The sequence below is a fragment of the Vulpes lagopus genome, chromosome 11 (genome assembly GCF_018345385.1).
Source record: "Vulpes lagopus strain Blue_001 chromosome 11, ASM1834538v1, whole genome shotgun sequence".
NCBI lineage: Eukaryota > Metazoa > Chordata > Mammalia > Carnivora > Canidae > Vulpes > Vulpes lagopus.
In genome coordinates this window covers 97,350,712-97,494,890 of record NC_054834.1, presented here as the reverse complement: position 1 = coordinate 97,494,890, position 144,179 = coordinate 97,350,712, and the positions used below count along the sequence as shown (strand labels likewise).

At 41.2% G+C, this 144,179-nt stretch overlaps 1 protein-coding gene and 1 long non-coding RNA gene across 2 annotated transcripts; both read left to right on the top strand.

The window, feature by feature from the left end:
• The first annotated feature begins 26,507 nt into the window (after window positions 1-26,507).
• On the top strand, window positions 26,508-82,631 carry SP3 (Sp3 transcription factor). The gene is made up of 7 exons (XM_041774303.1): window positions 26,508-26,645; window positions 27,246-27,400; window positions 27,973-28,104; window positions 35,704-37,063; window positions 72,254-72,446; window positions 77,751-77,947; window positions 80,867-82,631. The coding sequence occupies exons 1-7, from the start codon at window positions 26,639-26,641 to the stop codon at window positions 81,181-81,183; spliced, it is 2,361 nt and encodes a 786-aa protein (XP_041630237.1). The 5' UTR covers window positions 26,508-26,638; the 3' UTR covers window positions 81,184-82,631.
• A 20,728-nt stretch (window positions 82,632-103,359) lies between these two features.
• On the top strand, window positions 103,360-106,188 carry LOC121472167. Its single transcript, XR_005982786.1, has 3 exons — window positions 103,360-103,966; window positions 104,942-105,232; window positions 105,331-106,188. It is a non-coding gene; the product is annotated as an uncharacterized LOC121472167 (long non-coding RNA).
• Window positions 106,189-144,179: the final 37,991 nt, after the last annotated feature.

Genomic DNA, 144,179 nt, shown 5'->3' with positions numbered 1-144,179 from the left:
AAACCTCCGGCATGGTTAAGTTCATTATCACTACTTTTAGTACTTGGTAGACCAAAAAAAAAAAAAAAAACAGAATCATTTGTTGTTTATGGTTTTTTTTTCTGTGCAAGTAGAATTGCTTAATGAAGAAAAGGAAATAGAGCAACTGTTACTAAATGACCCCAAAGCAGAAGTTGAGTTCCTTTCACATGAGTATTCAAGTGTTTTAGCCACACACTCTGGTCTTGGCAGCTCAGAATTGAGGAAGGCCTGAACTGGGTTGAGCAAAATCAGAAGTGAAGATCTATATGCCATCAGAAGAAAGCAGGCAGGAAGTAGACACATGGAGGTGGCATTGGGGCTGAATCTTGGAGCAGGACCACTTAGCATGAGCACCCCTCAGGAACTGAGTGATAATCATGTGACAGAAACACACGCTGCATACTTTTGAATTTCTCAGAACATGTTGTGTTTCAGGGGCTTTGTCAAAACCGGCTCTGTGCAAGACCAAACCCCTGCCTGGTTGAGCAGTAAGATAATTTTCTAGTTTGGGAGCCATTTGGAATCTGAAAGTCTTGAAAATACCCGTATTACAAAATAGCTCAGGGCCTGGAACAGAGATTACGATTTTAACAACATGCACTTAAATGTGACTCGTCATCATTGGTTGGACAGATATCCAGTTTATCCAACACAGAATTCCTAGCCTCTTTTTGCCCCATGAAAGCCATAAATACAGTACCAAGTGGGAAATAAAGGCTCCTGGGTGAGTAGTAAAGCAGCCAATCGTTTCTCTGGCAAAGGGAATTTTCGCAACTCGTTCACGTGCCACTGAATTAATGCAAAGACTTGCTGCTGGCTATTAATTATCCCTTCCAAAACCTTGGTATCTGTTTTTTATCTTGATAAGAGAGCAGTTGTCATTGTAGTTCTTGGAGAAAGAATGGTGCCTGATGGAACGGCAGTACCAGGTAGGGCCAGAGTTCTAGCAGGGGGAGCTTTGTTACAGAGAAAGGATTTTGGGGTGGTGTGTTAGCACATTCTAGCTCAAAAAATTAAGTTTCCTGTTTGCTTTTGTTGTTAAAAACGCAAGTGTGGGGCAGCCCGGGTGGCTCAGTGTTTTGGCGCCGCCTTCGGCCCCGGGAGTGATCCTGGAGACCTGGGATCGAGTCCCACGTTGGGCTCCCTGCATGGAGCCTGCTTCTCCCTCTGCCTGTGTCTCTGTGTCTGTCATGAATAAATAAAATCTTAAAAAAAAAAAAAAATGCAAGTGTGTTGAAATATTTGCAAGGCACTTGTTTCTGGGGACTCAGTGCCAAACCCACTATGAAGTTCCCCCAAAAGGAGTAGGCTCTGCCTTTGTTCTCAACATGTTTGCCAGCATCTGGCTCGGGGAGTTTTTATAGCAGTCATGCTATGGTTCGTGACTCTTATCAGCAAGAGGATCCATCTAAATTTGACAAAGAAAAAAAATAAATTTGACAAAGGGACTGCTCCAATTTGACGGCTTTAGAAAAAAAATCTCAGGCCAATGAAGATTATTAAAAGCATTGGGCACCATTCACTCAGACCAGTAAGTAGCCCATTCCTTTGACCTGGTGACCAAAGATTTTTAAAAGTAATTATTTGTGTAGTGAGGCCGAGCTGCTTATTGTCATGGGATCTCCATCTCCTAGCTTGCTTGTAATGAAGAGAGCTCGTGTGAGTCCCCGCTGGCCTCTGCGGGCAGGCGGTAAACAAGGAGGACACCGTGGCACGTCCAATTCCCTGGTCTGTTTATTTTTTTAAATTAATTAATTTAAAAATGTATTTATTTATTCATGAGAGACACAGAAAGAGAGGCAGAGGGAGAAGCAGGCTCCCTGCAGGGAGCCCGATGTGGGACTCGATCCCAGGACCCCAGGATCACACCCTGAGCCAAATGCAGGTGCTCAACCACGGAGCCACCCAGGTGCCCCTCTCTTACCTGTTTGAGAGCCAAGTCGGTGCTCAACTCTCTTTTTTTTTGTTTGTTTTCTTTTTCTTTTTCTTTTTCTGGGCTCAGCTTTTACCTAGGTCACCAGTCAGAGCCCTTGGGCCCCTCCCTAGTGAGTCCCTCGGTCACCTGCTCACCAGCTGGACTCCCTGTGTCTGGTCCCTCCACCTTCAGCGCCTCCCACACACAGAGCCGGACTAATCCCTCTCAGAGAGGTTTCCACCTTATCAGGCCCTCTCTTCAGGAATTAATTTAACCGCCACACACAGAACCAGTGCAAGCTCCCTACCCTACGATTTTCAGTCATTCTTGGAGAGCTCTGCCTGGCTTGGATGACCTCAGCGCTTCTTGCTACAGTGAGCTCTGCTCAGGTCAGGTCTCTTTGCTCTTCTTTCCCCTTCCACTTTCTCAGTTTCCCTTTCCCCACCCTTGCTCTCTATCTTTATTCTGATCTCCTTGCCTTTGTTTGTACCGTTTCTAATTTCTTCATCTGTTCATTCATTGAATAGACATTGAGCATCTACTGTATACGGGGCAGTGTTTGGGGCCCTGAGGATACACGCTCAGCAATTTGGATGACGCCCCCTCCTCTTTTCTCTCAGTCCGAGGCACACACTGCCCTCAAGAGCCAGTTTGCACCTCCCCATCCCAAAGGTCTCCTGAGAAGGTCTCCTGACTGATCCCTGTGGACAGTGAAGCCAGCCGGGTATAATGGTTAGGAGCAGAAGCTTGGGAATCAGATAAATCTGGCTTGGAATTTTTGCTGTGCAGCAAGCATCTATGGCATACCAGGCAAGGTATGCAACCTTTCTAAACCTTCTAGTGCCTCATCTATCAGGTGGGGATCACAAGTCCGCTGTGGGCTTGTTGAGAGGGTGAAGAGAGGGAGCAGTCTGTGGTGGTGTTGCCTTTATTATCTATCTTACCCTTTTTTCAAGCTTTGGCGGGCAAGTGTTGCCCAGTTACCAAAGAATGAATGGATATTGCTTGTGGTTCCTTTTTTTTTTCTTTTATGATTTTATTTATTTGTTCATGAAAGACACATAGAGAGAGGCAGAGACATAGGCACAGGGAGAAGCAGGTTCCCTGCGGGGAGCCCAAAGCGGGACTTGATCCCAGGACCCTGGGATCACCTGAGCCCAAGGCAGACTCAACCACTGAGTGACCCAGGTCCCCTCTTGCGGTGGGTGCTTTTGTGGGTCTCATGAAACTCTTTTCTTGCTCAGCAGCATGTAACAAGTGTGTGTGAATGTACGGGCAGTCAGAGGACACTTGGCTGGATCCTCTGGACACGGCTGGATCCCCAATTCTTCGGGGATATTGGCCTCTGGCTGTCTTCCTATACCACTTCCCCTACCATGACCTACTCTTTTTGTGAACTGAAAGCCATCAAGATAGAGATGGAGGCATCTTATTTGCTCTGAGGCTAATGGGAGAGGGAAACTTTTACAAACTGGAGGGTGCCTGGATTTCCAGCTAGTGCTAAGCGGCCATAACAAAGTATAACCCATGGCTTCAATTTGGCCTGTCGAAGATGGAATTAAAAGTAAATTTGAAGTTTCACAACATAGTTCTCTCTATTACGGGTGCTGCTGTGCATTAAAATCATCTGTGTGAGGCTCATTGGGATGGGCAGAGATTCAATCACTGCTAATGGCTTAAGGAAATGGGGTGGTGAGAATTAGGGTCATCCATCCCAATTGGGGCAAGAAAGAGAAGCAGGAAATGTGTTTTTCAATCTTGACATCTTGCCAGCTGGAGCTAGAAGGAAATGTTTTTCTGAACTCATTGAGCAGCCTACTCACAAATCATAGAGATAGCGGCATTCAATGAGAAGAGATATAATTTTTATGTGGTCTAGCTAAAGACTTGCACCACCCACTCAGAGTTGTACAGAGCACGCCTTAGGGACCCTTGAAACTACACCATCCCAAGAGGTAGAGGCCCACTTTAGCAAATGCCATAATTGGCTTTATGCAACGGGGCTATTTACTTATTTCCTAGTAACAGTAATTTATTATAAGAAAAATACAATATGCATATTTAACCATCAATCGATGGCTAAGATTTCATCCGCTTGATGTAAGATTTAGGTGTGGTATCTGGTTCTGCATATCTATTGATGTGAAGTAGTCTTAAAAAGGGTAAATATTCTCAACAGGTTGCAAACCAACTTTATATTCTTCAAAAGAATTTTTTTTCCATGATCTCATCTGGTTCTTATGACAACACTTGGGACAAGGGCTGGGTAGATAATTGTCACCATTTTAGAGGTAGAGAAAGAGAGAGGCTAAATGCTCAAGGTCATAAAGCCTCTAAATTGGAGAGCCAGGATAAGAGTCCTAGTGGCCATTACTTTTTTTATTATTATTATCCTGATGATGATGATGATGATGACGATTTTTTAAAGATTTTATTTATTTATTCATGAAAGACACACACAGAGAGGCATAGACACAGGCTGAGGGACAAGCAGGTTCCCTGGGAGGAGCTCGATGCGGGATTCAATCCTAGGACCCCAGGATCATGACCCGATCCAAAGGCAGATGCTCAACCACTGAGCTACCCAGGTGCCCCTATCCTGATGATTATTATATTGACTTTCTGACATACTTCTCTGATTTTACTTCTGTATTTTTTTTTTATGATTTTATTTATTTATTTGACAGAGAGTCTGTGCACGAGCAGAAAGGGGAAAGGGAGAAGCAGACTCCCTGCTGAGCAGGGAGCCTGACATAGGGCTCGATCCCAGGAGCCCGGGATCATGACCTGAGTCGAAGGCAGTCACTTAACCACCTGAGCCATCCAGGAGCCCCTTTTCTTCTGTTTTGTACTCAGAGATTTCTGGAATGCGGGTGCCCCTGAGCCTCTTCAGTCTACCCTGAGCTGGGGAGTACAGGGTCCCAGGCTGGGTCCTTGACTTTCAGGGGGGCACTTTCAATGGTCTGGCCCTCTTGGCCCATTTCTAGCTTTGCCTGGGGCTGGGCCTGAGTGGGATGGTTAGAACTGGAGCCCTTTCGTGTTTTTCTGGTTTCTAAAAATGAAACAAGGCAAGAAACCCCTGCAGCAGGGAGCATTAGTTCCAGGCTGGGCGTTCCCTGCCAGTCTCCTCCTGTAGGAGGGTCTGCCTTAAGGCATTCCTTGTCCCTAATCTTGGTATGTGATCACTCTGACAAGTTTTAAAGATATATCACATTCAGTGTCCAGATCTAACTACCGGATCAGAATAAAAAGGCGGTAGGTTACATGGTTTCATTTCATTAAACAAAACCAAACCTTTCTTAAAGCTGGGACCTGCACATGTTTGCTAATTTATGCTGAAGCTTTATGAAGGGATCAGCCCTAGCCCCAGAGGAGTCAGGCTGGACAAGGAGACTCCAGGAGGGAGCAGTGGTGGCCAGCACAGGCTGACATTTGCTGGTTTGGTGGTGGGGTGTAGTTCAGCAGGGGCCAGGACCCTGGCAGCTCATAATCTGAAAGAGAGATCATTCACACTCTTTTGGGCTTTGCTTGAGTTTGCTTTTGGGTGGGTGGCGGGGAGGGGGCGGGAAGAAACACACCCCAAATTCCAAGGACTAGAACTTCATTATGTTGGAAGCGCCAAGGCTGCATGAATAGGGGAGGGTTTTATTTGGACAAGAAAATGTAAAATCCTTGCTCCCTGGTAGCTGGAACTCGTCCAGATTGCACATCTGCATTAATCCTGCTGCCCATGCTTTTCATGGTTGTTTCTGAGGGCAAGGACCTGAGTTCTGGATGCTCACAAATCAGAACCATGCCAGGGGAAACCCAGAAACATTTAGGAACTCTCCCCAGAGCTCACAAAAGAGTCACACCCGCTCGTTCAGTCCACTTGACACGGCTCCTGCATACAGTGGACTCCAAAGGCTGCAGAGGAAGGCATGACTTTGAAAGTCTCTTTAATAGGCTGTAAGAACATGCTTTCCCACATAAACTCTGAGACATCTGGGGAGAGAGAGAGCTTGGAAGAAAGATGGGTGGAGGCAGGGAGACCTTCTCTGTATAGACTAAGCCAAGAGTGCAACAGCAACCGTAAATGTGCCAGAGGAAGGCCGGCGGAGAGCCAAGGAGCTCCGAGCAAAAGCTAAGCACAGGGCAGGCCCCTTGCCCAGCAGAGTCGCTGGCCTAGAAGAGCTGGATGGTGCCCACCAGTTGCCTTGGCAACGGGGGGTTGGGGGTGGGAGGTTGGAACCCCCTGGAGTGTGTTAGAACTCTCCAGGGCTTCAAGGGAGGGACTCCGGAGGCCTTTCCTAACTGCAGGGTGAGCAGCTGGAGAGTCTGAAGGGACCGCGGTGGTTTGGGGTCTCAGGAACCACTTTCTCCCTGGCCAGCGGAGTCCCCAGCCTTTGTGTGACCAGGAGTGGACTTTGTCATGGCAGCAGCTGTGTGTCCGTCCCTTGGCATCTGCACGTAAAATCATACTTGTGACTGTGTCCCAACCCTTTCAAAATAGATGTGACTTAATTGTTAAGTTGTCCTTTTGCTGACTGGGACGCGTTCCTACCCTGAGTCCCTGCATCATAGTTTCTGAGTCTCCAGTGTCCTCCACGACTTAGTTTTTCCCCTCTCCCACGCAGGCAAGAAAGAAACTGAGCATCACCATGCTTCAAGTGTCTCATCTGCCAGGTTCTAAGAGGATCAGGCCCTGGGAGAGAAGGGGGCCTCATGTACCCCAGAGGTGTGCTGCTCCCCCCGGAGGCCCAGGAGGACCACCAGGACCAGCCTCCTCCATGCCTTGGCGCCACCTCTCTCTCCAGCCCTCTTTTTTGTGAAACTGCACTGCACTCCCTAGGCCACCACACTCGATTTCCTGGCTCCCAGAAATCTTTGGTGTGAGAGCAAGCAGAGGAATCTCCTGGGGTGTATTTGGAAGGAAGAGAGTAAGCTCAGGGCTGGATAACTTCCACAAGCGGAATCTAAATCAGTGGTTTTTAATCCTGCTGCACAATAGAATCATCTGGGAGCTGTTAAAAAATCGCAACGCCCAGGCCCAGGCCAGAGATTCAGTTCAACGGGCCTGGACAAAGGTTTTTGTTTTTGTTTTTGTTTTTTTGCTTTTTTGACAAAGGTATTTTTGGGAACAATTCCCAGGCACTTCTGAGATGTGACTAGGGTTGAGAACCAGTGATGCAAAGGTCCCTGTGTGCTACATGACAAGTCCAAATGTTCTTTGTCTGCAGGAAACCCCCAGGTCTGGGCCAGTCAGGCAGCTGTGCTTGGTGGTGGAGACCTCTTTCTTCTTCTCTTAATCTACCAGATACGCCCTCTACTTAGTTCTACACTTGAGGGAGGAGGCCCTGGGTAAGAAGAACCCAATACTGGCACCGTTATAGTAAGGAAGCTTTTGGGAAGTCAGCAGAGGAGAAATACAATCTCAGAGCGCTGGGGGGAGAGGGAGTGGTGAGTTGATTTTTTTTTCTTTACGTCTAAAATAAAACCCAGAGGAGGGTGGGCGGCAGACAAGGGGAGGGAAGAAACAGAAGTGAAACAGCAGACCGAGTCATGAACGAAAATGAGAGAATCCAGGAGACAGCAGCCCCCACCCGCCCTGCCTCGCACACCTGTTCTTTGAGAATCTCGGAAGGTGGAGCTTTTGACTCAATTAAAATTGCAAGTGGCCTTGCTTGGAAATCTGTCCCAAATCTCTGAATAGCTATGGCTCTGGCAGCTGCTTTGGGACAGTTATTTCAGTGTCCCAGAGGAAAGATATTTTGGGGTTTAGTCCTTGCCAGAAATAAGAAGCCAAGGGAAAAGGAGAAACATTACAGAATTTCCAAAAATATTTTGATAGCAATGCAAAACTTTGTGGAGGCTTAAGGAAAAATTAGAGTACACTCTTATTTTAAAAATGCCTAGTGGACTGGCTTTGTATTTTGTTTAGTGATTAGTTCTGTTATCCTGTGTTGTCATCTGCAGAAGGGCCGGTAGGTGGGCCGGTAGACGTGGGAGTGTACGTGGAAATGTGTGTGTATGCATGTGTACACTTATTTATGAAGTTACAGTTAGTGTTACGATTTGAATATATGGAGTAGATAAGGTCGATTTAAGTTTTCAAATGAGAAAGAACTTTTCCTATTTGGGAAAACGAAGAAAATGACGTCAGATCGAAGTCTGGCAGGAAGGTGAAGCACAGGAGGCTTCAGTTAGTTATTTAAAGGAGGACCATGCATCTCGAGAAACCAAATATGACCTCACCTATCTATGGGCGGCAGGACATTGTGGGGCCTTTTACCATAACTCAGCCGCTTTTTGTGGTCCCGCTGGGAAAGAAAGCGCCCTGAATGAAACTCCTGGTTTTCCTCTTCCAGTCCTTCTTCCCTCTACTGACTCCTGCTTCTCTTGCATGAAAGAAAGAAAAGCCTTAAAGTGTCTAACAGTCTTAGTAGTTAAAGGACTTTGTTCCTCCCCTGTGGCCCAGCAATAAGACTATTTTATGAGTTCTTATTTTTAATTCGCTTAAGCTATTAGTTGTTGTCCTATAATATTTTATTTGTTTTAATGTGCTCATTTTCTCTAGAAGCACCCGAGGGTTGTGTTGTACTGGGTGCAATTTTAAAAATAAAATAAAATAATGTTAATTATGCCCCGGGGGTTGCCAGATGTGGACCTGTGAATTATTGCAATTTAAGGTATCCCTCAGTTATGTGCATACTCATAAATATCTGACCACTAGTCAACTTGTTTGGGCAGCCAAATCTGTAGAATCAGTTTGGGATCGAAGGTACCCAAAGTGCCAAAGGATTGCTTATCTCAGCAAAAAGGGCTTTATGCACTTTGGGACCAAGTAACAAGCATTTCCATGGTGGAAAATGAAAGTAGAGCATCTGAGAGAACAAGATTTTCTTAGACTTGCAAGCCCTTTGGAAGGATGGGCAGCTAATACGGATTCTCATTTTGCTCTAGCACTTAGCAGTTGAACAAACAATATCTGTCCCATAAAATGTGTATTAAAAAATGCCCCCAGTGGCTTTTTTTCCCTCCCACTTTTCCTCACTTAGGGAAAGAAATTGTATTTTTTATTTAAAAAAGAAAGAAGAAAAGAAATGAAAATGAAAGGAAAAGTATTTTTATTCATATGATTATACCTGTAGGAATTTATTTCTTTGAATTGTAAAATAAACATGTAAGCCCCCCAAAGCATAGTTTAAAGTTCTTATTGTTACTAAATTTAAGATTGAGTTTAAGAAAGTCTTCAATTTGAATTGTTGGTAATGATTATTAAAATTTTACACTTCTTTACAGTTTATAAAAAGCATTCATGTGCTTGCTCACTTAACTTTCACAACGTGGAGAGGAAGAGGAGGCAGGTTTTATTATGTCTACCTTATGGATGAGAAGGCCAAGCCTCAGAAATTTAAGGATCTTGCCCCAACTCATAAAACTGGTACATGAAGCAGGCACCTGGGTGGTTCAGTTGGTTAAGAGCCCGACTCTTGATTTGGGCTCAGGTCTCTCCGTCCCATATTCCTCAGCCTTGTTGGCTCAGGCAGCTGTTGTTCCTAATTCCAAAACTGAATGAGATCTAGAAAAATTCTCTTTCCTGGTAGTGCAGTCCAGCCCAGCTGTGACAACACTGAACCTTTTCAAAATTGTCTCCTCCTAGTAAACTGAGAAGACAATGATAAAAACTTATAAATGGATTTGTTTGTGGAACACAGGTGTTTAAAATTTTAACTACAGTCTGACTTAGACACGCAAAGACCCTACTCTTCCAAGGACTAAGAGGGCTAAAAACAAACTCATTTAGGGCTCAGAGATGCAAATAATAGAGACAAGCAAGATAATGACCTCCAAGAGTTAAGATGTAGAGAAGATGCAAAATTACCATGAGGATTGACAGATGATGCAGGGATTTTTGTTCTGTTTAATGATGGATCCCACACATAGGCACTCAGTGCACGCTGTTGAATGACGAATACTTTAAATTTGAATAAACTAAACGAGCAATGGGAGATTATCTAATTTATCTAACTGTAGTCACTGTAAAATTACCCCTGTGTCCTAGGACTGGTATCTGAGCAGTAGTGATTAATTTAGAATCACTAGCTAAGTGGCACCTGGTGCCTCAGTTGGTTAAGCATCTGCCTTTGGCTCAGGTCATGATCCTGGGATCTTGGGATCAAGTCCCACATAGGGCTCTCTGCTTGGTGGAGTCTACTTCTCCCTCTTCCCCTCTCCTCACTCATGTGCAAGTTCTCTCTCTCTCTCAAAAATGAATTTTAAAAAATCTTAAAAAGAGAGAGAGAGAGAGAGAGAGAGAGAGAGAGAGAATGGCTAGCTAAGCTGCTATCCATGTAGCTGCTAATTGGCCTGGCCTTTCCTACTACTACTTTCACTTTTCTGACTCTTGCCTGTGGGATGGTTGGTCTGACATTTATGACTCCATCCACCATCAGTTGGTAAACATCCCCAGAATAATCTTACTGTAACAATTCAGTCAGTAAGCTAAAACGGTCTGGCAAGATCATGCCGTCTTCTAGAGGCTTCGATTGTAGAGAACTAAGGGTGTGTTCCCGTGTGGGTAGATCCGTAAGCCCGGAGATCCGCAGCTGAGAAGCAAAGGAGGAAAAGAGAAGGAGGCCACGTTGCTGTGTGTCCCTCTCTCTGCGAATCAGGGATGTGCTCAGATCCTTTGGAGCATCTTCGGCCGGGGCTCTACTCTGAAAACAGACTTGCCCTGTAAAATGATTCGTCAACATCATTTTCCATGTAGTGATGGCAGCCAGGGTTTTTTTGAACACGAGAGAAGCCTGACACAAATAAGGAGCAAACCAAATAGGGTAACAGGGCTAGAAAAAACCTGGCAGGCCTCGCAGAACCTGCAAGGAGCCGATGCCAAAGCTCTGAACTGTGGTCCAGCCGCACCCCCTCTGAGGCGGTGCTATCTCTTGTGTGGGCTCTCCCTCCCCAGCACGCAGGTTCAGGCACCTCTCTCTTTGCTTCATCTCCTGTTTAGAATCCAGTTCCATACCCTGATCATTTCACTCTTTTGCTTTGTTCCTACTAGCAGTTGCCTTTTTGCTTTTCTACCAAACTCTGTTCTACCAGGCCTCTGTCTTCTCTCTCTCTCTCTCTCTTTCAAAGCTTTATTTATTTATTTATTTATTCATGAGAGAGACAGAGATAGTCAGAGACACAGGCAGAGGGAGAAGCAGGCTCCCTGCAGGGAGCCTGATGCGGGACTCGATCTCAGGCCCCCGGGATTATGACCTGAGCCAAAGGTAGACGCTCAACCACTGAACCACCCAGGCATCTCTGGGCCTATGTCTTCTCAAGAAAAGTTTCCTTGTGAGTGTGCTGTTCACAACTCTGAACACCCTGGTTGGCCCCGGGCGCTCCTCCCAAGGGGCATGTGGGCTTACCTAGTTTGGGTATGATATGTGGGTATGATATGTGATCCTTGCCCTCCAAGCAGTTTACAACCAACTAAACAGATAAGGCAGGTAATTAATGCGTGATGCATAAAGAAGTAAATCAATCAACTGACAATATAAATTCTAAGGACTACATTTGAAATGCATGATTTACAAGGAATTCGGGCTGGTTGCTTTTAGTAAAGAAAATAAAAAGTTCTGGTAGATAGAAGGGCTTTGCAAACTTGCTCATTCCCTCATCCAGTGATACTTAGGTCAATATGCTATGTTGGACACTCAGAGAGAGAACATGGGTAAGGCATGATTCTTACTCTCAGAGGTTCTAGTTCGTAGAGGAGACGTGATATACTCATGCAGATCTAAAACACAAGGTAAAAACTGTTAAGTCTTGCAAGAGGTATACAAACAAGGCCTCGGGAAGGGAGCAATGATTCTTGGCTGGGGAGGAGCTGGAGGCCTTCAAGGTGGGCTTGAAGCATAGGTGGGACCACAATTTCATCAGGTCATGGATGCTTCAAGGTACAAATAAGCCATATTAACTGAAAACACAGTGTTTTTCTGGCCTTGCCCATGTCTGTCATTATGGCATCTCAAAATGTTATAAAATCTGCTTGCTCAATGTTTTCTCAGCAGTTAGCAGTTCTTAACTTTTTGAGGATCATATCCTCTTTTCAAAGTCAGAGAAACTTATAGAACCTTTACCTGAAAAACATATATACCTACTAAGTCGCATGCAATTTTCAGAAATTTATGGGACCCCTGTGGCCTATTCTTGGATTCCTAGGAAGCCATGGCCTCCAGCTTAAGAACTGATGCAGGCAGTCCCCGGGTGTGGAAGCCATGGGTGTACGGAGCTACACAGCAGGGCCACACTGCCAGAACTCTCGTGTATGGAAGCCACACTGTGTTCTCTGGAGTCCTCAGTGCCCCAGTGGTAGGCTGACCTATGTAAATCTAAGGGCCAATTTTGGCGCCAAAGCAGGGCTCCTTGCTAGTGTGCATCCATCTGTGTACCTAGATAGACAAACACACACCCACGCCCACACATAACACATACAACCAGAATGAGGCATGCATGTGTGCAGGGCATATGTATTTTTTAAAGTTTCCGTGGTGATTCTGATACCTGTGATGTATCCCTCATACCCACTGCCTTTGGATGTTGTTTTCTATGAGCTTCCTCCAACCCTCATGCTGAGAGACTCCTGGCAAGCCCATCAGACATGCCCAGACGAATCTGAATCCTGGCTGTGAGCCCAGCTTGGGCTCAGGCTGGGACACCCCTCCACTCCCCTTCCATGCTGAATTAGTATTGAAGCTGGATGGCAAAATAAGGTCACCAACAAGGAAACTCTAGAAAGCAGGCAGTTTACAATGTTAAAGAAAATATATAGTTTTAAAGATATTGTTTGTTTATTTGAGAGAGAGAGAGAGGAAGAGAGAGAGAAAGAGCACAAGTAGGGGAGTATGGTGGGGCAGAGGGAGAGAGAGAGAGGGAGAAGCAGACTCGTTGCTGAGCAGGGAGCCTGATGAGGGGCTCAATCCCAGGGCCCTGAGATCATGACCTGAGCTGAATGCAGACACTTAACTGACCAAGCCACCCTGGGGCCCCAAGAAAGTATTTCTATAACACAGCTTCATTGAGCAGGAGCTGGGCTGGAGCCTTTTAGAATCAGGGATCTGACCTGGGGTTGCTGGCTGAATGTTGAGTTGTTCTGATGTGCGGCTTCAGAATTAGACCAGCTTCTGGGAGTAGTAAGTACGCTGGGGTGAAAACCATACCCCATTTCCTGTTTTTTGTTTTTTTTTTTTTTAAATACCATTTAACATCAATGTGGTATCTCCCTCAGGACCGATTACCTTGCAGACAGAGTAAGCATGTGCTTAAAGCACTCTCCTCCTAGTTCCCGCTCCCACCTTAATCAAGGCCATAAGGGCTCTTGTCTCCATCGAGGTCCCCTTCTCAACTGGAAAGGGCAAATCAGGCAGAGACCCATAAGCACCCCTTTATTTCTGGAGGGCAGTCTGCCTCTCTGAAGACTTGAGGACAAACACCTTGTTCATAGACCCCAGTGCTTCCCAAGAAGGATCACATTTCTCGCAGTTACTTACAAACACCCACTCTATCTGGGTATTGGGTCAGGCACTTCAGAAAGGTACCATTTATGGTGAGTTTATGGCAGGGAGACAGTCTGGGGAATGTGTGAGGAGGAGGCCTTCCCCAGGCCCCCTGATTCACGACACAAGAGTGACAATGTTTACTCTCTGTGAACCAGGCCTTCTCCTTGTCTTAAGTTTTTGTTTTTTATTTATTAGTTATTTTTTTCTTGGCTTAAGTGTAATATAAAACTTAAGCCATCTTAAATGTTTTCATTAAAAAGAAGAAGAAGAAGAAAGAAGAAGGTGGCGGTGGCTTTTAAATCTTTCTGGTTCTTTTTAATAACTTTTAGTCCTGGCATTTGCCCTAAAATTGTAGGGACTTTAGATGTCCTGAAATTGGGGCAAGGAGAAGGGGAACTAGGAAGAGAACTCCTGGCCCCTCCTGAGCCTAACTTCAGAGGCCAGGCTCTCTGCCCTGTTCAGAGGGAGCCAGGAACCCCAGGGAAGGACTCAGAGGCACGTGGACTGGGGAGCCCCACTGTGTCCAGCCCTAAATGTATTAAAACAGATGATTTCGAGGTTTGAGAGCTGAACTGTCTTAAAAGATTTTTTTTTTAACTGAGTTTTTACTATCTTTGGAATTTATTTCCTTGGAAGTCAGTAGCAGCCCAAGCTTGGCAGCATTCGGGGCAGTGGGCTTTTGAATTTGTTTTATTTCTTTTTTTTGCTCCTAAAGCTTGGTCCTATGAGGACTCAGGTTATTGCCTCATTATGAAAGGGAGCATATCAAGCTATGCTGGAATTGTTGGGCTGCAGGATTCCTACACTCACATGAGCTGCCAGGAACAGGAAAAGCCAGGATGCAGGACAGAGTTCATAAAAACATAAAACATAAAAACAAACCCAAACAAACAAAAAACACAAAGTACCTACCAAAGGCAGAAAATGAATGCTAACACTTCATACCTCTGAAAATCAAAACATCATTAAAAGGCAAATGAAAATCAGGGAAAAATAAGTATTTGAAACTCGTATGGGAGAAGTTTAATGTCATCAACGCACACTTTTAAGTCAATAAGAAAATGACGAATGCCTTGCGAGGAAGCTGGATTTTAAAGGATGCAAACAAGTAGGGTACACTATAAGAATATACAAATGGCACTAACCCTATAAAAATGCTGACCTCAGGGGTGCCTGGGTGGCTCAGTCGATTAAGCCTTTAATGATCTCAGGGTCCTGGGGTTGAGCCCGGCATCGCATCGCATCTCATCAGGCTTCCTGCTCAGTGCGGAGCTTGCTTCTCCCTTTGCCTCTGCTGCTTCCTGCCCCTTGCTCTCTTGCTCGCTCTCTCTCTCAAATAAAATAAAATAAAAGAAAAGAAAAGAAAAGAAAAGAAAAGTTTCCATGATGAGTTACCACCACCACCCCCCACCCATGTACAGGAATAGGTCCCCTATGTTCTTCTTATAGGCGTTTGCTTTCAGTATTCTACAGGATTTTTTAAAGTGAAGATTTTCTCTATTTACTTTTTTGTCCCATTAAAAAAATTAAAATATAACTTATATTCACTGAAACCCACCCGTTTTGGGCATAATTCTACGAATTTTTGACTACTAGATTTTGACTATTGTAATTCAAGTATTTTCTTCTTGATTCTTTTTTTTTTTTTTAAGATTTTATTTATTTATTCATGAGGGACACACAGAGAGAGGAGAGGCAGAGTACACAGGCAGAGGGAGAAGCAGGCTCCATGCAGGGAGCCTGACGTGGTACTCTATCTCGGGACCCCAGGATCACACACTGAGCCAAAGGCAGGCTCTTAACCACTGAGCCACCATGGAGCCCCTCTTCTTGGTTCTTAATAGCTTCTTGGATTTATCAATAAAGGTGACTTGAAATACTTATATACTATGTCTTATATACTATCACTTAAAATAAATAAAACCTCATTAAATTATTGATTATTCCTGAAATATCCATTTTCTCTTGAATATAAAATTCAGACTTTAAAAACAATTAATGTTTTATTTTTTAAGTCATCTTTACATCCAATGTGGGGCTTAAACTCACAACCCTGAGATCAAGAGTCATATGCTCTACAGACTGAGCCATCCGGGCACCCCTAAAATTCAGAATTATTTAGTATAATTTACATGGAGGATAAGACTTTGGTGAACTATGTAGAACATCAATGACTAGAAGTATCAGAAAGATATGATTTAATTTAAAGAGTCGGGATGGATTCACATCTCATCTGCCTCAGTGATGTGAAATAACCTCTGGGTCTAATGACAAATATCAGCTGAGGGAAGCCACGAACCAATTACTTGGGATAAAGCACCATGAAAAGAATACCATAGAAACAACCAATCTAGAAGTTAGAGAAGTATGGTATAGGGATGAACTACTTAAGTAGATTAACATTGACTTTGATATCAATGTGTGGAAGAGTTTGGAACAGATAGATTACAAAGCTCCAGGGATCAATATTAGGACCAATTTTATTCATTTTATATGTCAGTGACTTAGAAGAAGGAACATGCAGTAAGCTTGTCGTACAAAACCAGAGGGAGGGACAGTCAATACAAAGAGGGAATGAAATAAGTTGAGTAGACTAGGAACATAAGCAGATAAGTAGCTTATTCAATTCAGTATGAGGAAATATGAAGTAGGAAGATTATCTCACAGTAATGTGAAATCAGAATGTTCAAAATAGAGTAAAAAAAGTAAAAACTCATCAGATGTGTAAATAAGCATGTTAGAAAGAAATGAAAATCATTCAAATGCTATTAGTAAGACAGGAATATTGACTACAGAATTTCAATATTCATGTAAATGTTAATATTTTAAATAAAAATATTAAGCATATTCTTACTATACTAAGCCAAGAAAATAACTTACTGGAATATATATAATTAGAGCAAAAATAATGACACTTGCCGTCAAGTATGAAAGAACCCTTAAATTTTGGGTGGTCTATCAATACCAGAAACAAATTAATTGACAGGGTCACCTAATTTATTATTTATTATGCTTTGTAATTTACATATACATTGCACATACTTTATATATATATGTATATATCAAAAATATTTGAAGAGTTCCTTAAAAGTTTGTGATGATTTGTGCAACTGGCGAATAGTAGTTTTGTGGCCCCTTTACGATCAGCAGGTTCATGTTGTTAGCAGTTCCTCTGTTAAAATAAGAAGCCTGAACTTTAATCCTAACGGAATCCAAATTTGTTGTTTATTGAAATCAACAAATAATAATGCAACAGATTTTCTTAGTTATCTTCTATTTGCTCACTACTGTAGATGTGTTTTTTTTTCTTTTTCTTTCTTTTTTATTCATGGTAGACAGAGAGACAGAGACAAAGGCAGAGGGAGAAGCAGGCTCCCTGCGGGGTGGGGGCCTTACGTGGGATTCCATCCCAGGACCCTGGGATCACGACCTGAGCCAAAGGCAGACGCTCAACCACTGAGGCAGGTGCCCCTGTAGATGTGTTTCTTGAACTCTTTTACTTTTATTTTTATTTAAAAGATTTTATTTATTTATTCATGAGAGACACAGAGAGAGAGAGAGAGAGAGAGGCAGAGACACAGGCAGAGGGAGAAGCAGGCTCCATGCAGGAGCCTGACGTGGGACTCGATCCCAGGACTCCAGGATCACGCCCTGGGCTGAAGAGGGTGCTAAACCGTTGAGCCACCCAGGCTGCCCATCTTGAACTCTTGTATTAATAAGATTTCTCTTTTGATAAAGCACACAAGTCTAACGGTTTTCTTTAATATTTGAAATGCAAATAAGTTAATGTCATAGCTTTTTAAAACAGTCCCAGTGGGACAGACGGAAGAGCTGTTTATACATCTCTCCTTCCTTGGATAATCATTGCTTGGGAGCTGGGGAAGGCGAGACGTCATGCTTGCACACAGAATGCTTATGATTTAAACAGTGGTGGCAACACGGTCGTAAGTTAAGGGTACAGACTCTAAGTGTAATGGAAAATTCAAGGGGAGAGAATTACTAATTGCTGGAAGCAATGGCTTTTGGGAGGAGGTTAAGACTTGAATGGAAGCTTAAAGACATGTTAGAATTTGCATGAGAACAGGGGGCAGGGAAGGACAGTCCTGGACTAGGGGTGATTAAATATAGGGCAGTGAGGAATTTTGAGGAGAGACTCTGTGTGCATTACATCTTGGGAATTACTAATGTGTCAAAGCAAGGTAGAGGAATCTGGTGGCAGATCCAGAACAGAAAGGAGCAGGAAAAGTGTGGAGAACCTTAGAGGGCTGCGGAAGTCCAGGCAGGGCAAAGCATGCTTCGATCTCTTGCAGAAGGAGCTGACTGCCCCTCACGGATACCTGAATTCAGAGGGCACTCCTTTGGCAATGCATCTTTGTCATTTCTGTTCTCTATTATCTGAATTTGTGTACGTTTCTATCTTGTCTCTTAATGGGATTATCTGCTTCTGGAAGGGAGGGACCATGCAGTATCTTGGAAACGTGAGGTTCACTTAATTTTGTGGGCTCAGTGAATAGTTAGCTGAGAGATTCTGTAGGAAAACTTGTTAGCGCCTGGTAAGCGGATGCCAGTGGGAGAAGGAAGAGATGTGTCAAAGGTAATTTCATGTGTGGGTGTCTGGCACAATGTTGACGACATTGCTGTCAGAGAGAGGAATGTCATAGGGATAAGGGGCTTGGTTCTGTAGAGAGAGAGTTATGGGGTCAGCTTTGAACATTCTGAGTTTGAGGTAAATTTTGAGACATTAAGAGCATTTCTAGTGCTTGAGGAACTCAAGTGATAGGGGACAGTTAAAGATCAGACTTAGCATTGAGTTTAGAGACATGGCTGGAGTTCCAGGAATGGTGCAGCTTCCAGGGGATGAACTTCTAAAGATGAATAAGTTCAGGGAATCAAAAACAGAGTCTGAAGTAATGTTTGTATTTAGAAAATGGAAGGAGGAAAAGAAACCCTACAACTGCACTGCCCAGTATGGTAGTCACCGCCATCTAATATTTAAATTGATGAATGTGAAATGAAATTAAAAATTCAGTTCTTTGGTCACACTAGCCACATTTCAGGTGCTCAATAGCCACATGTGGTTAGTGGCCACTCTAGTGGATCGTACAAACAGAATGCTTCCAGCATCACAGATAACAGTATTGGACAGCATTGAAAAGATAGAGGGAAATATTCATTTGAGAGAAAACAGGAGAGCAAATGACCTTTCAAGGGAAAAGAGAGCTTTAAGGATTAAATATTTAAAGTGTCACATGCTGAAAAATAATCAAAATTGGTGTAGGGGTGGGGAGATCCATGGTTTTGCAATAAGGAAGTCATTGCAGTCATTGCAGTCTTTCAGGCAGCAATTCTGAGTAACTCGGTAGGCATAGAAATTGAGTGTGGCATTAAATTAGGAAGGCAGTGGGTAGAGAGCAAGTTATTGAGACCTTGGACAAGGAAAGGAAAGAAAAAAGAAGACAATAATTAGAACTTCAGAGTCACATGGAGGCTTTTTAAGGTTAGGGAGACTGTTGCTGTTTGAGGCTATGAAGGCCTATGAGGATGGTAAGGACTCCATCTAGGAAAAGCTCCCTGTTTCTCTCTCTATTCTCACATTCACAATACTCAGAACACTTCCCTTTCTGTCACCAAATATGCATGTTTATTCCCACATCAACCAATACCAGCCAAGTGTCCAACAATTCAGTTCGGTTCTGGTACTTTCTACCTGGAGTTAGTGTCAGATCTCATCAGTGAAGGACTCAATCCCACAAGATTGTTCCCATATTAGATACCAATTGCAAGTATTTCTGACCAACAGGCTGTAAATCCAGGTTCCCACAACTTCCTCCCAGGGTTGGATAAATTGTTGAAATGTCTCACAGAACTCAGGGCAAAACTTGCTTACCTTTACCAGTGTGCCACAAAGAATGTAGATAAATAGCTAGATGAAGAAACACATAGGGCAAGGTAGGGGCCATAGGGTGCATAGCCTCTGTACCCACTCTGGGCAGGCCACCTTTCTAGCCCTTTCATGAGTTCAGCAACCTGGAAGCTTTCAAACTCTGTACTTAAAGGATTTTTATGGAGCCTTCATTGCATAGGCATGTCTAATTATTAACTCCTTTTCCAGTACCTTTCTGGAGGATGGAGGTGGGGCTGAAAGTTCCAAGCCTCTAATCAAGACTTGGTCATACGGGTGACCAGCCACGACCCAGGATCCACCCAGGTCACCTCATTAGAACTAAAGATGCTCCTGTCATTTAGGAGATTCCAAGGGAATTAGGAACATAGTGTTAAGATCCAGGGTCAAAGACCAAATATTTGAACACGATATTGAACCTAGTGCTCTTACCACTAGGAAAGCAAGAGGGTTTTAGGAGCTCTGTCCACGAGTGAGGGGCAGAGATCAATATATTTATATATTTCCTATTATATCATGGGCTTCCAAATCCATGGCTTGCACTTGCTTTTCTTTTTAGCTCTGGGTTCAAATTTACAATAGTCTCTTGGATATCTCATGGATATCCTTAGGCCCCTCCAATTGCACACATCTAAAACTAAACTCATGTTTGTCCATCCCATCCCTATTCCCACTTTTTATATCCCTTATTCTGGCTATCTTTCCAATTACTAAAGCAGGAAAACATAATCATATGTGAATCATTCTCTCCCGTCCCTCCTTTAGTCAGTCAGTGGCCTGGGCATGCTTATTTTACTATCTCTACCACAGACTTATTTATTAATTTATTCTCCCTGTGAAAATAATGATTATGAGGTATTTCAGGCAAACAGTAGTAATAGAGGACAGTATCACAATACCAACATACTTGGCATTAACTTAAGTAAAACTTGCAAATACAAACAAAGCCCCTTGAGAAATCTGTTCAAATCTCATTCTCCTCTCCACACCAAGGGTTATCACCATTTAAAATTTAGCATCTATCATTCCCATGCAAGATGTTATAGTTTTACTCCACATCTAGAATGTAAGTTGGTATGTTTTTAAGCTTTATTTTTTAAATAAAATTTTTAAATTTTATTTATTTTTTGTTTTTAAAGATTTTATTTATTTATTTGACAAAGAGAGAGAGAGAGAATGACCCAGAGGCCACAAGCAGAGGGAGAGGGAGAAGCAGGCTCCTGGCTGAGCAGGGAGCCCGATGTGGTGCTCGATTCCAGGACCCTGGGATCATGACCTGAGCTGAAGGCCGAGGTTTAACTGACTGAGCCACCCAGGTGCCCCTGTTTTTAAATGTTATATAAGTGGTATTGTACTGTTAATCCTGCTGTAACTAGATTTTTTCACTCAATATTATTGAGATTTATCCATGATGAATCATCTTTTTTCATTTATTTTAAATGTTGCTTAATAAATACACCACATTTATTAATCATTGTGGATTTTTTAAAAAAATTATTTATTCATGAGAGACACACAGAGAGAGGTAGAGACATAGGCAGAGGGAGAAGCAAGTTCCTCGAGAGCCTAATATATATATATATATATATATATATATATATATATATTTATAGTATAGTATATAGTATAGTATATAATGATTGGGGACGCCTGGGTGGCTCAGCAGTTGAGCTGCCTTTGGCTCAGGGCATGATCCCGGAATTTCGGGATCGAATCCCCACATCGGGCTCCCTGCATGGAGTCTGCTTCTCCCTCTGCCTATATCTCTGCCTCTCTGTCTCTCTCTCTCTGTGTCTCTCATGAATAAATAAATAAAATCTTTAAAAAAAAGTCATAAGGAAGAGACAAAAACATTTACAGAACTGTGCTGTGTTTACTGGGGGGAAAATCTGTGTAAAGTGGACCCACGTAGTTCAAACTCAAATTGTTCAAAGGTCTACTCTAGTTGATGGATATGTCTGGATTATAGGATTAAAGGATAGGAAAAAAAATCCATAATAAGATAGTGAATCATGAAATATAGTATGAATATACTTCATGTTAAAGGTTGTGGCTCATTTAAGGACACTACACCTTAGTGGAATCAGGTGATGAGTATCATTTGTTAAGTAAAGCTACCTCATGTTTGTTAATTGCAACCAAAATAAGCATTCTACATTAATAATAAGCATTCTTCATTAATAATAAGCTTTCTACATTATTCTAAGAAAGGTAGTTAAGAAGATACTTTCTAGCGTTCAAAATTCTTTGAAGATAGGTTAACAAGGTAGAAATATATAAATCATCTTTTTTTTTTTTTTTTCAGAAAATCGCAATGACTCAGAAATCTGTCAGTGCACTTAGCTTCGTGGACTGACATGAAGATGGTTTCATAAGTGTCATGGATAATTAGGAAATGTAGGATACCTAGGGATGTCAATAATCTAGATCAAAAGAATGAGATTCCTTGAATTATGAAAAGAGTTTTTTTGTACCATGATTATATTATTGGTGTGGAGTTTGAATGAAAATAAGGGTCTAATTCATTTGGGAAAAGTGATCTTGAAAGAGGTGAACTATTTTAAGATAGAAGATGTTTGGGTAGCCTGGGTGGCTCAGCAGTTTAGCGTCTGCCTTCAGCTCAGGGTGTGATCCTGGAGACCCGGGAATGAGTCCCATGTCGGGCTCCCCGCATGGAGCCTGCTTGTCCCTCTGCCTGCGTCTGCCGTTCTCTGTGTCTCTCATGAATATATATAAAAAAATTGAAGATATTTTATTATACAGTATTTATTGGTTAATTGTAGTTTTTTATTCACCATTTATTTTTCCCACAATTGTCTTGACAGTCTTTCTACTTAATTTTAACCATCCACAAAGTGTTAGGTATTGGTTAGAGCATTCAAAATATAATCCCTAACATAAGGAGCTCACCTCCTGAGACACGCTTTAAAAATGATCTTCCTTATACATATGGACCTATTTTATCTACTTTACTGTGTGTGTGTATAATCTTTACACCCAACGAGGGGTTCAGACTCACCATCCTGAAGTCAAGACTCATGCTCTACCAACTGAGCCAGCCAGGTGTTTTTATCTTGTTTTTTCTTTTTTCCATGTATGTGAATCTCTTAAACTGGTTATTTAAGAAAATTTGAGGGACGCCTGGGTGGTTCAGTTTTTGAGCATCAGCCTTTGGCTCAGGGTGTGATCCTGGATTCCTGGGATCGCACATCAAGCTCCCTGTGGGGAGCCTGCTTCTCCCTCCGCCTATGTCTCTCATGAATAAATAAAATCTTAAAAAAAAAAAACAAAAAACGTCGTATGTTGATGGGTGAAACTGCCAATGTGCGTTTGAATCCTGACTTCCAGTTAATCTGAAAAATGACCCTGAGCAAGTCCCATAATCTTGCTGAACCTCAGCTTCCTCACCTATTATGAGTTATAAACTCATGATACTTATCTCCTAAGGCTGAGGATTAAAAATGTGAAGGAGGTGGCACACTGTAAAAGCCCTGTTTAGTAGATTAAGAAAAAATAAGAAATATGGTTTTTGAGGTATATTTTTAAGAAAGTAGGGAAGATAAGTATGAAGGGGGTTAAGTATACCTAGTCAATGTCAACCAGAATGTTCCTGAAATATGATAGTGATTATGTAAGTAGAACAAACTTGAAGATTTTTGAAATCCAGTGTAAACAGTTTAAAGAGATCCAGGGGTGGAGGAGGGTCACAATCATCGCAATAAAGGTTATGTCAGAGATGTTGATTTAGGTGTAACTAAAAAATCACCACCTTTTTAGATGAAAATGAGCATTGGCAATTTCGCTTAGTCCACTTAATTCTTAGGAGGGGAAAAAAAGCAGAAGGGGCAGTCCTTCAGGTGTGGTGCAGTTAACCAGGGCTGCCGCTAATTGAAATACAGAATGGCTAGGCTCTTGCAGATGTGAATAAAGCACTATTTAGTAGCCTGTTCTCTTTGAAAAGGGGAGTGGGAGAAGGGTGAAGATTCATGCCACAGTGTATTAGTCTTGTAGGCCCTTTGACATTCATGTTTCCAGGGGATTTAAGAAAACTTTAGAAAAACACATAGAAGATAAAATAAGTGAGGAAACTGAGGAAAAGGGAAAATACAGTAACACCCAGATCTCCTCCTGTGATGTAAACAATGGCTAGCACAGAGCTTCCTGAAATGATCTTTGGAAAGGATAAAAATATAAATGATATCCAGCATGGTGCTTCCCTTTCTGATAGGCAGCTGCAGTTCTGGATTCTTATGTAATGTGGCAGTGGTTGCCATTGAGTCTGACTTCAACTGAGAAAATAGCTCTCTTTTAATTAACATAAACTGTACTTCGAGATTTGACTAGAGTACTGGAATAACTAAGAAAAGGTCTTCTGTCCAGAGACTATCTTCGTTTTCAGCCTTAAGGTACTGCATGACAATCACTCTTTTTAAGTGTGGTCTGAGAGGGACCTCTGAATCTGATTGTGTGGTAGTAATACTTTTGGTATATGTATCTCTTAAAAGCATTGCATTAAAAGCAGAATACTTAGCTCTGGTAGCTTATTTTCCTTTTTCAGAAAGATTAGATGAAGTGTTTTTGCATTGTGTCAGAATGGTCTACGGACCAAAGAAATTTGAAAATGATTTCTTCATTCCATTTGTTAATCGGTGTCAACGAGGAAATGAATTCCTGTGGCTAAATACTTTGCTCTTTATCTGTGGCTGGACTAAGACTTTGTAAAAGGGGCATGGAGATGGTATTTTAAGACCCATAAAACACATTGCCACTCCTGGAAAGACAGCTGAAAATGCCTGAGATCTCTCCTGTAGGGACAGAGAGATCTTCTATCCAATATATCATGCCAGGAAAGTGATAGTGACTTCCCTTTCTCTCCCACTCATTTTCACTTCTCTCTTCAAGCCTCCCATTCCTAACCCCCCCATCAACTCATTTTATGATGCTTTAATTTTCCCTCAAAATTAAGTGTACGTATAGCATTCATATTCTTCTATTTAAATTATTCTTCTATTTAAATATGAGATCAAAAGTCTTACTATTAGGCAAGATGAACATTTCTTTTTGTTTTGTTTTTAAAATTTTATTTATTTGAGAGAGAGAGCACTAGCAGGGTGAGGAGCAGAGGGAGAAGTGGACTCTGCTGAGCAGGGAGCCGGGTGTGGGGCTGACCCCTTGGACTCTAGGACCATAACCTGAGCTCAAGGCAGATGGGGGAGCCCGCAAGACCAACCCAATGCTTGGATTTAGAAGTTCAAGCTTTGCTTTTCCATCTTTATAGTTTCTAGGTCATTTCCTTGGGAAGTCCTGTCTTTTGTACAATTAAAGGCCAAGTAACCAACCACACAGTGTTTTTGATTCTAGGAGTATAGATCCCAGGAATTGAGATGCAAATTTATTGTCTCACAAAATGGGCCAAAAATTCTTTTTAGTTAGCACACGCAGGATCTCGTTTAGTGGCTTGGACTTTACAACCCCATCCCCTAGCACACCTTTACCTCCCGCAAAACACAATAATCACAGTAATCGAAACAGATTCTTGTTTCGAGTCCAGACTTCTAAGCAACAGGGTTACTGTGGACGATGTCTTCGCCTTTCGAATTTATTAATAAATTCACTTTTTATTACATGTCATGTTCACAAATGCCACTTTTTTTTTTTTTGGCAATTAGACCTAAAGGTAATAGAAAGGTTTTTTTTTTTTTTTTGGCCACTAGAGCTAGAGGTAATAGAAATGTCACAAATGCCACTTTTTTTTTTTTTTTTTGGCAATTAGATCTAAAGGTAATAGAAATGTTTCTTATTTAAAAAAAATTTTTTTTAAAATGTCTCTTGACAAAACACTGCTCACACAGCCTGAGCCTTCCTCCCAGATTGACAGCACATGTCAAGGATGTCAAGGAGTGCTAAACTAATCAACTAATCCAATGTGTGCAATGAGGTTTTAAATTAAAGAGTTAACTAAAATGTCCCGAGGAGGAAAAAAAACAAAACAAAAAAAAAACCAAAAAAAGAAAAAAACCCCAAAACAAAAAACAGAACTTCGCTGAGAATCCCTATTTTTTTAAAAAAAATGTTGGCAGTTAATGGGCTTTTTCTTTTTCTTTTAAATGGGCTTTTTCAGAGGTTGACCTGTAACCCAGACCATCAGGAAAGCGGAGAATAATGTATGTTGAAGCAACAAAAATGATTTTTTAAAAATAAATTTTTTATTGGTGTTCAACTTGCCAACATACAGAACAACACCCAGTGCTCATCCCACCAAGTGCCCCCCTCGGTGCAGCAAAAATGCTTTGAGCGGATTTAAAAAAAAAAAATTTGTACCCCTTTGAACAAGGCACTTGCCACGTATTAAGTGAACTAAATACAGCGCGAAGGCCGGTTCCGGGGACTGGGCCGGGCCGAGCCCCGGGCTCCTCGCGCACTCGCCTGCCCCGGGGCCGGGCGGGCGCGCGGCGGCTCGGGCTGGAAGCGCAGGGCGGACGGTGCGGAGGGAGAGTCCTCCTCCAGCCTCCCCTCCTGGAGGGGGTGTCTCCCCCAGGCCAGCTCCCTCCCCCCGGGCTCGCGGGGCGGGTCCGCTCTGCTCCGCTCCGCTCGGAGCCGGGCGGCGGCGGCGGCGGCGGCGGCGGGAGCAGCCCCGGGGCTGAGCGGCGGCCTCCGGGCAGCGCGGGGAAGCGGCGGCTCCGCGGGCGCGGGGCCCTGGGGAGATCGGCGCGGGCTGCCGTCGGCATGGAGGACGCGTCGAGGGGAGCCGCGGCCGCCGGGGCTGGCCTCCCGGCCGGGCCCCGCTCCAGGCACCCGCGAGGCGGAGGCGGCCTGCGTCCCGGGCCTGACCGCGGCGGCCGGCGAGCCAGGCGGGCGCCGCGGGGGAACGGCGGAGCCGCGGCCGCTCTCGGGAACCTGCGCCGCCGCGGCCGCTTATTGTCTCTCCCCTTCCACCCGGGGGCAAACAGGAAGCGCGCCGGCTGGCCGCACGACGGACGGGCACCCGGGCCAATGAGCGCGGCCGACCGGGAGCGCGGCGGCGAATGGGCGCGGAGAAGAGAGGCGGGACTTCCGGGCGGGCTGTCACCCTCTTCCCCCCTTTTGGGCTGGAGGCTCCACCTTTTGTGTTTCCCGCACAGTCAATCAAAATAGGAAAAAAAAATCCCCGGACCGCTCCGGCCGTGTCCGCCGCCGCTTCCCGCATCCTCTCCCGCCGCCGCCGCCTTCGCTCCTCACCATGTGTAAGGCGGCGGGGAGCCCCGCCTGAGGTGCCCTAAACACACTATGACCGGTACGTAGAGCCGAGAGCAGCCCCTGCCGCCGCCGCCGCCGACCACAGCCAGCCCGCGGCCGCCGCCGGCTCCCGGCCCGTGTGTGCGACGAGTGTCCGTGGGAGGCAGAGCCGCACTGCCCCGCCGCCTCCCTGCCCTCCCGGCCAGCCAGCGTGCCCCCCGCAGCCCCAGCAGCGCCGTGTCCCCGCCGGGCCCCGGGGCGGGCGGCCGGGCCCGCCGGGAGCGCATCCCCCCGCGTGCGGGCGCGGGCGGCGGGCGGGCGCGTGTGAGTGACTGACGGTGCGAGAGGAGCGAGCGCGAGTGAGAGCGAGCGGCGCGGAGGGAAAGGGGAGGAGAGGAGAGGAGAGGGGGCAGGGGCAGCGCGGGGAGGAGGAGGAGGAGGGAAAGAGGAGGAGGAGGAGGGTTACAGGCAGCGGCGGGCGGGGGCAGCCGCGGGAGGGGAGGAGGGAGCCGCCGCCGCCGGGGGGCGGGTGGGGGAGGGGAAGGGGACGCGGCCCGGGCTTTCCGAGTAATTCCGCCGCGGCCCGCGGGGCCCCCTCCCTCTCCTCCACCCGCCTTCCTCCCCACCCCCACCCACCCCCCCCGCGCTGTGCCTGCAGCTCCCGAAAAGCCCGTGAAACAAGAGGAAATGGCTGCCTTGGACGTGGACAGCGGCGGCGGCGGCGGCAGCGGCGGCGGCCACGGCGAGTATCTGCAGCAGCAGCAGCAGCAGCAGCAGCACGGAAACGGCGCGGCGGCGGCGGCGGCGGCCCAGGTGAGGAGCGGCTGAGCCCCGGCCCGGCTCCCCCCAGCGCCGCTTTCTCCTCCCCTCGCCTCTCCCCTCCCTCCGCGCCTCGCTCTCTCTCTCCTCCCCTCCCCCCGCCCCGGGAGCTGCCCGCCCGAGGCGCCAACGCTCCGACCCCGCCCGCGCTCCCCCGCCCGCCGCCTTTTTGTGAGCGCGCGCGCGTGTGTGTGTGTGAGTGTGTGTGCGCGAGTGTGTGTGCGCGAGGGGGAGCGTGTGCGCCCTCCCGGGGGTGGGTTCCGGGCGGAAGGTGGGGGCCCGGCGCGCAGCCCGCAGCCCGCAGCCCGCCGCCCGCCGCCCGCCGCCCGCCTTCCCTCCCGCGGACGGCGGAGCCGGTGTGCGTGCGAGCGGGAGGACGCGAGCCCGAGCCGAGGAGGAGGAGGAGGAGGAGGAGGAGGAGGAGGAGGAGGAGGAGAGCGCGGGCTGGCGCTGGCCCGGGCTCAGCCTGCGAGGACCCAGGCGCACTTCCTGTGCGAGCGGCGGCCCGGCCCTAACCGCCACCCCCTCCCCCTGTCTCCCTCTCTGAACCCGCCCATCGGGGGTAGGACACTCAGCCGTCACCGCTCGCCCTGCTGGCCGCTACCTGCAGCAAGATAGGGCCGCCATCGCCGGGCGACGACGAGGAGGAGGCGGCTGCCGCAGCCGGGGCCCCCGCCGCCGCCGCCGCCGCCGGAGCGGTAAGTCTCGCGCGCGCGGCCCGCCCCCGCCGAGGCCCTGCGCCCGCCATCCCGGGCCCGCCCGGCCTCCCGCCCGGCCTCCCGCCCGCCGGGCCTCCCCGGGCCCGCGCCTTCCGCGGTGCGGCCGGGGCGCCCTCTCGGGCTCCTTGGCGTGCCCGAGCGGACCGGAGGCCGGCCCAGGCTTTCTCTAGATTGTCACTGCGGCGCCTCGATCCGAATTCACTACAAAATGAAGTCAGAGAGGGCGGGGGTGGAGGACTCCAAAATGGATGTTGGAGCAATTCATATCAGTGCCGAAAAACTCCTTCGCTGCACACTACAAAATTTTCAAGCACAGCCCTATCGGCCATAGATAGTATCAACTACAGAAGGCAGTGCCTTTAGTTTCTAGTATTTTTTTGAACCTGGGGCTTTTCCTGCTGGGACTTAACTAGATCTTAAGTGATTTAAGTCGTAAATTGCTAAAAAGACCCCCCCCCCCCAAAAAAAAGCCTCAAAACGGCGGGGGGGCATGAAGGTTTATTCTTTGGAGATTACCCTTTTGTAATGCAGCAGTGAACACTGTGAGTGGTTTTTTGGGGGGCCATTCGAAGTTGTTGGGTTTTAGTTTTTGCAGACGACTTAAATTTGCGAGAATTCTTCATAAGTGGAATAAGTGAAACATACATTCATTTAGCGACCGTTGAAATTGGTGAAGTTATTACTCAGATGGTACTTGGGTTTTTGAAATTGAATATGAAATACTAGCGTTGGAAACAAAAGTACATGGAAGGAATTGTGTTTACCTGCCTGTTAACGTCTGCTGCCCTTAGAGTTGAATTTGGTTGGCAAAGCTGTGTTTTCATTTTTATTACGATTACTGGTCTGGTAAGATGTGGTGGGATTCTGTTTGTAGTGTTTTCAGTTTGTCTGGGGGCAGGAAAGAGGACCTGGTCGGTGTGTTGTAGGAGGGCTTAATACAAATTAACTGGATCCAATTTTTAAGACTGTTAATTGTGAATTTTATCTGTCTGAATTGTGTTAAACGTGTAGATGTGTTCACTTATTAAAATAATAAAAAGCTCTCTCAGTCATTCTTGGTTTCTTTTGAGGTGGATTATAGAAATTGATTTATGGAGTACTATTTTGATTGGTCACTGTAGACAAAAAAGTCTGATATTTGGCATAGTCTGCAGGAAATTCTTAGTATGTCTAGGCACTAAAAGTGAAGCTACTGTTAAGCTGTACTGTTAAATACTGTATTTGTAACTTTAGTGCTTCAAACTATACTGTAGAGGGATGTGAATAGTTTTAATGTCTTAAAAGTATTTTAGGTTTTGTGCTTTCTTAAGCTGATTAAAATGTAAAAGCATAAAATTATGTTTGTGAGAGGCATTGTTACTTTTAGACAAACTTAGGGATTGATAAGCCTTTTTTATGAATTATCCCTCTAGCCCCACAGTGCCAAAACAAATTGACTGTTTATCTTAAAAAACAAAAACAAAAACAAAAAACCACTGCACAAGTAAAATTACAAAGCAGATTGCTTCTACTTGTCTTTTACAATATTTTCAATTAGAACAAAAAATTTCTTGTAACTGCCATTTACCAAGTTTATATAGCTCACTGATGGGGGAGGGGGAGAGATGAAGGAGGAAGTTATGGGTGAAAAATATGTACATGTACTTGTATGTGTGAATCTCAGCCCTGGGAATAGAACACTGTCTCTGGTGTTCTATTCCTTATCCTACTGGGGTCATACACTTGTACGGAGGTTGTTTCCATGCCTCTTCAACTCCTCCTCTCGGCTACCAAATCTCTACTGACATCACATTTCCCGCCAGATGAACATGAACTAGAATCAGTAGGAGCACTTTTTTCTTTGTATGTTTGGTACACATGCATAAAATTTTTCACTGAGTAGAATTAGTAAGACTGGCTTGAATATGTTTGCCTTAGCAAGTGGGAATACTAGTTTTCCAGTTTAAAAATGAATTTCAGACGTGTACATCTCAGAAAATGGAAGAGAATTTAAGTAATTTTTATGGGCATTTTTTTCTATTTAAAAAATGTGCTTAGATAATATTACTATAATCACTCAAAATTACGAGGAATCATGAGAGGTTTGTAGAGAGCTTTTTTGTAGCTGGGATTTAAAAAAAAATTATCTTGCAATAATTTTATATTTATAGAAAAGTTGCAAAGATAGAACTATACCATATACCCTTCACCCAGCTTCCCCTAATGGTCGCGTAACCATGGTCCTTTGGTCAAAACTAAGAAACTGACAGTAATACTGTATTTTTAAACTACAGGCTTTATTCTCATTTCACTTTTTTCCCCCCCACTAATGCCCATTTTCTGTTCCAGGATCTAATCCCAGGGTACCATATTGCATATAAGTTATCGTTGAGTTTAAAATCAAGTAGAAATATACACATAAAATTCAACTTTATGCTGGTTTAGTTTGGTATTTTAATAGTAGGAGGGCATTGAAAAGCCAGTCAGCTGCACTGAAGATTTAGGTATTTTGAATTTAGAATATGTTATAATATGATGTGGGTTCTTTCTGGATCCTGGCCAAGAATGGTTATCCTCAGTACAGTGCTGAATAGCTCTAATCATAAGCCATTCTCACCTATAATGTCCCACAACATGGACTCCCAAAGTTGGTTTGATGGCAGGGCTCTTTTTTGTACTGCGTTATTAGAAGTTGTATAGTTAATTTTAGTAATAAATCAGGAAATATAAGATGTAGACCTTTATGCAATATTCATTTGTCCAGTCTATATTGATGTGAATTTCTGGATTATTAATTTGCTTATTTCATTTGTACTTTAAATTGTGATCAGTTAATTGGATAATTGTTTTTATTTACTTGAAATTGGTTTCAGTTCTTCAGTGTTCCTTGAAGATTTTAAGAAACTTGAGTATTTGCTTGAGAGTAGTTCTTAGTTTGTTTCCACCTTAGCTTCACACTTATTTTTGTTTCCAGTAACACTCTGCTCTTGCCTGATTCTGGCTTTCAAAAAGCTATTTGTGGGAACTAAGAAGTTAATAATCCTTTCCAAATGCTATGCAATAAGTAGTATGAATTTTTCTTCTTTTCCTTTACACAGGTATTATCTGAGAAGATAGCCTCTTCCTCCCCCCCCCCAGTCAACTGCCCCTCCCCCCCTACATTTTTATGCCTGGTTGCACTGGAGAATGCCCTTGTAATGAATTGCTATAGCAACGTCCCAGGGCTACTCCTGGTTTTGGTCCTTTTTACCATGTGATTATATGTTTATGTACAGAGGGAGACTTAAGGGTACCTTTAGTTACAACTTTTAACGATAATGCCATCTTTCATATCAGATGGTTTTTTGTTGTCTATTAAGAATATTAGAGTTACTGAGACAGACACTGGTAGATTTTCCTGGAGGGTTATCTTAAACCTAAACCAAATCTAGTTCTTGCTTGGGTTTATGTATTTTTTATATCTCTCTTATTTTGTTTCTGTAGTGTTTCCAATAGCCTACCAGCAAACATTTTTACAACTCTTCTTTGGTCTGAGATGATTTTTTAATTCATCTCTCCTAGTGGTATGCTGCTAATGAAATTTCTCTTACAAATGAATGGGCTTTGTAAAGGTTTTGTATTTTGGAAATTTGGGGGCCTTATTGTAGAATTATGGAGATAAGTAGGTTTAAAATTGGTATAGAGTTTTCCATAGAAGACTCAATATCTTAAGGCCAGTTTTATTGATTAGTTCTATCATTTTCTTTGTAATGATTCTAAAGTAAATAATTTTAACTGTTCATTTAATAAGTATGGATCTTTATGTCAGGAATTATACTAAGCGTTCTAATCATCCTCTGTCCTCATAATCTTTACTAATCATAATGGTACCTTAGGATTGTATAGTCCTTTTTTTTTTTTTAGATTTTATTTCTTCATGAGAGAGACATACACACACACACACACAGAGGCAGACACATAGGTAGAGGGAGAAGCAGGCTCCATGTGGGGAGCCTGATGTGGGACTCAATCCCAGGACCCCAGGATCTCGACCTGAGCCAAAGGCAGGTGCTAAACCCCTGAGCCACCCAGGTGCCTTTGTATAGTGCTTTATAATTTGTAAAGCGTAATACTTTCTTTTGGTTCTTATGACCCTGTAAGGTAATAATTTTCACATTTTTAACATAAGAAAATTGAATTCTGCTCTAAATCACACACAATTCCAGGGTTCTAGCTGGGACTGAAAGTCCGTTCTGAGTTCTTTCTTTTCTAGTGCAATATCCTCCCCTCCCCCCCAGCGTGTAATGGTAGCTTAAAAATCATGAAAGTCTGATAGCTTTCTGACTCAGTGTTTTCTCTCCAATTCCATTGAAAATTTAATACTTAGTAAATTTTTTAAACCTGTAAGTTTATTTCATTAAAAAGATCCTTTTTGCTTCCTGTCTTTTTGCTTAAATTATTTGTTGCTGTTTTTCTGCCCTCTGGGTTTGTGCTTCAAAAGTATTTCTTGTATATGCATTTTACCTTAGGTTTATTAAAAAAAAAAAAAAAAGTTCAAATACATCATACTGTCTTAGGTGTGGGGATTTCCCTTCCATTAATGGCCTACATTGTTAGGAAAAGTGGTACCATAGTTTATTTTTATTTAACTTCTGTAGATGGGGTCCTTGGGTAGTACTTACTCAGATTTGTCATTTGAGTAGCTGTATTTATTTTCAAGAATTTCTTTACTAAAAAGCTGTTCACTGATGGTTGAATATCTTGTAAAGAAATACTTCAGATAAAAAAAAAAAAAGAAATACTTCAGATACCATAAATTTAACTTTTCTTTAAGAATGAAAAGCAAGAGAATGCCAGTATTAGAAAATAACCTGTACCTGAGATACTTTATTCTTTGGTATAAGTTGAATGCTGTGAATCGAGTGCTAGTCAGGAAAAAATTCATCAGCCAGTTCTCCAGAGGTAAATACCAACCTTATTAGGAAAATAAAGATTGGGTTTTAGACATTATACTTTAGTGTAGATTTCAGTATAAAGTATAGATGTAAATATTTTTAGATTATTTAAAATGCCAAGAGACTGAAATGAAACATGAGTCTTTACTTAGATATTGGGTAAGATAACTTAGGCTTGTAATTCTTATACCAGATAAAAGTTGAAGAATGACATGCAGCTTTAATGACTGGTCTTCATTTTAGTAATTTAAATTTGATAAGTTTAAATGTTAGTATTTGAAAGATGATGATTTTAGTGCGAGCCTACACATTTGTACGGAGTCCCACAGTTTATCTGTCTTTAGTCTCTTCCGCCTTTCTTTCAGTCTCCTTCACTGGGCCATAGTTTATCTTTATAAAACACAGACCTGATTGCACCACTCACTTGCTTAAAAACCTTTTATAGCTTTCATTTACTATCTGTAGGATAAAGTCCAAACTCCTTAGCAGGATCTACAAAGCCATTAACTACAGTCCTTGATAAAAATGTCTAGTCTTGTTCCCCATTACTTTTCTCTATGAATATGAGCCTTTTCTGGATCGTCTATTGAACTCCAAACTATACATTCTTTAGTTTCTTTTTGTCTGTGACCATTGGTTTTATACCTTTATTAGTGCCTCGATCTCTATTTCCTAGCTGGTTATGGCAAAATAAATTTTATTCTAAGATTACTTTAAAATACCTGTGTGAAAAAAAAATTTTTTTTTCTCTTTTCAATCTTCTACGTTCCCAAAAAGCATTCTCTTCACATAGTAGTAGCATGTATGTGTATGTCTGCTTGGATAAATTGAGAACCATTTGAAACAGAGATTGTGTATTTCATGAGCTTACTTATATGCTTATTTCAACTTGGCAAATATGCTCAAATGTCTTGAATCATTAAACTGTGGTTCATCCATTGAAATTAATGGTTTTCAACTATTCATCTGCATGAAAATTAGGTAGTCAGTTTAACTCTTAAAATCTTTTGGTTCTCTAATATTTGTATTAAATTTTGTGGAGTGGCTCATATTGAGAGAACAGTGTATGTCTTAACCTTTTTATATGGTCATACACTTTCTTTGAGAATATGATGAGACCCTAGGTTATTCCTCTTCCCCCCTCCAATTGCACTTTCTCAGAAAGTTGCTGTGTTAATTTAGAGGATTCACACAGATCCCTTGAAGTCCAGGTGTGGGTCCTAGGTTGAGAATGCTGGGCTAGATATGCTGATGTTTTAATTGTCTAGTGATACACAGTGTCACAGAAAATTATATATTGATCTAGAAGGAAGTGGCATAGGAATGGCTTTATTTTGAGGATGAGTAATTCATATAGGGTCTCATTCCCCATACCTTTACTCTTGGTCTTAGTGAGAGACAAGCTTGGTATAGAATTAAAGGCCAGGCTTCTGGGGTTAGTTAGACTTGGCCTGGTTTTAAATCCTGTCTTGACCATTTAAAACCTATGTGATTTTGTTTCTCAGTTTTTTCATTTGTGAAATGAGGATAGTGATAACACCTACCCTATAGGATTGTTGTAAGGAGTAGATGGTACAATCTTACGAATCACTATCATAGTTCTTGGCATTAAAAGGATGGTTCCAATGTGTGCATTACTTTATTCCCCTAAAAAATTTTACTCTTTAACATTGATGTGTAAGACTTTATTGTCTTCTGCTTTCCTGTGTTGGTGTTTTTCCAGTGTTGCCTAATCCATAAAATACGAGGATGATAACTGAGAATTTGGTCATGTCACAGAATGCACATTGTATATGTCTATCATTTTACTGAAAAGCTAGAGAAGTAGGTAAAACCATAGTCTGTATCCACCAGCTTTTAGGTTCTAGAAAAACCTTTCAGATGGAATGACTTTACCGTGTGGCCACAGGACAATAATAATTCTTCGTTAAAAAATTTTAAGGTCTCAAAAATAAATAAAAAATTTTAAGATTTTTTTTTTTTTTTTTGAGTTCATGGGAAGAGTAAAGAATTTGATGGCCTGCTAGTGAAATAGCCCTACTCAAAGGTTTGCCCTGGAGGATGATAATACATGCCATAAATGAGTGGCTTTAATAGTTTGACTTAAGGTTTATAGCAATAATACACAAATCTTAACTTTTCTAACTTAGATGACTTGATAATATTGTATTAGTTATGTTTCTTTATTGTACACTAATATAATGTACATAATTTAGTGATGTATATATTTTAGTAGGTTATATGTTTCTTGAACTCTTCAGTGTTTGAGGTAATGTTTGGTTTGAGCTGTCCCTAATCTTTTCTAGCCACTGTACTTTCATTGATTTAATTGTATGGATTAGGGATCGATCATAGCTGAGGAATTAGAAGACCAGTTTGTAAAACATAGAATACTCTGAAATCTTTTTTCTGCTCAGATAGCATGGGTTATCTTTGCAGTAACTAACAAAATTGAAAATAATGATTTTTGTAGTTTATATAGCACTGTTTCAGTATTTGAAGTCTACTGTTATTAAGAGAACTTCATGTTATTAAAAGAACTTTTAATTTCAGATAGTAAGATTTCTGTCAGTTTTTAGATTTTTTTTTTTTTTTTTTGAGGACTGGTTTAAGTATGCCACAAATATATATCACATAACAACATTTTTTTGTTTTCTTTATCCAGACAGGTGATTTGGCTTCTGCACAGTTAGGAGGAGCACCAAACCGATGGGAGGTTTTGTCAGCCACACCTACAACTATAAAAGATGAAGCTGGTAATCTAGTACAGATTCCAAGTGCTGCTACTTCGAGTGGGCAGTATGTCCTTCCCCTTCAGAATTTGCAGAATCAGCAAATATTTTCAGTTGCACCAGGATCAGATTCATCAAATGGTACAGTGTCCAATGTTCAATATCAAGTAATACCACAGATTCAGTCAACAGATGGTCAGCAGGTTCAGCTCGGTTTCACAGGCTCTTCAGATAATGGGGGTATAAATCAAGAAAGTGGCCAAATTCAGATCATTCCTGGCTCTAATCAAACCTTGCTTGCCTCTGGAACACCTCCTGCTAATATCCAGAATCTCATACCACAGACTGGTCAAGTCCAGGTTCAGGGAGTTGCAATTGGTGGTTCATCTTTTCCTGGCCAAACCCAAGTAGTTGCTAATGTGCCTCTTGGTCTGCCAGGAAATATTACCTTTGTACCAATCAATAGTGTCGATCTAGATTCTTTGGGACTCTCGGGCAGTTCTCAGACAATGACTGCAGGCATTAATGCCGATGGACATTTGATAAACACAGGACAAGCTATGGATAGTTCAGACAATTCAGAAAGGACTGGTGAGCGGGTTTCTCCTGATATTAATGAAACTAATACTGATACAGATTTATTTGTGCCAACATCTTCTTCATCACAGTTGCCTGTTACTATAGATAGTACAGGCATATTACAACAGAACACAAATAGCTTGACTACTTCTAGTGGGCAAGTCCATTCTTCAGATCTTCAGGGAAATTATATCCAGTCGCCTGTTTCTGAAGAGACACAGGCTCAGAATATTCAGGTTTCTACAGCACAGCCTGTTGTACAACATCTACAACTTCCAGAGTCTCAGCAGCCAACCAGTCAAGCCCAAATTGTGCAAGGTATTACACCACAGACAATCCATGGTGTGCAAGCCAGTGGTCAAAATATATCACAACAGGCTTTGCAAAATCTTCAGTTGCAGCTGAATCCTGGAACCTTTTTAATTCAGGCACAGACAGTGACCCCTTCTGGACAGATAACTTGGCAAACATTTCAAGTACAAGGGGTCCAGAACTTGCAGAATTTGCAAATACAGAATACTGCTGCCCAACAAATAACTTTGACGCCTGTTCAGACACTCACGCTTGGTCAAGTTGCAGCAGGCGGAGCCTTGACTTCAACTCCAGTTAGTCTAAGCACTGGTCAGTTGCCAAATCTACAGACAGTAACAGTAAACTCTATAGATTCTACTGGTATACAGCTACACCCAGGAGAGAATGCTGACAGTCCTGCAGGTGAGTCTTAAGTCATGTCATGCCATAGATAAGTAAAGTGATTTTGTTAACAAATAGGGATGTTTTTTGCTTTAAGGTGTTTTCAGTATCTGGCTATCTTTAAAGGTGAGGATACATTTCCCTATGTTTGAATGAAAAGTAGACATTAGAGTGTCTTCCAGATTGTTCTTCATTGAAAATTTTGAAGTCAAGGATTCATTTCTCCTTGATGCCATAAATTATGTTTGTAGTTTTTTCTTAATTTTGTATCTGTTTTCACATCTGATTGATATTGTCTAGCAGTACAAAATTTTTGTCAGGTAAGGTGTCTTGTTGTGCTTCTTACGATGGGAGTTAAATATTTTTGCATTATATTTGTTGGGGAGTCAGAATGGCACGGTAAAAACATGGCACTGGGAGCCAAGACTGTTTATGTTGTTTCACCCACTAGCTAGCTGTGTGATTGTGGCCAGGTTACCTTTTCTCTTGCAAACTCAGTTTTCTCATTATGTAAAATGGGGTTATTGAACTAGTTAACTATATCTAGGGTACCCTCCAGACTTAAAATTCTTTGATTCTGTGATAGTTTATTCTTCCAAGTGTGTAGTGAGCATTAAATTTAACTCTGCTAGATGTGTTGTTACTGATAGTATGGATAGAAATTTCAGAAGTCTACTCTTTGAATGTTGGGAGAAACTAAATAATAAAGTTTTAAAAGAGATGGTGTCATCATTACCTTGATGTTCATTTAGATAACATGTTATTGAATATTTTGTTGTGCACTAAATCCTTAGTTTTACATTCCTCCTTTTTATTTGTGTTCATGTGGTGACTGTACTACTGTTATAACCTTCCACTGAATCAGATTCCAAACTCTTAACATTAGCACAGTTGAATTTAATTTATTGAAATAATTCCTTCACCATAGAGATTATCCCTTTTTTTTAGAGAAATTTGTCATCTGTACTTAGAAAAATAGAATTGTTCTAAAGCCTCAGATCTGTACTTGGCAAACCTTTAATTGCATTTGAGCCTTTTGAAGCCACGGCGTAGAGCACCCATCATCAAAGCATGGTCTGTGGACCCTTGGGTGATCCCTGAGACCCTCTCAGAGGTCCTTGATGTTAAGCTACTTTTCTTAATCCTAAAGTTATTCATTGTGTTGACATTTTCACTGGTGGTGGCTAAAAATGCCTTGTGTCTTAGCAAAAATGAAATGTGGTACCAAGCTGTACAACTAGTTGTTGTATTCTTCATGACTGTGTACTTGCAGTTAAAGAAAAATGGCATTTTCACTAAAGAATGACCTTGATGAACCAGTCAAAATAGTTATTTTTACTAAATCTCGACGCTTGAGTGCTGCATGTCCTTTTTTAAAAAATAGCTTTACTGAAATACAATTTGCATACCATAAGATTCACTCTTTAAAGTATATAATTCAGTGGTTTTTTTTATATAGTCACGGACTTGTACAGCTATCACCACTATCTAATTTTAGAATGTTTTCATCACCCCACAAAAAAAACCCTGCCCATCAGCAGTCGCTCCTCATTTCCTCCCCTTAGCCCCTGGCAACCACTAATCTCCTTTCTGTCTCTGGGTTTGCTTGTTCTGGATTTGCCTGTTACTTCATATCAGTGGAATAATACATTCTGTGGGGTCTTTTTTTTTGTCTAGTATAATATTTTCAAGGTTGATCTGTATTATAGTCTGTCAGTATTTTATTTCTTTTTTTGTGGCTGAATAATATGGATAGACCACATTTTATTCATTTACATGTTAAGGGACTGTGTTTCTACTTTTTGGCTATTGTGAATAATGCTGTGTGATCATTTGTGGACAGTTCTTGTGTGAACATGTCTTTTTTTCTTTGGGGTATATACTAAGGAGTGGAATTGCTGGGTTGTATGGTAACTGTGTTTCATGTTTTGAGGGACTGCCGAACTTTTTCTAAAGAGACTACACCATTGAGTGTTCGAATTTCTCTACATCCCTACCAACACTTGTAATTGTCTTTTATTTTTAAATTTTATTTATTTATTTATTTATTTATTTATTTATTTATTTATTTATTTATTTATGATAGTCACAGAGAGAGAGAGAGAGAGGCAGAGACACAGGCAGAGGGAGAAGCAGGCTCCATGCACCGGGAGCCTGACGTGGGACTCGATTCCGGGTCTCCAGGATCACGCCCTGGGCCAAAGGCAGGCGCCAAACCCCTGCGCCACCCAGGGATCCCCTGTCTTTTTGATTATAGTTATTCTAATGGGTGTGAAGTGGAATCTCATTGTATTTTTGATTTACTGTTCTTGCTGCTTGTCTTTGTAATATTCATCATGACAAAATGGGAAATATGCTTTAATAAAAGCATTTCTGCTGCATACCATAATCAGATGATTGTCCTAAAAAAATTTTTTTGGATTGTGCAGTTGTAGGAGTTGCAAGGTGAACTATATGCTATTTTCATGAAAGACTCTTATTACTTGAACAACTGACAAACTATAGTTATTGAGAGATTCATGTACTTAAGTGCAAATATTTTCTAAAAAAAAAAAAAAAATTGAATCTATCACTTAAAGGAAAAAAGCCTGACAGTATTTGCTACCAATGATAAAATTTGGGTTTTCCAGTGAAAATTAAAATTTTGGGAAACTACTACTATGCACTTGATAGCTTTTAATGATTAAATAGTTTTCTGGGGATCCCTGGGTGGCGCAGCGGTTTGGCGCCTGCCTTTGGCCCAGGGCGCGATCCTGGAGACCCGGGATCGAATCCCACATCGGGCTCCCGGTGCATGGAGCCTGCTTCTTCCTCCGCCTGTGTCTCTGCCTCTCTCTCTCTCTCTCTCTCTGTGACAATCATAAAAAAAAAAAAAAAAAAATAAAAAAAAAATAAATAGTTTTCTGATGAGAGGATAGTGGTACTAATAAATAGGATTTTGGGGGATACTGTATTATAAAGAAATGTGTCAACATTTAGAAGATCTGTATGATAACTCAGTGAACCAGTATTGTCAAATATCAGTTCATATAACAAAATCATGTAGGGGTAAAAAGATCCATCCAGAGTTCAAGATAGACCAATAACAGGTGTGTGGAAAATTTATCAATGTGGTTTCAGATTTTACACTGCAACTGACCTATTAGAAACTGCCACTTGTCACGGTTGGAGTGGTATCAAAAAATACCCATATTTGGCTGAAGGCAATCAAATTAATCCTTCATTTCCAGGAATATAGCTCTGTAAGACTAGATATACATCCTATGCTTCATCCCAAACCACATGCTGCCAACAATGCAGAAACAAAATAAGAGACTCTACTTGTTTTCTTTTAACCTAGACATTTTTAAAGAGATTGGCAAAAATGTAAAACATTATCTCTCTTCTCATTAAGCTTTTGTTTATATTTTTGGAAAATAATATTTTTCATAAAATGTTAATTTGTGTTAGCATGCAATGGATTTATTATTTTTAAAGAAAACAGAAAATTACGGTTTCTCTAATTTTTAATATGGCAAATAGTAAAATATATAATCTACATGAACAAAAGCTTTTGGAGACCCCTCAGTAGTACTTAAGAGTTTAGAAGGAGTTCTGAGACCAAAAAGGTTGAGAATGCTGATAGAATGACAGACTTCTGAAGATACAGATAATATTTTTAGAAACCAGTTTATAAAGCTTGAACAAAATTAAGGTTGTGGAGAGAGCTATACGTGTTAAAAAAAATCCTTAGGAGATTTATTTATGATTTGGTAGATTTATGAATTAGATTGTTACAAAGCACCAAATACTTCAGTACAGTGATTTATTTCTAAAATACTATCAAAAATAGCAACATTGTATGAATTAGATACAAAATAGACTTTTTATTTTTTAAAAATTTTACTTTACAAATTTAACTTTGTTTTGTTTTTAGAGAGAGAGGGAGTGGCGCACAGGGAGAGGGAGAATCTTAAGCAGGCTCTGCAAGTCGGGGCTCGATCTCATGACCCTGAGATTATGACCTGCATCGAATTTAAGAGTCCAGCACTTAACCCACTGTGCCATCCAGGTGCCCCTAAAGTGGACTTTTAAAAAATGTTTATTGAATGGTGGCAAGAAAGGGTAAAATAAAGAAGCACTCCAGAAGGCCCTTAAGTATGAATTTTGTCCCAATTTTAAAGGATTAAGGAGAAAATTTGAGAAAATAGAAGTTAATGAGAATGAGAATAGAATGAGAATAAATGCTGCCTTAGTACACAATAGCATATTTAGCAATGAAATCCAGGAAATTTTAATTTGGGGAATATTTGGTAATAGGAAAACTGCCCCTTGGGTGTACTGTCTTTTGAATTGGCAAGAAGCAAGATAAATTACTCTAGGATGTGTTTTACCAGGAAATAAGAATAATTTTTTTTTGTCTGTGTTAGAGCATTGTATGCCCACAGGAAATGCTTAAAACTTTTACTACATCATTGGTTTGAATTTTTGTGTTTGATAAGTATGGAAACGATGCAACAATTGTCATAATAAATGAGAAGACACAGATTTTTTACTGGGACACTGGCGTTTCTTTGACTTTTTGTTTTTCTTAAGCTCCCCTTTAACAAAAATGACCTCTGCTTCGGCCTGTTTAAGGCAGTGAGTCTGAGTCTGGACCTCTCCTGGTGATGGGTATGGTTAGTGCCTCTTATCCCTCAGAAACCAGACCCCCATTTTCCTTGGAAGCCCATTCACTGCTTATAATTTTGTTTCTTTTTTAGTGAGAAATGTATGCTGTTTTGGAGAACTACTGATTTTGAAGTTTTACTTTGTCTACCATTGCTTTGTATTTGAAAATGGGTGGGAAGAGACAAAGTATGGATTTATGTTATCTTCCCAAAGATTTTCTAGTCAGAAAATTTCCCCAAAGTTCAAACCAAGACTTAGTCTCTCAAATTTTAATCTTCTTCCAGATTTTGTCTTTTTAGAAGTACAAATTTATTCTTTAAGACTGGGTTTATTATTTATTTATTAATGAATGAATGAATGAGTGGGCATATTTAGGGCACCTGGGTGGCTCACGGGTTGAGCATCTGCCTTTGGCTCTGGCGGTGACCCGGGGGTCCTGGGATCGAGTCCCACATTGGGCTCCCCGCAGAGGGCCTGCTTCTCCTTCTGCCTATGTCTCTGCCTCTCTCTGTCTCTCTCACCAATCAGTAAATAAAATCTTAAAAAAAAAAAAAAAAGACTTGGTATATTTAAAATTTGGTCAGGTGTTTGAGGTAGGAAGAAAGGCTTATGGAAATCGTTACTTCTTTAGGGCAGAAAACCTCATTTGGAATTTCCCATTACCTTTGGAAAACTACATAGTTGTAGACTAATTGGTAGCTGTACTTTTTAAAATTAAGAGAATGGAAGCATTACAAAAAGCTGGATTTTTAAAACCTTTATAGTTCAAGTATTTAAGGACAAAAAGGAGAGAGATGTGTCAGCTACTGTTTAGGTGTTTTTAGATATATCATCTAATGTAATTCTCTCTTGGAATAATCCTGTTACTATTCTAACATTTGGGTAGGGAAGGAAACTGGCCCAAGGCTTTTGCAACAGCCTTTGGGGTTTTGGGGTTTTGTTTTTTGGTTGTTGTTTTTCTGTACCATGCTGATTTGGAGTTCTATTTAATTTACATCAGTATGTTTTTTTTTTTTTTTCTTCATTTTTTTAGAGAAAGATACTGGCCTTAGGTATTTTTTTCATGGTAAGTGGAGGGAATGTATTCTGGAACATTTTTATTGGAGATTCTAACAAAATAAAGGTAATGGTTTTTGGTTTTGTCTAAGGAATCACATGTTAGAACTGGCTGATTATAGGAATGTACATATATTGCTAAAAGGCCAAACCTGCTGCTTGAAGAGTAGAGTGTATGGTGGAAATACAGTCTTTTTAGAGCTAAAGAAAGAATGGGAGAAAAGGAATGATGGTGATCTGTGATGATTTCAAGTAATCTTTTAGCCTTCTTACACAAAGAGAGGACCAACCTAGCTATTGTTGGATGTAGACCTTAAAGTTTTATTATTAAACATAATTTGAGGACCTTTTATTTAGGTATAAATAGGTAATTTAGGTATTGTACAGTATACCGTACTTTGTTCTAATTCTAAACTCTTCATTTGGGAATCTGTACACTGTATATGTATGCCATGGTCTTTCACTAAATTTTGGAAACTCCTAAATTTTTATTTCAGAGTTTGGGAAAATCATTTATATTCTGATTTCTCCAACCATAGTTTTTTGTTCATTCCATTCTAGTGTTACCATAATCATGTACTTTATTAAAGTTTGCTTTATCTGCTTATAAAATAATACATGTTTGGTATGGAGAATAAAAATCTGGAAATTTTAATGTAGAAAGTGGAAATCTCTAATCTCAGGAATAAAACTTGGTGTCATATATGCCTTTTTTTTTAAGGTTTTTTTTTTTTTTTTTTTTATTAAATTTTTTTTTTTTTTTTTTTTATTTATTTATGATAGTCACAGAGAGAGAGAGAGAGAGGGGCAGAGACACAGGCAGAGGAAGAAGCAGGCTCCATGCACCGGGAGCCTGATGTGGGATTCGATCCCGGGTCTCCAGGATCGCGCCCTGGGCCAAAGACAGGCGCCAAACCGCTGCGCCACCCAGGGATCCCTAAGTTTTTTTTTTTAAAGGTTTTATTTATTTATTCATGAGAGACACACACAGAGAGAGAGAGGTAGAGACACAGGCAGAGAGAGAAGCAGGCTCCACACAGGGAGCCTGATGTGGGACTTGATCCCGGGTCTCCAGGATCATGCCCTGGGGCAAAGGCAGGCGCCAAACCGCGGAGCCACCCAGGGATCCCTCATATATGCTTTTTAATATAATTCTATTGTCTATTTATTTCTTTACCTGCTTAATTTTAAGGTAGATATATTTTTTAATAGGAGGAACATACCTGCTGAGTACTTAGGTCAGGAATTATATCTTATTTAATTATTTATTAAAAAGGTAAAAGTAACCCCACATGAGGAAGAGCCAAGGATCAGATTCACTGCTTAAAATGAAGCTGAAGTAGGGCTCCTTTTTTGTTAAAGGGGAGCTTAAAAAAACAAGAGTGATGTTGCTCTCTGCTACTCCAAGGTATGGCTTAAATGAAGCTGTACACTTACAGAAACGAGAAGAGGACACAAGAAAATAGGACAGGAACACAGTCTGTGATCAGCATCTGAACCGATCTAAACCACTGAACTGTTAGCTCAGTGTCTGGGTTTGTGGTATCTCCAGTATTTTCTTTAAAGCCATTGCAAGACCTGGGTCTGTGCTGAGGCCAGAGAGACTTAGTGGAAGTACTTGCAGAAATTCCAGACATGGAGATGTGATACAGAGAGAAAAATTTTACTCAGGATAAGCCTGAAAACCAAAATTCCAAAATACATGATAAATGCAGAATCTATGACAGATAGCTAATAAAATCAACAATTTCGAAATGAATTTATGTCATATTAAAGAAAGAACAATCTATTGAAGAGTTTAATTTAAAATTAGTATGTTTTTGTAATTATCAATGAGATAAATGTAGCACTTTCAGAAAAGAAGTTGTGAAACAAGGGTAGATATGTAAAAGAAACAATCAGAAATCCTAGAAATGAGAAACATTTCATTGCTTCTAAAACACACCTTGTTGAACATTTGAATATTTCTGAAGTTGGAGTACATCTTATGATCCATGGCATGTCAGTGTTTAACTGACAATATGCTCTTTCTTTTTTACTGGTAGTGGTGTGTCTTGTCAACATTGTCTTTAGATGAAATAGAGAAATTTGTGGAGGGGTTGGGAGTCAGAGGAAATAGGACAACTTTTAGGCTAGACCTACAAAAAGAGTAAGTCAATAGTAATACACTAAGGAATTTCCCCAAAATACAGCATAGAGATAATGAGCAGTCAAGAGACTTGAAAAGATTGAGAGCCACCAATCTAGGAATTTTATAGAGAATGAAGTGAATGGCAGGAGAAGTAGTATTTGTTGAGATAATGGTTGAGAATTTTCTTGTGTTTAGAAATACAGTCTACAGATGAAAACTTTACTTCAAATATTAAGATTTTTAATCTTAATTAAATATTAAATCTTTTTATTTTTTAAATCAAAATAAGACAAAAATAAGTCACCCCTGACTTATACTAAAATTATGGAGAAAGGTAAATTTAGCAGGAAGGAAAGATTATTTACAAGGAAATCACAGACCTACAAATTTGTCATCAGCCACACAGATCGCAAAAGTTGGCGTTAGTATTATCTTTACAGTACCAACAGAAAATAACCAGCAGCCAAGAATTCTATATGCAGTTAAACTTCTACCGGAGATAGGATGTAATGAAGACATTTTAAATATTCAGGGCCTGAGACTTTACTATTCAAAGACCCTTATTAAACTAACTACTGAAGGATTAAGTGGAAATACAGTTTCAGAGGAACTACGTGGGAAATGAGGAAATAATAGTGATCACAGAAGTGGCTAAAAAATTAACAGTTTAACTGACAATAAAGTACTTGTAACATTAAAAGTTATAGGAAATTTTTAAAGTACGTAAAAGTTCATTATACTATGTATAATGAACCTTAATGTAATCACCTTCCAGCTTCAACATTTATCAGTATTCTTTCCTGCTTGTTTCCTCGATTTCTGCCACTTAAAATTTTATTCTTGCTGGAATATTTTATTTATTTATTTTTTAGAGTGTGTGTGCTTGCAGGGAGAGGGTCAGAGGGGGAGGGAGAGGGAAAGGGAGAGGATCTCAAGCAGAGTCCTTGCTGAGTATGGCACCTGCTATGGGATTGGAGCCCATGGCCCTGAGATCACTGACAGCCACACAGGTGTCCCCATTTTGGGGTATTTTATTTTATTTATTTTTATTATTATTTTTTATTTTGGAGTATTTTAAGTAAAATTTCAGAATTGTATAATTTTGCCCAAAAATACTGATGGAGTGCTCAATGTGTGGTCTGGGAGTTCCTGGTACCCTTTTAATGGGGGTCTGTGAGATCAAAGCTATTTTTATCATAATAGGTGTTATTTGCCTTTTTTATTCTTACTTCACATGCAGTATACAATGGAGTTTCACGATGTGTGGCAACAAAACAGATTGAATGCAGAAGCTGATGGGAAGATCTAGTTGTTTCCCAATAAGCTAGATATTAAAGAGATTTGTGAAAACTTCATACTGTTTTTACTAACTTTTTTGAAAATCTATTTTCCATCAAAGTGTTATTTGTTAACATTTAATGAGTTTATTTTAAAATTAATACATGCAGCTTTAAAATTTTCCCCATTTTAATTCCTAATACGGCAATATGGATATATATATTTATATATTTACTGAAATAAATGAAGGGCCTTTGAGGTCCTCAAATTTTTAAACAAGCTTTCCTGTTTTTTATAGAAAACATAATTTACATGCAGTAAAATTCATCCTTTTTAATGCATAATTCTGCACATGTTGATAACTCACGCACTTATGTAATCGCCATCATACTCATGGTATAGTGTCATTTCATCGCTCCTACCAGTTTCCATGTGTCACTTCATAGCCATTCCTCTCTCCCTGTCCTATGTATAACTCACACAAAAGTTCCTTGACATCTTCCTCAGTAATTTTTAAGTTAAAGTGATAACTGCTCTAATGAATAAGGATTTTTAAAAATATAAGCACAGTACCATTATTTACTATATTCTAAATTTCTAGTAATTTTGTAATATTACCTAGCATCTTCACAATGTTTAGTTTTCCCCAATTGATTAAAAAGAGTCTTTTTAATAGTTGAAGGGGATTAAGAGGTAACAGACTTCCAGTTATAAAATAAGTAAGCCACAGATATGAAAGTACAGCATAGGGAGTATATAAAAAGTAATATTGTAATAACATATGGTGTGAGATCCATTTATTGTGATGAGCATTGAATAATGTGTAGAATTGTCAAATCAATATTCTGTACACCTGAAACTACTGTAAGAATGTTTGTCAGTTATACTCAGTAATAAATTAAAAAAACCTTTAAAGGCCTTTTTAGAATTTGTTCATTAGGATTCAAACACGGACAGTATAGTTTGTTGGTTGATGTGCCTCCAACTCTCTGCCTCTCAACTAATGGTTTTAGCAGCTTTTCATTGTCATTTGTATTCATTACTTCATTAAGGTTTGTAAAATAATGATTTTTCTAATTTTCTGAATCCTTTTGTGTTACAGCTTTTTATTCTTCCATAAAAAACTTTACCTTATTAGCTATTTGGTTACTCACAAGTACAGTTTGTACAAGAAAGGCAGGATAAATTATTAAATTTATTCCTTTTATTTATGTTTTTGGAATGAGTTGGTGTCCTAACTTCTATCAGAGATTCTCTCTCTCTCTCTCTCTCTCTCTCTCTTTCTCTCTTTTTTTTTGGAATATCATTATGAACTCATATTTTATCATTTGTGTTTTAATACATAGCTGTTATTTTTGGTAGTTACTGTTTATATTGAAAAAGAAATGGAATGCTAATCATGAAAACAAAGGAATTGAGGTATGGGTAAAGGTCCTTTCATTTTTAGGATCATCTTTATAGAGAATAGGGTTTTTTTGTTTTTAAAGATTTTATTTATATTTGAGACAGAGACAGGGGGACAGCGAGAGAGAGCACAAGTGTGGAGAGGGAGAAACAGACTCCCCACTGAGCAAGGAGCCCAACATGGGGCTTGATCCCAGGACCCAATCATGACCCGAGTCAAAGGTAGATGCTTAACTGACTGAGCCACCCAGGTGCCCCTATAGAGAATAGTTTTACATTTTTTTGCAGAAATTTAAATTTTGCAAGTTTGTAAAGTTTGTAAGTTACTATTAAGAGAATAAAAATGCAATTTTTAACTTATAAATTGGGACCAGAGGTAGGAAATTGTCAATCCAATAGAAAATTATCAGTCCAAAAGAAAATAAAAAAGGAGAAGAAATGTAGCAAAGAAAAAGAGTCCTAGATACAGAAATTCAGGACAGCTCTGAAAAGGAAACAGGATAAAACATACTACTAATACCACAGCTAGTAAAGTTAGTAAATTATTTGCTAGTATTCTATATATAATCTTCTAGTCTTTATATATATATTATATACTATAAAATGTTTTGATAAAGTTGGAGTTCTATACATAACAGCCTTGTAACTTTTTTTTTCAAACAATGTATTGTTTGTGTTTATGTATTGTGTGTGTTTTCCCACAGTAGTTCCCTACATGATTATTTGGTTTCATTACTAAGTGCTTTTGTATGGATGTTCCATGATTTAACTGATCCTCTGTTGTCACGTGTTTAGGTTTCGTGCTTTCAGTGATACATAGATCTATAATGTATTATTTATAATCTAAGAATAACTTTATTAAAGCTATTCTCTAAAATACTTGGGTCATTTTAGTGGTTCTTGGGATAGTTTTTGTATCCAACTTTATTTTATGAGTGTATTTGATGTGTGATGCTTTTCATAAATCTCCTAAATTCTTCTCTGATGAATAGTAACATTCTCCCAGCAACCTAGATGAGAGCAGTTTATCATCATTCATTCAGTCAACAGATCTTTGAGGGTGTGCTGAAGTATTCCAGGTAGTGGTTTTTAGGTTCTTTGCAACAGTAAAGAGACAAAGTCCTCACTCTCATGAATTTTGTGTTTTAGTGGATGAAGGCAAATAGCAAACAGTAATTTTAGATAATTAATGTTATGAAGAAAATAAAGTATGTTTTTGGAATAGTTAGAGAGCATGGAAAAAGCTCATTCTGAGCTTTGAAGGATGGTGGTTATTTTAGGTAGGATGGTTAGGAAATACGTCCTTATCAGGAAATGGAATTGAAGTACAGATCTGAACATTAAGAAAGGAGACTGTCATTGAGATCTAGGGGAAAGAGTATTCCTGCAAGAAGGAATGAAGATAGTTGGAGTTCAGTGAATGAGAGGTATTGGAAGATGAGATTGGAAGTAGACAGGGGCCAGATGATATAGGCCATGGTAAGCTTTTTGGGTTTTTATTTATCTCTTTTTTTAAAAAGATTTTATTAATTTAAGATTTATTTATTCCAGAGGGGGAGCTAGCTGTAGGGAGGGGCAGAGGGAAAGAGAGTCCCAAGCCGACTCCACTGTAAGCACAGGCTCGATCTCATGATCCTGATGAGATCATAACCTGAACTGAAAGCGGAGTCAGATGCTCAATTGATTGTGCTGCCCAGGTGCCCCTTAAAGATTTTATTTTTAAGTTCTCTCTACTACACCCAACGTGGGGTTCAGATTTACTACTTTGAGATCATGAGTACCATGTTCTATCAACTGAGCCAGCCAGGCACCCCATTTATCTTTTTAATAGGAAAACATTGGAGGATTTTTGAGTATGGAATTTTATGGATATCATTTATGCTTTGAAAAGTTCTCTCTGGCAGAGATCCCTGTGGCAAATGGGGATGGGGTGAGTGGGAGTTGGAATGGCAGAAGTCAGCGCGAAGCTAGTGCAATAATCTAGGCAAAAGAAGATACTGTACTGAATTTGGCTAGGCTACTAATAAAGTCTGGGGAAGCATGGAGTAAAGGGAGGATTAGGACTTCTGTTTTGGCTTTGTTAAATATGAAATGCTTATTAGATACTTAGGTGGATAATTTAGGTAAAGAGTTGGATACTATGTTGGGCTAGAGGTAAAATTTTGGGAGTCATTAATGTAGATAGGATAGGATGAAATCTTATTTGATTGCTTGGTAAGCTTTCACAGGGAACTTTAAAAAAAATGCCAACAACTTTTGTTCACCTTTCTCCCAATTCTAATTTAATTGCCTTGTGTGAGGTTTAGGAAAGATCTATTTTAAAAGTCCCCAAGTGATTTTGAAGTGCAGTTAGGTTGAGAATTAATAATGTAGTAGAGGAAAGAATATAGCTAGAGAAGGGATTGAAATATAATGTCATTCTGAGCTCTGAATTATTTTTCTAGATTTTTCAAATATACTATCACAGAATCAAAGGTAACTGGACATACGAGGAGATGAGACAGAAAGACAGAAATAAGATTTGTTGGAACTCTAGATAATAGAATTCTCAAACATAGACTACACAAACTGTTTACTATGGTCTAGGAGATTAAAGCCAAGCTTGAGCACTTTTTAACAGCGATGGAGACTGTAACAAAACTGACTTAACAGATTTGAAAAGAACCAAATAGAAATTCAGTAACTGTATCTTAAAACAGCCAAAATTCAGGGAAATCTTTGGAGCTGAATCCCATGCATTTCAGCATTTAGCGGGCAAGAATTAGAGGAGGTGCCAGCAAAGGAAATAGAAGTAACTTCCAGGAGAGAGTGATATCCAGGAAGCCAAGTGAATAAACTGCTTAAGAATGGAGGAGAGAGTTCTTAATATTGCATATTGTGGGGCGTATATGAGAAAAGTAAGAGAAAAGGGATTCTGGTTGTTGGTGACAAGAGATTTCAGTGGAGTACTGGTGAGGAAGGCCCAAATAGAATGACTGAAAAGGAGATTAAGGGAAGAGGAAGTAGTGATAGTAATTACAGACTAATATTTTAAAGGTTTTTTTGTTAAGAGGAATTTTGAAATAGATGGTAGCTGGAGGTGGACTTGAGGTTGAGATGTTCATGTGAATGTCTCAATAAAGAGTGAGACAATGATGATGCATAAAGAAGGTATAATAGAGGAAAAGATTTTTTAAAAATTATTTATTTATTTATTCATGAGAGAGAAGCAGAGGGAGAAGCAAGCTCCATGCAGGGAGCCTGATGTGGGACTCGATCCCGGGACTACGGGATCCCACCCTGAGCTGAAGGCAGACACTCAACCGCTGAGCCACCGAGACACCCCCCTAGAGGAAAATTTTTAAGAGGGCAAGCCAGATGAAATATAGGACATGAATATAGATAGGGATTGACCACTGATAAAAGTAGGGATAATCATATTTTAACATGAAGGGCATAAGACAGAACTTTGTTGGTTGGAGCATAAGGTAATTCTTGTTGTATTGCTTCTAATTTTCTTTTGTAATAAAACAAGCTGAGGTGGGTGAAGAGGTTAGGTGATAGAAATTTAAGAAGGAAGAAGATATGAAATGGTCATCTCAGAGAGTTGGAAAGTAAAATGACTGCGGAAATATGGAGTTGCAGGGTTCATTGGGTACCCACCTAATAATTAGCACTTTGTGTGTTTTTCTCCAGGACCTTTAGCAGCTTGGATGTTGGTTCAGGGTTAACTCTTTTGTTTCCTTGTAGAAAGTTCTAAGTCCTTTTGGTTTTATCTCTGCCATATTTTTGTGATCTATTCTTCCTCTCCGTTCTCATATTGTTAGTCTGGCTTTTACTGTTCTAGGCTATTTATAACATTTAATCTTTTTTCTGTGCTTCAGTCTTTCCCCAGTGCATATAAAATTCTTTTTAAAAAATGTATTTCTTGAATAAGCAATATCTGCACAAGGCACAAATTCAGAAAGTATAAAAGGATAATTATTAAAAAGTTGGTTTCCTTCCCTCCTTAATCCCCCAGTTCCCTACCCTAGAGGCAGCCATCATTACCAGTTCTAAATTTATTACTGAAGTATAGATAAACCATTTTTTTTCAATGTATGGAATATCTCTAGTGGAAGGATACATGTACAAGCATTAACATACCTATATTTTCTCTGCCATTCTTGGAATTGTACCATGCTTTTGCATTTGAAATTTTTATGTTGGATCTCTTAATATTATAGGTATAAAGCTCTTAAATTCTTACCAATGGCAGCAACAGTATTCTTTTGAACAAATATCTTGTCATTTATTTAATAAGATCTTTATTGATGGGTATTTATTTTCATACTTCAACCAGTACTGCTGTGAATATCCTTATACACGTGATTCTTTTTTCCCTTAGAGAAAGTATATATATCTGAAATCTGAAAGATCTATATCTAGAAGCAAAATTCCTGGATTAGAGATTACAGTATATGGATTTCAAATTTTGGAAGATACTTAAAATTGTTGTTTTTTTTTTAAATTGTTTTAATATATGCTTTACATCAGTTCTCTTTCCTAAACACAGGTCATACTGTTCCTTTCCTTAAAATCTTCACTGACTTTTCTCTTGCCTTTATTTTTTTTATTTCAACTGTATTGAGGTATAATTGATAATGTAGATTGTACTCTATAGCCTTTATTTTATTTTTTTTTTAGTATTTTATTTTTTTTAGAATTTTTAAAGAATTTAAAAATTTATTTAATCATGAGAGACAAAGGCAGAGAGAGAAGCAGGCTCCCCCTTGGGGAGCCTGATGGTGGAACTCGATCCTAGAACCCCAAGATCACACTCTGAGCCAAAGACAGATGCTCAACCACTGAGCCACCCAGGTGCTCCTCCATTGCCTTTAAATTGAAGTCTGTTGAGTTCACAGATACTTAGAGATTTTCTGCTGTGCCAGATACTGGGGATACAAAGATACACTTAAAGTTGTTAATAATCTAACAGATTGGACCAGGGTTTCTCAATATCTACATCATTGATACTTTGGGCCTGATGATTGTTGTGGGAGTCTTCTGTAGATTTTGGGATGTTAAGTAACATCCCTCATTTCTACCCACTAGGTCCTAGTAGCACTCCCTGCCTTATGGTCATGACAATAAAAAATGGCCTAAGACCTTGTCAAAAGCCCCCAGGAGGGCAAAACTTCCCCCTCTTCCCTTTGAGAACCATTGGGTTAGCACACATGTAGAGGAATGTAACATAACATAGCAGTGATGTACAAACATTGAACTGTAGTACTTCAGGAGCAGAGAGGATTAACCTTCTGGTTGACATCTTTAAAGGCTTACCTTAGATGCTTCCTTGTCCCAGAGCCTTTTCCGACTCTTGCCTCCTTTAAATTACTTTTTGTTTAATATCACCCTATTTTCTTTGTTTTTGTATTATGGTTCATATGTTTATCTTCTTTTGGAATTCAGTCATTTCTTTCTCATTTCTTATTCATTTCTATATCTGCTTTAGAGAATGAGTAAATGAAAAAATATCAGTAATACAGAATAAACATAGACTCATGTGGTAATATATAAGGTAAATTTTACCTATTTTCTTCTGAAATACTTAACTTTGTTCAGATGTTTGGGATGCAGAGTACTTTATTTCATACCACTCTGAGTTGTGTGATTTTATTAAATGTGTAGCTGTTCAAAGACTTTGACATTTAGAATTATGTTTCAGAAACCAACCTATAAACCTGTGGGGAGGAGAAGCCAAGAGAAGCATAAGGAATTTTAGATTTAGTAGTGCCTGATTGTGAGGCACTTAAGAAGAATTAAATGACTTTTATGTCTTTTTTTTTTTTTTTTAACACTGTAGGTCTTGTGTATTTTAAGAATAACATGGGAAAAGATTTTAAAAATGTAAGTTCTGTACCTTTGAGCAATACATACCAAAGTGTTTATGGATGAAATGTTCTGTTTGGGGTTTGTTTCAAATAAATATGGAGGCAGTGTGAGTATAGATAAATGGAATTGTCCCCGAGTTGGTTGTTGACGTTGGATGATGGGTACATTGGGGTTTATTATATTGTTCTGATTTTGTTATAAATCTGAGGTTTCTTTACTAAAAAGCTTTTGGAAATTCAGGTCTCTTCTCTCCTGTTTTTGATTTAGGGGACATTTTGGATGGCTGAGTTGTTGGGTTTTTTGTTTTGTTTTGTTTTTTAAAGAAATCAGACTTTAATTTTCATATCAAGAATCCCATGATTAAAAAAAAAAAAAGAATCCCATGATTGAGTTAGTGAGCCTTATTCATAATAACAGCTTGGACAGGATGTGAGAAATACTTAGTAGTCTCATACGTGTCAAGAAGTTATATGGTTCTATGAAAACCTTGAAGATGGATTTTGACAGTTGGGTCTTATTTCCCTGCTTCCCTTCAACATGAAGAAGATAATTGAAAAAAATTATTATTATTAGAAATTTTAAAATTTTTTATTTTTATTTTTTTCTATTAGAAATTAGAAATTTTAGAGAATAGCCAGTCATACTAAACTACAATGAAGTATTCTTGTTTCTTTCTTATAGGTGAAGGAGAAAAACTAGATATATTTTTATAAATGCTTTTGTTGGGGCACTTGGGTGGTACAATTGGTTAAGTGTCTGACTCTTGGTTTCAGCCCAAATTGTAATCTCAGGGTTGTGAGATCAGACCCTGTGTTGGGCTCCATACTCAGAGTGAAATCTGCTTGAGATTCTCTCTCCCTCTGCCCTTACCCCTCCAGCTCATGCCCTTGCTCTCTCCCTAAAATAAATAAATCTTAGAGAGAGAGAGAGAAATGCTCTTGGTGCTTAAATTCTGCCCAAGGTATAGTAACTAAAGCTCAAGAGTTTGAGAGGAGAGAGGAGTTCAGCAAGTTTCTTAGAGTGGAACTGTATTTAGTAAATAAGTTAAATACCATTTTTTTGGGATATTATGTGGTAAGAGAAGGTTGCACATTTTCATATTTCCAAGAAGCTTATAGATTTGTTGGGGGTATTTAAATCAGACACATGAAACAAGCTAATAATGTATGCCTATGTGCAATTGAGAATATAAATCAATGTAATGTTACTGATCGCGTGATACAGGTAATTTTGTAGATGTTCAAAGAGGGCTCCAATTGTCAGCAAAGACATTGTAGAGAAGGGAGAACTTCTGTGGAGGAATCTAATTTGTATAGGTAGAGAGATGAAGGGTAGAGACATACTAACAAGGCAAAAAGCAATGTAGATGAGAATAGAGGTAGCCTATCCAGGAGACAGTTTAGTAGCCCAGCATTTTCTCAAAAATGGTTTGTGAGATATTATATATTATTGAATAAGTTATGAAAATTAGCATATAAAATTTCTGAGCAATCTTGTGGAAAATAAACCTCTAAGGAAGGAAAGCAGCATCCTTTTTCTTTTTTAGATTATATATCTCAAGAGATTAGTATTTTGATGAGTTAGTTGCAAGGAACACTTTGGGAAATACTGTAATAGCATGAATAGAGGGCTTAAATGTTGTTTGGGGACTGGTGGCTGATAGGGCACATTTGGGTAAGACTGGGGAGCACTAACTATACTACTGGTGAGGATTTTAATATTTTTAACGTACGGAGCCCTTGAAGGTTTTTGAACAGATGAATAACACGAATTAATCAATTCTTGGAAGACTTACTTCATGAATAGATTGGAATAAGGAAGGAATTAGCACTGAAGAAGGTAGGAAGCTATTTTAGTTATACGGGAATAAGGTAAGGAAGTAGAATGCTAGACATCTCAAAAAACAAATCATAGGATTTGGCGATTAGCTGTTGGAAAGAAAAGATTAGTCCTTTGTTTTAAAAAAGATCGTATCATTGGCAGAGTTGGGAAGGGAAACTGATGTGGGGGAAGCAAAGGGAAAGCAGTTTTAATGGCTTGAATTCATAGTTCTAGGTTGAAACGACTGTTGGTAGTAGAGATGAAATATACCATAGTGAGTACTCTAGTAGCCTTGATCCCTAAGTGAGGAAAGCATGCAGTAAACCCTTAGCTGACTTGTGGTGGACATGAATAAAAAGATAGACCACTGAGATTTCAGAGCTTGCTTGCTACTACAACTTAATTTTGCCCTGCATATATAATATGGTAGCTGCTAGCATCTTGAGGCAGTTAAGCACTTAAATTGTGGATAGACTCAGTTCAGATGTGATTAAGTGTGAAATACAAACTGGACTTGAAGATTTAGTATAGAAGAAAAATAAGATTGTAAAATGTCTCAATAGTTTCTATACTACTTGCAGGTTGAAATTATTTTGGGTATTTTGCATATATTAAAATATTATTAAAATTGATTCCACTTTTTAAAAGTTTTTTACGTGTGGCTTTTAGAAAACTTAGACTTACATATGTGACTTGTATTATGTTCCTGTTGGGCAGCACCTATGTAGCCTATCCTGACTAAAAAATTAACAGTAGGGTATACATAGGGTATCCTAACAAAAAATCCTCAAATGTGGCTACCTTGGTTCAAGAATCAGGCAGCAAGGAAACTGACATTAGAGACTGGGAAGATGCAATGCAGAGAAGCATCTGGTAAAAACTTGCCTGCAGTAACTTGTGTTTGTAGTTTTAGGAAATGAAATTGGAAAACAATTTGTGTGTGTGTGTGTGTTTTAAAGATTTTTATTTATGGGATCCCTGGGTGGCGCAGCGGTTTGGCGCCTGCCTTTGGCCCAGGGCACGATCCTGGAGACCCGGGATCGAATCCCACATCAGGCTCCCGGTGCATGGAGCCTGCTTCTCCCTCCGCCTGTGTCTCTGCCTCTCTCTCTCTCTCTCTCTCTCTCTCTCTCTCTCTGTGACTATCATAAATAAAAAAAATTAAAAAAAAAAAAGATTTTTATTTATTTATTCATGAGAGACACAGAGGCAGAGACACAGGCAGGGAGAAGCAGGCTCCATGCAGGGAGCCTGACGTGAGACTCGATCCAGGGTCTCCAGGATCCCCTGGCCCGCTGAGCCACCCAGGCTGCCTAAAACAATTGTATTTTAATTGCTGTTGGCTCAATTAGACAAGATAGAGGAAATGAGCTAGAAAATGATTGGTTGATTGGCAAGTAGGAATGAGAATCTATACAGAGGTCAGATATTTGGGGATTTATAGGATAGGAAGAAGCAACTGCTTTTCAGCTTCATTCAGTAAGAGATGAAACCGAGAAGCCTTTTGAGAAGAAGATAATTAGAACTGTCTAATGGCAAGGATCGAAACAAGGTTATGACCATGATTCATTGTTAAAATTTCTGAATGGATTAAGGTGACTCAGAGTAACGGTGTACTAATTCTTTTTGTTTAGGGTAAAAAGACTAATAATGGTATGGATTCCCTACTAAAGCCAGGTAGAAGTAAGCCCATGGTACTCAAAATTAAGTAGAGAGAAATAGACACAGCCTCATGTGACAGGAAACAAACCTAGTCAGTCTAAGAGATGTATCTAGAAAAAAAAGCTGTGGTCTATATATTGGCACTTAGAAATGGCTAGAATCAAATAGGTAAGAAGCCTTCTAAGTTTTTCAGGGACTTACAGAGCCAAAGAAACCACAAGCCTGAAAGAAGTGTGAAACAATTATAACTAATTGAGATTTAATGTTCTTGGTCCCTGCCCCCAACCTTCTACCAGCAGGCTGAGAATTCTGTTTAGTTGAGGAGGCACGCCCTGTGTCCACTGTACTTGTCATGAGGAGAATAACAGACAAGGAAAAACCTCTACACTGGAGGGTAGAGCTAAGTAAGAAGCACAGAGAACACTGTACTGAGAAACTCCTAGTCATCACTCAGGGTGTACCCTGCCCTCTGTGTGTTCAGCAGGGTTTATGAATTACCATGAACCACTGACTCTTGTGTCTCCTGTTGCCCCTCTTTTGAACAGGAGTGTTTTTGAACGGTTATACTGACCTCGTTTTTATGGCTATAGTTCCCTCATAAGTATGTCTGTCTATATGTATGTATAATTGTGTATTTTGTATGTGTGGTGAGGTAGAAAGCTTGTTTTAGTAAATAGGTTTCTGTTAAGAGGGGCCACATCTGGACATGATAGGTTATTTCCATATCATCCACAGATCCTGGTTTTTGAACTTGATGCTGTAACTAAATGGGATTTTCAGGTTATCTTCCGCACGGAGGGTACAGGTGTATTTCACTTGTAGGAAGGAGAATAAACTGAATGTTTGACCATCAAGGGGACTTGGGAGTTAGGATTCTTCATAAATAGTCCAGTTCTTTTTTCTTGACTTTTCCTGTCATGTTGAGGTTGGGTGTGGCCATGTGTTTATTATGGCCAGTAAAACGTGAATGGAAGTTTAAAGGCAGGATGTGATTTACCACATTTCCTTTTACCTTCCTTGTCAAGGCAGTCTTGGAAGCATGTATCAAATAGAGTTTAGGTTTTTGAGGGACTGATGAACAGATCTCCCTCTGTCAACCTGAATTGGACATGTAAAAAAAAATTTTTTTTTAAGATTTTATTTATTCATTTGACAGAGCACAAGCTAGGGAGAGTAGCAGGCTAAGGGAGAGGGAGAAGCAGGCTCCCCAAGGAGCAGGATGCTCGACGTGGGGCCTGATTTCAGGACCCTGGGATCATGACATGAGCTGCAGGCAGACACTTAACTGACTGAGCCACTCAGGTACCCCAGGACATGTAAAATTAGTGAGAAATACATATTTCTGTTGAAATTTTGGGATTGTTACTGTAGCACAACCTTACTAGCCCAGGTTATAATTTTAGTCACAGAGGTGCCCATTAGAGGTTTGAATTGAAGACATTGGAATTTGAAGGCAAAGGAAAATGTACAAATTCTAAAGCTGCTGAGATGCAGCTTTGTGCTTTATATTCCTTGTAGTAGCCAAGCCCACACAGTGACTAAGTGCCCCGTCACATAGGTGATATGGCAAAGAGATTATGTAGATGGAAGACAAAGGAAAAAATAGAAAACAATGAAATTTGTAATATACAGCTAAAAGTAACTGTTCAAAGTTATACATATATGGTTTGGTTTCTTATCTCTGATGATAGCAATTCAAATTAAGATTATTGAAAATACACAGTGTTGTAAATAGTGGGAAAAAATAGGCATTTTTGTTTCTCAACGATTTATTCATTTTTAGAGTAAGAGCGCGAACGTGAAACGGGGTAGAGGCAGAGGGAAAGAATCCCCAGGCAGACTCCCTTCTGAGCCTGGATCCCCATTATGTGTGAGATCATTACCTGAGCCGAAACCAAGAGTCGGACACCTAAGTGACTGAGCCACCTAGGCACCCTGAAACAGGCATTTCTAAAACAGTTGAGGAAAGGCAATCTGTTGTTTAAATCGGGGATTTTCTTTCTTTTCTTTTCTTTTCTTTTCTTTTCTTTTCTTTTCTTTTCTTTTCTTTTCTTTTCTTTCTTTTTTTTTTTTTTTTATGAAGGGGCAGGAGAAAACCAAACCCAAACCATTATTTTTTCTAGCCATATAGTGATAGCCATATTAGTTTTAGTCCAGTGGTAGAATAGAAAACCCTTTTCTCAAATAAAGTCTCAGTAGAACCCCAGTATATAAAATTGACTTTATGGGGCTGCTCTGATTTATATGAAAACCTGGGACCCTGCATATTCATCTTCTTTGCCAATGAACTTAGAGTTTATAGTATCCACTAAGGACAGTTTGATAGCTCCTAGGCTGGAGCAGGTATAGACATTGTGGTGTCTTTTTGGGGTTTGGGTCTCTTAGGAGAAGCCTCAGATTCTTTAGGCCTAATTTTTCCAGTATTCATTTATAGTTTTTGACAATCCTGGCTGATTTCCAAGTTTCAAACTGGCTTAGAAGACAGGCATTGAAAGGATGATGGGTATGTGGCTTGGGAGATGGAGAGAATTGATACTACTAACTAGAGTTAGGAAGGAGGCAAAAAAACAGGTATAAGAAAACAAAAATTAGAATTCAGGATTTATTTTAGTTGCAGTGTTCCAGGGCTTGTTTAATACCATACATTCTTTTAAATAATGAATTAGAGTCATTAAACAAAGATTAAATAATATTTTTAGGTTCCTGCTAAAAAAAGTAGGTAAGTGTGTAGTTAATTCTGGAGAGATTTCAAAATATGGTAACCTGTAGTTATCTCATAAACTGTCATCCTAAACAACTCATACCCTGAAGGTTTTGAATTTTAGAAGTTTCTGATATATTTTTAAAGCACTATACAAATAATTGAACATTGAAGTAGTAATAATAATAATATTTTCCAGTGTTCAAGTTTTTTAAAAAATTTTTTTAATAATAATTATTATTAAAGATTTTAATTATTTATTCATGAGAGACACACAGAGAGAGGCAGAGACACAGGCAGAGAGAGAAGCAGGCTCCATGCAGGGAGCCTGATGTGGGACTTGATCCTGGGTCCCCAGGATCAGGTCCTGGGCTGAAGGCGGCGCTAAACCACTGAGCCACCCAGGCTGCCCAAAAGTTTTTATAATTAAAACTTTAAAAAGCTCCAGGTTATTTAAATTTGAGAAAAATGAGTTAATATTATGCTATATGCCATTGCCATTGTATTTCAAGAAGTTATGGTAATGATACATAATATCTAAAAAGCATAATTGAAATCTGTTCTGTGATTTGCCTTTTCTTGGGGGGGGGTTTGGGGGAGGAGGGCTGGGCAGATGTAGAGGGGAAGAGGGAATCTTAAACAGGCTCAGGGCTTGATCTCATGATGTTGAGATAATGACCTGCACCGAAATCAAGAGTCCAATGCCTAACTTACTTATGCCCCTGTAATGGCTATTTTTTTAAAGGAATGTTTGAAGAGATGATTGCAACCATTTGATTTTGAAGAGAGTTTTCTTGCAACATGAAATGAGATTGAATTAGTAATAAAATCCATGTACAGCTATTTTTTGCATTCTTGATGGGTAATGTAGACATATATATATATATATATGAACGTAGAAGAAGATATTTATTGGGTAGGTGGCATAAAAACAGAATAGAATTTGCAAGGTGAAGTTAAACAAATCATATGAAACTTACTGTTTGCTGTTTTTTTTTTTGTTTGTTTGTTTGCTGTTTTTGAATATTCCTTCCCTTTTGCTCATACTAGACTGAAGAAAAAAAATTTTTTAAAGATTTATTTATTTATTTGAGAAAGTGAGCCTGAGCGGGGTAGGGGCAGAGGGAGAGAATCTCAGCAGGCTCCTGAATTAGCACAGAGCCCCATGGAGGGTTCGATCTCATGACCCATGAGATTGTGACCTGAGCCTCAACTACTTAGAACTAGAAAGGTGTTGGCTTATGGCAGGGATAGAATATTTAGGTGGTAAGGAGGTAAACTTCCTGTAAGGAGGTAAACTTCCTGTAGGATCCAGTTTATGTTATGGTCACAGTTTTGAATAAAGAGCAATGTTATATACCTCAGTTTAATTACTTAATATTATTCATAATATGTGACTTCAGTTCATCTTAAGTTGTCTCCAAAAATTGAATCTACTTTTAGGATGAATGTTTGGTACTATTAGGATTTGAAAGTGAGAGTTGTGATAGCTGCTTCTAACAAATCATTTTCTTGCTGTTTCTTAGCAGTCAAGGATTATTGGGAACTATCATCTTTTTTGGTATTTTAATCTGGGGAAGTGATGGAGACAACTTTATCTTTTTAAAAAAACTTTAGAGTAACTTTAATGTAGTCTTTTCTTATCTGAAGGAGAGAGGAAGACTAGTCTCTAAAACTTACGGGGAAGGGAGGAGCCCTAGGAAGGAGTACTGTCTGCAGTAATATCTTATATTGATGTGTGTCGTCCTTTATAGTTATTCTGAACTTTTTACCTGTAACATTGAAGGTTTTATCTGTGAGGTTCCTAAAATGAAGTCCTCTATGGTGGGAAGATATTTTCCAGATTTCTTTTGTTTTGGTAAAAAGCACATAACATTAAATTTACCATCTTGACCACGTTTAAGTGTACAGTTCTGTAGGGCTAAGTATACACATACTGTTATGCAACAGATATCTAGAATCATTTTACAGAACTGAAACTCTGTATTCACTGCTCCTCACTCCCTAGCTCTAAGCAACCACCTTTCTACTTTGTTTTCATTAGTGATTTTTGACTACTTTAGATACTTCATATTAGTAGGATCTTACAGCATTTGTTCTTTTGTTAATGATTTGTTTCACTTGGCGTATAATCTCAAGATTCATCCATGTTGTAGCGTGCAACAGGATTTCCTTCTTTTTAAAAACTGCACAGTATCACATTGTATGTATATACAACATTTTCTTTATCCTCTCCCGATTTTAAAAGTCCTATTAATTTGATTTGATCAAACTACAGTTAAAGTTACATATTCATATGTTGGAAGGCTTACTTTAGCTGCTATATCCCTGGGAACAAAAACCCTGATACAGAGGTGATTTTTATAATCCTTGCAGTATGTTTTGCATAATTCTTCGTCTTATGTCCTGGCTCTGTCCATTTTCAATTATGTGACTTCTAACTACTTAAAACTGCCAACATTTCTTTTCTTTTCTTTTTTTAAAATATTTTATTTATTTATTTGACAGCACAAGCAGGGGGAGTGGCAGGCAAAGAAAGAGGGAGAAGCAGGCTCCCTGTGGAGCAGAGAGTCCAATGTGGACTTGATCCCAGGACCCTGGGATCATGACCTGAGCCGAAGACAGACGCTAAGCTGACTGAGCCACCTAGGTGCCCCTAACTTTTGTTTTCTTATTTATAAAGTAGGGGAATAAATATTAAGTGCTTAGAATGGTATCTGACAACTAGTAAATCTTAAGTGGTGGTTATTATCATCATCATTATCTGATGGAACACTGCCCTCTTAACACGGAGACTTAATCTAGTACTTCAGATATTAAATAAAGTGAATATTTTACTATTTACAGTGTATTAATTGTAAGTCACATGGCCTTTTTCTTTTATATTTGTGGTGTGGCTATAAAATGAGGTATTCTATAAGGCCTATTAGAAAATCACTGATTTCTAATTGTGGTTACATCTGTGTGTGCATATCCTGTAAAAGCTTGTATTGTCTAGATTTACTAGGATGAATAATCCTATGGTATAATCTCCAATTGGGTAGAAAAGCTTTGAAGATAATTTGGAAAACTGCTATGAAAAAATAGAAGGGAGGATTTAAAAAAGATTAGTTGAGATGAAATTAAAGATTAATTTTAAATAGGGGGAAGGGAGCTGTCATAGAAGAAAAATTATCCAGATCCGGTTTGAGGGAGGAGATATAGTTTGTGGGAAAGAGATTGCTTCGTGTATATATATTTTGTTTATAATAGGTAAAGGAAGAAAATTTGGTTTTATAACTTTCCCCTAGAGTGTTAACAACTTTTGAGTAAGTCAGCAAAGTTATACATCTGGGAATCCATGTCTGTAGTTTAGAACTATCTCCTTGACAAAAACTGGAAGAAAAAGGCTTGGTAGTTCTGATATGTCCTTAGGAATCTGAATAGTTATGAATGTAAAAATCTAATTAAAATAATATATGAGATCTTTTAGGATTATCCTATAATTCTGTTTAGGTGATTTTTTTTTTTTTATGGCAGGTGAAACTGATTAAAGGGAAAATATAAACTTTAGAATCAAATGAAGTAATTTCATCAGGGCTTAAAAAATTGAAGGCAGAGAATATGAAAGCCTTTGATAAGATCAACAAAATCCTAATGATATGCTATTGATAAAGGAGAATATCTCATTTTATCAACAGAAGTGTAATTCGTATTTATCTAATGTTATTTAAATTAAATATGCATATTCTAGACTTGATAAACCAGTTAAGAATGTATCTTAAATATTCTGTTAGTTCTATTGATAAATAATTAGCCAGTTAGTCTTAGGAGGAAGCATTTAGCATTTTCTGATAATATTTTTAATAGAAACCTAGGCATGCACTGAGTTAATGCTTAACTAATATTGATTATACAGATTACCGTTGAGGCTTTCATTAATTCCATGTCAGCTGTGTTTATGTTACATATGATATGCCTGCTTTACTCCTTCACTTTTTATATGCTTTTAACATACTGCTGCATATTGCTGTTTATATATGCTTGAATTAAATGGATTACATTTTCCAGTTTTAACTGAATAACCTTCAAAGTGGACAAGTGGCTTTAATATCCATGGACAAGTGGCTTTAATATCCATAAATTGACTAGAAGAGAAAATAGAAGTATCACTGAACAACAAGAAAATGGCAGAGTAGTTACTTTCTTTTCTTTTCTTTTTTTTTTTTTTTAAAGATTTTATTTATTTATTCATAGAGATGCAGAGAGAGAAAGAGAGGCAGAGACACAGGCAGAGGGAGAAGCAGGCTCCATGCAGAGAGCCTGACGTGGGACTCATCCAGGGTTTCCAGGATCATGCCCTGGGCTGCAGGCGGTGCTAAACCGCCGTGCCACCGGGGCTGCCCCAGCGTAGTTACTTTCTATCTGTTATTGATAACACTGAATCTTGCCCTGTTTTTTGTGTTGTGGCGTATTACCTAATATTGAGCTATCATAATTTTTTTAGACATTTATTTGAGAGAGATAAAGCATGTCCCACAAACGGGGGAGGGGCAGAGGGGTCATGACCTAAGTTAAAAGGCAGACAATTAACAGACTGAGCCACCCAGGTACCCCTGAGCTATCATAATTAACAAAATTAAAATTGTTTATCTTCTATATGTATTTGTGTTTTATAATATTTTATAATCAATTAGAGTGTATATGCTTAATATTTATGGAGTACATAGTCATAGCTTTACTAATAGCAGTGCTGTATAGTCAAAGACTTGGAGATCCCTGGCTGGCTTTATCTTTCTAATAAAAGCAGCCAAACTCTTTAAAGTCAACAGTGCTATTTAGTAGTGGCTGTGGGAAGTCAGTTTCATCTAAACCTTCACCATACTCCTGTACCTCGGGGGTTTTGCTTCTATCATATTCCTTCTCCTTTTTTTGACATTTCTTTACTTAATGTGTATTAATAATAAGTTAAACTGTATCTTTCTCTCAATTTCCCGTTTGTCCATAAGCTATGCCAGAAATTTAGTCTGTGTAACCATATCACATGAGTGTGTTTGTGTCATGTGTATTTCATCATTTAAAGTTTCTATTTTCCTTCCTTCAAGTCTTGTCCAGATATATAGGTAATTTTTTTTCATTTGTGTATCCCTTTATTAGGGTAGGCCTTGAAACCAACCATAAATATGAGACAGTAGTGTCATATACGAGGCCAGATGAAAAGGCCAGATGAAAAATTTAAACATTTTGAGGTAGAGAGTAAATAGATAATTTTTAAAAACTAGTAGTGTTTATAAAGTTCTTAATGTGTGTGCAAGTCTCCTAAAAATTTCTATTTACAGCACTTAAGTTTTTTTGCATTTAAACTTGCTTTCTCTTACATACCCAAAGTCATGTTTAAGCATATTCATTTTTTATATTGCTAGTGTATATTATACATGTATTGCTACTAGACATGTTAAATCTGCTTTTGTTGGCTAGGTTAGGAATTTCACTGACATTTTTATAATGCTTGCTTTCCCAGCATAACTCTTGGGAAGTGTTTGTTGTATATACTTGTTTCCAATTCATCTTCCATTCTTTTGAATCTATTCCAGGCAGGCGTGTGTCTTAACATCTCCACTGCAACAGCTTTTGTCAAGATCACCAGTAATTACCACATTTTTACATCCAAAAGTCATTTCCTAGTCTTCTTTTTACTTGACTTACTTACCAAGCATTGACACCTCTGATCATTTCTTGAAATGATTGCTTTACTTGCTTTATGGACACTAGTTTGCTCCTGTCTTACTGCCAGGTTCTTTTTAATCTCAAATTTTTACTTGTTAACTTTGAAATGCCCCAAAGTTTCTGCCTATCCGCACTCCATTCCAGGTCACCTTCAATAACCAACTATATATGTTGATGATGTCCAAATTTATAACTGCAGGCCATACTTTTGCCTGAACTCAAGACCCATAAACTGCCTGATTAGCATCGTCATTTGGTTAGTTCTTTGGCATCTCAAAACTTTCATATGTGAAAATGGCACCCTGATTGGCACCCCCCACACACACACATACACACAGTCTTTTTCTATTTAGTTTACCCTATCTCAGTTAATGGCACAGGACAGTTATTTAACAACCCTGTTGTTAAACCTGTTAGCAAATGTCTTTGACTCTACTTAAAAAATACTTAGTGACCAATCCTTACTACTCCTTATGAACATCTTAGTTTTAGGCCACTGGCATCTTCTGCCTTGGTAATTATATAATAGCTTCCTAATTTAATTAGTCTTCCTACTTCTGCCTTTGCCTCCCAACAGTCTCTTTAGTGCAGTATCCAGAGTGATCTTGAATTTATTTTAATAAAATGTAACTTAAATTATGTCACCCCTCTACTCTTAATCCCTTGGTGGCTTCTCTCTTAATGAAATACAAAGTCCTTATAATGGTCTACAAGGTAATATACAATGTGTAACATCATATGTAATCTTATCTCTACCTTGCCTTCCATATTTTTACCTTTGTGATCTTATCACTTACTATATCCATATTCATTTCATTCTAGCCACACAGGCCTCCTTGCTTTTCCCTGAATATATCAAGCAAACATCTAACTTGCTTTTCCTTCTGCCTAGAATACTTTCCTCCATCGCACTTGATCCTTTGCCTCTAGGCAGTTTTCTCTGACTACTCTAAAACAGTGTGTACTTTACTCCTTTTGCTTCCTTGTCTCTCTTTACCATTTTTTCCCCGTAACATTTTATCACCTAAAATGCTATGTATGTACTTACTTGTTCTGTCTTCTTCCAACTAAAAAGGAAACTTGATAAAGGTATGAACTTCACTCTTGTTAATTGTTTTATTCTTAGAACTGAAAACAATGACTGGCACATTGTGGTCACTCACACACTTATTTGAGTAAATAACATTGTATTCTAAACTTTAATTTCTAGACTTAATTTTTGGAGCACACTTCTCTTAAGGGTTTTGTTTTGTTTTAAATTCCTGTGTTGGGGGAAGGTGTTAAAATTGATTACATAGGAACTAGAGAGGAAGCCGCAACAAAAGAAGTTGACACAGAATTCCTAAGTAATCTCCTGTAGATTACTTTTAAAAGATTTATTTAGAATAATATTTAGGGGCAGCCCAGGTGGCTCAGCGGTTTAGTGCCACCTTCAGCCCTGGGCATGATCCTGGAGACCCAAGATCGAGTCCCACGTCGGGCTCCCTGCATGGAGCCTGCTTCTCCCTCTGCCTGTGTCTCTGCCCCTCTCTCTCTCTCTCTCTCTCTCTATCTCTCTCTTTCTTTCTCTCTCTCTCTCTCTGTGTGTGTCATGAATAAGTAAATAAAATCTTAAAAAAAATAATATTTAGATTGAAGTATAGTTGAATATAAGTATATTGAGTGTAAGTACTTATATTGAGTACAGTATGTTAAATCACATTCAGAAAAATGTAAAATCATGTGTATAACTTGATGAATTTCCATAAAATGAACACCTAGGAAAAATTACCACCCAGATCAAGAGAATGGGATATTACCAATAACCCCGCAATCTCCCTATACCTGTCATTACCCCTCTTAAAGGTAGGCAGTCACCATACAGTAGTTTCATTTATTGTTTCGAGCTTTATGTAAATGGAATTTTGAGAGAGAGAAAACTCATGCTTTTTTGTTTAAAATTATGTTTGTGACATTTGTTTCTGTTGCATATAGCTTGTTAATTTTCATTGTTTTCAATTTCGTTGTATATGAATAAAAGTATCATGATTTATTTTCTGTTCCAATACTAGTGGATATTAGAATTGTTTCGTTTTAAGGTGAATTTTTATACTTTTGGTGTCATGTGTATATGCATTTCTGTTGGAGTGAAATTGCTTGAGATATAGAGTATATATAGGTTTAGTTTTAGAAGATATGGTCAAAAGAATTTCCAAAGTTATATTGATATACACACCTCCCAGTAGTGTAGAAGGATTTCATTTCCATTGCTTTGTCAGGAGTTGGCCTGGTTTGTTTTGAATTTTAGCCATCTTGATAATATGTAGGATATTTCTTTTTTTTTTTTTTTAATATGTAGGATATTTCATTGTGATCTTAATTTTAGTTTTCCTGATACCCAATAATGTTGGGTACCTTTTCATACTTGTATGGGCCATTTAAAAAAAATTTATGTATTTATTTGACAGAGAGATAGTGCACAAGGAGGAGTGGGAGAGGGAGAAGCAAGTTCCCTGCTGAGCAGGGAGCCTGACATGGGCTCCATCCCAGGACCCTGGCCAGGATTATGACCTGAGCCAAAGGCAGACTGTTAATGGATTGAGCCACCTAGGCGCCCCCATAAATAGTAGATTTCTCAGAATAAGTGGGTACCACATGTAGGACATTAATAGTGCACAGTAAAAAATATTTTCCTATCATCTACGCTAAGATATTAAGGAAGATGTAACCTTGACCGCCTAGTACCAAAGACTTATTTTAAGGTGTCTGTAATTAAATTGGTACGCAGTTGGCAAAGGGGAATTATTTTGAATTTATTGGACTAATTAATTTTTTTCTTAAGGTTCTGAAATACCTCAGATTGTGTATGAGCAAGTGAAGTGATAAAAATTGGTATAACACTTGTTGGGAGTTAATCTATTATTTTTAGTGAGCACTTTGTAGTCCTGTCCCTATGAAATAAGACAGAAGGAGCATAGAAAAGTAGAGGGCAAAATTTTCTTTCTTTTTTTTTTTTTAATTTTTATTTATTTATGATAGTCACAGAGAGAGAGAGAGAGAGGCAGACATAGGCAGAGGGAGAAGCAGGCTCCATGCACCAGGAGCCCGACGTGGGATTCTATCCCGGGTCTCCAGGATTGCGCCCTGGGCCAAAGGCAGGCGCCAAACCGCTGCGCCACCCAGGGATCCCCGAGGGCAAAATTTTTCCAGATTATTATTACCTACATGGGAAGTTCCTCTTTAGGGAAGGTTTGTTCATTTAGTTAGATTGTGTTTTTTGAGCACTTTGAAGTGAAGCATTCATTATCTCAAGGGATGTATGAGCCAATAAATGTAATTCTATCCTAAGCATGTATAGAGGAGGTGATATTTGAACTAGCCTTGAAGAATAAATGGAGATTAATTAGATGAAGAAGGAAAGAACTAGGAAACAATCTAGGCAAGATGCACACATAAGACCTGACATTGAGAAAGGGCTTATGTTCTGGAAATGATGAGAATTTTAGTGTTTTTAATACTAAAGCTGGAAAAGCAGGTTGGGGCCAAATTGAGAACATTCTTGAATACCAAATTAATGAGTTTAGTCTTTATACTGTAGTAAATAGAGAATTAGTACAAGTATGGTTATCAGGAAGGTGTCATTAGATTTTTATTCAGGAAGAAAATGCTAGAAACTGGAGAAGATGGATTGGCAAAAGAAGGTGATGAGAGACTGGGAATGAACTGACAGGAGTAACCTAGAGTTGATAGTTTGAGAAATGAGCTGGGTTTGTAATGCTGTAAACCAAAGGGGGTTGCAAGGAGAAGGTTTGGTAGGTAGATAGATGTGTTCAATTTTTTATGTGCCTGTGTTGTATTCAGATTCCGTAAGAAAGAAAACTAGAATATGAGTATTCATGTCTATGACACATTGTTTAAACGGATTTTGTAGGTTCAATAAGAGAATTAGCAATAGGAGCAAGAATGTGCTATATTACCTTCATCTCCTCAGTCAAGTTGCATTTCATTGCCCTCTCTCATCAGTTGCTTTTTTTGGTTCTGTGTTGTCTGTAAATCTTTCTTTTGTCTCTCTAGACTCCTTATCCATTCTTGATATCTGTATTTGTCCTCCTTTTTACCTGCTGTCTTATCACAAATAATGTAAGATGAGCAGCTTTAAAAACATCTGATAGAATTCCTCATTTTTTAGACTTCAAACATATCCAACTCTGGATATGTGATATCCTTATACTGTGTCTTTTATTTAACTCATAAAGCTAGTACTGTGCGATATTTGTGCAGGTACTTAAATATTTTGTCTTAGTGATGCAAATGGACATCTGATTATAAAGAAACAGAGGTCAGTACTCATTTATGTTGTGTATTTGGAGGAGGTTTATACATAGTCTAATTCTCATCCTTTCACTAAAGAGTGAGAAACCAATTTTCCCTTAATTTCTGGCCATCGAATTCTCTTTGGGTCTGGAGACTAGCATAGTTATTAGTTCATGGCATATAGTAGCTAATTATATACTGGATGAATGAATGTGCTTGTATCTTTTCTTACCTCATGTAATAGAGGGAATTGTGGCTGTGCTCCATCAGCTAAACCTGTAAGTGCAGTGGCTCATCATCCCCTCCCCACTTTTTAGGAATTTCAGTCCTGTGTTTTCAACCTCTCTGTAGTGGCTCTTTCTCCTAAACATTTAAACATGTTCAGGTTTTTCCCGTCTTTAAAAACAAAACAGGGATCCCTGGGTGGCGCAGCGGTTTGGCGCCTGCCTTTGGCCCAGGGCGTGATCCTGGAGACCCAGGATCGAATCCCACATCGGGCTCCCGGTGCATGGAGCCTGCTTCTCCCTCCGCCTGTGTCTCTGCCTCTCTCTCTCTCTCTGTGACTATCATAAATAAATAAAAAAAAAATTAAAAATTTATAAAAAAAAAAAAAAACACTCCCTCCCCTTAACTCTCCTTTTTAGTCCCATTAAGCTACTGTCCTAAGTTTTTGTCTCTCTCAAACCAGACTTCTTTTTTTTTTTTTTTAAGATTTTATTTATTTATTCATGAGAGACACAGAGAGAGAAAGAGAAAGAGGCAGAGACACAGGCCAAGGGAGAAGCAGGCTCCATGCAGGGAGCCTGACTTGGGACTCGATCCTGGGTCTCCAGGATCAGGCCCTGGGGTAAAGGCAGTGCTAAACCACTGAGCCACCCGGGCTGTCCTCAGACCAGACTTCTTGAAAAACTTAACTGTATTTATTATTAAACACTTTCTTACTTCTTGCCTATGTTCTTAGTTTCTTCATATGCAGTATTTGATGTTGACTACTTCCTTTCTTTCTTGAAACACATTCTTTCCTTTCTTTGATGTAGCACATTTCCTGGATACTAATTTCCTTTGCAGATTCCTCCTCATCTGCTATTTTCTTTTCTCATCCTATTTATAATTCTGAAGTGATCTAACCTACTTCTCTGGATGGACTCCATCACTGAGATTTTTTTTTTTTTTCTTAAATTAACTTATTTTAGAGGGGGCCAGTGCATGTGATCAAGGGGAGGGGCAAAGGAAGAGGGGAAGAGAATCTTAAACAGACGCCCTGCTGAGCGTGGAGCCTGATACAGGGCTCAGTTTCACAACCCTGAAATCATGATCTGAGCCAAAACCAAGAGTTAGACACTTCACCAACTGAACCACCCAGCACTCTTGTATTGATAATTTCTTTATCTCTAGCACTTATTTTTTTGAGCTCCAGAGCTGTAGGTCCAACTTCTTTACTTGTATGTCTCATTAGCAGTTCAGACTCCATGGTCTTGAACCTTGAACCCATTAATTTTCCTTTTTTCCCCTCTACTTAGGCCTTGTCCAGTATTTCTTGCCTTAGTGAATGGTACCACTATCTACCCTGTTGTCCAGGCCAGACTGATCTCTCTTCTTCCTTTTCTCCCTGATTCTTAGTAGCGGTTATTCTGATAAAATAAACTAGTTTTAAACTTTTTGAGGCATTTTTAAATTTTTATTTTTATTTTTATTTTTTTGAGGCATTTTTTTAAATTGTTGGTTATATATTCTAATTTTCATTAGTTTAAATTCAGAACTTACTGGACACATTTTTTAAAAGACTATTTTTACCTCACTTATTGGTGACTAATATAGACCTAAAATAATAAAGTTTCTGGTAAGATTTTTAGTTTACATTAATCAAAATAAAAATCTGCAAGACTTTGTTTTACCAAAGATGGTTATATTCAGTGATTTGTTCTAAATCCTGTATTGTTTCTTTAAAAAAGTTTTCTGAGATGAAAAAAGTCTTAGTTTCACATAGAAAATTATATTGTATTATTACTGATATAAACAAATGACGTAACTTCCTGCCATGTCCACTCTTCCTTACCATTGCATCCTCATTTTTGCTTCCCAGTCTGGTTTGTAATATAACTCCCTGAAAACAAACTGTCTCAAATTTCTGTACCCTCTTCCACAGTGATATTATGTCTACTACAGATATTTTAGTAATAATTGACTTAATTTAAAGCTTAAACTTGTAACAGATTCAAGTGAATGATCCCTTCTTTTGCATTTACATAGTACCTATAGATAGGGATGATTGATTAATACAGGTTATGAAAAAGAAATATAAGGCATTAGAATTTGTTCCAATCTGCATTAACTGTTGGATTTATTGACTCGTTGGAAGTTTCAGATTCCTTATGACTCAGCTTGCTAAAAAAAAAAAATAATAATTTGTTTTCCTTAATTTTTTAAAAAGCAAGCTTTCATGCTTGCTTCATTTCCTTTTTGGCTGAATTCTTTGATATTTAGAATAAAAGAGAAATTGTTTTATAAGAATAAGTCACAATAAAGACCAATGGTTATGTTCCACAAACATAAGTTTTGACTTTTACATAATATTCACTTTACTTTAGAGAGGCTCAGTTCTCATGCTTTTTGGGCCAGTGGGCTGCTTCTCATCTGTATTTGCTTTTTTCTTTAGATATTAGGATCAAGGAAGAAGAACCTGATCCTGAAGAGTGGCAGCTCAGTGGCGATTCTACATTGAATACCAATGATTTAACACACTTAAGAGTACAGGTGGTAGATGAAGAAGGGGACCAACAACATCAAGAAGGAAAAAGACTTCGGAGGGTAGCTTGCACCTGTCCCAACTGTAAAGAAGGTGGTGGGAGGTATGCACACATGAAACATACTTTTTTTTTTTTTTTTTAAGGCTGCTAATACCATCATCCTAATTTTTGAAATACTGCATGCTGTATCAGTTATGGGAAATTATTCATTACATGATCATTTTGTGTGTATGTCTGTATGAGTGTGGCAGGAAAAGTTAGAGAACAAAAATATAAGATAGAATTTTCAGATCTAAATGCCTTTTTAAACACTAAAGTTTCTTAATTTGCCTTAAAAAAAAAAAAAGTAACAGATGCCATTTAATAGACCCATATCAGAAATTAGCCTATTTGCAAACCAGCAATGAGATTTGCCTAAATACAGATAAAAAGTTGATTTTTAGCTTGAGAATAGCAATTATATAAAAATAAGAAGTTCAGAAATAGTTGATAAGCATAAACATTTTCTATTTTCAACAGAAATGAACAATAAGCCTTAATGATGGAATTTTTTTAAAAAGTGGAACTGTAGTATTTTAATTCAGTGCTTTAAAAAAATAAATGTTAAGAGAATAACATGACAGGAAAAACTATAAACAGATCACTGATTTTATGAAATGTGAATGGATGGGTTAAGCTTAATAATTAACTTGAAACTCAGATCATATTTAAAAAACATAAAATCCAGCCTTATGTTGATTTTTAAGGAACATCTCAAATAAATTGGCACAGGAATGTTGAAGATAAAGGGATGGGAAAAGATTTATTAGGCAAATGTTAATAAGACTTGGATAGCAATGTTAATATTAGGCAATGAAGGATTAAGGTGAAAATCATCAAATGGACAAATAGGGGCAGGTTTTTTTTTAATAATACAGTTTTCACCATAACTTTGAAATACATAGAGCAGGAACTGCTAGAACTCTATAAAGACGTACTGATCAAATCCTCCCAGTCATAGTGAAAAGCCTTAACACGTCCCTCCAAGAAATGCACTGTTGAAGTAGACAAAATATACTATTAAATTGGTTAATGAGCTTGATCTGATAGAAATAGAGCCTTTCTATCTGCCTTTGAGTTGGTGCTATTGGTTGATTTGCATGCTGGCCAGCCCATTCGCAATGATGGTAATAATGACTAATAACTGCTAACATTGAGAGTTTTTAGACAGTCTCATAAGTGAGGCACAAAGAGATTGAATGACTCTTACGAGCAACATGCAAGTAGGATTTGGGCCCAGTCTTACTCCAGAGCCTTAACCACTCTACTGTACTTACTGCCTCACAAGCAGATTTGCTTTTGCATCTGATCCTTAGGTATTTGTATTTAAGGGTAATTATTTAATTGTTTGAAGCATTATTTATTCTTTGAAATGTTTTGATCAATTTAAATACGGAATTCTGGTAAGGCAATAATGTTTCTGAAATTTATTCTCATTTTTAGAGGAACTTTTAAGATAAATTATTCATGAAAGTCAAATCTAAGTGAGGGTCAAGGTTTGGCCTATGTTTTACTTACTCATTTTCTTGAAAATGAAAATCCTTTAGATTTGTGTTTATTAAACTAATACATGCTCATAAAAATTCAGAAATATAGAATAATATTAGAAGAATACCAAACTTCTATCCCACAACCAGATAACCATTATAACATTTTTGTATATATCCTTCCAGACTTTACTTATCTTTTAAAGTGGAATCATCTTATTCTTACTGTTGTATGTGTCTGCTCTTATTTTGGAAATTTTTGTGACCATATTTCCAAATCTATATAGAGTCTGTATCAATTTTTTAGTGGCTGTTATGCTATTGTATGGATGCATAAGAATTTAACATCTTTTTTGAGTTTATTATTGTCATTCCAATCCTTACACATACATTTTTGCGCATTTTTCTGATTACTTCATCAGTGTAAGTTGACAGAAATGAAATTGTTGGATCTGTATCAAGTTATACTCCTACCAGTGGTGTATGAAAGCATCTGCTTTTCCACACCCTTGCCAACAGTGAAGTTCACATTTTTTAATAGCTTTTTAGGGCTGACAGATGAAAAATAATTCCTCATTATTGTTTCATTTATTTTTGTTATGTTGTGAGATTCATTTTTTGATATATTATTTTACCATTTTAAAATTTCCTTTGTGAATTGTCTTTTGTGAATCTGTTAACAATTTGTGTGTTTAACTGTCATATATGCAGATATTTTTTCCTAGTTTTACATTGCCTTTCAACTTTGTCAGTGGTTTGCTTAATGCATTAACACAAGTAAAAGAAGAGTTCCACCACTTAAAAGTTTGCAAACTTTGTTTTATGCACAGAATTTTTGGTTGGTCAGTCTTTATGAAATACCTTACCAAAAAAGACTTAACTTTTATTTTTTTCTAGAACTTTGAGGAGTTTGTTTTTTAAAAAACTTATTTTTTTCAATCAAAGCTGAAGTTCTTAAGAAAAAAACTATATTATTTCTTAGAGCTCATTTGAACAAACTTCAGTTAATATATATGTGATAGGCACAGTTGTATCATTGACAGTTGCTGCTTCTAATTAATAGAAGCATAGCATATAGTAAATCCAGAATATTCCAAAGTATTCAGCAAAGGTGAAAATAGGCGGTGCTTTAAAAATTAAAAAAATTTTTTTTAAAAAATAGGCAATGCTTTAAAATTTTAAAATTTTTCCCCCTCACCTATATTCTTTCTATATGTGTGTATATGTGTGTATATATATGTATAAGGTGGCATCTTTAGAGAACAAAATTTTGTTTACCTCTTGAGCAAGGTGTAAAAGATAGTTAAATATTTAAAAATTGTATTCATCTGGGCATTTAACCAATATTTATTAAGCAGAACCAGCCTTCAGAAACTTTTTACTCTAGTGGGAGAGACAAATAATTTTAATAAAGTAAAATAAATTATAAAAGCATTATTGTTATGTTGGTTTTGTGTGGATTAAACATCAATCCATATTTTAAAATTTTTCTTCTCTGTCAGCATTTCAGTTGATGTCTCATTTCTCCCATCCCAAACAAAAGAAAGTACTTGATGTACTTAACTTTTCTTAATTTCCATACTGAAAATTTAGCTTTACTTATTCTGTGTCACTCTGCCTTGGCATTGTTTAAGTTTAGGCAATCAGGAATAGAAACTTAAAATAGTTTTTTCTAGGTTGTGTAAGAGGTATTAGTGGTCTGATTATGTGAATCAAGAAGAAAACTTATGGCTAAATGTTTTATTACCGTTTTATTTGTTGAGAAAGTTCTCTTCCTTCATTTCATATGCCATAAATCCATATCTAGCATATCTAGATCTTGAATAAAATTTCCTTTTTAAACAGAAACTTGGACCCAGGTATTGGGCTTTTCCCTTAATTACATATATTTGTGTGCATCCTTGTCCCCATTTTTTTTTCCTTGATGCCTGTCCCATTTTCAAATAGTATTTCTTGTTTTCTCATAATTCAATTGAAAATATCTTTCCCGGGCTTTTTGGTTCTTTGAGAACCCAAATTCATTACTGTAATTTGTTACAGTCTTGTGCTTTGTTAGTGCTCTCAAGCTAAATTTTGCTAAGTTAGTAAAATAGCACTTTCGAGTTTATAAAAGCACATCAATTCACTTGAGTGGTATGCTTATTAGCATATAGGAAAAAAGTCATGAGTACAAGAGTGAACTGAATTGGGTTCTCTGTGAAATTGCTATGGTGAACACAATGTGTAAAATTGGTTTGTACACCAATAATCACAAACATCGCTTTTTCTTAGGGCTGTTTAAGAATAAAATAAATTTTAAAAGCTAAATTAAATGGAAATACTGGCTTTGGTTAATACTTTGGCATTGCAGGTGAGCCAGAAAAACCTGTTTCACTCAACTCAGCTCTTGGAAGAGAGTTGTAGAAATTGGGGGTGGACTGGAGCAGGAACTAGAATTGTGTTAGATTATGACGTCCTTGCCCTTAAGACAACAGCATGACTCCTCCTTGTCTTTACTTATGCTATTCCTCTGCCTGGAATGCCTTCCCTCCTTTCTATCTAAATCCTACCCACCTCTTCCACGAAGCCTTCTCTAACTACTGGAGCCCACATTGATGTCTCCCTGTTCAGAACACCTATGGCATCTAACAGCCAGCACTGCACCGTTTAGCACTGTTTGTCCTATGGCAATTTCACATGCTACTGAGTGTGAGTACATTAAAATATAAATGTGGGGAAATATGCATTTTTCCAGTAAAATTTGAAAAACAATAGGTATGATATATAAAGGAGGATTTGCAGGCTTAAGGAAAGTTTACAGGCTATACCTATACTGTGAGATTGGGGGAGGAGGGGAAGTCGGGGTCTTAAATGTACCTTTTTTTTAATCTCTGAGAAACATTGCAGAGTTTATATGATTTTGACAGTGAGTCTAAAGTGTCATGTTTTTTATAAACTCATTTTTTATTCAGTAACTAGCCTAATTTTTCTTTTCTTTTATAGCTTGAATAATAACATTTTCTATAGTGTTTAATACCATTTGAATATCAGTTCTGGAATCAAAAAAGTTTTCTTCTTGCTTAGCCTAAAATACTGAGTTCATTCATCTAAGCACATATCTCCCAAACCTTATTCTTGGTATCAAATACTAAAATGTAACAAATGTCAAATTTTGCACTGTGGAGAACTGTATTTTATTATATCTCTGATGTATATAGTTTGGGGTATTTTTGCATGGTTAATATGAAGAGAATTTTAACTGTAAAGATAATTTTGATTTATATTTATTTCATATAGTGCTAAAGGAGCTGAGATAATAGCTTTGTCTAGATTTTTTTCCTTTGATTTGTCTCCAGGTCAGTGTATACTTAGGGTATGGCTATACAAATAAATGAATAAATATGCTTAAGTCATTTTAATTTAAAGTCCGCTTAAGGTGCCTGTTTTTTAATTGTACCTGTTATTAATTATGCAGTCATTTCTTGGTTTTTATTTGATTTTTAAATTAGCTGACATCATGACTTTGAATAGACCATTTAGTTTCTTATACAGCTAACTTAATGTACATTGGGCCTATGCATCGAATTTGTGAATGGTTCTGACCAAATAACAAATAGCTTTATTTATACATTCTTTATGAAATGTCCTTTTAAATTATGTAATTCTTGAGCATATTTACATTTGGACAGCAGTCACATTAATTCTGAAGTAAAAGTAATAAGCAATACTTACATGTTTGAGACATACATTTTATTTAAATTGATTTTAAATGGTCTTGGTTTCTGATTGACCTCATGGTGATAATGTCTTCTGTATTCAACACAGGGTTGTAATGATATACGTGGTAATGTTTATTCGAATATTTTCATAGAAGTATATATTATTCTTGTGTGTTTTTTAGAGGTACCAATCTTGGGAAAAAGAAGCAACATATTTGTCATATACCAGGATGTGGTAAAGTCTATGGGAAGACCTCACATCTGAGAGCTCATCTGCGTTGGCATTCTGGGGAGCGCCCTTTTGTTTGTAACTGGATGTTCTGTGGTAAAAGATTTACTCGAAGTGATGAATTACAGAGGCACAGAAGAACACATACAGGTTACTAATATTTACTTCTAACGGACAAAAATAAATGATAAGGCTACATACTACCTTGAAGTTTTTTTTTTTTTTCTTAGCCTACCTTACTAATCTGGATCTTTTAAAATATGACTGGTTACATCCAATTGTTATCTTAAGTAACACCAATTTAAAAATAATAATTCCCAATAAGCCAATATGGCTTCTCTTGTAAAATAACATTTTATTTTATGTGGGCTTTGGTTAGCTTTTAACATCTCACCTCTCCCCCCTTTTTTTAGTTAGCTTTTTTTGTTTTGCTTTAACATTGTTTAATGTCTTAGGGCACATTTATGCTATTCTTATTTGTTAGGTTAACATTTTAAAGATTAATTATTTTCTTTTAGAGTGATAGAGTCCAGGGGGTAGGGAGGGGCAGAGGGAGAGAATGTCTTAAGCCTACTCTTCTTTGCTGAGCTCAGAGCCAGATGCAAAGTGATCTCACAACCCTGAAATCATGACCTATGCGGAAACCAAGAATTGGCCACTTAGCCAACTATGCCACCCAGGCACCCCTATGTTAACATTTTAAATTAGTTGTCTCCTTTACTTTTGATCTTTCTTATTCTTACTACAAGAATAATTCATTTTTTCTGATAAATTCAAGCATTTCATCTTTTAATATCTGTGAGATAAGCAAAAAACATTTCATTGAGGAATAATTAAGGCATTATTGATGGAAAGACTCTCTTCATTTAATTGTTTCCACACAGTATTGTGTGATTATGTGAAATGAGCCTAGAGTGACCCAACTAAATCCTAACTTAATATATCTTAGAGATGCTTTCCTCCTGCTACCATATAATGGTCAAGGTGTTTGAATAATTTGTGCTCAACACTGAAGAATTGAAAAATATCTATTTGTAGTCTCTAGAGAGCTTAGAAGGAAAAAGCATGGTGAAATGAAAGACAGTGTCGGTTTTGAAGTCTTCTAGATCTGGATTCGAATCCAGGTTCTCTGTTAGATTAGGGAGATAAACTGTCTCTGCTTTCACATCTCCTACATTGTGTTTAAATATATAAAATAACCTATGAGGTATGTATTAATACTTCATAGTATTATTTTATGTCTCACTTAGGTGTGTATACGGATGAGCTTATTAACCTCTTTGAAATTGTAACAATGTAAGAAAGTAGAGTATGCTCAGAGGCAGAGGTCATTATTGCTTGGGATGATAAGACATAAATGGACAGTGGGCTGGGATAGTAGACCTTAAGATGGCCTGATAACAGAATTTTCCTCTGTGGTGGAATTTCATCAGGATATAAAAAGGAGTAATGTAAAAGGGGAAAAAAGGTCTGATCAAATAAATGTGAGAAACACTTGGTTAAACAGAGTTACTACAAGGAACTTCAAGGCAGCTCCCATTAGGTCCTTTAATTGAACGTTAACAAGACTGTGCATCTCCAACGTCGGGGAGATGCAGTATGTTTGTGTAGCATTTCCCAACCTCCTGTGGTGGTTGTGCCATTTTCCATGGGACATCTCTCAGGATTAATTCCAAGAGAAATGTTGGGAAATGCTTTAGAAGAAGAGAATAGTATGTGAATAGAAGAGGTGAGAGAGAGACCATTTGCCACATGAAGATGAGATTCTGTCTCTTGCATTTCTGTTAAAGAATTAGGATTGTGCTACAGAGAGGTCCTCTTCCGTTAGGCAGTAGAGAATTAATTAGTTAATTTCTTTTAAATATTTTATTTATTTGAGAGAGAGCAAATACAAGTGGGGAAGCAGCAGAGGGAGAGGGAGAAGCAGGCTGAGCAGAGAGCCCGAGGTGAGGCTCAGTCCCAGGATCCTGAGATCATGACTGAGCCACCCAGGCACCCCAGTAGTAGAGAATTTCAACTTAAACTATTTAAACTATGAAGCAGTAGAGAATTTCAACTTAAACTATTTAGTTATCTGCAGGTTACTGTCGCATACCACTTAGTATAATGGTGGAATTTTATACTGCAATACAAGTTAGTATTAAGGAAGATTTGTCTGACACTGATATATTGGGTTGAAGAGGGAGTGACACTCCCACACTCAGTGTCATTGGCGCATAGTTCAGGTGTGAAGTCTGGTGAGGGACCTACGTAGGGTGGAGATGCTGGACGAAGATAGGTAAGAATTTTGAAGAAAACAAAATACAAGATTTGTTTATTGATTTATTTCTCTCTGGATTCTCTTTAAATTGACCTCTTTTGCTTTATCTTCCAGTAATTCTCTTGCATAGTAGGTCTTTGATAATAAAATTTGTCTGTCTTTTATATTTAAAAAACCTATTTTATTCATTCTGGGAAATAAATTTAGGCACCAGGATCTTAAATTAACTTTGACATAATGATATGTTAGGCTTGCTCTTGACTCTTCCAGCTAAAATCAAGTCATGTAGCCGTCTCCATTATTCCTGGGATTACTCAGTCTTACTGTACCTCAAGCTTGTGTTTTTGCTTTAATCTAGAAGTAGTCTGTGTAGTTACTAGAATACACATTTAAGAGTTGAAGGTTTAGTATCATGGATAGGACATGTTAAGAATATCTTAAATATAGCTTAAAACAGTGTACTCTTTAAAGAAATATGTTACAGATGGTCATTTTTTAGCTGGATGGTATCTTGTAACATGTTTCAAAACAAACTGTTGGCATAGTTGAACTATTAAAGTCTCATCTGAGTATCCGTCTGTAATGTTTGAAGATTGCCTCTCATTGAAGAGTAGAGATGACAGATTTATTTTGAGGAAAAATACTCTGAGAGAAATCTTGCAAGGGCAGCTCATGAAACTAAATACAGTTTTAACTGAACTCTGCTTCCTGTCCCTGTCAGTGTTGGCTTTCTTTCTTTTTCAGCAAATGATCAATCTATTAATGTTGAATTTAAATAACTAAGTAACTTAAATTTTTTTTTCCCACAGGTGAGAAGAAATTTGTTTGTCCAGAATGTTCAAAACGCTTTATGAGAAGTGACCATCTTGCCAAACATATTAAAACCCATCAGAATAAAAAAGGTATTCACTCTAGCAGTACAGTGCTGGCATCTGTGGAAGCTGCACGAGATGATACTTTGATTACTGCAGGAGGAACAACACTTATCCTTGCAAATATTCAACAAGGTTCTGTTTCAGGGATAGGAACTGTTAATACTTCCACCACCAGCAATCAAGATATTCTTACCAACACTGAAATACCTTTACAGCTTGTCACAGTTTCTGGAAATGAGACAATGGAGTAAATATTACACAAATACTTATTCATTGTGGTTATTTTTATACAGTAGTGAGAAGAATATTGTTCCTAAGTTCTTAGATATCTTTTTATTGATGTGCAAAAATTTTTGGATTGACAGTAACTTGGTTATACATGACACTGAAATGCCTTACTTTGTATGATATTCCATAGTATATTAAAAATGGTAAAATTGCATGGGTTTTGTAGGTACTTTTGGAATCTAGAAGAAATGAAATTTTACCAAGTTATATAAAGAGAAAATTGAATTTAACAATGCGAATGGTAGTCTAACCAAATGCATCAATCCTGTGTGGTTTAGTGTAAAAATGAGAACATGTTGGTATTTATCTATTGTAAGATAAAAAAAAAAAGTTGGTGGGTGAAAGAAATCATGTTATGATAAAAAAAATTTTTGTAATTTTCTTGATGACTGGAATTTTTATTATGCATAACTGACAAATCAAGTTTCCAAGCAAATGTTACATAGTGTAGGCTTTACTTAGCTTATCAATTTGTCATTTTGAAGCTAATTATTTTAATTAGGTTAACTATGTACAATATTTTAAGCATTACTCTTGTAAGATTTTGAAAACTACATTTTAACATGGAACTCTAGGGATAGTCACCTTTTAAATCCTGTTGAAAAGCCATGTTTAAGATTTAATTTGCCAAAATAATGTCTTGTTAATATTCTTTCAATAACGAAGTTGGGCAATATAACCAATGTTAAAAAAAAAAAAAGTTTAAAATGTATAGGGTGAGGCATTTGGGTGGTAAGAAAATGTTACAGTGAATTATCCCTTTTCTTGAATATTGGAGGACCAAAAAAATAAGGTGTATTGCGTCTTAGCAGTGATTTTTTTCTTTTTTTTAAAATCCAATCTTGTTTCCAAAAACCATATGTCTGCCAGGGCCTTAAAAGCCATCATGTAAATTACCAGTAAAGTATAACATATGCAAACATAACAAAATCACTTCCATAGTGACGATACTCCAACCATATGGATATTAGTCATAGAAAACTAGAGGTTTATGATATTTTTTTAAGTCTTTTTTTTTTTTTTTTTTTGTCTAGGTAGTCAGTCTGCACTTAAATATCAACCATTTTCCTTTTTTGCTTCTTCCCTTTAAATTTATATGTATCCAGTACATTTAATTGAGAAATGTATGTTTTTTATTATGCTGTATTTTCTTTTATTTTTTAATTATTGTTTATATTTTCAATTATTAAAAAAATGTACAAAATAAAGTTTCATTGCTGGTCTTGTAAAAGCTATACAATTTTCCTAAATGTATACCTATAACTACAGCAGTTCACCTATTTCAAAAATTTGGAATTCTGTTCATTTGTTATTCTTAAGACCACCTCAAATTTAAAGGCTACCTTATTGTACGTTTAAAGTGTATTATAACAGTGTGGTAGTTAATAAAACACTATTTTTTTTCTTTTGAGTTTGTTGTATTCCTATGCATTTAAAATATTTGCAGTGGTATGGGGTAAGAAACATCTGTGTGGTTTATTTTTCTTCATCTTAGCCTTTTGGTCACAAATTCTTGATTTCAGACACTGAAATTATTGTGAGCAGGTATATTTACCTGGAAAGGGAAGAGTCATTAACAGATTACTAATTTTCACCTGAGAATGAGCTAATTACTAAATAAAACTTTTGAAAAAAATCTTTTAACTCTTAAGTCCACATTGATTCCATGTTAATTGTAATAATGTTATTTTGCAAACCTTGTTGCCCTTGTTAAGGCAGTGCAGAATATTATGAATTGTTAAAAACCTGAATATGATAAACATAAGACATACTTTGGTATGTAAACCATGGCAAGAGTTATTTGAAAAAGTTATGTTTTGGATTTGTGTATGTCTAATCATGATAAAAGCAGAGTACAATATGACTATATTTTAGATATTTTTAAATTAAAAGTCCAATTACTTTCCACATGTGTACAGTGGGGTTAAAGATTAAGATTTCCATTGTCTGTTTTCCAGGCCCAATCTGACACTGTCAATAATATCTTTGAATGCATAGGACAACTCTAGATCTCCATACAAACACAGGCAGAGTTTTCTTAAATATGAGACTTAAGCTTGTGATGTGCAATAGGAAGTATTACTTGAATTACAGAAATTAATGGAATGTACAATTATTTTGAAGTTACAAGGATTAGAATTTGAATCTTTAAACTCCTTCAGATAACTTTTAGGACTTTTTTATTATTGAGGATGTGTGAAGAGGATTATGTGAGAGGGTTGCTCGCATGAGCAAAATACCCATTAAGTCAGGAGATTAAAAATCTTTTTAGAGTGTGATAGTAGAGATGTTTTTAAATAATATTGAGGTTTTACAGTAAGTTTTATAGAGTGTTCTTGATCCATGAGTTTCCAACCATATTTTATCTTAGAGCATGAATACGATGAAGAAAGTAAGTAGTTCTGAAAGTTATTTAAGTAAGTTTTTGGATTTTAAAGAGTACCCACCAGGAATATGTGAGCTTTGAATCTTAACCAAAAAAAATCAGTTAATGTTCAGCCTCAGCCTAGCTGATTTCAAATATTTCTATTTTTGTATTTTAAAATGCTGAATATATTGATATTTTTTTCTAGTTATAGAATCTTAGTATTGAGTATATTAGTGCAAGTATAACTCTTTAATAGGTGTTTCATCAGTTGCTTTATTTGCTAGAGTGCATATTCAGTGTATTTACATGCAAACAATTCCTGTTTATCAGAACATACTTATCTGGTAGGCTAGATGTTTGTACACTGTATACCTTAATTTAAAGGAAATGTCACTTAAAATTTTATTTTCTGTATATTGAGACTTAATGACTTCGAGAAGTAATTCAATTAACCAAAATCCACATAAAGCTTTAAAGGAATACACCTATTGCAAAAAGCCAGGTGCCCTGTAAGTGACTTAGGGCAATATAGTGAAAATGCTTAAAATATTCAAAGTAGTGGAAATGCTTAAATAGTAAAAATACATGTACACATAAGTTGAAAGCATGTCAAACATATCATGGAAAATAGTACGTTAGCCAGTATTGTTCATCAGAAAATGCTGGGAACATTTAAAAACATCTACTGATCTTGCTGCATTCTTGACCTAGTAACTACATTTCTGGGGATGGAGAATATGTATGTATCTTGTAATCGCTCCTTAAGTGGCTCTGATAAACACTCCTGGGTTAGAATCACTTAAATAGAGCAAGCATCTTAGTATCCTAATAGTCCAAATCCTACTACTCTCATGAGCCTATCTCTTGTCTTATTAAAAATCTTGTATTCAATATTGTTTGAAATTTGTGGTTATTATTACTATAGAGCACTTGGTTTTAGAATATGTTAATGTGTTGGTCATGCTACCCTATCAGTTTTTTTCTTAAGATTTTATTTATTAGCGCGCATGAGTGTGCGCATGCCGAGAGAGAGAGAGAGAGAGAGAGAGAGAGAGAGAGCGCGAGCGAGCATGTGGGGGGTGGTGAGGGGCTGAGGGAGAAGCAGATTCACCTCTGAGCAGAGAGCTGGATGCACAACTCAATCCAGGGACTCCTGACCCAAGCTGAAGGCATATGCTTAACTGAGCCACCCAGGTGCCCCAACAATTTGGTTCTTAGTTTTAATTAAGTTGATAAGAATTATTTTCAATGTAAAAGAACTATTTGTTTCACTAAATAGGATCTTTAAAATTTTAGGAGTACTAAGTCTTTTCTTTGATAATGAGCACAAAACAAATTGGTAATCTTGGGGACAAAATTTGATATTTTAGTGAAATCACCTCTTCTAGTGTGGGAGACACAAAAATACTGATACAGTCCTTTGGGCAGATGTGAATATAAAATACATTGTGGTACGCTAGCAGATGCAAAGTGCTCTAGAAATTTAGAGGGAAAATTCTGCATGGAGAAATCTGGGAAAGTTGGGCAGAGAAAATGGCATCAGCAAAGGTACAGCGTGGCTTGTTGTGGATGGTAGGGGATTTTGAGAGTTGGAGGAAGGTGGTCAAAATGCAGAGTTCAGAATTTGATCTTTACCAGTGATTCCTGATCTTTTCGGAATCCTGGGTCTTAGAAAAATGTACATTAGGGGATCCCTGGGTGGCTCATTGGTTTGACGCCTGCCTTTGGCCCAGGGCACAATCCTGGAGTCCCGGAATCGAATCCCACGTCAGGCTCCCGGCATGGAGCCTGCTTCTCTCTGCCTGGTGTCTCTGTCTCTCTCTGTCTCTCTCTCTCTGTCTCTCTCATAAATAAATAAATAAACAAACAAATAAATAAATAAATCTTAAAAAAAAAAAAAAGGAAAATGTACATTAGCTCTCATTCAAATCCTGGTTGTTGAAACTGCATGGGAATCTGATCTAAAGTCTGAACCTTGGAAAACAGTCATACTTAAGGAACTGGGGGAGAAAGTGACAGAGGCTGTAAGAAACCAAAAAGTGTCACGATGGTGATGAACATCAAATGCGGCAGAGGGGTTAAGTTGGATGAAACGTAAGAAAAGACTTGATTTTGGCAATAAGGAGTTGGCTGCTGATCTTTGCAAGTAATTGATAAGTATTCAGTAAAAGACTAAGCACAGGAGAAGAGGCTTTGAGGACAAGTAGAACGTACACTTAAAATTGGTGGTGATTAACACTAGGGGCAAATGCTGAGTCGAAAGAAAATCGTTCCAAGTTTTTCATAATGGGTTCAGTTTTATATTGATAAATATTAAAATAAGTGTAAACATTTAAGTGACCTCTAAGCTGGAGTTGAAATCTTTAAAGAGCTGCATATGCTGTCGTGTGTTCTTACCATTTCATCACTGTAATGTGTTTTTTTGATGTTAAAAATGCTGAGGGGTCTCTGTTTCCTTCAGTCTTTCCCCACTCCCCAGCTTTTAACTCCCTTCTGTAAATTCGAATTAAGCTGCATACTTGATGTGCAAAAACAGATGGGTTTCTTACCTTCTTAAAACCTAATTTTTATCATCCATAAAAAGGGATAGCTAACAATGATATCCTTCATAGGATTGTTGTGAGGATTAAAATGTAAGCATTTAACATAGTGTCTCTGGCTTCTAGCAACTCAATTTTTTCCCTTCCACATCTGTTACTAGCCTCTGAAGGCTTTGTTTTTCTCTAGTAAGGGGGCCAGTGTTTGGGAGTTTCCATTGTTTGACTATGGTTCGTGCATTGATTTCCTCCTTCAGAGAAGGAGGGGAATTTTTAAATGAAAAAAAGGTGAAAACTATAGAACCTGAATTGTTGGCACATGACTGTCCCATCAGGATGGAAATAAGCAAAGAATGAAGCACAGAAAAGTGTTTTCTTAAGGAAATTACAATCTGATGTAGAATTCTATCCCTATTTTAACATTTCTAGGAACCAGCCAAAGAATCTTTGGTTCATTTTGATTGAATTTAGCATTCAGTGGTTCCAGCCTTGAGTTGGAAAAAGCCATCAAAGAAATGCAGCTTATTTCTCCAAGAAAAGTCTAAGCCTCCAACAGACAACAGAAATAAGGGAGATGTTATAGTAGACAACCTTTAGGATATCTGCCCAACTTCTGTGCCATTTGAGGATTACTTCTGCCACCTTCAGAGAGGAACTATTTAGAAGAATGGACAAGGAGTTGGACATCTGGTCAAATTTGAGCTGAATAGGTGATTTCTTCTGAGAATTTGGAATCGGAAAACCCATGTCTTGGGAAGTTGCATTTGGGACATGGATATGAAGCAGAAAGAGGATACAGCCAAGATGAGAGACCATACAACTCCAGAAGAAAAAGATGAGGACAGCCTTGATTGCCGGTAACTACAGTGTCTGTTCCAATGTTCTGTGCCTGTCTGCATTGCCTGCTCCTGCGTTCTGTAAGCTACCCTTAAAATCTTACGGAGACACTCCCCCACTTCCACCTTTAGTTCTTAACTTTGGGAGGCTGTCACTTGCTACCAAGTAACACCAACTAAAAACATCTGAGAATCCGTTCCTTCTTGCTTAAAACATAGTGGTCTGAAATAGTTAATGACTGGTCCTGTAGGAAATACCACAGAAGGTCCTCGCTAGTGCCAGATGAGGCAGGTTCAGGTGAAGGAGAACTTGGTATAGAGCCTGAGGGAATCAGAAAGGGTGAGCCTTGAAAGGCCAGTATGATGTACCCAAGGGGACTGATGAAAAAACCTGGAAATCTGTTAGAAGTCTGAAGACTCCTCTTGTCCAAGGGCTGTGTAGCGGGGTTAAGGAATACTGGCTCTCTTGCCAATGCCAGCTTTATTGTTACTGTCTCAAGCCATATGTTCTTCCCTCTTATATTTTCATTATACAGATTCAGGTTCGGTTAGGGCCTCACTTTTAACTGTGTGTACCCACTTCCTGAGTCTTCCTTACATCCTGAACCTTTAAAAATCTTCAGTTAGTTGCACCTTTTCCGTTTTTACTCTTGGTAAACTTCTGTGGCTTTTTCCATCTTGAATCATTTAATAAAGGTGAAACTTTTCACAGTGTAACGTGGCGCATAGAGTTTGGACTTCGACAGCCCTGGGTTTATGTCCTGATTGTGCTGCTTAAGACTCCTCATTCTGTTCCCAGCCTCAGCTTTCTAATCTGTAAAATGATAGTAGCATTAACTTCATAAGGAGATGAAATAAGTTAATGAGTGTATACCACTTCTCACAGTGGCTGACTCAAAGCTAAGTATTAAGTAAATGTAAGCGTTGGAGGAATCAATCCTCTTCCTACACTTGGAAATAATTATCCCCATCTTGTATTAATGTGTTTATCACTTTGACCTAGTTGGTTGTCTGTCAGCAGACATCAACAAAATTGCTATTATTTGTCTTGTGCCTTTTTATTAAGCATTTCAAACACACAGAAAAAAATATGGAAAACAATATAAATGAATCCCCATATATCCACCATCCAGCTTTTATAGTCTTAATATTTTATACACATTTGCTTGTTTCTTTTAGAAAAGTTATAGCTACAGTGAAATCTATACAGCCCTGTCTTACTCCATTTCTTTCCCTTTACCCACAGGGGGTAACTGCTGCTCTTCTTTTATTTGTTTATCAGAATGATACCATGGATGGTTTTGTATGTTCATATATATGCATATATAGGATTATCTTCATGTCTTGGAAGCTTTATATAAATGGTATCATTACTGTAGATTAACCTTATGAGATTTGTTTTTTCACTTATGTTGTTGAGATGTATCCATGGGAACACTTGTTTTTTTTAAAGTATTCATTTAAAATGCTGTAGTTCATTGAATAAGTATATCACGGTTTCTCCATTTTCTTGATGCATGTTTCAGTTATTTAAATTTTTTCAGTACTACAAACAATGCTGCAATGAGATACTTGACATAGTCCCTTGTGCACCTGTATGTTTGAGGTATGTGTCATGAACTTCAATCACTGGTCAATAGAATATTCTTTTTTTAACTATTTTTTAAAATATTTATTTATTCATAAGAGACACAGGCAGAGGGAGAAGCAGGCTCCCTGCAAGGAGCCCGATGTGGGACTCGATCCCAGGACCCCGGGATCATGACCTGAGCCAAAGGTCAAAAGAATATTCTTTTTTTTTTTTTCAGTAGAATATTCTTATCTTCAAGTTTATCAACTATTGCCAAATTGATCTGTACAGCGTACATACCAGATTACAGTCCGGCCAGCAGTGCATAGGAGTTCACATTTTCCTATACCCTCTCTAACCATTGGCGTTGGCAGATATTTTTTCTTTTCAGCAATGCAATTTTATTTTGAAATTTGACAACATTTAAAATTCATCCGGGTCAAAACTAAGAAGTTAACAAGGAATCAGAAAACCTAAGCCACGTTATATATAAAGCTGACACCAGTAAGTCATGAGCAAACATTTGTCAAGTGTAGGAGGAACAATGTGTGGTTTTCTTACTGGTTCCACCTTTTAACTCTGATTCAGTCCCTGCCCTGCTAGGCTACTCCCCACTGCCTTTCACTGTAGAGGTGTCTACACAGCAGACCATCCTCTTGGATTGAATATTATAGGGAAGGCTCAAGCCCGCTGACTGTCTTCCAAGGTGTTCACTTCATCCAGGGGTTGGGAGGATAGGCTACTCTTTTCTGCCCTGTTCTCTCCAGTTCTTCCTCCTGCATCCCTACCCCCACTCCAAGTAGTCCTAACTGATCAACCTGTCAGCTGCATAAGCCAACTTCAAATTGGGGAAACCCTTTCTTGCAGACCACCAGTGTTACCATATAGTCCCACATGATGGATGTGAAATAACTCACGATTTTGACTCTCATTTCCCCATATTCTGGTGAGGTTGAGCCTATTTTGACTAAGTTTACAATCCACGTTTCCTCTGAAGGGAATTACCTACTTGAATCGTTCGTTTACCGTCTTGCCTTTTTTGGGTATTTGCATTTTTGCACTGATTTTTTTTTTTTTTAAGATTTCCTTTTTTCATGAGAGAGAGAGAGAAGAGAAGAGAGAGAGAAAAGAGAGAGAGAGGCAGAGACACAGGCAGAGGGAGAAGCAGGCTCCATGCAGGGAGCCTGATGTGGGACTCAATCCCAGGACCTCAGGATCACCGCCAGGGCTGAAGGCAGTGCTAAACCGCTGAGCCACCTGGGCTGAACCTTGCACTGATTTTTAAATAAATTCCAGGTAGGTATTATTTTAATTTTTATTTATTTATTTATTTATGATAGTCACAGAGAGAGAGAGAGAGAGAGAGAGAGAGAGAGACAGGCAGAGGGAGAAGCAGGCTCCATGCACCGGGAGCCCGACATGGGATTCGATCCCGGGTCTCCAGGATCGCGCCCTGGGCCAAAGGCAGGCGCCAAACCACTACGCCACCCAGGGATCCCAGGTAGGTATTATTTTAGAGATGCATGGGCTAATAAATCTTTTCCCAATATGAGGCTTGTCTTTTAGCTCTATGCTGTTTTGAGTGTAAGTTTTTGTAAGAGTTTTACTGAATCTATGGGTTGCAGCTTTTCTTTCTGAAGAAATTTTATGGGGTCATAGAAATATTTTCTGTGAACATTTCAGGATTTTTGTTTTTAAGTTTAGCTCATTAATCCAATTTAAAGTTATTTCCCATTATGGTGCGAGGTCTCTAATATTTTCCTATGAATCTCTTGGCACGTTATTGAATGGCCCAACTTTTGCCCCACTGTAATTGTAATGCTACTTCTGTCATTTAGCAGGTTTCCATTTGTGTGTGGATCTAGTCCTTCAGTCCTTTCTGTCTCCTTTGTGCTAGGACCATACAGTCCGTACCATCTCAGTATCTGGCAGGGCACGTCTCTGCTCATGCCTAACCTGTCCTTCAAAATAGTTTTGACTATTCTTGAACCCTGGCTTTTTCTATGAGCTTAGGATTAAATTGTCAAGTACTGTTGAAAACTCATGTTGCGATTTTTATTGGAATTACGTGGAATGTATGTGTTAATTTGGAGAAAGAGTGTTATTTTCCTATCCATGACCTTCTGTATCTTCACTTTATTGCTCTTTTTATAAACTTTTCTCTTTGAAAGGTCTTAAACCTCGTTTCACATTTTCCCCCCCTCTGGAGCCCCCCCCTTTTTAGTTGCTATGGAGATAGCTTTTTTTTTTTTTTTATTAAATGTGTGAATTGGTCAATACTGGTCTATATATATGCTATTGATTTTTTATAAACTCATTTTGTCCAACAGTCCTACATAATTCTCTTGTCAGTTCTAATAGTTTGCCTATGGATTCTATAAGATTTTTTATGGAGATAGTCATAGTGTCCTCAAATAAGAAAAGGTTTGTCTCTTCATTTCCAATTCTGTTACCTCTACTTTTAAAAAACATTGCATTGCATTGGCGGCTTAGCGTTCACCAGAAGTGGTGGTAACAGACATCTCTGGCCTGCTTCTGAGTATTGTTTGCTTTTCTTTCCACTTGTAACCTTATTTGATCCTTGTGCTCTGTGGTTAGCACTTGGGATAAAAAAGATGATCAATTCATAGTTTCTGTCCTAAAGGATAAACAGAGAGGCTTGGTGACATTCTGACTACAATGGCCTTTCTGACTTAAAAAATTCTATCTTTGTCAATCTAGTTTCCTGTGCTTTCCCATTATAACAACATATTCCCTATATTTCAAAGTTAGGGAAGGACTAGCTTTTTTTTTTTTTTTTAATCCTTAAACATTATCCTCCAAGAGCTCCAGCATAGCCCTGTTAAGTGTCCACAGATGTGACATCTGGAACATTGTACCCCAAGTATGCAAGAGCCTGAGTGTAAGCCCTCTGTCTGCTTGGCACAGGGTTATATGCACGAGGGAACCTAATAAACCTTTCAAAGAGAGAATAGAGAATATAGGGGCTTACTTGCTAAGGCTCTAGTGTTAAGCTCAAGGCTTGCTTGATAGGCCAAATTTGGGGTGGGAAAGAAACAGAAAAGTTGTTTATGGGGGTCTTTCTGGCTCAAGTCTACCCTAATACTGGAGAGAGTGAGTCAACCCTGAAACAGAAAAACTAGGGACTACAAGGCAGCAGCATATGCAAACAACTTTCTAATCACAGTTCTGGAGGAAAGAAAAAGTAATATTCTGCCCATAAAATCATATTTGACTGATGACATACATTGGAAGGAGCAGTAGGAACAAAGGGCTCCCCCTAACCCAAACCCCCTGGGCTCCTCTCTGCTGGGCTGATCCTTCAATTGGCGAAGGATAAAGGGACAGTTGTTGATATTTCTTGAGTCCCAGAATTTAAACCGAGGGCACAGGCCAGAGAGGCTTGGAGGAAGGAGGTGGACAGTGAAGAGGAATGTGCAGGGGAATCGGGCAGGGGCTCGGCCTTCAGCGTTGGCGCTTCGTGTCTTCTGACATCGTTCACAGGAGCCAACTGCTTGCTGCGTGTACAGAGTCTTACTCTAACTTGAAGATCGCATTTTGGACTCCCACTCTCTGTGATCATTACCTTCTGTGTCCTTGAGTCCTTCCTCCACAACTTGAGAGCCGCTGGGAAGCAAGGTGCAAACTTAAGTTTCTATTTGGTTTTGCTCTGCAAAGGTAGAGAACACTGTCCCTTTGCAAACGGTCATAAAATTAGCAGGATCGCTGTGTGGCTCCTGTCAAGTTGCTGGACGGTCAGGCCTCCGGCTGCCCGAGGGCCTCATGGTGCTCATGGCTGGTCTCTAAAAACTAGTGGCACCATGTTGCCAACTCCCTCGTTTTTGGCTAGGTCTCTGTCCCATTCACTTCCCTCTTGCCAGATGGGCCGCGAGGGTGAGTGAAGTCAGGGTATGGCTTGCCTTCCCATCACCTGCTCACCTTCACTGTCAGCTTCTTGAGAGTGCTGTTCACATTCTCTCCACCTCCTCCTCTCGGTTTCTTCTCGTCTGGTTTCTGCTCCATCACTCCACTGACAAGCTTTAGAAAAGGGTGATATTGATCTCCACGTCATAAGCATGTCACACGAAACGTTCATATCCTTGGGGTGAAGAGTGTGGAGGTCAGTTGGCTGTTCTCCCCTTTGTGAAGTGGTCTGCTTCCTTGACATCCGTGGCGCTCCTGAGTTTCCTTCTACCTCTCCCCACTTCTCCTTCCTTTGCCAGCTTTTCTTCTTCTTTTTTTTAAATTTATTTTTATTTATTTATGATAGACATAGGGAGAGAGAGACAGAGACAGGGACAGAGAGGCAGAGACACAGGCAGAGGGAGAAGCAGGCTCCATGCCAGGAGCCCGACGCGGAACTCGATCCCGGGACTCCAGGATCTGCCCTGGGCCAAAGGCAGGTGCGAAACCGCTGAGCCACCCAGGGATCCCCTGCCAGCTTTTCTTCTTTTACTTGACACTTAAGTGTTGGGTTTTCTCAGGGCCTGATCTGAGCTCAGTCTCTCCTCATTTTGCACTCTTACTGGATGATCTCATATTCATTCTGTAATTTCCTTTTACCCCAGACCTGGACAACAACCAAGTCTCCTATCTCTACTCCGCTCCTCACTTGAATTGCAGCTAAGATATTAAACTCCCCATTTGTCCTCTCCATTGGAAGTTTCACAGGTACCTCAAAATTTATATGTTCAAAACTCAATTTCAGAATGTCTGCCCCTAATTGGGGGCTGTCAGTATCTGTCTACATGAATAGGATCCTCATATGCATCTGGAGGCTCATGCCAGAAAAGGGAAAGCTCTCCCCGACAGCCCTCTCCTTCTCATCCTAGTCCTTGTCGTTTTTTGTCTTAATCCAGATTAGAGCAATTTCCTCTCCTTTGGGCTCCTTATAGCCATGCTTCTTGACCCTAGTCCACTCTCCAAATAGCAGGGCAGAGTGATTTTTTTGAAAAAAATACTGGACTCCTTAAAACTCTACAGGCACTCCGGATAGCATCCTGTGTCCTTGCCATGGTTGGTCCCCCTGCTGACTTCACCAGCCTCCTCAGCAGGTCTGTCCCCCCAGCCACCGTGCCTTCTCTCACTTCCTCGGATATCTCACGTTGCTCCCAGCTTGCCTCTGGCCTAGTGTGTTCTCTGAAGGCTGCATGACACTCTAGGCACTTTTGCCTTATGGGCCCCTCATAAAGTTTTCTAAGAAATTACATCTTATGATAACATTGGTACAAAGATAAATATAATCCAGATTTCTTTTTCTATCAAGACAAAATTTCTTTTTTCTATCAAGACAAAATTCACACAACATGACATTAACCATTTTAAAATGTACAATTCGATGGCATTTACCATAGTCACAACGTTGTGCAACCACCACCTCTATCTGGTTCCAAGACATTATCTGAAAAAAGTAACCCTGTCCCTAGTAAGCACTTACTCTCCATAACCTCCTATGCCCCAGTCCCTTGAGAACCAGCAATCTTTTATTATTAAAAAAAGAGAGAGAGAGAGAGAGAACCAGCAATCTGCTTTCTATCTCCATGGATTTATCTCTTCGGTATATTTCAGATAAGTGGAATCATACAATATGTCACCTTTTCTGTCTGGCTTGTTTCAGTTAACACAATGTCTTGGAGGTTCACCAGGGAACATTATTAGGACTTCATTCGTTTTCACGACTGAATAATGTTGCATTGTACAGATATACAACCTTTTGTGTATCCATTTGGTTGTTTAACCGTTTTGCTGTTGTGAATAGTACTGTGTTGAATGTTCATGTGTAATATGTACTTATTAGAATGCCTTTTTCAGTTTGGGGTGGTAGATACTTAGTAGTATAATCATTAGATTCATCATTCACTTGATTTTAAAATGAATTTCAGGGGATCCCCGGGTGGCTCAGCGGTTTAGCGCCTGCCTTTGGCCCAGGTCGTGATCTTGGAGTCCTGGGATCGAGTCCCACATCGGGCTCCCTGCATGGAGCCTGCTTCTCAGTCTGCCTGTGTCTCTGCCTCTCTCTCTCTCTCTCTCTCTTCGTCTCTCATAAATAAATAAATAAAATTAAAAAAAATAAAATGAATTTCAAAAAACATTTGCTGGACCCCTAAATGTATTGTGAGCCTAGGCACTGTGCCTGCTGATTAAGTGGACTCTGCATTCTAGTCCTTCCCTCTGAGATGCATCTATTGCATCTTTGCTGCACTATGGGGCGGGGGGTACAAAGTGTCCACTGGGAAGGAGGACTGTGCCTTGCAGAGGAGATGGGACCCACTGAGTAAGACAGAGAGTGGATTATTCTCAATTTCCATCTCAGGGAGAAATAAACGGATGGCAACAGTCATTCCGCACTCAGAGCGAAGAATTGCTCTGCACATCTGTGTAATCAACTCTCTCTCCGGCTCCCTCAGCTGGAGCCTATCCCATCTCCCCTGCTCCTGGCACCAGGCTCCTCTTGATTCACATGCTCTCACCCCAGCTCTCTCCTTCCCCTTGGGGAACCTGACTTTAACATGAGAAAAAACTGATGCCTCTAGTCTTGAGTATGGCACTGGTGGTGTCCTTACAGATAGTATGACCAAGTTATTCTGACCTAGTTATTTTTCTTTTCAAGACATCATGCTATTGGAAAGTCTCAAGTAAAATCTGAACTTTCTGAAGAAAGAAATTCCAAGAAAAATAAAGTATAAATAAATAAAGTATAAGAGAGAGCATGGTGATCTCCCTATCATGAATCCCCTCAGGTACTTGTGCAGGAAACTGCTGGTGGCGGAAAGGAGAGAGGATAGACAGGTTTTGTTTGAACACGTCTTTCTCCTCTTTATGTTAACATCAAGTTTCTTTATTTCCCTGCTCTTGGTTTCTTTTTCTTGTATGTTAATTCAGCTAAAGACTAAAGGGAACTAGTACAGGGTTTTAATCAAAGCGGATGAAGTATCTAAATGTACTGGCCTCACCACCTAGACTTATCTCTGTCTTTCTCGCTATTTGTCTGCATACCAGGTGGTGAAGAGGAAGAGCCCGGACAGATCTGCCATTGTTTCGTGTTCTTCGCATCAATACTTCCTTATGCTGACATTTGTAACAAGAGAAGATTATAGTCAGAAAAAAGTCCCTACCCAATTTTTTTTTTTTTTTTTTTTTAGGCAAACCCACAATATTTTCCATTCCCCCTTTTAATTACATCTGCCCTGTGGTTCGGGTAAGCAGACCACATTGCTTGCTGCCTAAATTATTTTCCAACTACCAAATTGCTCTGTCCTTGCACACATCCCCAAATCATCTCCTACATGTTTTCAGGCAAGCTGTCTTTTAGGACATTGAATTATATCCTCTGTTATGGTATATAATTATAGCATCAATGTCTATACACCTTTTGTTACAAATTTATGCTAATTATTTTTTCCTGTTTCAAGATTATTAAAACAGTCCTTAGGCATTAAAGGACACTGTCAAGAGAGTCCATATTGAACAGAAGATTGGTTGAGGGGAGAACAGAAGTTTCCATAGATTAACGTAATAACTTTATACTTGCCCGGATGCCTCTTAATATGTTTTTGACAGTTAGTAACTGGTGGATTCCCTCTGCCTCCCTTTGAATTATTTTGTGAAATCAAATAGGTCATTATGAAGCCTAGATACTCAGTAATCTTCATCTATTTTATCATGTCAAAATTAGCTCCACTTGGAGATGTGCAAATTGTGTTTGTCAGTACTTAGCAAATGTTTCACCGTGATACAAAATTGCCTCTACTTTTGTCAAGGGCTCAAAATGATAATAACACCATGGTAATACAGGATGGCTAATGGGTCTGGAAAGCCTGAGGAAATGGGCCAAGACTATCATGGATTTAAAAAAAAAATGCAAAGAGGAGAAAGAGTAAAAAGGCTTTCTGTATCCAAGATTCTGCAAATTTCCCCAAGACTCCCTATTTTATGAGAGAAGCTAGACATAAAAGGGTTTTTCTTAGCCTGTTTGAGAATTTTTCTCTTCCCTCGTTTTCCTTTGGTTTTTCCATCTTTCACTATGAATTATAGGTCTGGTTTCAGTTTCAAATTTTGAACATAGGACCTGGGACCTTAATAGTCTTCATTCTCAATTAAAGGATCTATTTACCAAAATCATTCTGATGACCCAGGAATGTGGAGGAAGACATGAGAAGTTGCCTTGTTCAACTCAAAAATAAAATCTAGGCTAGAAGTCTCCTGGCAGGAAGAGCTCTGGCTCTCTGCCCACTGATTCTTGGAAACTTGGATGAAGAAGGCGCTTGTCCGTGGGAGCAGGTGTTCATGGCACACCTAATGAAGATAACAAAGCAGAGCCTCTCAGGGCTTTGCCGGAGCTAATCGGCATTCCCCATTACCTGATGTTTCATTACCTTCTGAAGTTTCTTCTGGAAAGTCTCGCAAGAGGTGTTTTATGAACAAGTTGTAACGATTTTTATGGATTTTAGTGATTTAGACCAGATTCATGACCCACAACCGCATTTGCCATTATGGGCAATATAGACTTTATTTTTTCCAGATTTTGTGCCATGAATATCAATTTTTCCCTCCTTTGAGTAGCACTTAAGGATGACGTTTTAAGAGTTATTTTATGTGGTCCTTTATAACTGAAATGAAAATGAAAGGGGATTTTGAGATGTAAACTGACCTTTGCCCTTATTTGAAATACTGGGAACTCGGAGTTCCCTTTTAGTGTTAAGTGCCATGGGGGTGTGCACAGAATGTTATAGGAGAATAGGAGAGGGTCATTGAAGCCAGGGGTAGAGCTCGTGGAAGGCTTTCTGGAGGAGTGACAAATGTTGGAGATGAAATGGGCCTGGATAGATAAGAACGGAGAATTGGCCAGGACACACCCCTTGTCTATTTTGGTCACCGCTGTTTCCTTAGGGCTGAACCGAAGACCGGGTTAAGTATAGTAGGCCGTCAACAAATAATGGATGGGGCAGCCCCGGGGGAGCAGCGGTTTAGCGCCGCCTGCAGCCTGGGGTGTGATCCTGGAGACCCGGGATCGAGTCCCACATCAGGCTCCCTGCATGGAGCCTGCCTCTCCCTCTGCCTGGGTCTCTGCCTCTCTCTCTGTGTGTCTCTCATGAATAATTAAATTAAATTAAATTAAATTAAAAAAACTAAAGCCCATGCTTTAAAAAAATAAACAAATAATGGATATGTGATTGAGGAAAGGGCTACTGATGTGCTGGACTTCCACAGCAACATGCTTGCATTTAGCGGGAACTTAGCCCTACGCAAATATTTTGGGCAGCAGCAGACTCTTGGGAGGAAGAGCTTCAGGGCAGATGGTGCCTCAGATTAAAAGCTGTTAGGTGGCTGTCTCCCCATCTTCCGCATCTGTGTTATGTCGCTGATTAGGAATATGGAAAGGAAAAACCAGGGACGCGAATGCCAATGAGGAACGCCTAAGCTGGAATTTTGGGCTCTCATCGGGGCTCCCCAGAGGTGAGTGGTGCTCTCTGGAAGTAGCAGCAAACCTGAGGGGACAGTAGATGAGCATCAGCTTCAACTACCGGCCAGAGGAAAAGCTGCAGAGTTTGCACAAAACAAAAAGGAGCATTTGCTGGTTATCCTTCTCAGGTAGGATTCTCGCAGGCCAGGGCGGCCGGAGGGGCTCAGTCTGTTAAGCATCTGACTCTCGGTTTGGGCTCAGGTCGTGATGTCTTGGGGCCTCCGCCTTGGCCTGTGCTCAGCACAGAGTCTGCTTGAGAGTCTCTCTCTCTCCCTTTCCTTCCGCCCCCTCCCTGCTCTCTCTCCCTCCACCCCATATACATAAAAATCTTAAAATAAAAAAAATAAAAAAAGGATACTCTAAGGCCAGATGGGATTTTCTCTGAGCTGCTCTGCTCTAAAGAGATAATGAGCTAATTTGGCCTTTTCTCCTTGTCAAAATATATTAGAAGCAGCCCCGCGAATTACCACTGTCCTGAAAGCAGTGGGAGAAATAACCCACAGGCCCAGTGACTCCCCTAACTTTGACCGCTACTTTTGGCAGTAAATAACGTAAGCGGGGGGAAAAAACAAGAGGATAAAGACACTTAATTTTCAATTTTTTTTTTTATTTTTATTTTTTTATGATAGTCACAGAGAGAGAGAGAGGTAGAGACACAGGCAGAGGGAGAAGCAGGCTCCATGCACCGGGAGCCCGATGTGGGATTCGATCCCGGGTCTCCAGGATCGCGCCCTGGGCCAAAGGCAGGCGCCAAACCGCTGCGCCACCCAGGGATCCCTAATTTTCAATTTTTGTTGAAGATGCTCGTAGAATGGCAGCTTGCCACCATCGCCCTTCTCCTGTGACCACCTCGAACGCATAGCATGTATGCGAAACGTTAGTAGCACGGACTTTGCTCTGGTGGCTGTCATCGAAAGGAATTTGAAACCTGCTGCAAAGTTCTTTGCAGAACTAGAGCTCCAGCTGTCTGCCTTTTGCCACCTCCCACACAAGCTGAATGTCAGGGGGTGCCTGGGTGACAGTGGCCTGGGAGCACAGCTGATGTGGAAGGCTAGAGGGTCTCTTGTCACATTCCCTGAAGAGGAGGGAGATTGTGGCACCAGAAAGTCCCAACACGCTCTTGCCCCTCCACAAAAAAAGGCTTGCAAACTATTTTGACGCAAGGCTGCCGCTGCATCAATATTTGCAGAAAAGCATCCGTCTTGGCAGATGCAGCCTCCTCCAGGACTCACGGCTGGGCAAGGGCACTCGGCCTGGATTTCCATCCCTCCTTGTCCCTGGGTCTGGAAACACCCAGCACGACTGTACGTGGCGGGCATCATCTCACGTACCCCTTAATCTATGCTGGTACCAGTGCTGCAAATGGGGCTGCAGACGGCTTCCTTGGCAGGCTTGTTCGTGGCACCGCGCCACTCTTCTTTCCTATTCCTTTTCTCTGTGTTTCTCTCTCTTCTCTCCACCTGGGACCTTCAAGCTGGACGGACCCCCAATGTCAGCACATTATCCAGGTCTCCCTTCCTGCACTTCAGAATCCCCCCCACCACCCCTGCTTGGTCCCTTTGCTACCAATTGCTCATCCTCTGCCCCCTTCCTCCGAGACCCTCGGGGTGCAGGGCTTCAGCTGGGTAATAAATCGGTGCTAAGTTGCTAATGGTCACTAACATAGGACTCCTCCAGCTAGCACCCCTGGATGAGCCTTTATAGATTGGGCCACAGGATTCACATTTTGGTAGAGATCTTCAGGATCTTACCCCCAAAGGACGTGGATGCTGTGAGTTTCATGAACTATGGCGTGGCCAATGGGAAGACGTTTCAGGATTGGGTTTTCTTGCTTTTCTCAGGCCCGCTAGTAGGTAAAACATGAATTCAGCTGATAGCCTGAAGTGCTATTCAGAAGTGTTGGGTGCACTGGAGAAGTATATTTACAAACATTTCAATTTTTTGTTTGTTTCTAAATACTAATGACAGTATTTTAACATTTGGTAGAATGCAACCCTTACCTGCTCCCCTTGCTCAGCACTTTTCTTCTTTCTTCTCAATGGCCTGTATGTTTGCTACACTTACTTGAATGTATTGCTTGGTAGAGTAAATTTATTTGCACCCTCATCCAGGAACAATCAAAAAATCCTGGAGTAAATTAGCTTTAGTCAGAGCTTGGCCCAGAAGCTCATATTTTCAGGCCCTGGCCACTCTCTCCTCCTGCTCCACTGCCCAGTAATCTTCAACAATGCCTGACTTTTACCCTCTATATTTGATTAAAAAAAAAAAAAAAGACCTCTGCTTGAAACTTTAAAAAGTTTGTTTTAATTTTTGAAAAATTTAACTGAGATATAATTGACATATAACATAGTCATCTCAGGTGCACAACATAATGATGTGATACTTGTAGATATTGTGAAATGACCACCCCCTTGAGTCTAGCACCGATTTATTAACATCTGTCACTATTTATAGTTACAAATGGTTTTTCTTGTGATGAGACCTTGTAAGATCTACTCTCTTGGCAATAATCGAGTATGCAATACAGTGTCATTAACTATAGTCCTCATGCTGTGCATTCGGTACAAAATAGCTCAAAAAGTATTTTGAAATGACTTTAAACTTGTGGAGGAGTTTCAAAAATTGCTCAGGAAGTTCTTGAATACCATTCGTGAAGCTTCCTAATGTTAACTTTTACGTGAAATGAGTACAGTGATGGAAACTAAAAACGTTGATACAATGTAAAGATTTTGAGCTTCACCAGTATTTTTTCATGAAAATTGAGGATCGCACAGCTTATTTAGATGTCACATCTCCTTCGTCTCCTCCATTCTGTGGCATTTCCTCAACCATCTTTGTCTCTCATGACCTTGATTACTTTTAAAGAGTATTGATCAGTTCTTTTATAAACCATCGCTCCACTTGAGTCTGAGGTGTGTACTCATGATTAGACTCGGATGATGCATTTGCATTAAGAATATCTCAGAAATGATAGATTCTTCTCGGTCCATCATTGTGGGGGTACAAGATGTCAGGATGTCGTGTTACAAGTAATGTTAATCTAACATGGTGCCAGCTAGGTGTCTCCAATGAAAAATTCACAATATCTCCCTTTGTAATTACTAAAGATCTTGGGGGAGATACTTTGAGACTACACAAATGCCTTATTTTCCCCCAAACCTTTGCCCATTAATTTTAGAATTTATCAGTTGATCTTGCCTGCAGCAACTCTTACTATCTTATTTTAATAGTAATTTCTTAGTTGCTTCCTTCCATCTATATTTATTGGTTGGGATTTTTCTGTAAGAACATCTGTTTGTTCTCCTCCATCGACTTATTGGTTCAATTATTTATTGGTATCATTATGGACCCATGAACACTTATTATAATCCAGTGCTGTCATTGTATATTTTGTCGTCAGATTGTTCCTCTTTGACTATTGGAGGATAGCCATGTCCTTTCTTATGCCTCCATCATTATTTTGGAGCCCTTCTCTACTTCCTGGCACCTTGAGATGCTACAGATTCATATTTTATTTTCTCTATAATAGTCCTGGAATCGATCATGTCTCCAAGAAGTCCTGGTTCCTTTTATTGGAGAATAATGGAACACAAGACCTGGGTGCCTAGGTGTGCTTATCAACCCTCGAGTGTCATAGTGTCTGGGCCTTCTCAGAAGACCAAGCTAGGAAATACACTAACTCATGCATATATAATTTATTTCTGAGTATATCAGAAATCCATCCACCTATCTGGGTGCATATTTAAAAGCCATGAATTCCTACTAGTACCTCCAATTTCTTTTTCTTTAGTACCTCCAATTTCAATCCAAAATCTTAGGGTTCATTTAGCCTCCCTTCTTTCCTTATTTTTAACTTCTTTTCTCTGATGATGAGAAACCTGGCTGTCATTATTTACAATGTACTTACCTATTTTCTCAAGCCTGGTATAAACGTACAAAGCTGTCACCAAATTGCTTCTTTCTCTTTCCTAGGAGTTCCAGGGAAAGTTCCAAGATGGGTTCTATGGGCACTCCCGGAAATTTAGAGTCCAATTACCACAAGATAGGGAAATGATTCTGGGCAAGTTAAAACCAAGACGTCCACTGCTCCATCGTGGGACAATAGTGACACAATGTCAATACTGGGAAGTGTCAGGGGTGGGGGAGTGAAGTGTAGATGTACTGCATAGATGCAGACGACTACCAAAAGGTGAGGGTTTTGTTTTTGTTTTTTTAAGTATGTACAGTTGATAGGAATAGGAATATCACTCCGATTTAATAAGAGTTATTGCCAGGCTTGTTGGCTTGACCTAATTTAAGAAGAAATAAAGAGAAGCTTGATCAATATCATGCTTTTTGTCCAATTTTGTGCAGAAATTCCCTGACATGAAAAAACAACAACAACAACAACAAAAACAAACAAACAAAAAAAAGAAATTCCCTGACATGGCCTCTAGATTCTACTTGCTTCCAACAAGCTACTCTACCCAAGATTGGAGCAGCTGCCACAGGGATGCCCCGTGAGATTGGCGAAGCCAGTCAAGTCCTCTTGAATTGCTGCCTGCAGATGTTGAGATCATTTTTTTGTGTGTGTTACTGAGCAACGGCTATAACTTACAGCTTCTATACAGTAGAAGAACTTCAAAATTCAAACTGTCTTTGCAAAATTGAAAAGCCACAGACAACTTTTGAGTAAGATGTAGAGCATTTTGTTTTGTTTTGTTTTGTTTTTTAAAGATCCAGAGTTAATGATTGCTATTTAGTCCTGGGCTGTGAGTTTGTTCTAAATCTTTCCTTCAGGCCAGACCTTTTTGGGTTTTGCTTGCTCTGGTGTCCAGGCCTGAAGAGAAACCGGTGCCTGTCCTGAGTTGGAGAGGGAGAGTGCGCTCTAGGGACAAACGCGGGGCGCTGCTAGCCTTGTTCTAGGCAGTGCTAATATTTTCCTTGCTGTGCTTGGTAACCAGACTGCTTCCTCTTTTACTGCTTTTTGTCTTATTAATGCTTCACTTGTATAAAAACCTCTTTAATTAAACACTGCACTTCATTAATCTAGCATTCTGCTAAAAATCACATTTTAACAAGACTTTCTATCTCTCAGCCTCTCTTAGAAGTCAACTGTCTCTTTCAAGGGGCTTGGCCCTTTTCCCTCTTCTGAGTTGTTAGGATGTGTCTACCACAGAATACAACGGTTTTTATGCAACTGCCCAGCGGCTTAATCACAATATAAGCACAACATTACTAATCTGAACAATCTATATGGATGACAATTCATTGAAATAACTCTCAATTAACAACCTAATTGTCATTTATACGTTGCCAACATTAAAATAGGCAATTGTTACTTCTATCAGGCTTTTGTGATATTTTTCCCCGTTCTTTTCACAGGGTGTGGATTTAGGGCAGGGACCTGGGTTGAAAACATTAAACTATCCACCAGGTTACTTGTTGTTCCAATCATGGGATCACCTTTCGTACAGTTGTTCTGAAGTAGAATAGTGGTGCTAGTCATAAAATTTCATGCCAGGCTTGGCAGGTCAACCTTGCTTTGGTTCTGAAGTGTCTATAGCATCAAATGCGTTGCTGGGTCTAGAGTCCGTCTCATCAGGGGCTATTGTAGACAGAGCATGAGGTGTGGGTTTCCTCCCACTTTGTTCCAACAAGCTCATGTCAAAGAAGAAAACCTGGCCTCTGGTCGAAGGCAGAGTCTGCTTGTGCTAATGCAGCTGAAAAGAGATTAGTCCAGCATCCTCAGGATAATGACCTCTGTGTTCTCCTCCCCACTATTGCACCAGAGAGACCCGAGCGTCTCTAAGGCAGGTGCAAAAATAGCACAAGGACAAGAATCAGGACTTGGCAGAAGGGCACCGTGAGGATCAAAAGTACCACGACCTCCTTATGTGTTGCCTATCTCTGTCTCTTGGAAGAAGACTGGTGTCAGAGTGCAACCCGGTTCCTGGTCATGCAGGAACACCTTCAGGAAGAGCCACCTAAAAGTAAGACCCCCAACTTGTCCCCCAGCTTGACCCCCAACTTCATGGTGAAGTGATTTCTAGCGAAGCCCTGGAACTAGCTAAAAAGAAAAATAAGGAATATAAATCCAACCGCCTCTTTTGCCCTGGGCCAATTCATCTGCACATCATCACCTGGTGGTACTTCTCCTTTTGAAGACAGAAGTTTGAGTTGGAGCTTAGGATAGTATTCACTCCCTCCTTGGGGAGCACCATAGGAGAGTGGAAAAACAGGTTTTTGAGCCAGACCCCAGGTATCGGAATAGGAGCACTGGAGCTATTGCAGGGGGTGAACCAGGTTCCTTTCTTGGATCTTTCATTTCTTGCCTCTAAAAGGCTGAGAATCAGTCCACTTTGCACGGTTGTTTAGGAGCTTAAGGGCACTGTGGTGCTTACAATGGCTGGTTGCTGTTAAAGAGACCGTGACAGAGACGCTTCTACTGACGTAAAAATATTTAAGTCAAGTTAATGAAGTTGCTTTGCTTCCTTGATCTTAATGAAAGGGAATTTAAATTCTTAAATCTTTAAAATCATCAGCGACTGTTTACATTTTAGAACTCACTTCTGAAATTCAGTGGGCTATTACTGTTACTACTGTGCATAATGACTTCATTAGTCATCAGCTTCTGAACCAAGCCTTTCTGTGCAGCTGGCTAGGTGCTGTTGGCAAGGGAGCCGGTTTTGCAAATCGACTGACGGGTACCTATGGCATTTAATAACAATACAGCCAATATCCTTTGTCTTCCCCTCCTGGTTATATCATTTGATTGTGTATAGCGCAGTCAGTGTTCCAAAGGCAGCAAGAACTCTCTGTTATCCTGATTTAACAATCATGTCTTGGGGAAGATATAGCTCCGCTTTTTAAGGTCATTGGTTTATGGTTGGGGCAGGGGCGCTCATTTGGTGCCAAAGAACAAGGTTTCCATTTATTTAATATTTTGCCTATTTTTCTTCCCTAAGTGCTTCCCCGAAGCCATCAGGTCGTTGTGCTTGTCACTGAGTGCTCTGGTGATTCTCTGGGCCAGGCCGCAGGCTTCTCCAGCTGTGTGGAGATGGGCTTCACCTTGTGGCTCTGCCCCTCTGAGGCTGCGTCTGCTGCTTGGAAGAACCGTGGAGTCTGGCGATCGGGAACGTCTCATTGCACCCCTTTTCCACACCATCTGTCTGACCTGGACCCATTCCAAACACTACGGCGTTGCTGGCAGACTGGTCTTCCTGCTGCAGAAGTTTTGTAATCTGCTAATTGACAGGGTAAGGAAAATTTGTATTTGGGTTACAGCTGAAAAGTTGGATGTTTCTTTGATGGGGCTTTAAATACTGACATATGCTGCATTGGTTTTTGATTTTAGGCATCTCGTTTGTGCACGATCACGCGCTCTCCCCTGTGTTCTCTGCCTCATTGAGAATATGGCATCCTCGGAGAAGAACACCGATACGATCTACCAGAGCATTATCCTCTACTTAGTTTACTCATTAAGCAACGATTTTATTATTATTATCTCTTTGTAGCATGAGACAGATGGCAAAGAAGGAGTTTGCTTTACTGAACAAGACGGAGCGCTGGGCACGGCAAATCTCCTGGATGGTTAATATCTCCGGTCGTCATTGGGCCCTAATGAGCGTGTTTGCTTTTGTGCAAGGCCCGGTCCCACACTCAGCTCTTAATTCAAGTGCAAAGTTGTTATCGATCCTCTTTTTCGTGCACATAGGCTAAGGGGAGAAGAACCCTAGAGAAGGAAATATCATGAAAAATGTGCTCTTCAAGTTTACATTTGTGGTCGCCCTCATCTTGCAATTGTGCTGTAAATCTCAGTGTCAGCAAGGGTGGTCGTGGGCAATGACCAGACCCATGTCCCTGGAAGGTGGTCCTCCCTACGCAGGCGCTACAGGCACATGTTGGGGGTACCTCATGAGTGCGGAGGGGGGATCCTGAGACTCTGGCTTCCGCAGTCCCCTCTTGGCCATACCCCTGGACCTGCGCTGAGCAGCGCTTGGCATGGGGAAAGATGAGAACGAAAGAGGACTTCTGCTCTACCTTTGAAAACTTCAAAGAAACCCTTCCCAATCTGGTTCTGATGATCCAGGTCTCAGTGCAAAATCATACAGAAAGATCTGAAATCTGCACACTGATCAGAAATCGTTTTTGGAAATTCAGATTTAATCCCATGAGCCAAATGATCACTACCAACAGCGATCAGGGAAAACCAAAGTCCACAGCAAATTTTAATTTGGCAAATGCATAAAATGTTCAAAAGAGCAGAGGTCTCATTTACATTCCTCCCGCTCATATGGGATTTTCTTCTATATTAGTAATTAAAGGGTGCAGGCTCTAGAGTGCAACTATATCACATAATAGCCATCGGGGACACACTAACAACTTCCTTGAAGTAACGCACACTAGGGTGTTTATGGTTCAGTGTCACATAGACTCTCTTTGATCTAAATTAGGACTCATTGGCAAACTCACAATAGGCTCCACATGTACCCCTCTCAACCTCTTTCTTTTAATCATGGAAATTAGAGATGGAAAATACCCATTAAGTCACTTAGTCCACTTCCCTGCCAGGGTGAAATTGTTGCCTGTGATACATGGGTAGTGCTTGGTCCAGCTTAAATTTAAAGGTCTCAGGGGGATACACAGGCTCCTGATTTTATATTTTTTCCCTTTTTACTTAAAATTCAGAGTGGGGGGAATATAAAACAGAGGAAGAGATTTCCTCCCCTCCTCCTGCGTTGGAGGTAACGTTGGTGGGTTGAGTGAACGTGCTCACGCGGTGTCGGCTTTCTGGAAACCACACCTTTGGCTGTGGCAATTTCGTTACTCGTAAAGGTACAGTTACATCCAGACCCCGTCCCCAACATGTTGTACTCTTCAGCTCGACGGAGCTATCCAGATTCCCGGACTTTCCTGTGACCTGGAGCCAGCGAGCACCCCAGGTTGGCTGGGGGTGGTGAGGCCCAGCAAGGGAGGACCCATCTACTTCGGGGTCTCTGGTTGATTCGTTAGAAAGCGCACGGGCCCCCCTGGTTGGAGTGTGATGTCACCGACACAGTGTGAGCTCGCGAAGGGAACGCTGCGTGTGTTATGCTGGTGAGGTGACCCGTGGAGGTATTTTTATACCTTTGCACATCTGGCATCTGCGAGAGGAGAAATGTGCGCCGTTGCACAATGAGTTCTGTCCCTGCCGTGTGTTCAGCAGCGGAAGAGTGTCCCTCAGCATCTGGCCGCTTCTCTGGCTGTCGCAGTCGGTGGGTGGGAAAGCAGACAAGACCCCAGGGGCAGCCTCCCCAGCGTCTCTCCATGGGACACACGGTGGCGGTGGTGGTGGTGGTGAGACTTGCAGGAGGAGCCGGTGCCTGTGACCCTGTTTGCATTTGGGGTGTCTCTCAGAGGCTGCTTTCGTGGTCACCAGCTGGCCCTCCGTGCCTAAGTCAGGAGAATCTGGCACTGAGCCTCCAGCTCCGGAGGCAGATGCGTGAGAGCGTGATTACCCACATCACTAGCTGGAAGCCCCCCACCTCCTTCCAAAATTCACTGCAAGTTTCATGAAATGGTTCACTTTCCCAGCACGTTTGAAGGAGGATCAGGTTTGCAAAGTCTGTGCCACCGCATCCCAGGAGGATCCCTCTGGGGCCTTCTAGGACACCGAGAGTGTTGGCCTGTCGCAGGACGGCGTTAACTACGCCTTCACCGAGCGATTTCCAGGGCTTCGGCAAAGGACCACGGGATGGTTCCTTACTTTAGATACCTCTGAGTGGTAATTGATAATGGGTCTTTGAATGGGGGAAAAAACAAAAAAACAAAAAGGATCAGAGTTAGTTACAAGTTGACGGTCTAGAATGAGAATTCTCCTGATTGCGACTCTGACCCTGAATCCCCGCTTTGCTCGTGAATATCGCAGATTTTTAAAAAATATTTTTATTTATTTATTTATTCATGAGAGACAGAGAGAGAGAACATGACAGAGAGGCAGAGGGAGAAGCAGGCTCCATGCAGGGAGCCCGACGTGGGACTTGATCCTGGGATGCCAGGATCAGGCCCGAGCCGAAGGCAGGCACTAAACCGCTGAGCCACCCAGGCGTCCCTAACATCGCAGATCTTATAGCGGGTGTGCAGAGACTACTGGGCATCCTCCCTGACTTTGGATGCCTGCGTTCCGAGCCCACCCGCGGGGCCAGCTTGCCCGGGCCAGGCAGTGTGAGGGGGCCTGTGGCCTAAGGGACGCCACCCCTCCACACCGTTCTGGGCTGTCAGCCTGGAGAAGGGACGCAATGGTCGGAGCTCTGGCAGCTGCTGTGGGTCACAGAGATGAAGACCACTCCTGGGAGTGACTGGAGGTGCCTGAGTGCCAGACACTGTCATGGAACTGCCAGACTCACCCTGGAGAACCTCCTCCTCGACTTCATTTATGAGAACGAACCAAACCCAGTGTTTAAAGTCGCTGTTTTCTGACGGTGTCTGTCACCCAACCTACTTCTGATTTGGTAGATACTTAATGTCCTGTCCAAGTCTAAGTATTCCCATTTCAGGTGATGGTCAATGCCAGCTGACGTTGTAATTCTCTGACCATGACCTTGGAGTGTCTGGGGACACAGGTATATGGAATAATTCAAAGGTGATTCCCCAGTCTACAGATCCCCAAATGTATGATTAGCTACAGTAACGACATGGACATTGAGAAAAAGCGTTCTCGTTCAGCCTCTTGCCTCCATCCTGCTCATGACACATAGGAATGCACACGCTGGTTCCATAAAGGATTTAAGGAGGACCCAGGCCAGAAATAATGGTTAGTAGAAATAAAACTAGAGTGACCAAGAGGAAAACACATAAATGGGAGGTCAGGGCCAGGATAAGGTGACGCGAGGGAGAGGGGAGGGGTTCCCCAGGGGTGTGCATCAGTGGGAAGAGCACACAGTAGAATGCTCGGTTAGAGACATTTTTCATCTTAAAATGAGAGGCATTAAGATTTAGTAATGTTTAATGTGTGCTGGTCACATGCACCCCTGGGGCGGCCCATGGCACTTCTGGAAGGTGTCCTGAGGAACTCTGGGCCCACGTCCCACACCCAGAGAGGCCGCAGAGCCTCCTGGCTGGCTGGGTTGCTTCCGGGAGGCTGTGGCATCTTGTAGCGTGTGTGCGTCCAGTTATGCGGATTCTGGTTTACGTTACCCATGTGCAAGTATATCCTCACCGAAGGCGGATAGGAACTTAAAAATATTCCTGCTGGTTTTGCCTGTCCTGCTAGTATCATCTTTAAGCAAAGAAGAAAATGGTCAAGCTGCTGATCCTTCTCATGCTGCCTGGGCAAGCTCTTTGTCAGCCTCATTAAGCATAAATATAATGATAGTCCAATCTAGTTAGGGCTGAAAGAAGAGGCTAAAACAATTTTGAAATCATTAAAGGCATGTTGAAATATGGATTTACATCTTTAGTCATTAATGATGAACTTTGGCCTCTGTGTATATTGTGCTTTAAAATATCAAGTAATATAAATACAAAGAATCAGGTAATAATATATAATCAGGTACATGCACATGATTTATAAATAAGGAAATACTGACGGGCATTGACGGGATGAGCACTGGGTGATATGCTCTATGTTGGCAAATTGAACTCCAATAAAAAGAATAATAATTAATAATAAGAAAAAGCAAAATCGGCCAAATTAAAAAAAATAAATAAGGAAATGCATATACATCTACCAGGGAGTCATCTTTAAATTTAAAAATTTTCCCTATGGAGATGGTGAGACTACAAAAAGTCTTGCAGCCCCTCGTAGAGAATCAAAAAAGCCCATACCTTCCATTTCAAATTTGACTCTGAGTTTTCTAGAAGCTTTAAAAAGTGAGATGGAAAAAAAAAAGTGAGATGGAGATAGAAAAAGAGATGGACCGTTAGGACAACATTTTCATGCTCAGAAATGACAAAATAGACGATTTCCTCAAGGTAAGCAAAACTTTTTTGAGCTAAAAAAAAAAAAAAAAGGAAGTGGGGCAGCCTGGGTGGCTCAGTGGTTTAGCACCTCCCTTTGGCTTAGAGCGTGATCCCGGGGTCAAGGGATCAAGTCCTGCATGGGGCTCCCTGCCTGGGGCCTGCTGCTCCCTCTGCCTATGTTTCTGCCTCTCTCTCTCTCTCTTTGTGTGTGTCTCTCATTAATAAATAAATAAAATCTTAAAAAAAAAAAAAGGAAGTGGTTCATGGGGTCTTTCCTATGGGGTGATACGGTGGATGACATCATCAGATATTTTTCCTACGGCAGAGGCGGTAAGGAGTTTCATTTAACTGCTTCACAAAAGATTTCTGCTACATGTCCACAGCAAAATACCTGAGTGCAAGGCAATGGAAGAAATTCTGCCAAGGGGAGGATGGCGTAGCCCAGGGCTGCCTGGTGGCGCAGCTGAATGCAAGAACGCGCCCAGAGTGCCAGCGCCCTTGCCCCCATCCGGTGGGGCCTGGCCCGGGCTGGAGCAAGCTGGAGTCTGGCCTCGGTTCACCACAAGGCCGAGCCAGGTCCGTGGGGCCAGCGGGGAGGCTGCGCATACTCAGGGAATTAAATAGAAAGGCTAACTTTTTGAGAAAACATAGATCTGGGTTGGGAGGGGGCGAGCTGGCTGGAGAACCATCCCACCTGTGCCAACAGGGTGGTACGGGGGGCAAAGCCGTGTCTGTTCATCCGGAGCCCTAGCTCGCGTGGCAAATACGCCAACGGGTACATTTTCATCTGTTCCCCTGATTCTCGGGTCCCTGAGGTGGGCAGCGGGTGGGAGCTTGCCCTGCCCCTGACCTTGGTCAGATTTCAGGCAGGGGGGCCTTGAACGCTGTAAGACTCCAGGGCCTGATCCTGGAGACCCGGGGTCGAGTCCCACGTCCGGCTCCCTGCATGGGGCCTGCTTCTCCCTCTGCTTGTGTCTCTGCCTCCCTCTCTGTGTCTCTCGTGAATAAATAAATAAAAGCTTAAAAAAAAAAAAAAAGACCTCGGTGAGCGCTTTCCCTCCAGCTCTGATGGGTGCGTTTCTTGGGCAGGAGCAGGGGTCCTGGAACCGGTTCCAGAATTCCGAACCCTGGCTCCACCACTGACCTCCTCTCCGTGCCTCCGGTTTTTCCATTTCAAAAACGAATAAACAAGCTAACAAAGGGTGGGAATGCCATCTCCTAACTCCGAGATGAGCTAATCCCTGTAGACGGCTCAGCACAGTGCGGGGGACACACTGGGGCCCAGTGTTAGGGCTTCATAGTCTAAGCCAAGCGGCCAGAGAAAGAAAGAAATGACCGGCCCGAGTCCGACCTCGACTCCTGCACGTCCCGTGGGGCCTCCCTCGTTCCTCCTTTGCCACACGGCTGTGGGGTGGGCACCCTGCTCGTGGGGTCGCTGGCTGGGTGACTGACACCCAAGAGCACCAGGAGAGGTCCCTGGCCGCGGGAGAGACGCTCTGCTCTCCGGTAACTGGGATCTTTGCAGCGCTGGCATTTGACTTTTAGGGGAACTTTGCATCCGAATAGCTCAGTTTTCACGGTTACCCTGTCACCATGGACATGAGTCAATGTTTGATGTTTGGCTTACAAGTCAAACCCAGGTCACTTGCCCTTTGGCCGGGCACAGGGCACGGGCGATGGATGCCCCCTCTTGGGGGCTCTGATTTCCTTACATCGGTGCCAAGGAATTGCATAAACAGTGCATGTCCATCACTCATATTTTTCTTTACACATTTTTATTCCATAGTTTGGGGAACTTGCAATTTGTTTTCGCTGTGTGCGCCTGAGACTCCCAGCTCTGTTGCAATCCTCAGGCCTTCCCGCGGGCCTCCCCTCCCTTCCCCTTCCCTCCCTCCCTTAAAGGGGGGGGGATGACATTTTCTCTGAAGTTGCCCAAACTGTGTTGCTCTCCCCCGGCAGACTGAAAACCTGGAACATTGAAGTAATGAGCGACTCCCATTGGGTGTATTTTGGGTGTGTTTTTCCCAGCACGAATGTGCAAGTTGAGATAAATCTGGGCAGTGCTTTAGGGATCTCTCCTCCTCTCTCCCTACCACTCTGCCCACCAGGTTCTTGTGCAACAATTATTGCCTCCGCTTCCAAACAGAGGGAGAGAGATGTGCTTGTGCTTGTGGCCCTGCTGAGACCTCTGGGACCTCGTTAAGGATGGTTGAAAGAGGATGCCAAAGGCTTAAAAAAAATTCTAATCTCCTACACTGCAAAGAACCTTGTGCTCTGTATCCGCACAGGGTTAAACAGGGACTCAGCTTTTGCTGGTGCACACTGATGTGTGTACTGGTGGTTTGAAAGTGGAAAGCCTTGTGTGCCCGGTGGTGGACTGGCCCTGCCCACGCTCCTGCGCCAGCTCTGTCCCTCCCCACAGCTGCTCTGGGCCCCCCTGGAACCCACTCCTTGCCCCCGACGCTCCCCAGTGATGCAGACTGCCGCACCTGGATTAAACCAGGGGGTGAGCTTGATGTGTAAAGGATCTTATATGCTGCAGATGTGGCCTGAGCGGGCCTCAAGCACCCTCTCTGTCTGCCCTCTCAGAGTCCCTTTCCTGTCCCCTGACATCCCTGATTGCTCACTGCCTGTGCATTCTGACTGGTGAGTGCCTCTGCACTAGGTGATGTGACCACGGGCAATTTCCCAGCCTGCCCTTGGCCTCAGGCTGCCCACCGCAACAGAGAGGTGCTGTGGGGAGTTAGGGGAGGAGATGCTGGGAGGAGGGGTGCTGAGCTTGGCACGTGGGGGCCTCTCCTCCTCCTCCCCCTCTTCCTTCCCTCTGCCCCTCCTCTTCCTCAGTCATTGTCACCATCATTCAGTACCCAGGGACCTGCTATTTACCAAGCCATCAGGGGGTCAATGTTAATTAAAATGCTAGCAGGGCTCCACTGTGTTCTGAAAGGGTCAAGGGGCCTTCATCCTTTGTGTTCTGACCTATCTACTTCTTGCTGAGTCTTGAGGAACATTCCAGGGGATGAGATTGTGTTCCCCATTCTCCAGTGACTTCTGGGAAGCAGCTTCTAGTCCTTTTATCCATGGAGGATGGTCTCCTAAACACCCGCGCTCCTGAACATTTCTTCTGAAGCAGTAGACAAATGCAGAAAGCTCTTTGCTGGGCCTGCTCTCCTTCAAATGGATGCTTCTTGAGCCCTGCAGTAATTTGTTCTGCTGACGAAGGGCCACTCTGTCTACACACTGGTTGATGTCTGTGAACTTCCTTGGGCTCAGGAGGATTTAATGACTTGCCCTAGATCATAGAACCTGCTTTTCGGTGATTGGCTGGGACGGAATGCAGGTTACTCGGTTCCCAAACCAGAATTCGGGATGAGCACCCATCTCCAGACCTCGGCCCCACCTCTGTGTTTGGCCATAGGTCCAGGCCATCCCTAACGGCACCCTGTTTCACTCTCCGAATGCTGATCCCAGCGTCTCTCAGATCCAAGAGGGAATTTGTACTAAGGGTAACTGACAGGGTTGAGCCCAAATCTGCGGTCTGTAGACTTAAGTCGGACATAGCTGTCAATTCCCAAAGACTGTAACTGCCAAGCCCTGTAGAAAAGCATTCATTCCATCACTCATTTATTCATTCATACATGAATCTGCAGAGCCTCTTCTATGTTTCAGCATTGGGCTTGGTACCAGGGAACAAGGAGACAGCAAGGTCCCAGACGTAGGTGCGGAAACATCACATTGCAGCACCAGGCAGCCTTTGCTTAGAGTACCAAGCAAAGCACTAGGGCTGTAAGAGCTTAGAGGAGAGCGTGCACATGTGCTGGAATAGCTGAGAAGCCTTCGTGGACGGAGTGGGTCTTCGAGCCAGGATCTGGGCTGAGTCAAAGCTCAAGGGGATGGAAGGAACCTGGCAGGTGTCAAGATTTGACTGTACAAGACATCACAAGCCACAGGTGATGAGGAATTGTGGTCACTGCCTTTAGTCGCCCACATGTGTCTAGGGAGATGGTAACCGGGGGCAGGTGGATTCTAAGGAGTCATCAAGGCATCGTGGTCATTTACAAACCGAGGGAGCAGATGATGTGGAGATTATGGAAGAAGGGGATGAAGACACAGGAGAGGGGGGTGGAGTTTGATTCTGTGCCACCATGAAAACACTACGTTTCATATTATTTTATCAAGAACAGATGTTTGTGTGAGTCAAATTGACTCAAATGCAAAAAAAAAAAAAAAAAAAAAAAAAGGCCAGATCTTAGATGTATTAAATGGCTTGGGAAAGCTTTGGGAAAACTGGAAATTTTACAAACTATTGATTCCAGTGCTGCGTTGGTGTAGTAATCTTACCGAAGAAATACGTAATATGAAGTCTATTTTTCCTCTCCTAAAACTTAAGGATGAAGTGTATGAGGGAAGACAACACAGGGAATATTTTTGTAGAACTAGTAGTAAATTCAAGTTATCCTACCGCACAGCTGGGTATATTCGTTGGCCTGACTCCAAAAAGTTATAAAGGGAATATGAGCAAATGCAGCTTTTGCTCCTCAGAGTTCATCAAAATCCAAATCTTTTACAATTCTTTTTATGTTGGCCCTAAAATGTTACTTGACCGAAATAATCTTCCCCTCGATAGCAAAGACTGTCTCACAAGCTACAGATTAATTGGTCAACTTGACATTCCAGGTTCCCAATAGCGAATGCTGTCCCCCTTTTTTCTAGAACATGGATCTTGTGGGTGATTTATGGGTGGGAATGATTTAAGGCTCAATTACCCTCCTTTTAACAACTCCTATAGTGCCTCTTACTCTGAATTGTATAGCATTTCTCATTTGGTTCCCTGTGCTCCAAAAATTTTTCCTCTCCATTTTAATGTGCTCACTTCTTCCTTGACTTTAAGACTCACCTTGAAAGAGAAATGAACATTTATTGATGCTTCATATATATACCAGACGCTGCACCAGCCATTACCATCGCTTATCTGTGTAAAATCAACAGCTCTTTGGACAAGGTATTTTTCGCCCCCTTCCTGAACTTTTCATCTTATAACGAAGAAACCAAGGCTCAGAGAGGTTAAGGAACTTGCCTGATTGCCACATGTCATGGCAAATGTGAACTAGGGTCACTGAAGAGCGCTCTAAGATGTCCCCCTTTTCTGAGAAAAAACCCCAATATCCAGGGATGAGAGCAAGCACCTTGCCCTTGTTGGACCAACCGAATCATTCCTTGGGGATTTTGCAACTGGAATTGGGGAGAGGGACCTAATGGTCTCCCTGATGGTTAAGCTGGGGATGATGAAGAGTTGAGGGTTTCCCAACAGGGACAACGCCAGCGTGGGGGAAATAATGCTGCCTCAGAGGGAGATGTAGAGGAAAGAGAGCATGCTGGAGGGTTGTGAGTCCCTGGTCCCAGCTGTCTCTGAAGTCCAGTGGCATTCCCGCTCTTCTAGATGGGGATGTGGGCTTTCAAATAAGTTAGCCTTTTTGCTCAAGCTAAGTTTGGGTTTCTGTCACTTACAATCAAGAATTCTAATTTTCCTAGTGGGATAGACAGAGATTCTAGAATGCCTGCATTTTCCGTCTGCCATATGACACGATCAGAAGTTGTCCTTATCAGGCCTGCCGAGGCTTAGTCTCTTGGATAACCTGTAAGTGATTTCATCTGGTCACTCCCACCCCATGGCTTTCTTCTTTGGGAAACAAGAAAGGCAAGAGTTTGACAATGCAAAACTAAATCCTCTGCTATGACCAGAACCAATGCTACGTTCTGTTCCATGTAAGTTAGCCGAGTGCACAGACAAGGACTTCTGAATTATTATAAATGATAACAGAACATTTTAACTGTAAGCACATTTAAAAATGTGACTTTGAGACTGAATCTAAATGAAATCTTACAAGAGAATCTGGAATTAAACTGTCTTTTGAACTAGCAAAGAGGTAAGCAAACAAATGTCCAAGTTCATAGGATATGCACAGGCTGCATTTGGGTGAGAGACAGAAAAAAACCAGTTGTTGAAAAGGGGGTGAACAACAGGAGCCCATGGAAGCATGTGCTGCACCATCAACACCCATCTGCCTGCGCAGCTTCCTAACACCCCAGAAGCAGAATATGGAAAGCGGGGGGTCCCACCTGAGGGAGCTCTCAGTCTATTTGGACCACTAGGGTGGCCAAGAAATGGATCCAACAGGCAGGCTCAGCGTTCAGAAGGTGGGAATGGAGAGACCTGAAGAGGCTGGACCTCCTCACTCACGTCTCACTCCCTAGGCCCCGGACTCCTCCGGGGGAGTACGGAGGTAGTCAGAGAAGCTCCCAGCCGGCTCCCAACTGCAATCATTCTGTGAGCAGGAGTGGAAAGGAAGACTAGCATAAGCAGCCCTCTAATGGAATCCCTGTAGACATCTGCTTAGATAATGCGTCTCTGCCAGAAGAGGCAGGGGAGACTCGATTAGCATTGCTGCAGCTCCGCTGGTGGAGGCTGATGGCGGAAATGCACGAATGGGAGCCAGAGAGACAGTGTGACTCCTATTATTTTCCATGACTGAGTTGTCTTTGTCATCTGCTTTTAATTAAAAAGAAAAAAAAAAGTCTCCCCTCCCCACCCCTGGCCCTTTGTGAGGAGTCAAATCAAATCTAAAAATAACGGGAGTGGGCAGGCTTAGCTGACAGACAAGGAAGGCCTGGCGATGAGAGGTGGAGCATCTGCACGGGAGTTGCTGGAGCTGGAATGGAGGGCACAGAATGGAGGAGATCCTCCTGGATTTTTTTTTGGCTTCAGGCTCTTGGTAGAAAGTGGCTGATTCCTCCTATGGTAGAGGAGAGAGAAAAATGCAGAAATGTGAGCGTTGTCTTATGAAGAGGCGGAGGAAGTAGCATCTCTGAGTCCCCAGGTGATTCTTGGCCTGCTTTCTAGAAAAAAGTGAGCCAAGAATTGAATTCATTGAGTGGATCAGATTGGAGCCAGGGCTCCAGCTAAGACGGGCCGGTGGCCTGAGAGAGCTAGCTGGCCCCTGGGCTCGGGCTCCCGGGGAGGAGGGCCCTGCAGGTGTGGCTCGGCCACAGCAGGGATCCCCAGGAGCCCCCACCTGGATTGCCCGTGGCTATGCTGGGCACACCTCGGCGGGCGGCCCCTGTGGGCCCGAAGGAGGGGTGTCTCGTGAGGAAGAAGTCACCTGCTGCAGGAGTCCTGGGTCTGTGCAACTACAGTTACGGGTCCCTCCCCGAGGTCGGAAGGCAGGGCTCGCCCGAGGACGGGCAGGAAGGCTATAGGGGAAGGAGCTGGTCCAGGTGGCTCAGAAGCACTGGCAGCGACGGGCACGGATTCATCGGGCGCCGTAGAAGCAAGTGATGCCCGAGCTCCGCCGTCTAACGGGGCACCCTCGGGTCCAGCTCTGCACGCCTTCCCCCCTTGGGTTGCAGGGGGCTCCGCTCCACAGCCACGCCCGGGGTAACAGAGGCCCCCCACCGCAGCTGCACCGCCAAGCCCGTTGCTTCCTCATTGCCCCGCAAGACCCCAGAAACGACACTCCCTTCCCCTGGTGGCCCGCTGATTGGGACCGTCCATGGCCTTGCCCACCGCAAGGGGCCCGGGGCTTGAGAAGCCTCCATGCACTGCACTCAAGGGGCAGTGAGGCCTCAGGAGGTATGAGACAGCTTAGCATCACCTCCAACCGTGCGGAGCGATGGGGGGCTGGGGGAGCACCAGGAATGTGCCCTTGTTGAATACCGAACAGGGTTCCCAGCGGCTCGTTGGCATCACACTGGCCATTTGGCGGGTGGCATATGGTGTGTCTGGAGGGCAAGGATCCAGGCCAGCGGAACTCCCATGGTATAGCTTTTGTGAATGCTGGAAACTCAGAGGTAATTTGTAAGGCCTTAAAATGTTTGCCTTTTGTGGTTTTATTTTATTTTATTTTTTTAAGATTTTATTTATTTATGAGAGAGAGAGAGAGAGGCAGAGACACAGGCAGAGGGAAAAGGAGGCTCCACGCAGGGAGCCCGATGTGGGACTCGATCCCGGGTCTCCAGGATCACGCCCTGGGCTGCGGGCGGCCATAAACCGCTGCGCCACCGGGGCTGCCCTGTCTTTTGTGTCTGTATGTGTGAATGCTTGTTCAGAGCATGAAGAGTAACAAAGGCATTTATTTATTTATTTATTTATTTATTTATTTATTTATTTATTTATATTTTATTTATTTATTCATGGGAGGCACAGGGAGAGAGAGAGACAGAGACAGAGACACAGGCAGAGGGAGAAGCAGGCCCCATGCGGGGAGCCCGACGTGGGACTCGATCCCGGGACTCCAGGATCACACCCTGGGCTGAAGGCAGGCACTCCACGGCTGGGCCCAGGCGTCCCACAAAGGCCTATATTTATGAAGAACACATTGTTTAAGTTACTTTGGGTTAATATTGAATGCATGACAATGTAACATGGCACTCTGTGGGCCTCTCGTTTCTACCTCCCCCCCCCACTCCCCGGCCTCCAGCAAGTAAAGAAGTAGAGGAGGAACTTAAAGGTAAGAGCAGAGACGGAATCTCCAGCTAAGTAACTCTTCAAAGGCATCAAGTACTCTGCGGACGGTGGAAATCCCACGGGAGCACCTACTAGTCCAAAGCGTGGAGGTTCATCTAATTCACAGTAGAGCATTTCTAGCCAGAAGGCTTTGCCATTTTCCAAACACTATAGTGATTTCCATGTAGTTTACATTATCCTTGGATTTAAAAAAAAATAAATGACTACCATTTGGTTGTTTTGATTATTTGGTGGATTATGAAGCCAATATTCTATATATCTCATCATACGATTTTAATGGTAAGGCATTGGTGATGGTACCTGGTGAATTTAGTATCAGTGAATCTATTTTTTTTTTTATATTCACTAAAACCATTTAGCAAATATTTGTTGTTTTGTTTTGCTGAATGAACCCATTTACTATTTTTAAAACATATTTTATTCATTTATTTATTTGAGAGAGAGAGAGAGAGAGAGAGAGGATGAGAGAGAGAGAGAGAGGTCATAAGCAGGGGGTGGAGGAAAAGCAGACGCCCTGCTGTGCGGGCAGCCCGATGTGGGGCTCGATGTGGGGCTTGATGCGAGGGTGGGCCTCAGGACCCCGCGATCATGACCTGAGCTGAAGGCAGATGCTCAACCGACTGAGCCACCCCGGTGCCCCTTACTCATTTTTTCTACTAAGGGGAGTCCTCTGTAACATCCAGTTCAAGCTAATAATGAACACGATCACTTCTTACGTTGTTGTACAACTTTATAGACTTTAGCTGCAATAATTCTTTCCTCACATATTTGCTGAGTACATCCTTCGAGTCAGCCTTACACACACCTTATCCTTAAAATTTAAAAAAAAAAAAAAGAAAAAAGAGATACAGAAGACTTTAAAAAGTGGACATGAAGGAAGCAAAGAAAGACTTCGAGAAACAATACAAATTGTTGCAGAGTTTCAGAGCAGCTGTAAACATCCACCAGGAGGGGATCCAGCATGGTGACAGGGTGTCAAGCTGCAGCTTCCCTTACAGAGCCTGCGTATTCCTGACAGGTTCATGTCACTGTGAGGCTGATGCCCACGAGGGGATGCTCTCATTCTTCTCACAGCCCCTGTGAGAAGATGCCCTTGAGTCTCTTTCCTTCGCCATCGGAGCGCAGGCTGGTTCTAAGATGACCCTCAGTGAAACCTTCTAAGAAACATAAAAAGATTGTCGGAGGGTTGCTGGGCTGGAAAGGAGAGGTCACCCACATTGGTATATTTTAAGGTTGTTATAAAAAATAAAATATAAAATATAATGGGAAAGTTCTTAACCCTTCTCGCATCGTGGCACTGACTAAATCCACCGAATCTGAACGGCACAACTGGGGGAAGATGCTGCATGGCACGGCCACTCTGGAATGTGCTCCGAAGGCTGATGCTACGCTGAAATCTCACAGGTCAAAATAATAATTAGGAATTTAGGATGTTTCCAGGGAAAGCTACCTAGCTCAGATATGATTTCAGTTTTATGTATAAAACGCAGGTTCAAAAGTTTTTTTCTACAAGATCTAGTGGACCACTGCCATCTCTTGGCCTACCTGTAGCGTACTCTCGGCCTGCGGTGAGCGGTCCCACCAGGCACTGAAGGTTCTGCTGTGATGGGAGTCAGGAGCATGGGCGTCTTTGTTTCAGCTCTGCCCCTAACTAGCTGTGTAACTCCAGCTAATCTGTGGATTCTTTTTTTTGTCTTCTCTAAGATCATTACATTGATGATTTTTAAGGATCTCAGCACTGAAATTGCTTTGTTTCAGCTCTGCCCCTAACTAGCTGTGTAACTCCAGCTAATCTGTGGATTCTTTTTTTTTGTCTTCTCTAAGATCATTACATTGATGATTTTTAAGGATCTCAGCACTGAAATTGCATGATAACCAAACGTTCTTCAGAAGGCTGTGTATAAAGTCATTGATTTTTTTTTTTATGAAGACCCACTAGATATGACATATCAGGTGGTCTTGGGATATTGCTGATTTTTGTAAAGGTTTAATGCAGAGATCTCCAGCTGCCAAGAATACTCAGTGGGGAAGGGACAGGCTCTTCGATTTTCCTCATGTTGGAAAAACTGGATATCTATATGCAAAAGAATGAAATTGGACCCCTCTTGGCACCACTTACCAAAATTAACTGAAACAGGATTAAGGACTTACCCATAAGAATGGAAACTGTAAAATTCCTAGAAGGAACATAAGGGAAAAGATTGGCGATGTCAGTCTTGGCAACGATTTTTTTTTAATATGACACCAAAAGCACAGGTACAAAAGCAAAAACCAACGAGTGGGACTACACCAAACTGAAAAGCTTCTGCACAGCAAAAGAGATGATCAAAAAGATGCAAAGGCAACCTATGGAATGGGATAAAATATTTGCAAACCTTATATCTAATAAGGGATTAATATCCAAAATGCATAAGGAACTCCTACAACGAATCCCCTCCCCGCAAAACCCCAAAGAACCAAAATGAAAACAAACCAAAACTTAATTCAAAATGAGCAGAGGACTTGACCAGACATTCCTCCAAAGAGGACATCCAGGTGGCCAACAAGACACATGAAAAAGGTGCTCAACATCACTCATTATCAGGGCAATGCGGATGGAAACCACAGCCGAGATGTCACCTCGCCCCGTTAGCACGGCCGTTACCAAAAACAAAGAAACAACAAACACCTGAGAGCTAACAAATGCTGGTGAGGATGTGGAGGAAAGAGAACCCTTGTGCGCTGGTGGTGGGAATCAGACTGGTGCAGGGGCCGTGGAAAGCAGCATGGAGTTTCCTCAGAAAATTGAAAATAGGACTACCCTGTGACCCAGCATCTCCACTTCTGGGTATATCCAAAGGAGACGAAATCACCTGCTCCTTGAGCGCTCTTCGTCATAGCAAAGACACGAAACCATCTAACGTGTCCACTGAGGGATCAACTGATGAAGGAAAAGCGGCATCTGTATACCATGGAATATTCACCCACAAGAAAAGAAGGAAATCCTGCCATTTGTGACCACATGGGAGGAACCTGAGGCTAAGTGGACAGAAAAATATATAAATTGGACAGAAAAAAAAAGACAAATATTTTTACAAATATTCATTTTTACATGGACTCTAACCACATCAAACTATAGAAAGGGTGGCAAGGTGGTTGCTGGGGGCCAGGGGGTGGGGGGAAGTGGGGACACGTTGGTTAAAGGGTACAAACTCTGAGTTGGAAGGTGGCCAAGGTCCAGGGGTGTGGAGTGTAGCGCTCGGCGACTGTGGTTAACCGCACCCTATCGTGTGCTTGGACGCTGCGATGAGCGTAGAGCTGTACCAACAACTTTACCTACAAAGTGGTAACTATGTGAGGTGAAGGATGTGCCACCTAACCTTGTGGCGGCAGACGGTCCACCAGGGGTGCATCTGTCGGGTGATCACACTGCACACCTTAAACCTACACAACGTCACAGGCCGACGAGGTCTCAGCGGAGCCAGAAGGAGAAGGGAGATCTCGGCCGCCAGGCAGGCCCGGCCAGGTCTTGTCCTGGCCCCGCTGGCCTTCTCAGCGGTGACCGAGAGGCCAAGCGCAAGGGGCACTAACTCCAGGTCCCTCCTGGGAGGGGCAGGATGGGAGCTGGGAAGCGGGGCCGCGAATGCCCACCAGAGTTCGGGAGCCACTCACCGTGGACGTTTGGCCAGGACTTGGTAACTGGATATTTTCGTTTATCCTTTTAAGTGGGGGAGGAGGGAACACCTAACTACTTTTTTCCAACTAAAACTAAAAACCCCTTGCTCCCAGAACATATAAAATGAAAACACGCCACGTGTTTTTTCCTTGAGCGCTTTGCACGCTCTTACTGCTCCAGATCCTTTCGTTGGCCCGGTCGGCCTGCGGTCTCCCCCGTTTCAGATTGCTGGCAGCTGCATCTTCCAGTTCCTCGGGCCAAAGCCTCTGGGGCCCCCCACCGCCCCCCGAGATCCTCTTGGCCCTCCCCTCCCTCTACCTCCCAAGGCCTGGCCCTTGTCACCGCTGCCGCAGGCCCCGGACCCCATCCCTGCTTCCCTTCCTTTGCCAGAGCCGCCAGGGCGCCCATCCGAGCACCCCAGGCCTCTGCTGGCGAGGTGCCATCGCGCTCAGGGTAAAGGCAAAAATTCTGTTCCGTAAGGCTTTACGGGCCCTGCCTCTGTGCTGATTCTCTGACCGACAGTCCCACGCCTCTTGTTTAGCCCTCTCCAGCCATAGATGGCTCCCTGTGTCTCGGCCCCAGGGCCCTTGCACCCGCTGTTTACTCCGCCTGCAACACTCTTCCCCTAGATACCTGTCTAGCTTGCACACTCACCTCCTTTGGGTCTTAATGTCACATTCTCAGGGAGGCCTAGCTGGGTAGTGCAGACTACCACCGATGTCGCCCCCTTTCTGCTTTATCTTCCCCCGTAGGACTCACACCTTCGAGAATCTCGTATATTTTCACTCCACTGACTTATTTTCTTTCCTCATTAAAACGAAAGCTTCTTTGGAAGCAGTGATTTGGCCTGTTTTGTTTGCTGCGGCTCTCCCAGCAGCTAGGACAGTGCCGGGCATGACTGGGTGGTGGGGCTGGGTGGGGAACACTGCCCCCTAGGCCGCCGAATATGCGACAGGCACCCTCTCCTGCACCAGGCTGTGCATTCATCTCTGCCTTCCGTTCCCTTCAGGGGATATTGGGGAATCGTCCTACCCCACCTTTCTCTGGACCATGCTGACCTGGGCTCGAGCCCTTCTCTTTCTGCAGAGAGCCACGTGTCGGTGACCCTGGTGACCCTGTGGCTTTGGGGCTGGTATTTTGCTTTCTGGAGCAGTGCTGCTGCCTCTGGGGCGCATATGAATCACCTGGGGATCCACTTCACATGTAGATTGGGACTCAGGAAATCTGAGGGGGTGGCGAGTCTGCTCCCAGGTGCTGCTGCTGCTGCTGCTGCTGAATTGGGGCCACGAGGTAAATAGCCAGGTTCCGGTGTATGCCCTCCCCCCAGGCCAGCAGTACAGGGGCCCAGGAGTGTTGCACGGAGCCCCGAGCAGCTCTGGGCTTTGTTCAAGGCCGCTGGGGCTTTGTTCAAGGCCGCTGGGGCTTCCTGACATCATAAGCAGCACTGTCTGGGAAGGCCCAGTCTTTTTTTTTTTTTTTTTTTTTTAGATTTTATCTATTTATTAATGAGAGACACAGGCAGAGGGAGAAGCAGGCTCCATGCAGGGAACCTGATGCGGGACTTGATCCCGGGACCCCAGGATCAGGCCCTGGGCCAAAGGTAGGCGCTCAACCGCTGAGCCCCCTCAGGCATCCCAAAGGCCCAGTCTTTATTAGAGTAGCACCCACTGCTACCCCTTCTCCCAGCCTTGTGGGGTCCTGGGCTCCTTCTGGGAGGCCTCATGCTTCCCTACCATCACCCCACTTCCAACTTTTCCACACAAACCAAGCTTGGCTTTTCAGAAAAACTTAGGCTGTTGACTTCCTCAGTGTCCCCCACAATCCCCCTACCCCCTGGCCATTCAAGTTCCTTAAACTTGCTCCCATTCCCTCCAGTCTCAGAGGGGGAGACAGAGGCTTTCCTCTCCTCTCCTTCACCCCCCATCCCCACCCCACTGGGTGTCCTATGCCCGCAAAGGCAGTAGAGCAGGTGACTCGGGGGGTGCCCCTACATCACACAGCCGGGATCTCTCTGGCTGGATGACCTCACCCAGGTTACTCCACCGACTCTAAGCCTCACCTTGCTCATTTGTAAAATGGGGGTGACGACCTCACAGAGTTTGGGGCAAAAGGCTTAAGACAGAAAAACATTGAGAATAAGGCTTTACAAATCAGTTAAAAGTTCTTATTTTGTTCAGCCATCTCTCCTCTCCTATTTTCAATGTTGGGTGGAGAAAAATGAGGACTAAATGTTGAACCTTTCCCTGGAAGATTTGGGGGAGCCCGGAGGAGGCTGAATATTTTCTTGAGAGTGGAGAGATTTCTTCACAAGAAGGTTCTTCAGTCTTTTGTTGGGAGGTGTTCTCAAGGTTACCAGCGGGAGGTGCTCAAGGGTGTCTGCTCCCATCCATCCTGTATTTTATTAATTTTATTTTATTTTATTATTTATTCATGAGAGACACAGAGAGACAGAGGGAGAAGCAGGCTCCATGCAGGGAGCCTAATGCGAGACTCGATCCCAGGATCCCGGGATCACACCCAGAGCCAAAGGCAGACGCTCAACCACTGAGCCCCCCGGGGGTCCCTGGAATGTGTCATTTTATTGTCACTGCAGATCTGCGAAGTTTCATCCTCGTTTTGGAGGTGAGGAAGGTGAGGCTCGGGGAGGCTACACTCCAAGCCGCCCTTGCAGTTGAAGTGGAGCAGAATAGGCTGCCCCAGAATGTGCTGCTTTGGTGTGAGGATTATTTTGAGCCGAAGGCAACAGATGCTGGAGGATCAGCAGGCGCGGGAAGAGTTCTCTGCCCTCCGTGGATCTGCCTAAAGGGGGCATAGAGCCTCCTTTTTGGAGGTACCCCCTCCTCCCACCAGGAAGGGAAGAGCAAGATGGGGAGCTGGTGCTGGATTAAGCTCGCATAAACAGACCTTAGGAAAATCTCACCTTCCATTAGTCCCCCTGCATGTTTTCTGGTTCCTTCCCTGTGATGGGTCTCCTTTGAAGCTCAAATCCCCTTGCCTTCATTAAAATGGCACATTAGCCTCTGGGTTTAACAACTTTGGTGAGTTTGAGGTTTTTTTTCCTCCCAGGCCCGTAAATATTAACACAAGTCATGTGCCTTCTCCTGGAAATCTGGCCTTTGTGAATCCAATTCAGGGGCCTAAAGCTCAGAGGGTCCCCAACGGGGTAAAAGGCAGGTTGTCCGTGGGCTCTGGGAAAACCTTGCCCTTGCTCACTAGCCCTTGTCCTGTCTGTCCCCCATCCCTGCCCTCAGCCAGACCCTCAGCTGGCTCGGCTATTCAGGGGGGAGCTTCCTCAGGGCTCAGGGTCCCTGGTCAGGCCCTTTTTCCTTAACCCCTGCTCCCCGGGGGCTTTCTGCAGGAAAGGTCTGAGCATGCCCAACTCTTGCGTGAAGCCCTTCAGTGGCTCTTCCTGCCAAGGCAAGTCCCCACTCTCCAGACTTTCTTTCTGGGAACATTCTGGGCTCCTTCAGCCCTTGCTTTCGCCCCAGCCCAGATTTTCCTCCCTCAAGCGTGGCCATCTGCACTGATGATCCACTGCATTCATCTGTGCAGGCTCATCCTGGACAGCACCTCCTCTGTTAGGTGGCTCCCAGGGGGGGTTAGTCACCTCCTCCCCTGCTCCCGGCCTGCTCCTCTCCCAGAGGCCTTGCGGCACAAGGACCGCAATGTACTCCTCCTGGGCCCCCAAGGCCCAGCCCAGAGGGTGGCAAGGGGCGGGGAAACATGTCATAAAGGAGAGGCTGACAGCTGGCTTCACTCCAAGTGATTAAACAACTGGCTCTTAGACATCCCACGTATATGAAGTTATTTTGGTAGAATCGTAATATTTCAGAACTGGAAAGCATCTTAGAGTTGGTCTTCCCCAGTCCTATCAACCTCATGGCCAGGGAGGGGATGGTCCAGAGGGGGGATGTCACTGGCCGGTGGTGATGGGCAGTCCCCTGCTCCTCTGCTTCAGAGTCCTGTGTGTCAGTCGCTGGTGGAGCCTGACAGTGGGTGGAAACATCACCTTCGTACTGACCCCTGCTATTGTCCTGTTGTGTCTGTGTGATGAAGGAAATGGCCATTTCCACTACGAACACATGTTTTGGGTTTTGTTTTTAAAGATTTTATTTATTTATTCATGAGAGACCCAGAGAGAGAGGCAGAGACACAGGCAGAAGGAGAAGCAGGCTCCCTGCGGGGATCTGGATGGGGACTCGATCCCGGGACCCCGGGATCACACCCTGAGCTGAAGGCAGACGCTCACCTGTTGATCCCCCCAGGCACCCTGTCCACTAATAACACATGTTTGTGGTACTTTTATTTAGTGTCCTGGGCACTGCTGACATTGCTGAATTAGGACAATTTTAGAACGTTTATTTTTATGTGGCAAGATTATTAATGGCACTCTAAAATTATTAATGTCGCCTGTTACATAAACGATGAGAAAGGGAACCCTTAAATGCTTTGTTTTACCTTTCGAAAGACCTCCTTGAATATCAGAGAATGCTAGAAATTAAAAAAAAAAAAAACTTCACCTAATGTTGCTATGAAATGATTCCTTTTTCTGTTTGTGTGTGTAAAACCTAAGAATGAACTATATTAATTTATTTTTTTCTAGATTTCTTGAGGTATGATTGATAAATAAACTGAATATATTGAAGGTGTACAACATGATGTTTTGATATATGCGTGCATTGTAAAATGATCACCACAATCAAGCTAATTAACGTATCCATCACCTCACATAGTTACCTTTTAGTGTGTGTGGTGAGAACATTTCAGATCTACTCTCTTAGTAAATTTTAAGCACACAGTACAGTATTATTAACCAGTCACTATGCTGTACATTATTCATAATCGAAACTACATAATTGAAACTTTGCGCTCTCCGACCAACGTCTCCCCATGCCCCTACCCCGTAGAATTAGTCTTTTCCGTGTTGCATCATTGTTAATGATTCACACAAGTCTAATTTTAATTTGGAGGAAATAAGGCCTTTGATATAAAATAACCGACGGTGATCGCTTGCATCTGAAGTGTCATGCGGGGGCAAAACCTTCCCTGGTGCAGACTCGAGAGTCGTGTTTCTTGAGACTTGTTTCTTGAGACACTCTTGAGAGTGTTTCTTGAACAGAGTGAGCATTTATTATTTTGTTTACATTGCATTTTCCTTCCCTTCTGAGATTGTGTTTTGGGAAACTCTGGGTCTAATATAGGATTTAAAAGGGAGTTGCATTTTTTGAATTTGACCTCGCCTCCCTGGCATTGTGCTTGTCACTGGATGGGAAGCTGGCAGGAGCCAGGCCCATCACAGGACTCTACTTCCCGGGAACAATGATTGGTCTGAGAAGGGGCACATGTCCTGAACTAGACTGATGGGCGTCTTTCCGTGGCATTTATGACAACAGAAGCTGGTCAGAGGGAAAAAGAGGGTCTTTACTCTTTGCTTCTGGGAATTTGCAAATATATGAACGGTAGGTAGCTCTGGTTTTAGGCAGGTAGTACGTAAAGATGATTTGCAAGAATGAAGTCAGCCAGCAGAGAGAAGCAGAGAGAAAGGAGGAGAGAGAGGGAAGAGAACTTTTTGGTAGTGTTGGGGGGCCGCGTCCAGTTGTGTGTAAGACATCTCTCTTCTTGGGCTCTGGTATCAGACAACGAGATATACTTTTCGTTTTTGCTAGTTTGTGCTTTGAGGCTTTACAGTGAACCATTCAAAGGGTTTTAACACATAGAGATTTTGTTTTGCTTTCTTAGATAAACAAGTTAAGCAAATATACCTTCCCTACCCTAGTATGGAGATCACATTCTCTGCGTGACACATATTTACGAGCACGCCACAGAATTTTTTTTCTAACATCTCTCTTACTTCAACGTTGACTCTACATCATTTGTGTAATAGGAAATTAGAAAAATGGAATTTGAGAAAGGTGGCCTAGCCACGTGGTCAGCTCATCCAGCTGCCAGGAAGTCCAGCTTTCCAAGCACATTTTATTATTATTATTTTTTTAAACTAACCAGTTTGAGGCAAAAGCTTTTGTGGAAATGCTTTAGCCTATGGAGAAGAACTGGCTCTCTCAAGAAGCAGCCTAGAATAGCAGTTAATGCCTTTGAAAAAAAATTGTTTTGTCTCGAGCCCATCATCAGAGGTAATAAGAGAACAGTGAATAAGTGCATTAATCAAATAAAATATTTGCATTCTGTGTTAAGTTCTGGAAATTTGAAAGCAGGACAACTGAAATGGATTTCACTCAGCATAGTTTGCTTGATGGGGAAGGGGACTTAAAATCCCTGTGGTTTTGATTTCCTTGAGATTTTTCTGCAGGAAAGAGCTATGGTCTGGTGCATGGGCAAAAGAAAATGAAAAGAAAAAAAAATCACTGCAAAAGTCATATTGCTGGCACAGTGTGCTTGGGCACCTGAGAATGACACGGGCAAGGAAAACCACTTTTTCTCAAACACTGTCTACTGGCTTTTGAATTGATTCTTGTCTGGCGTTGTTCTTTCCACAGGCAAAGGGGAAAACAGTAGAAAATGAGGAAATTTCTATCAAGTTCTGCAGAGCCAAGGGCAGACCACGCTCAGATAGTCTGACTTTCATATTTAAAACTTTATTCTGAATGCATTTGTGTTTAGAAGGTTCGTATAATTTTGAACGTAAACAGGAATAGAGACGTGCACTGAATTTAAACTCTTCTGTTTGCAACCTTCCCCTGGCCCAGAATCCAACAGATGCCTGATGGGATAGCTGGCAGGAGGCGTGGATGAAGTCATCAGGGAACTGTCTGGCTAGTGACTCATGATTTAAGTTTGTTTAATTGTTTTGGCAAAGTCAATATGTTGCTCATGTGTAGAAATAGAAATAATGAGGATATTTGGGTTGATGCTGTTCCCTGATTTTTTGAAGGAATTGCAATAGGATTTTGGTCTTTTGCAATAGAATGGAGATCGGGACCTGGGGAAGGAAGACATTGGGTGACGACATCCGTTGCTTAACTACAAGTTTTAATGAAAACTGTCCTCCGGGAAAAGAAATTCGATCCTTTGGAAAACAGTCTTAGAATATAGAGAAAATGGCAGATTTTGTGATAACTTTCATTTATGGATATTAAAATGCTTAGTAGCTGGAAGTTGTTTTGTGAATAGAAACATAATTTTCTTGTTAACTATTCCTGTTTGTATTTTTGTGTATGTCTGTTTATCGTGACACCTAATTTACCAATATTTTTCAGTTAGCTGCAACTTTGTGGAGACCCAAAAAAGTGACAAAAGTAGCCAAACTCGATGCCCCCAAGTCCATTAACAAATTCCCTTGCCCTTTACCATAGTTGTTCTTATGACCTTCTAGTATTTTCTGTCTTGAGTAAAACCCTAGAGCTTCCCTGTCCACCTGCTTGCAGGAACCAGATCCCTAGGATCCCTCCCTTGGCTCCTTCCATCATCTTAGATCATCCCTCCAGGTCATGCCACACTGACTTCTAAGTAGCTCTCAAACTGTCTACCCCATTTCACCCAAGGAGGTTCTTCACTTATTTTGTGCAATGGACACCTTTCGCAGTCTGGAAAAGCCTATGGGCTACTTTTTAGTATAAGACTTAAATTCATTAAATAAATATGATTACAAAGGAAACTGATTCCATTAAAAATACAGTTATCAAAATATTTTAAAAATTGAATTATAATAATATATGTGCTTCTTTATTAATACCTCCTGTAACATGATATTGCGGCAGGCCTAACAACTACAGTAATTTTCCAGGAGTGATGAGGGTAAGTGATATCTTGGTATGTCTGCAGCAACAGTGATTTGAAAACGCCTGAGATTCCTCTTGGTTGCGGTCACAGGTGCTGCTGATACTGCTGGGGTTTGTTGTCTACGTTCGTCATGGAAGGAAATATTAAATTTCATTCCAAAGTTGGTGGAAAGCAAGATGTGCTTGTTTTTTCACCCAAGTTCACAGATGTCTGCAGAGCCCACATGGAGGACTCCTGCCTCAGTCCAAGCCACCATCACTGGATGGTGGCACGCTCTCTTACTGGATGACTGCACGCCTGCCCACGTCCAAACTGTTCTCCACTCTGCAGCCAAGATAGTGTTTTCAAAATGCAAAATTTGTTGTTGCCTGTCACCACCACCCCCCCCCGCCCACTTATATCTCCATTGTTCTGAGAATGGATACCAAAAGGCCTGGGTCTCAGCCATGGGGGTCTTGTGTCATGGGTTCCCTTCGTCCTCTTTGACCACCGGCCTTTTGCATGTGTTTCCCTCTGCTAGGAACGCTCCCCCAGCCCTTCCTCATGGCGCTGACTCTTTAGATCAGCTCAACCATCACTTTCTCAAGGAAGCCTTCTAGGGTCTCTTGCGTCACAGCTCCCTCATTCTTTTTTTTTTTTTTTTAAGATTTTATTTATTTAAAAATATTTTATTTATTTATTCATGAGAGATACAGAGAGAGAGCAAGAGCCAGACAGCCTGGCAGAGGGAGAAGCAGGCTCCATGCAGGGAGCCCGATATGGGACTCGATCCTGGGACTCGATCCTGGGACTCGATCCTGGGACTCCAGGATCACGCCCCCGGGCCAAAGGCAGATGCTCAACTGCTGAGCCACCCAGGGATCCCCAGCCCCCTCATTCATAAGAGGTGATATTGTGTTTATTTCAGTGATCTTTTGACTAATGTCTTTGTGCACTCCCCGCTGTGGGTTCTGTAAGAACCGGCTTCTATGCTGTCTCTAGGACAGTGCCTGGCACATAGCAGAGCCTCATTAAATACTTGGAGAATGAAGAAATGAGAATGAACCATTCTAACAAGCAATTCAGAAGCAGAAAGTGGAGGGGCTTGGGGTGAGGAGGAAAGAAGAGTGTTAGAGACACCTGACAGCAGGGAGTAGTGATCATCTCATTCTCTGGGTTGTGGAGACAGAAATCCTCCAGCAGGTGAAGAAGTAACCCCAAACAGACGCTCCTCCCTCCCAGATCCAAGCCTTTCAGTGTAACACAAAGAGGAGTTCTATGTACATTAGTAGGCCCCAAGAGCACCACTGTGTTATAGGAGAGAATGTTAACTTGCATTTCTAAGGACAACCCTAAATATTAAGAAAAAATTAAATTACTGTAGTCACATATTAAAAAGATAAAAATCATAAAGGTGATTAAAATTAAGATTAGCTTTTGAAAAGATTATGTGGAAAATAATACATGAGGTCAGATGACTATGCTCTGTGTAAATATGTATGTACATATATATATGTGCATGTTGTATAAATGTATACATATATATTGATTTGTTTTCTGGAAATATATTATTTGATGCCAACACCTAGATATTTAATTTCCTTATTAGATATATTTATTTATTTTAAAAATATTTTATTTATTTATTCATGAGAGACACAGGGATAGAGAGAGAGAGGAAGAGACACAGGCAGAGGGAGAAGCAGGCCCCATGCAGGGAGCCCGATGTGGGACTCGATCCCGGGACTCCAGGATCACGCCCTGGGCTAAAGGCAGGCACTAAACCACTGAGCCACCCAGGCATCCCCCTCCTTATTAGATCTAAAACAAATTCCTTCAACAATGTAACTGAGAAATAGAATATTCGGTGGGTTGTTGATAGGAGTGGAGAATGATATCAATGAGGCCAAAGGAGGGGTAATTCTTTCACACACTGAGTGATGACATCATGTTCTATGACATAGATTTCGCTCCCACCTCCAACTAGACAGGGTGCATATGCAGGTCTATGGAATTGAATAAAAGTGTGTGGATGAAGATTCATCCTTGATAGTTAAGAAATAACCCAAGGTTGATTTAAAAACATAGTTTTGAGTACCTACCACACGTAAGGCTTAGCAGTAGGTACTGGGATGTGTGGTGATCCCATGAGAGCATTGGATCTATTTTCCTATATGAATGATGTGTTATTACTGGAGTTGGGCTGTTGTATGGGGGTTCTTTTAATGGGGAAAGATGTAGAAATGCTAATCCTCGGCTAGCAAAAGGCAGCATGTTTTCATTCTGAACATTCATAGCAAAAGATGATCATTAGGCATTTACCCTGCACACGTTCAGCCTCTGAGGCTAATCTTGGAGCTGTGTCTCCGGAGAGACGGATCTCTCTGAGCTGTTCCAGGGAACACTTCTTCACCATCTGGGAAGCACCTCACAAACACTGCCCAGGGTGTGGACTCAAACAAAAAGTTAACTGATTGGCTTATTTCCAGATCAACTGCTCATCATTTACTTAAAGCAAAACTACATAAAATCCTCCTTCCAGTGGATCGAGTTGGTGAACCCAATCTGGAAAACTGACAGACTGTGTTGGCTGGGGCGGAGGCCCAGGGTCCAGCCATCAGTGACACGTTGGGCCTATTTTTATTTCCTCTTTTCCACTGAGTTTGGATTCAGCAGCCTGAAACAATGCCTATGAAGCTGTCACACTCTGTTGTGTCAAAGCGACTCAAACACCTTTGGGCTGGGACCATTGAAATGATGGACTGTTCCGGTCTTCCCTCTTAATGCTCATTTAATGCCTATTCAGGGAGCACTTCATTTACACATCATTTACATGCTGGGCTTATGCAATTTGGGGTGAAAATTCAGTATTGCTCTTGCATGGGAGCCATGTTTTCATTTAAATAAGATGAGCCCCTTGTACCCTGAGCGCAGGCCTGCTCGTGTAATTCTAAACTATTTGCAGAAAGACGTATCATGGATCACATGACAATTTTTAATGAAAACAAAGCTCAGGTTTCAAAGGAGGAAAAATCGGCTGAAACAAGAAAACAATATTTTGCATGTGGCAATTCTTAAGGAGAATTCAGAAGAATTACAGTCATGTGTAATAAGCTTTAGCTAGAGGTTTTATCACCTTATCTAGGACTTAGGTTTGCTAGATAGTAGGGGTACAACTGCCTGTCTAATGCCAACCTCGGAGTAGTCAGTCAAGCCATTATGCAGTGTATCCTGCCTGAGACATCTGGAAGATTGTTTCTGATCTCTATGCTGTAGAATTAAAAGACGTAGAAGGTGGCTTTGTGCATATACAGAAATAATCCAGATTAAAGATTTTAAAATATAGAAAAGACTATAATGGTGCCTGGACATCTCATCATATCCAGATATTGAAACAGAAGACAATTCTTTTTCAAGTCCGAGTTCTGCTATGTTGAAGGAACGAGTGGGTAACAAATGAGATCTCTTTCTTTAGAGGTTAGATAAATAAAGACATGCATTTCACTTACTTCAGGTGATTATAAGTGACCAGGATGAGAATTTTAAAGTCATCCGCCGCAAGGATAATATCAACTGCTTGTAGTCTATTTTTGTGTTTTAATGGGTGTGTGAAGCAACACAGCATGCAATTTCTTAGACTGTTCTTTTAATTAAAGTTGGAAATGAAAGCGTTATTTGGGGGATGTTTCTCTGAATGAAGAATATTGACATTTTTAATTGAACTCTGCATTGAATTTCTGAGGGAATGGAATTCAGGGCTTTCACTCCAACCGCATGGGGTATTTTCCCAGGCTAATAACTGATCATTTCAAGAGTCAAAAGGACTGCAACTGGGTTTTGATGTGAGAAAATGCACTACCGTATTTTAAGAGCTTATTTGGCGGTGGTTTGAGATACATGAACAACAAATAGATTTCAAGGTAGAGCGCTGCTTTTATTGGTTTACAGAGGATGGTGTGGCTGGCGATTATCCAACCTGTGTAAATGGTACCTGTCCAAGCCCACCTCCGTTCCACACCTGTGGTTTAGAAATGCCCATTCCCCTCTGTGATTTTGAAGCAGGAGATGACTGTGTACCTAAGTCACAGTTCCTTTCTACCTTTCAGGGCCTTCATGCACATAAAACTTTGGGGTTCGGTGATTTGGGGGGAGTGTCTTATTCCTGGCCTCCACATCTCAAGATGCACGTCTAGAGGGGCCTTCATTATACACACGAGCGAGGTCTTCAAGGGGTCTGCGGGCCCTGCAGGAAAGTTAGAAGAAGAAAGCAGAAGAAACATGGGAAATACAAACACCGAAAGACAGTTTCCTGACCTATAGGACAGGTTTCCCTGTGGCCACCAGAGAGCCCTCCAGCACCCCACAGCCCCCTGCATGGGGGGGAAGGGGAGTCACGGGCCCCCCAAGTAGCAAGTGCAGAGCTAGCTGTAGATAAAATACTGACGTGCCTCTGGTTTGTCTTTTGCTTGTTTGGCCTCCCTGGTCTGCACTGGGTTTGTGGGGTTTTTTTTTGTTTTCTGGGTTTTTTGCCCCCACTAGCTTCACTTCCCCTCTTCTTCCACTTCAGGGGCCAGCATCCCCTTTGCTCTTTTTATGCTCCTTCAGCTGGTGAGGCCCACCCCCCTGGACCAGAGCCCGGGCCACCAGCCGGCCACCACCCAGTGGGTGCATTCTCCACTTGGGTTCTCCACCCCTTGAGGCTCAGGTTTCAGATATACCCTTCCAGGCCCTGGAAAGCACCAGACCAGATGGCTGCAGGTTAGTGGTGTAGGTGCCGAAGCCAGGAAGTAGGAGGCGGAGATGAAATTGTGTGTATTCTTGCTCGCTCATCTTTTACAAACCTGGTTTCACAGCGTGGTGGTGGTGGTTGTTTTGAATCTTATCATAGAATCAACATCGGCCCTGGTGGATCGTCTGTATTTTATTTTAGTTTTCTGTTTCATTCATATCTGCATTTATATTTTTATCACCCCTTTTTTTTGCTCTTTCTTATAACTTCCTGAATTGCTTAGCTAATTAATTCATAGTTTTTAAATTGTCTAACTTATACATGTAAGGATATAGAGTTTTCTATCTTTGCTACTTCCGCAAGGTTGGATGTGTAGTATTTTCACTATCATTACTTCCTATTTCTAAATGTCCATGATTTTTTTCTTGAGTGATCAAATGTTTCTTCTTAAACTTTCCAAATATGTGGTTTCCCCCCTCATCTTTTTGTTATTGACTTCTAATCCCTCCCAATTAAATCGTTTTATGGTCACAGGACAGGTAGTATTTGACATGGAATTTTTTTTAATTTAAATTTTAATTTAATTTAAATTTTTTAACATGGATTTTTAAAAAAAGATTTTATTTCTTTATTTGAGAAAGAGAGAGAGAGAGAGATCATGAGTCAGAGAGGAGGGGCAGAAGGGGAGGGAGAAGCAGACTCCCTGCTGAGCGTGGAGCAGGACTCCATGCTCAAGTCCCCAGGATCATGACCTGAGCTGAAGGCAGATGCTTAACCAACTGAGCCACCCAGGCACCCTTGATGTGGATTTTTTGAAATTTGCTGAGACTTGCTTGTTGGCCTAGAATTGCGTTCAGTTTTTGTAAATGTTCCACGTTTTGTGCTTCGGAAGAATGTATATTCTCTGCTTGTTGGGGCCAGGGTTCTTTCATCTGGCACATTAGCCTGGAAATGATGTTCCGATCAGTGGTGGTCTCTGTGACTTTTGTCCCTTCCGGTTTATGTTCTAAGCTTCCTCACCTTGATTTGTGCTGCAGGAGGCTGACCTGTGTGAACTATATCAGGAGTTTCCTAGCCCTGGCCTCTTTGGGCTCAGCCAGTGGAGCTACCGGGAGGAGGGTGGAAAGCGGTAGAGAGAGGTCAGAACACTAACTCATCAGCTCCCTCCTGCTGGTCCACATTGGCAAAGACTGTAATCCTTTGTTGAAGGTCGCAGAGCTTGTAGGTTCCCATCACCTTCAGCTACACCTTCTTGCTGCCCGGACCCAACTGGTAAGATCTCTAGACTCATTTTGGCCTGCTTGACCTAACATCATTGAGAGAGATGGGATTAGATCTTCCTTTATGACAGTGGGTTTGCCAATATCTATGATTTATATAATTTGAGGCTCTTTTTTCCTGTTACACGTGTGCAAGTTTTGGATTGTTGTATCTTCCCGGTGAAGTGAATCTTTTATCTTTGTATCATGGCCTTCTCAGTAGTTGTTGGTCTCAAGATGCTTTTACATTCTTAAAAATTATTGAGAACCCCAGAGAGATTTTGTTTGCATGGGTTGTATCTATTCATATTTACCATGTTAGAAATTAAAGTGGAGAAAAGATTCAACTATTTATTTAATAATTCATGAAAAAATAATAGTAATATTATTACTATACTATACTAGTATATTATTATAACATGTAATATCATTACATGTTAATACAAGTAACATCTTAAATATCTTTTAAAGTTCTGTTTTCTGAAACAAAAAATGGAAGAGTGACATTGCTTTATATTTTTGTAAACGTCCTCAATGTCTGGCTCATTAGAAGACAACTGGATTCTCATATTTGATTCTGCGTCTAATCTGTTGGGATGTATTGTTTTGGTTAAAGCTGAAGTATACAAAACAAAATCTGTCTTCACACAGAGAGGTAGTGAGTTGGAAAAGGAATCAGCACCATCCGTAATAGCTTTTTCAGATAGTCATGGAAATTCATCGTTGATACTACTCTCAAACTCAACAAGGATGGTTCCTAGATGGTTAATTACAATATGAAATTTGAAAACAGATCAATGAACTTCTCATATTCTGTTATGTTATAATCCATTGATCTATCTTGTATTGAATGGATCACTTACCCATGCATAATTTTACGTTATTCTGTGTTCATTTGGAACAAAATGGTTCATCGAGCTATGGAGATCTTCTAAATATTGACACATTTTGTTATACGGTGTAAAAAAATCACATTTGTACTGTGCATTTCGTGTAATGAACTAACAGTAGCTTCATCTCCATTTCCAATTCCCTGTTCTTAGGAAGTTATTTCTAGTCTCAGTTTTCCCATGTGTAAAACGGGGGTGATAATTATGCTTTACTCTCATGGCGTCTTGGAGGAAGAATTGAGATAATGGCTGTGAATGTATCACGCAAATGTTCAGATACAATTTAGACAGCTGTAAGGATGAAAAGATTAGCAAATCATGTCTTTATTGTCTCTTCTTTAAAAATGTCCAGGTATCAACCTTTGCAATATAGAAGTGATTATATTATCATTCATATTCTTCTATTCCTAGAGTAATTGATATAATATTCTTTTTTTTTTTTTTGCCCTAGGAATCAATAAAGCAAGTTGCAGTTTGAGTGAACAAAGGGACACATTTGTCTCATTGACATATTTATTTTTCTTGAGTTTGTCCTTACAAAGAACAAGATTCAACCTTTTCATTGTATAGAAAAAGCAGCTGAGAACCAGAAGGAGTTTAGTGACTTGCCCAGGGACATAGGCCACGTGCAAGGCAGACTTGGGGCAAAGCCATCCTTTTCTGACGCCAATGTTTGCTCCATTAAACTGTCTCTCAAATTTCTAATGGTGACATTTTGAGTCTCTTCAGAGGGAGGAAGAGAATGCATATGCTTATGTTTATTTTTTTAATTTCTAGGTTTCTAAAGTAATATCATCCTTTCCTCCAATACTTTTTTTTAAAAAATTTATTTATTTATTCATGAGAGACACAGAGAGTGAGGCAGAGACACAGGCAGAGGGAGAAGCAGGCTCCATGCAGGGAGCCCGACGCAGGACTCAATCCCAGGTCTCGAGGTTCACGCCCTGGGCTGAAGGCGGCGCTAAACCGCTGAGCCACCGGGGATGCCCTCCTCCAATACTTTCTGAATTCATGGCACCCTTCTAAATACTTGAAGTTTTTGGTAGCACATTTGAAGGTCGACACCTCTTTAGAGGAAAAAAATGAGAACATTGAAGAAAGTTTTCAATACTCATCACATTATTTATTTACTGACTCTTTCAGCAGCAAGCGTTCTTTGCATCGACTTGCTAACTGGCTGGGCTACACACTCTTGTAAATTGGTAAGGGCAAAGGTCTGGTGAGCTGCATGGGATGTGGGTCTCTTTTTCAGGCTGGCTTGACATTACGCTGTATTTGTTTCCTTGTATTGGCAGGAACTTGTACCAGACCCAGGGCAGCATACTGTGACCCATTCAACTCAAGTTTTTATCTAGCAGACATTGCCAGTATGTATTCTCTATTACAGCAAAAATACAGTTTACACATCGATCAAACTTTGATGGCACTCCTGGCAGGGTTCAAAGTTCACCATGGTACCAGTGCACAGAGGGGAATGAGGTAGATGCAAGCAGTTGGTGTAATGGAAGCCCTGAGGATGTGAGGCCCTGCCTCACTGCCTCTGCCTCCCTCAAATCCTTTCCAAGGGATCATCGTGAAATCCTTGTAGAATCTGTTCTGCCCTAGTTCCTGAACCAGCTGGGAAATACAGCCAAGTGAGGTCAGCATTACTCCTCCTCCACGGCCTTGCTTATTCGGTGGGATTTAGGATGAATTTTCTCCTCCCTTTTCTCAATAGATACAATTGGTCAGTCTTATTTGTTCTTAAGGTGCATTAGGAACAATCCCATGGCCCAAAGAAAGGACCCCCAGATATCTGAGTTGCTTTTGCATTCTCTTCTCTTGCACTACCTCCTGCTGCACCCCATCCCCTTTCCATGAAGCTACTGGCCTCTTATGAACCCCAGAGTGGTGTGTAAGGGGCAGTAAGGGGTTTCTGCCTTAATTTTGTGGGTGTTCTCCCCAGAACTAGAACCCTAACCTTGCAAGTGGGGCAGGGTAATGGGATGGGGCTGGGTAGGGTTGGTGGGGCCTGTGGAATTGAGAAATTATCTTCAAGTGTTGATCTAGTTGTGGAGAAGATGTTGGAACCTATATCTCAACTCCAGTGAAATATTCTCTAGAATCATTCCCAGAACACACACACAGACACACAGACACACACACGGACACATACACACATACATACACACTGAGTTTCTAAGGAGCAAACTCTTTAAAGATACAAAGGATAGGGGCGCCTGGGTGGGTGGAGCATCTGCCTTTGGCTCAGGTCATGATCCCGGGGTCCTGGGATTAGGTTCTGCATCGGGCTTCCATGGGGAGTCTGCTTCTCCCTCTGCCTGTGTCTCTGTCTCTTTCTGTGTCTCTCATGAATAAATAGGTAAAATCTTAAAAAAAAACACAAAGGATATAAACTTGGAACAAGAGATCACATTCTAAGGGATCCCTGGATGGCTCAGTGGTTTAGTGCCTGCCTTTGGCCCAGGGCGTGATCCTGGAGTCCTGGGATCGAGTCCCACATCAGGCTCCCTTCATGGAGCCTGCTTTTCCCTCTACTATGTCTCTGCCTCTGTCTCTCTCTTTGTGTCTCTTATGAATAAATAAATAAAATGTTAAAAAAAAAAAAAAAAAGAACACATTCTAAACAATAGCCCTAACAGTGGAACCAAAATGAAATCCTTTTCCCACAAAAGAGTAAACAAACACACCCCCCCCCCCCCCAACAAATCAATCAAATAGACTCACAAACACAGCCCTGGCAGGATCACAGACTCATTCCACAGTTCATGATACAAATATCGGCCTGAATCTTGAGCCGTCCATTCAGATGCAAGAGATCGGCTACAGTGCGAGAGGAACTGAAGATAAAATAGCCACCAAATAATTTGGAGAGAAAATGAGCCCAAATACCCAACCAACCAAACAAACAAAAATACGGATGAAAAAGAAATGGCCAAATATACCGAGTTATGTAAGAGTCTGAGAAGGAATTCATAGGGTTTCTGGAAACACAATTTCATCAAGAGCTGGAGGAAAATGAAAAGGAAGACAGCGGGCGTAATTGCCATGAGCAATCGTTTCCTGCTGAGACAGAAGAGTCTTACTATCAGCTCCGTAAGAATACATCCAGGCAAATACAGAAAACATGGAAATAAATACTTCTCATAAAACCAGGATGGGAGGACAAAAGGGCACCCAGAGACCTGCCACGTGTAGCAGAAAAGAGAGTGGGCAAAGGCCAGATAAGGTGATAATAGAAACAGAGAAGTGAGGAAATGACATCTCTGTGGGCATCATTAGGGTGAAGGAAAGCAGGCAAAGAGAAGGTGCTTAAAATGTAACAGAGCGAAGCATCCAGAACACCACAGGTCAAATCCTGTTAGAGCAAATGGTGTCACAAAGGAAATCTCTTTATAACAAAAAAGGGAGGAGAGTGAGCGCACGAGGAAAATTGGCAGCTAGGAGTCAGGAGAACTGGGTCAAGATTCAGGTTCCTTTACCACCTGGCTCGACGTCCTTGGGTATATCTGCTGACCTTTCCAGGTCAGGGCTCTCTGGTCTGGAGCATCAAGGACTTAGCCCAGAGGAGTGATCTGTAACTTTTCGGCAGCAGGACCCCTGTGGGCATCTGCTGAGCTATATAAATCTTCCCCTCAGAAAACTTGACATGGGCTTATGCTCCATTTTTCATACCATTTCCAGAGGGTCATCTCTATTTTGAAAGGAGATGCCGGACTTGGGGTTTAGAATTGCAACCTTGGCTGGTCTCTTCCAGCTTGGAAAGCCTACGGTTCTAGGACTTCCGGGTGGTTAAGTGTCTGCTTATTGCACTTAGTGCACAGTGTTGAATACAACACGCACAGCCCGGGGGGCGGGGGGAAGCAGGTTGGTGGAGGTGTGCGGAGGGGCTTCTCCTGCTAGCAGGTGCCGGTGAGAAAGGCAGTGAGGGGAGGGCTAAGTGGGCTCACCGCACTTCTTCCTTTCTGCTTTCGTAGCACCGGGATTTTTTTTTTTTAAGCCACTTGGGTGAAATTGTAACCTAACCTACACTCAGGGCTTGTCTTGGCACAATTACTTTTATTCTGATTATCTCATGTTCTTTGCCTTGCCTCACCCTCTCTCCTTTTTCCTTTCTCTGACCTTCTCTCCTTCTCTTTCTCCCTTTTGATGAAGTAAGGAAGTGATTAAACTAGTGCCTTGAAGGTGTGTGACTTTATTATTATTTATTTATTTATTTATTTATATTTTTATTTTTTGAAGGTGGGTGACTTTAGAAAGGACTTTCCATTTGCTGGAGGTGGCACCAGGAAAGAGAGAACTATCAAAAAAAAAAAATCAAAAACAAAAAACGAAGAAGTCTCTGCTGTCAAGGAATTGATAGTGTCGTTGGGAAGATGAGATATGAACACATGAAAAGCCAAGTCATGATACAGGATTAGTAGAAGAGAGAAGATGGCAGTATGGCAAGTGTCCACATGGCTGTCATGTGGATGAGCCTCATGGGTCATGATGTTATGGGTTTAAAGGAGCTGAGTCAGTGGACTTGGGAAGGTGCCGTAGAGGAGGTGGCCACCTCGGTACTCGGCGGGCCAGGCCTAGAAGGGTGAGAGTGATATGGATGGTTGGGCAGGTTCCGTGGAGAAGGAGGTAAGAGGGCATTTGTCTTAGTCCACTTGGGCTGTTAGAACAAAATACCATAGATGGGGTGGAGAATAAACCATAGAAATTTATTTCTCATGGTTCTAGAGGCTGGGCAGTCCCAGGTACAGGTGTTGCAAATTCGGTGTCTGGTGAGAACGTGTTTCCTCGATCAGACTGCTGTCTTCTCACTGTGTCCTCACGTGGTGAAGGGGCGAGACAGCTCTCTGGGGTCTCCCTTCTAACAGAAGGCCATTGTTCCCATCCATCTGAGCCCCATCCTTATGACCTAATCACCTCCCAAAGACTCTACCTCCAAACATCCTCCCACTGGGGATTGGGCTTTGACACATTAATTTTGAAAAGACACAAACAGTCTAAAGCAACATTCTTATTCGAATTCATCATGGTTCTCTCTTTTCCCTTCCAGGGGCCTCCCAATTTCCAGTTCAGGTTACATTTTAGGAGACAATCAAAAGGGCAGGCCACATAAAATGGACGTGGTCTTTGGACTAAGGAGAAGAGCACTTCTGCCTCTACCCAGGGGGTGAGAGAAAAGCCCGAGTGGGCACTTTTCAGGGAAACCCATTCATTGATCCAGGAAGTAGTCATCGAACCCTGCTATGCGTCAGGCGTTGTGCTATGCTGTGGGAATACAGTGGTAGACAAGACATGGGTGGTCCTGGCCTCTTGGAGCTCAGTGAAGGAAAGCCAGACACTGGCTTACACGGTGACTGGGAGCTCTGTACTCAGGGGACATCTGACTTTATAGCACTGTTGACCTTTCTGGTTTCAGGTCAGTTTAGAAGTCTGGTACGTCCTACTTCTATTCTATCAACACCTGTCCTATTATTCCGCTGGTGGTTGGTTGGTGGGGGCCCCCTCGAGCAGCCACTTATCTGGGAGCAGGATCTCTGATTGGGGAGAATGACAAACATACTGAGGGAACATATAAAAATCAAAGCAGTGCATGGAATTCCAGCATTCAGTTCCAGATTAATGAAGCTGGCAATGTGGCAGGAATACGGCATAGAAAGCTTCCCGATGGTTGGGAGAGGTACGTTATAGCGACTGGTGGTTTTACCAAGAGTACAAATAGCAGGTAGGAACAAGTAGAGCTTTTGAAAAAATGCCCAAAGCCTCGGCAGCACAACAGAGATAAATAAAATACACAGTAAAGAGGCAAAATAATAAAATACTGTAATTTGGCCTCCCAGCATGAAGGAGGAAAGCTGAGACTGGAAGAATGGATTAGAATTCATGAGTCATTTGTTTGGTTTTGAACTGATGGAGCTCCAGCTGGCTGGAGAGGACGGAGCTAGCGGGTTGTTCTTCCCTCCAACCCCGAGATCTCTCTAGAATGGACCGGCTGTCTCAATCTTTTTTCCATGAGGCAAACCATGTTTTAAGCAACAACTTTGTGCCCAGGACCGTGCTAGGCATTCACATGCATTACCTTCCATCTTCACAAAGTCCTGCAAGGAACATGCGAGGAAACCAGGGCTCAGAGATGCAGAGTGACCTGCTCTAACGTAGCACAGCTAGTGTGGAGGCCCCAGCGAATCCAGTCTTTCAGACTCTACTATTGGTGCCCCCCCTACTATGGTCTAGCGCCTCTCCTGGCCTGTGGCCTTCTGTGCCCCTTGGCACTTGACACATGACCTCTGGTTGAGAGGCAAAGCAAAAGGTCCACGAAAGTGAGCACAAGAGAGGCATGCAGTCTAGAAATATCCTCTTCCAGGGTTAAAAGACAGGGACATCCTTTTAATTACCTACTTCTGGGGCTGCCTTAAATCAGGGTCTGCTGCGGGCATGACCTAAGAAACAGGTTGCATCTTGTAGTTCTGAAAAGTAGGAAAGTGCTTAAAACAACCCGCCACCTGCCCCCCCAAGCTCCACTTGATGAGAGGTATGTCAAAGGCAGATAGGAGCCAAATGAAAGAACTCCCAATGGCCAGGGTGGGAACAATTTGAGTGACAAAATAAAGTGGTATTGGATCATAACCCAGAGTATAAAATAAATATCCAAGAGTCCGTAGTGATTTAAATGATCAAGTAAATAAATAAATGAAGGAGAAGACCCAAATGTCCTGTGCAGAAGAATTCCAAATAATTTATGTGGATACCTCCCCTCTCAAGGAGGTGTGCATAACTCCCCATCCCTTAAGTGTGGGCAGTGACTTCTTTCCCAACAGTGCAATGTGGATGGAGGGAAAAGAGTAACTTTGGAGTGGAAAATCTGCCAAATACTACCTCAGCCGGGTAATCAAGGTCAACATCAACAGTGCTAAGGCATGCGGATAGCATGGCTTCGGTCTTCATCCCAGAGCCCCAGAGCCCCAGGAGAAGGACATTCTACAAAATCCTGCCCAAACCACTCAACACTGTGCAAGTCACCAAGAACAAAGTCTGTAAAATCTGTCAGAGCCAAGAGGAGCCTAAGAAGACCTAGGGACTAAGTGAAATGTGGTTTCCCATTCAGAATGGGTTTCCCATCCCATTTCAGGATGGGATCCTGGAACAGAAAACAGATATTAGGTTAAAACTAAGGAAATCTAGGAAAATGTGGGCTTTCATTAAAAATAATGTGTCAACCCTGACTCAGTAGTTGTAACAAATGTGCATATTAATGTGCAATGTTAATATTAGGGGAAATTAGGTTTATGGGATCTCTCCGTACTCTCTGCTAATCTGAAACTGTTCTAAAAAATAAAATCAAATATGTAAAAAACAGGTTAAGTTCTACTAGCAGGATACTCTGAGCATGGATTTAAAATGCCTCATGTGAAAAAAAAATAATAATAAAATAAAATGCCTCACGTGGACCGAGAATGCTGTCCTCTGTGATGTTGCTTATTGCAACTCCAGGC

What these genes read in the sequence shown, in the direction of transcription:
- SP3 (XM_041774303.1), top strand. An exon ending in CCGCCGCCGCCGCCGGAGCG is followed by an intron (nt 28,105 to 35,703) that starts GTAAGTCTCGCG and finishes TTCTTTATCCAG; the next exon opens with ACAGGTGATTTGGCTTCTGC. An exon ending in GCACAGAAGAACACATACAG is followed by an intron (nt 77,948 to 80,866) that starts GTTACTAATATT and finishes TTTTTCCCACAG; the next exon opens with GTGAGAAGAAATTTGTTTGT.